Here is a 116,327-nt window from a genome sequence, read left to right as displayed (position 1 = left end):
AGGCTGAAGTGGGAGGATCGCTTGAGCCCAGGATCGAGGCTGCAATGAGCCATGATCACACCACTGCACTCCAGCCTGCGTGACAGACCAAGACCCTGTCTCTGGGAAAAAAAAAAAAGACATATTTTGTATGTTATATGTATTATATGCTGTATTCTTACAACAAAGTTAGCTAAAGAAAAGTACATGTTATGGAGAACATCATTAGAAAGAGAAATACCTTCACAGCACTGTGCTGTATTTATCAGTACCATAAGTTTATGTCGTCTGTTTATAAGAGAAATTCCCTGTCTGAATCGTCAGTAATCACAGCTGCAGATTTCAATCTACGGTAGATATCAAGCGGTTCAAGTCTTTCTTGTAATGTCATGACTTTTCTTTGCTTCTTGGAAGGAGCTCTGCCATCACTAGTGGCCCGCATGGGGGCCCACGGGGTTATTCAAAGTTTGCGGTATTGCACTAAACACGGTGAAAAATACGCAAGAACTACGAGAGATCACTTTCTTACTTCTATACACAATGTACTGGTGAGAGCTGCTCACCAGGAGACGATTAGCTTCATGTGGTGTTTTAAGTGGATACTCAACACTTGAACTCACGAAGACAGCACAGGAGGTGGCTATGAAATTATTACAGGAGTACAGTATATCTACAGTCATTTTATGCACTTATGACTTAATACTGCACATCTTTACGTTTGCTTGCATTTCTCTTGACTTCAAATGGCATCAAGTAGAGTTTGTGTTTGTGTGCGCATATATATATATAAATACTTTTTTTTTTTTTACAGATAGAGTCTTCCTCTATCTCCCATGCTGGAGTGCAGTGGCGTGATCTCAGCTCACTGCAACCTCCACCTCCCTGGTTCAAGCAATTCTCCTCTCTCAGCCTCCCAAATAGCTGGGATTTCAGGCACCCACCACCACGCCTTTCTAATGTTTTGCATTTTTAGTAGAGACAAGGTTTCACCATGTTGGCCAGGCTTGCCTTGAACACCTGACCTCAGTTGACCCATCCACCTCGGCCTCCCAAAGTGCTGGAATTACAGGCGTGAGCCACCGTGCCCGGCCAATTTTAACTTTCTATAAGAGATTTGTCCAGCCTGAGTGACATAGTGAAACCCCGTCTTTACCAAAAATACAAAGAAATTAGCGGGGCGTGGTGGCGTGTGCCTGTGGTCCCAGCTACTTGGGAGGCTGATGTGGGAGGATGGTTTGAGCCAGGGAGGCAGAGGTTGCAGGGAACTGAGATCACACCATTGCATTCCAGGCTGGGCAATAGAACCAGACCCTGTCTCCAAAAAAACAGAGCTTTGTGTCCATTTTATGATAGTAAATGATAAGATAGACTAGTATCTACATCTATTTTTTTGCATTTGTGACATATCTATCTTTTGCTTAAATTTTTTTTAGTAGTTCTAGGCTTATGGTTCCTCTGCAAGATTTTTCGAATTGTTGCAAATCTCTGAAAATGTTTCCAATATATTTATTGAAAAAAATCCACAAGTAAGTGGACCTGCACAGTTCAAACCTGTGCTAGTCAAAGGTCAGCTATATAGTCTGTAATACATGACGGATACCATGCTGAGTGTCTGACAAGGAGCATTGTCTCACTTCAGCTTCACACAACCCTGTGGTTTAGCCATGCGACCACTGTACAGATGGGCAGGTGTTCACTGCACGAGGGTGCTGGGCAGAGGGGCAGACACTGACTAAATTCTAGCCTGTGCTTTGTTCACCAAGCCGCATGCCTGCCTTGCTTGCATCAAGATAAGGAGTATTGTGTTCTGATTTGAAGAGATAACGCCAGCCATTCCATAGGCAATACTTGATGCAGGGTTGAATTCTCTAGAAAGGAGCACTTAATTTGCACAAATGCTGCACGAGGTAGCTGCGATCCTGGAACGGGGTGAAGAAACTTGCCTGAGGCCCTATAGCAAGGCAGGGGCAAAAGTGGGATGTGATCCTTCCAAGCAGGACCCACAAGGGCCAGGGGACATTTGGGAAACTTGGGGGTATGGGAGTTAACCCTGTATTTGTGGTCCATTTTGCAAAGGATGGCATCCCAAATCCATGAGCGGGAGGGGAGAGGGGAGTGGCTGTGAAGGAGACAGACACCTGGGCCCCTGCTCTAAATGACCACACTGCCACGAACATGATGATGATGTTTTGGGGCACACAAGTGGCAGCCACCAGCTGGTGTGCACGAACTGACATCTGCAGATGAGCTCTGTCCAGGCTCAAATGTCTGCGCATGCAAAGATTTTTCTGCAATTGATGATATATCCCCAGCACCCAGAAGAGAGACTGGCACACAGTAGGTGCTCAGTAAATGTTTGCTCAGTGAATGAATGAATGCCCCTAATAGCCCTCCAAAGAAAGCTCTATGGCTGCTGTATCAATATGGAAACAGGCCAGAGAAATTAAGTAACTATTTTTGGAAGCCGGAAATAAGCCCGGCATCTGTGCAGTGACAACAGCAGGGAATTTCAGTAAAAACCCAAACTCCCCCCCAGGCAGCTCCACTGCCTCCTCCCGCACCACGGGGCACCAAGGCCAGCTCTCTTTGGCTCCTGCTCCACAGCCCCTGCTGGGCATGGGCTGCTTCTCCCAGTTCCTCTTGCCTCCTCCCACTTAAGGCAAATCCACTGCCTCCCTGGGGTCCAGGAGAGTCGGCGTGATCCACCCGAGGCGCCTCTCACTCCTGTGAGCCCCAAACCTCCTACCACCTCCCTCAGCAGGCCAAGCCTGTGCACCCGAGAGACTCCCCCACCCCCACTGTTCTTTTCAGTGGCTCTTCACCTCTTCAGTATCCACGTCTTCATTATCCTTCCCTTACTCCATCCCCCAAGCCCCCAAACACCAAATATAAACAGCATGACAGCAAAAACTTTTCAGTCCTGACTGCATTCTGTGTGTGGGGGCAGGGGGAGAACAGGGTTTCACTCTGTTGCTCAGGCTGGAGTGCAGCGGCACAGCCACGGCTCACCGCAGCCTTGAACTCCTGGGCTCAAGTGTTTCTCCCACTTCCGCTTCCCAAGTAGCTGGGACCACAGGCGCACGCCACTACGCCCAGCTAATTCCTCCCTCCTTTTCTTCCTTCCTTGCCTCCTTCCTTCCTTTCTTTTCCTTCCTTCCTTCCTTCTGTGGATATAGATCTCCCTATATTGCCCAGGCTGGTCTCAAACGAACAACCTGTGCTCAAGGAATCCTCCTGCCTCAGCCTCCCAAAGTGCTAAAATTACAGGCCTGAGCGGCCACACCCAACCTCCTGCTGTACTTTCCACAGCTCGAGATATCATGTACATATCATCAAATTCACCCATGTTAAGTGTACAATTCAATGAGCTTTAGAACATTTGCATGACCCTAGTAAAATCCTTCATGTTCATTTAAACTTAATCTTGGGCCAGGCAGGTGGCTCATGCCTATAATCTCAGCATTTTGGGAGGCCAGGGCGGGCGGATTACCTGAGGTCAGGAGTTTACCTGAGACCAGCCTGGCCAACATGACAAAACTCATCTCTACTAAAAATACAACAATTGGCCGAGTGTGGTGGCGGGCGCCTGTTATCCCAGCTACTCTCCTGAGTCAGTCTCCTGACTGAGCCATGAGAACCACTTGAACCTGGGAGGTGGAGGTTGCAATAAGCTGAGATCACGCCACTGTACTCCAGCCTGGATGACAGGACAAGACCCTGCCTCAAAAAAATCCCCTGCCGGGCGCGGTGGCTCATGCCTATAATCCAAGCACTTCGGGAGGCCGAGGCGGGCAGATCACAAGGTCAGGAGTTCGAGACCAGCCTGGCCAACATGGTGAAACCCTGTCTCTACTAAAATACAAAAAATTAGCCAGGCATGGTGGCGCGTGCCTATAGTCCAAGCTACTAGGGAGGTTGAGGCAGGGGAATTGCTTGAACCCAGGCAGTGGAGGTTGCTTTGAGCTGAGATGGTGCCACTGGATTCCAGCCTGGTGACAGAGCAAGACTCCATCTCAAAAAACAAAACAAAACAAACAAAAGAAAAACTCAACTCAATCTCCACTTCTACCTCCAGCCCCAGACAACCACAGATCTACTTTCTGACTCTGTAACTTTGCCTGTTCTGGACATTTCATATAAATGAAATCCTACAATATGTGTTTTGTTTGTTTGTTTGTTTGTTTGTTGAGACAGAGTCTCGCTCTTGTTGCCCAGGCTGGAGTGCAGTGGCACGATCTCGGCTCACTGCAACTTCTGCTTCCCACGTTCAAGAGATTCTCCTGCCTCAGCCTCCCAAGTAGCTGGGATCACAGGCATGCGCCATCACATCCAGCTAATTTTGTATTTTTAGTAGAGATGGGGTTTCTCCATGTTGGTCAGTCTGGTCTCGAACTCCCGACCTCAGGTGATCCACCTGCCTTGGTCTCTCAAACTGCTGGGATTATAGGTGTGAGCCACCGCGCCCAGCCAATATATGGTCTTTTATGTCTGGCTCGTTTCACTCAGCATAAGGTTGTAGCATGTATGGGTAGCTCATTCTTTTTTATTGCCAAATAGAATTCCAGTATATGGATGTGCCACTTTTTAAAATCACTCACCAGCCGATGGGCTGCCAGGTAACATTTCCACTGTTGGCAATCGTGACCAACACTGCTGTGAACATTTAGGATCGAGTCTTTATGCGGACCTGTGTTTCCATTTCTCTTAAGTAAATACCCACGGTGGAATTGTTGGATCGCGTGGTGAATTTATGTTTAACTTTTTAAGCAACTGCCACCTGCTTTCCAAAGCGGTGGCACCACCTCCCGTTATTCTCATCAGCAATGAACGAGGCCCCTGTTTCTCCAGATCCCCGCCAACCCTTGGCATTGTCTGATTTTTTGTTTGTGGCCATTCTAGTGGATGTGAAATGATATCTCATTGTGCCCCGTCAATGTTTGAATGAACTAACAGATCACCTGTGAAGCTGGACAGCGCTTGGATTTGAACCCCGGTGGCAACGTTTCACAAGCTGGATCACCTGGAGAAAGTCACTTCCCCACTGCAAGGGACAAGGATTTTATGACCTAGAAGCAACGTGGCTGCTATGGATTATGTGCCCATGAAAATGCAGCTGCTATCATCATTGCTGCCACCACTATTATTATTATTTTATTATTATTTTTATTTTTATTGTCACCCCAGAGATAATCCTGCACCAGTGACAGGGAAAATAGCAGCTGACATCGCTGTGCGCTCACTACCACATGCCAGGCTTCCTTCAAAGCACTCCATGTGTATTAGTAATCTTTTAATCTACCTACATATCGTTTTAATCTTCATGCGTGAATGCGTTGATCTGTGAGATGGGTACTATGACAATCTCTGTTCCGTAGGGGGAAAAGCAGAGACACAGGGAATTTAAGTCATTTCTCCCAAATCACAAAATCGGGAAGGAACAGATCTCATGGAGCCCAGCTCTCTGTCACTGCATCACACTTCCTGCCCTTACAAGGCAAACTGGCTAAGTGCCATTCTAGAGAAGCAGACAAAATTTAAGTGGAGGAGAGGGGAGGGGAGCAAGACGGCGGCTGGGGCCTGTTTAGAGCATCCCAAGCTGAGGCTGCGGGAGGAGGGAGGCACGCAGTTGTGGAATGTGTTGCCCTTTTTGCATACTGACCAGCCCTGGCCGCGGAGCTCGAGGCATCTTTGTGCCACTGTTCAACAGTGAGTGACGTCATGAGCACGGCCAGGTCTTTATCAGTTCTGCTGGATAAATAGCCAACCGCACTGGGTCTGGAGAGACAGGAAGGTGCTGTGTGGCAGATACCTTGGGGTCTCAAAGAAGCAGGTGAGCCTGGGCCCGAGGGGCTGGGTGGAGGAGCACCTGGGTGCTTCTCTGCTGGGGAAGGAAGGGGACAGGGCATGCTCAGGAAGACAGGCAGGCTGACCCAGCCTGGAAAGCACCTGGAGGCAAGAGGGGTGGGCGTGGTGACCACGTGCCCTTTTGGGTGAGATGCTGCTGCCCAGGGCAGGAAGGCCCCCCCACTACCAGCTCCATGTCACTCTCTCTCACCAGTGGCAACCAGCATGGGTGCAGGCCCCGACGGGTCCTACTTTCCCGGCAATCACTGGCTCTCCTTCTCCGTGTACCTCCTCGCCTTCCTGGTGGGGCTTCCCCTCAACCTGCTGGCCCTGGTGGTCTTTGTGGGCAAGCTGCGGCGCCGCCCGGTGGCCGTGGACGTGCTCCTGCTCAACCTGACCGCCTCAGACCTGCTCCTGCTGCTGTTCCTGCCCTTCCGCATGGTGGAGGCGGCCAGTGGCATGCACTGGCCCCTGCCCTTCATCCTCTGCCCGCTCTCGGGATTCATCTTCTTCACCACCATCTATCTCACCGCCCTCTTCCTGGCAGCCGTGAGCATTGAGCGCTTCCTGAGCGTGGCCTACCCGCTGTGGTACAAGACCCGGCCGAGGCTGGGACAGGCGGGTGTGGTGAGTGTGGCCTGCTGGCTGCTGGCCTCTGCTCACTGCAGTGTGGTCTATGTCATGGAATTCTCGAGGGGCACCTCTCACACCAGGGGCACCAATGGGACCTGCTACCTGGAGTTCCGGAAAGACCAGCTGGCCATCCTACTGCCTGTGCGGTTGGAGATGGCCGTGGTCCTCTTTGTGGTCCCCCTGCTCATCACCAGCTACTGCTACAGCCGCCTGGTGTGGATCCTCGGCAGGGCAGGCAGCCGCCGACGGCAGAAGAGGGTGGCGGGGCTGGTGGTGGCCACGCTGCTCAACTTCCTCTTCTGCTTTGGGCCCTACAACATGTCCCATGTCGTGGGCTTTATCCAGGATCAAAGCCCAACGTGGAGGATCTACGTGATGCTTCTCAGCACCCTGAACTCCTGCATCGACCCCTTTGTCTACTACTTCTCCTCCTCCGCGTTCCAAGATGACTTTCACAGGCTGCTGGGGAGGCTGCGTGGGCTCTGTGGTCCATGGTGGCGGGAGGGCAGCGTGGAGCTGAAGGAGCAGAAAGGAGGGGAGGGGCAGGGAGAGGACTGTCTAGCTGAAAGAAAGAGGAGTGAACACTCACAAGGCTCTGGAACTGGTGGCCAGGTGGCCTGTGCTGGAAGCTAGGTCCTCTGGGCAGGAGGGTGTAGCTGGCAAGTCATCTTCAGAGTATTTCCTTGCTCATGCCAGGTGGGACTTGGAGTGGTGAGCTGGGAATCCATGGGGCTTGGGGGTAGAGCGGGCACCCAGCCTTCCTAAGGGTGTGCGCCCTAAAGCTGAGCTCTTGCTCTCACCTCCATCCCCATCCACCCACACTCTATGGATTGGGCTCTGGGAAGGGGTCAGGGTGAGCGGCTGCTCTGGAGAACATTGAGGTCCTCATGGCAGCAGGTGACTCCTGTGCTTTCCTGACGGTGGCACAGGAGCTAAGAGCAGTGCCCGGGGTCTGAGGAGGCTGACCAGTGAGTGGCAGGGATGGGAGAGGGAAGAAACCCATTCTCAGGGCTGCTCCCAGCTGGCGAGTCAGGAGCGTGGGAGACAGGGCTCCAGGGATGAGGCTGCATTCTGCTCCCGCAGTGCCTTTTCCAGAAAAGGCCATTCCCATTGCTCAATACATTTGGGTCAGAGAACAATGACAAATTTGGATCATGAACAATGACAGAAGAAAAATTACCCAAATAAATGAGGAAGCAAGCCAAAGAGAACGGCCTTTCCTCCTCCTCCTGTTTTGTTCTGGTGGTGCGCTTGGGCTGGGGGGGACTGGTGGATGGAAGGAGAAAACACCAGACTCCAGAGCAAAAGGGCCAAACACCAGGACGCCTGGATGCCGGGAGAGGATCTGGCCTGCAGGGATGCAAATAACAGCTGCCTGGTCTGCAGGACTTGAGCTGACACATCATCTTCTGTCTCTCAATAGCCCTGTGGTAGGTACCAGCATTATCCCCGGTTTCAGATGATGGAATAGCCCAGAGAGGTGGCATCTCCTGCCTGAGATCCCATAGCTGGTGGGTGACTGAAGTGGGACCAGAAACTGGAGTCAGTCGGCTCTGACACCCACGCCCCTGAACCACTCTGTGGTTCTCCAGCTGTGTGTCACTTGTGGTCACCAAGCCCAGTCAAATGTGCCCAAGTCAGATGAGGCCATCTGAGCAGGACACATGTAAACACGGTGTGATAAGAAACAGAACGAAATGCAAAGCATATTGACTATTTGTGTGGGTTCCACCTTTTCCCAGTTTAAAAAAAAAAAAAAAAAAAAAGCCCTTTTGAAAAAACAAATTAAGATAAGTAGCACCGTGGACTTCAGGTTTCTGCAAAGTCAGAGAGAGCTCTGGTCACCAAAATGTGGCCATTCAGGAGGTTTTCATTTTCCCCAAGGGGTGGCCCATGAGAAATAGCTGGTCAGGAACTGGTCCCCGAGCAAGGCCATCTGGGAGTCGCCAGCCCCTGTTTGCATTCAGTCAGCAGAATTTCAGAAGCATTAATTGAACACCTATTGCATGCAGATGGCTGGGCTCAGAACTTCGGGGAGTTCAACACCAGGGTCTTTAAATATCTGCTTCCTGGGGTTGAGCTTGCTGGGAGAATGAGGACTGGCTATGTGTGGGGACCTGGATTTCAGGTGGAAGGGGAGGGACACTGTGGAGAATTGAAGCCGTGAGCTGTCTCTCTGTCCCATGGCTCACCTGTCCATCCCCAGGGCACTCAGCCCTGGTGGCTGCAAAGAAATTGACACAAATAGGGGTCTTCATGGCTCTCGAGGGGACAAAGGTGCCGTGGAATCCTGCAACTTTAGAATGGGCACTGCCACCCCAAAGCAGAGAACAGAAAAGCTGAAAATCCCACCATCGAAAGACAGCCATGAAGAGCTGGAGTTTTGCTCCTCCCTCAGGGTTGATAAGAGGGAATAAGAGGCAGCTTCATGGGCTTTGCTGTCTCCAGCCGTCACCGAGCCCAGCACAGTCTGTCTAAGCAAAAGCCTGGGGGTGGGGAGGATGAAAAGCCATCAGGGTATGGGTGATCGTGGGAGTGGTGGTGAGGAGCACGTTCGAGCATTCTCCATACATCTCAGGAGCCAAGGGCTGTCAGCGAATAGGAGACGCATCTGGGGCTGCCGCCTGGTGCCATCTAGCTGGGGTGGGAGAACAGCAGAGGAGGTGGGAGAGGACAGTGGGGGATGTGGCAGCTGGCACCCTCTCCATCGGGCAGAGCAAGCAGTTGTGAGTCTCCCATGGATAAGGTGATCACAGGCAAAAAGGAGTGAGATGGCGTCTTTGGAGGGAGGTGGTGATAGGCTGAGACCCCAGTGTTGTCCCCCCTGAAGCCTGGTGACCGGAGCTGCCAGGAGGCCACACAGAGAGAGGCTTATGGTGGAAGACCTGAAGTTGGAAGGGGCAGAGTGGTCAGGTGACCCGCATACACCTGAGAAAACAGATGTGGAGAGTCTGTGTTGTCATTCTGAGGAGGGAAACAGAGACAGACAGAGACAGACACGGGCACAGTGAGAGACAGAGACAGATTCATGGAGCAGAGCTGGCTTCTCATCAGCAGGCGTGGACACACCTGAGAGAGCATCCAGAGAGGTTAGAAATCTTCCTTAGGTCCTCCTGGGAGGCCCAAGTGACCCCACCGGGGAACCGAACAGCCGGCCAGATTCCCAGGGCTGAGAGAAGGAAGCTGCGCAGCCGGCCAGGCCACATCCCCTGTGCCTCAGGGAGGGACACCCAATGTCCCCAGCGGAGGCTGTGCCTGTCCCTTGCCTTCCTCCTCCTCCTTCCGCCAGCCCTGGAAAGGTCTGGAGCCACCACCATGGAGCTAGAGGGGAAGGGGAGGGAGAACACAGGGGACCCCTCCTCACAAAAACTAAAACAAGCCCACAGCCTATGCAGAGCCACACCTGAACGTGATCACGCCTTATCCCACACACCCACTGCCACATGGAGATGATTTGGTGGATGCAGTCACGGGGCACCCTGTGTTGTCCCCTGGGGGCCTGCCCAGGGGTGCATCGAGGGTGGGGAGACCTGGCCCCAGTGCAGGCATAAACAGGCAGGAGGGCTGGGGAAGGAATAGCGCTGGGTTGTGGCTGAGCCCCAGCCCTGCTCCTGCAAGGCACTGGCTACACGCCCGGCTCCTACCCAGACAGGACCCCGATTCCTCCCTGGCCCTTCTGTGTTCCTGCATCTTCCTAGCCCCTCACCTCCTCCGGTGCAGCCTCAGCTCCAGCCGGGATGCCCCATTAGCTGCTCACCCAAGCTGCTAGAAGCTCAGGCTAATGGCCCTGCCACCTGCCCTCCTCCCCTTCCAGCTCACTGCCCATCCCAGGCATCCTCCCTCAGCCCACTGAGGGGACTGCTGAGCCTCAGAGACATCTGGCAGCGCCAGGAGGTGGGTTTCTCCTGTGACTCCTTTCTTCACCTGACTATTCCCCAAACCTCCAGATCCCCCTGTCCAGGTGGCCCCTAAGAACTGCTGAGCTCAATTGTGACATGGACGCGGCCCAGCTAACCGTTGGGCTTTCCCCAAGACACCCTCTTTTCCTGCCCCTGGCGACAACCCCCACCTCATCCACACCCTTCTCCTTCCCGCTGTCCTGACAGCTTTCCACTGTCGGGGAGCAGCTCCTGCCTTGCCAGGGAAGCCGGGAGGGCAGGGGGCTCAGGAGTCAAACTCCCATTCCCAGGGAAGACTCAGGCTGTGGGCCCAGCCCTGTTCTGAATTCTCTCCAACCCTCCTCCCCACAGAGTCTCAGAAATCAAGAAGCCTCCCTTCCTCTGGAACCCTCGCGATGTCCTATCTCCTGTGATCCTGTGGGTGCTCCTCTGGTTTTAAGAGGTGATATGGTGGAGAGGAAGCTCAGGACTGGGGGCCACAGGTCCCAGCTTCTCATCTAGGCTCCGCTGCTCCCTGGCTGCCGCCTCCCTCTGTGGGCCTCCGTTTCCTCAGTGATCCCACCAGGCGAATTCTAATCCTCCAGGCAGGGCCGGACCCGCGAGTGATCCCAGGAGCCCCTCCTTTCCGGGGCCTCAAGATCTGAGGACAGGGAGCCTGTTGCGCACAGGAGCCGTGCAGGCAGGACGGTGGCCCCATGGACCTGCCCCCCACCCCAGCTCTCCTTTGCCCTCAATGGGACCTCTTGGCTTGTTTCACTTAGCGTAATATTTTACAGATTCATCCATGATGTAGTACAGCAGGCTCCAAACTTTTTGGCACCAGGGACTGGTTTCGTGGAAAACTATTTTTCCACCGACCTCAAGGGAGTGGGGGATGATTTGGGAATGAAACGGTTCCACTTCAGATCATCAGGCGTTATTGGGATTGCCATAAGGAGGGCGCAGTTCACAATAGGGTTCGTGCTCCTTTGAGACTCTAATGCTGTGGCTGATCGGACAGGAGGCGGAGCTCGGGCGCCAGTGCGGGCTTGTCTGCCGCTGCTCACCTCCCGCTGCGTGGTCCGGTTCCTAACAAGCCACTGCCCTGCACGGGTCTGCAGCCCGGGGTTGGGGAGCTCTGATGTAGTAGGTATAGAGAGCTCATTCCTTTTTGTGGACCAATAGAATGCCAGTGTACGGATGTGCCACTTTTTTTATCCATTCGTTAGCAGAAGGGCCTCCAGGTGAGTTTTCCACTTTGGGTTACTTTTCTTTTTTCTTCTTCTTTTTTATACTTTAAGTTCTAGGATACATGTGCAGAATGTGCAGGTTTGTTACATACGTACACATGTGCCATGGTGGTTTGCTGCACCTGTCAACCTGTCATCTAGGTTTTAAGCCCCACATGTATTAGGTATTTCTCCTGCTGCTCTCCCTCCCCTTCCCCCCACCTCCCTACAGGCCCTGGTGTGTGGTGTTCTGCTCCCTGTGTCCATGTGTTCTTGTTCTTCAACTCCCACTTATGAGTGAGAACATGCGGTGTTTGGTTTTTGTTCCTGTGTTAGTTTGCTGATAATTACTTTTGGTTCTTATAATGAAAGCTGCTGTGAACATCGAGGACTGAGTCTTTGTGTAGACAAATGTTTTCACTTGTTTTAAATAAATATCTATGGTGGAATTATTGGATCACATGGTAAATTGATGTTTAACTTTTTAAGAAACTGCCACCTGTTTTGCAAAGCGGCTGCACCATCTGACACTCTCATCAGCAATGAGAGGCTGAGGCCCCTGCTTCTCCATGCCCTCGTCAACAATTGTCTGCCTTTTGTTTGTAGCCGTTCTGGTGGGTATGAAATAGCATCATTGTGCTCCAAAAGTATTTGAATGAAGAAATAAATTACCTCTGCAGCTGGAGAGCACTTGGGTTTGAAATATATCCTAACCAGATTGAAATGCTGAAAATGACAGATCTAGAATTCAGAATTTGAGTGGCAAGGAAACTCAGCAAGATCCAAGAGAAAGTTGAAATCCAGTATTAAGAAGGCATAAAATTGAGCCAGCGGTGGCTCACGCCTGTAATCCCAGCACTTTGGGAGGCCGAGGAGGGTGGATCACGAGGTCAAGAGATCGAGACCATCCTGGTCAACATGGTGAAACCCCGTCTCTACTAAAGATACAAAAAATTAGCTGGGCATGGTGGCGCGTGCCTGTAATCCCAGCTACTCAGGAGGCTGAGGCAGGAGAATTGCCTGAACCCAGGAGGCGGAGGTTGTGGTGAGCGGAGATCACGCCATTGCACTCCAGCCTGGGTAACAAGGGCGAAACTCCGTCTCAAAAAAAAAAAAAAATTATAATCTGAGTAGTTGAGACTATCTGGTAATAATAATAACAGAAATGCAATAGATATGCTTTTGTTATCAAGGAAATCACAGGCCAGGCACAGTGGTTCACACCTGTAATCCTAGCACTTTGGGAGGCCGAGGCGGGTGGATCACGAGGTCAAGAGATCGAGACCATCCTGGTCAACATGGTGAAACCCCGTCTCTACTAAAAATACAAAAAATTAGCTGGGCATGGTGGCGCGTGCCTGTAATCCCAGCTACTCAGGAGGCTGAGGCAGGAGAATTGCCTGAACCCAGGAGGCGGAGGTTGCAGTGAACTGAGATCACACCATTGCACTCCAGCCTGGGTAACAAGAGTGAAACTCCGTCTCAAAAAAAAAAAAAAAATGAGCCAGGATGTGAACCAAAGCACAAGAAAGAATCAAACAGAACTTCTGGAATTGAAAAATTTGCTACAGGAATTTCAAAATACTGTTGGAAACTTCAACAATAGACTAGATCAAGCAGAAGAAAGAATTTCAGAGGAAGTATACCAGTCTTTTGAATTAACCCAGTCACACAAAAATAAAGAAAGATAATTTTAAGAAATGAACAAAGGCTTTGAAAAGCATAGGATTATGGGACATGAGCAAACCTATGACTTATTGGCATTCCTCACACAGAAGAAAAAAATAAGCAACTTGGAAAATGCATTTGAAGGTATAATTCAGGAAAATGTCCCCAATGTCTCTAAAGGGGTCAGCATGCAGATGTAAGAAATTCAGAGAATTCCTGAGAGATGCTAATACAAAATCACCATCCCCAAGGCACACAGTCATGAGACTACCCAAGGTCAACATGAAAGAAAAATATCTTGAAGGAAGCTAGAGAAAAGAGCCGAATTACCTATAAAGGGAGTCCACTCAGAGCAACAGTGGACTTCTCAGCCGAAGCTCTACAATTCAGAAGAGATTAGGTGCCTATTTTTAGACTTCTTTTTTTTTTTTTTTGAGATGGAGTCTCACTCTGTCGCCGAGGCTGGAGTGCAGTGGGGGGATCTCAGCTCACTGCAACCTCTGCCTCCTGGGTTCAATCAATTCTCCTGCCTCGGGCTCCCGAGTAGCTGGGATTACAGGTGTGCACTACCATGCCTGGCTAATTTCTTTGTATTTTTAGTAGAGACAGGGTTTCACCTCTTGGCCAGGCTGGTCTCAAATTCCTGATCTTGTGATCCATCCACCTCAAGCTCCCAAAGTGCTGGGATTACAGGCGTGAACCACTGTGCCCGGCCTTTTAGGCTTCTTTTTGAAAAAATGCCAGCCAAGAATTTCATATCCTACCAAACTAAGCTTCACAAAGGAGAAAGAGACTCATCTCACATATAGTGGCATCCAAACCCTCAAAGGGATGGAGAAAGAGCTCTCATGCAAATGGAAAACAAAGTGTCGCTGTTGTTGTATAAGATAAAACAGACTTTAAGCCAACAATAGTAAAAAAAGCACAAACAAGGGCGCTTCCTAAGGATAAAGGGTTCAATTAAACAAGAAGATTTAACATCCTAAATATATATTCACTCAACACTGGAGTACCTAGATTTATAAAACAATAACTACCAGACCTACGAAAAGAGATGGATAACAGTAATAGTGGGGTTCTTCAACAGACCATTGACAGCACTCGAGAGATCACTGAGGCAGAAAACTAACAAAGAAATTCTGGACTTAAATTGGACATGCGTTCAAATGGACCTAATAGACATCTATAGAATACTCCACCCAACAACCCAACAACCACAAGATGTAAGTTCTTCTCATCTGCACACAGAACACACTCTAAGATTGACTCAATGCTTAGTCAAAAGCAAATCTCCATGAATTTAAAGAAATGAAAATCACACCAACCATCTCCTCAGACCATAGTGGAATAAAAATAGAAATCAATACCAAAAGGAATTCTCAAAATTACACAACTACTTGGAAACCAAACAACTAGTTCCCGAACGACTTTGGAGTAAGTCATTAAGGCAGAAGTTAGAAAATTAAGGCAGAAGTCAAAAAATTCTTTGAAACAACTGAAAATAGAGACACAGCATACCAAAACCTCTGGCATACAGCAAAAGCAGTATCGAGAGAAAAGTTTATTTCACTAAATGCCTACATCAAGAAGTGAGAAAGATCTCAGCTTAATAACCTAACGTTACACCTAAAGGAACCAGAAAAACAAGAGCGAACTAAATCCAAAGCAGAAGAAAAGAAATAACTAAAATCAGAGTAGAACTAAATCAAACTGTGACCGACAAGCCATTCAAAGGATCGATGAAATGAAAAATTGGTTATTTGAAAGAATAAACAAGATTTGTAGGCTGCAATCTAGATTAACAAATCAAAAAAATCCAAATAAGCACAACCAGGAATAACACAAGCAACATTACAACTGATCTCACGGAAATACAAATGATCCTCAGAGACTGCTGTGAACATCTCTATTCACATGAACCAGAAAATCTAGAGGAAACAGACTAATTCCTAGAAACACACAACCAAGATTGAACCAGAAAGAAATTGAAACCCAGAACAGACCAATGATGAATTACAAAATTGAATCAATAATAAAATATCTACCAACTTTAAAAAGCCTTTGACTGGATGGATTCACCGTCAAACTCTACCAGACCTGCAAAGAAGAGATGGTACCAATCCTACTGAAACTATACCAAAAAATTGAGGAGCAGAGTTTCCTCCCTAACTCATTCTACAAAAACGGTCTCATTCTGCTATCCGAATCTGGCAGGACACAGCGAAAGAAGAAAACTATAGGCTGATAGCCTGATGAACATAGATGCAAAAACCCTCAACAAAATACTAGCAAACCAAATCCAGCAGCACGACAAAATCATAATTCAGCATGATCAAGTGGGCTTTGTTCCTGGGATGCAAGGATGGTTCAGTATGTCCAAATTAATAAATGTGACTCACCACATAAACAAAATTAAAAACAGAAATTTTATGATCATCTCAACAGATGCAGAAAAAATATATATAATAAAATCCAACATCCTTTAGTGATAAAAACCATCAAAAAAGTAGGTATCGAAGGAACATATCTCAAAATTATAGGAACCATCTATGACAGACTCACAGCCAACATCATACTGAATGGGTAAACTGTGGAAGCATTTTCCCCTAAGAAAGGGAACAAGACGAGGATGTCTGCTCTCACTACTCCTGTTCAGCATAGTTGTGGAAGTCCTAGCCAGAGCAATCAAGCAAGAGAAAGGAATAAAAGTCATCCAAATAAGAAGAAGAAGTTAAATTATCTCTGTTCACTGATGTTATGATTCTATACCTAGAAAACCTTACAGATTCCTCCAAAATACTCCTAGACCTGATAAATGACTGACAAAGTTTCAGGATAAAAAATTGGTGCATAAAAATCAGTAGCATTTCTATATGCCAACGATTGTCAAGCTGAGAGCCAAATAAAGAACACAAATCCCAATTACAATAGCCACAAGCAAAAATAAAATACCTAGGAATACATCTAACCAAAGACGTGAAAGTGCAAGATGTCTATGAGGAGAACTATAAAACACAACGAAACGAAAAACATGCCATGTTCATGGATTAGAAGAATCAATATCACTAAAATGTCGATACTGCTTAAAGCAATCTACAGATTCCACACAGTTCCTACCGAATCATCAATATCATTTTTCATAAAATGAAATCTTTCTACCAAAAAGATACCTGTGTGCATATGTTTGTCGCAGCACTATTCACAATAGCAAAATGATGGAATCGACCGAGGTCCCCATCAATGGTGGACTAGATAAAGAAAAAATGGCACGTATACAGCATGAAATACTATGCGGCTATAAAAAAGAACGAGGTCATGTCCTTTGCTGGACATAAATGCAGCTGGAGGCCTAAGTGAATTATCCTAAGTGAATTAACACAGAAGCAGAAAATCAAATGCTGTAGGTTTTTTCACTTTTAAGTGAGAGAACGCACAAACATTAAAGATGGAAACCATAGACGATGGGGACTCCAAAGCGGGGGAGGGGGGCAGAGGACAAGGTGGGGAAACCACCCGTTGGGTACCATGTTCGCGATTTCAGTGATGCGCTCCATAGAAGCCCGAACCTCGGCATGATGCAATATGCCCACATAACGAAACTGCACGTGTGCTCCCGAATCTAAAATAAATATTTTCAAAAAGCAACTGACCTATATGATTAACATTTTAGTCTAACTGCATATATGTCTTAATCTGCATGTGTTCATGCTTTGAAATATGAGATGGGTACTTTGATGATCCCTGTTCTGGAGGAGAGAAAGCAGAGACACATCACTTCCCCCAAATCACAAATTCGGAAAGGAACAGAACAGATACATCATTTTCCCCTAAATCACAAAGTTGGGAAGTGACAGAGCCCAGTCTCTGTCACTGCATCACGTTTTGTGCCCCGACAAGGCACCCTGGCTAAGCGCCATTCTAGAGAATCAGACAAAATTCAAGTGGAGGAGAGAGGAGGGCAGGAAATCAGCTCAGGCCCGCTCAGGCATCCCAGCTGAGGCTGCGGGAGGAGGGAGGCACACACTTGTGAATTTCTTCCCCTTTTTGCACACTGACCAGCCTGGCAACAGAGCTTTGTGCCACTATTCAACAGTGAGTGATATCATGGGCACCACCCGGTCTTTATCAGTTCTGCCGGATAAATAGCCAACCGCACTGGGTCTGGAGAGACAGGAAGGTGCTGTGTGGCAGATACCTTGGGGTCTCAAAGAAGCAGGTGAGCCTGGGCCCGAGGGGCTGGGTGGAGGAGCACCTGGGTGCTTCTCTGCTGGGGAAGGAAGGGGACAGGGCATGCTCAGGAAGACAGGCAGGCTGACCCAGCCTGGAAAGCACCTGGAGGCAAGAGGGGTGGGCGTGGTGACCACGTGCCCTTTTGGGTGAGATGCTGCTGCCCAGGGCAGGAAGGCCCCTCCACTACCAGCTCCATGTCACTCTCTCTCACCAGTGGCCACCAGCATGGGTGCAGGCCCCGATGGGTCCTACTTCCCTGGCAATCACTGGCTCGCCTTCTCCGTGTACCTCCTCGCCTTCCTGGTGGGGCTCCCCCTCAACCTGCTGGCCCTGGTGGTCTTCGTGGGCAAGCTGCGGCACCGCCCGGTGGCCATGGACGTGCTCCTGCTCAACCTGACCGCCTCGGACCTGCTCCTGCTGCTGTTCCTGCCCTTCCGCATGGTGGAGGCGGCCAGTGGCATGCACTGGCCCCTGCCCTTCATCCTCTGCCCGCTCTCGAGATTCATCTTCTTCACCACCGTCTATCTCACCGCCCTCTCCCTGGCAGCCGTGAGCATTGAGCGCTTCCTGAGCGTGGCCTATCCGCTGTGGTACAAGACCCGGCCGAGGCTGGGACAGGCGGGTGTGGTGAGTGTGGCCTGCTGGCTGCTGGCCTCTGCTCACTGCAGTGTTGTCTATGTCATGGAATTCTCGAGGAATTCCTCCCACAGGCAGAATACCATTGAGACTTACTACATGGAGTTCCAGAAGGACCAGCTGGCCATCCTACTGCCTGTGAGGTTGGAGATGGTTGTGGCCCTGTTTGTGGTCCCCCTGCTCATCACCAGCTACTGCTACAGCCGCCTGGTGTGGATCCTCGGCAGGGCAGGCAGCCGCCGACGGCAGAAGAGGGTGGTGGGGCTGGTGGTGGCCACGCTGCTCAACTTCCTCGTCTGCTTTGGGCCTTTACACATGTCCCATGTTGTGGGCTTTGTCCAGGGTGAAAGCCCGGCGTGGAGGATCTACGTGATGCTTCTCAGCACCCTGAACTCCTGCGTCGACCCCTTTGTCTACTACTTCTCCTCCTCCGCGTTCCAAGATGACTTTCACAGGCTGCTGGGGAGGCTGCGTGGGCTCTGTGGTCCATGGTGGCGGGAGGGCAGCGTGGAGCTGAAGGAGCAGAAAGGAGGGGAGGGGCACAAGGAGGACCTCACAGAAGAAAGGAGGAGTAGTGGACTGTAGCGGGGCTGTGGAAAGGATGGCCAGGTGGCCTGTGCTGGAAACTAGGTTTTCTGGGGCAGGAGGGTGTAGCTGGCAAGTCATCTTCAGAGTATTTCCTCACTCATGCCAGGCAGGACTTGGAGTGGTGAGCTGGGAATCCATGGGGCTTGGGGGTAGAGCGGGCACCCAGCCTTCCTAAGGGTGTGCGCCCTAAAGCTGAGCTCTTGCTCTCACCTCCATCCCCATTCACCCACACTCTATGGATTGGGCTCTTGGAAGGGGTCAGGGTGAGCAGCTGCTCTGGAGAACATTGAGGTTCTCATGGCAGCAGGTGACTCCTGTGCTTTTCTGATGGTGGCACAGGAGCTAAGAGCAGTGCCCGGGGTCTGACCAGCTTAGGCAATGTAGCAAGATTCCTTCCTCTAAAAAAAAATTAGCTGGGCATGGTAGCACATGCCAATAGTCCCAGCTGCTCATGAGGCTGAGGCGGGAGGATCGCTTGAGCCCAGGAGGTCGAGGCTACAGTGAGCCGTGATTGAACCACTGCACTCCAGCCTGGGCAACAGAGCAAGACCAAGAAAAAAGAGAAAGGAAGGGAAGGGAAAGGGAAGGGATGGGGAAGAGAGGGGAGAGGGGAGGGGAAGAATGGGAGGAGGGAGGGAAAGGAAGAAGGGAAGGGGAGGGGAGGGGAGGGGAGGGGGGAGGGTTAACTTTGGGCATTAACCGCCCCTTAATCTGCATGTAATTAAAAATAGATATAAATATGAATGCAAAAGTGCCCTAAGCTGCTACTCTTAGCACATTGCCTGTGGGGTAGCCCTGCTCTGCAGGGGCAATCACAGAGCTGTCGCACTGCCAGAACTGTAACACTGCCACTTGAATAAAGCCATCTTCTTCTACCACTGGGTAGCCTTTAAATTCTTTCCTGGGCGACCTGGGTGCAGTGGCTCACACTTGTAATCCCAGCACTTTGAGAGGCTTAGGCGGGCAGATCATTTGTGATCAGGAGTTCAAGATCAGCCTGGGCAATGTGGTGAACGGTCTCTACTAAAAAATACAAAAATTAGCTGGTTGTGGTGGCCTGAGCCTGTAATCCCAGCTACTCAGGAGGCTGAGGCAGGAGAATCACTTGAACCCAGGAGGCAGAGGTTGTAGTGAGCCAAAATTACACCACTGCACTTCAGTCTGAGTGACAGAGTGAGACACCATCTCAAAAAAAAATTAAAATTAAAAAATTAAATAAATAAATAAGTGAATAATTTCCTGGGTAAAGCTAAGAACCCTCCCAGGCTAAGCTCTAATTTAGGACTCAGCTGCCCTACATCAGAAGGTGGGCAAAGACCAGACAAGGAGAGCAAGAAGCCTGGGAGTCTGCAAAATTAGCTGTAGGACTCTTCCAAAAAAAAGAGGAAGCTGAGCATTGATAAAAGCTGAAAGATGAAACCCCGTCTCTACTAATACAAAAAATTAGCTGGGCATGGTGGCGAGTGCCTGTAATCCCAGCTCTCAGGAGGCTGAGGCAGGAGAACTGCCTGAACCCAGGAGGCGGAGGTTGCGGTGAGCCGAGATGGCGCCATTGCACTCCAGCCTGGGTGACAAGAGCGAAACTCCGTCTCAAAAAAAAAAGCAAAAAGATACCTGGAAGAAAGTGAGGCCATTGTTTCTGGGAATTAGAAGTGGGACAGCAAGGTTTTTATTTGAGGAGGAGAATAGTGTGAGAAGGTGCTCAACTTTTAACCTTCCTCTCTGAGGATGTGACTCTTCTGGTTTAGAAAATAACAGTAAAAAGTCCCCAAGAGATACAGGTAGTTGTGGTTCCCAAAACTTCGTAACATCTGTGGGAAGCCTTCTGACTTTCCTTTGAGGCCAGTTCTGAAAAGCCATTCATACAGAGGCAAATCAAAATATCTAGGTAGCAGCCTGTATTCTGGGAAAATGATGCTGGGATCACATTCCAGAGAAAAGATGGGATAGAAAGAACGAAAAGCTGATCAACATGCCTGGGCGTGGTGGCTCATGCCTGTAATCCCAGCACTTTGGGAGGCTGAGGCAGGCAGATTACCTGAGATCAGGAGTTCGAGACCAGCCTGGCCAGCATGGTGAAACCCCATCTCTACTAAAAATACAAAAATTAGCTGGGTATGATGGCACATGCCTGTAATCCCAGCTACTCGGGAAGCTGAGGCAGGAGAATTGCTTGAACCTGGGAGAAAGAGATTGCAGTGAGCTGAGATTGCGCCTCTGCACTCCAGCCTGGGCAACAGAGCGAGACCCTGTTTCAAAAACAAAAAATTCTCATACTTACTATGGGCTCTTGGATGCCATAGAAACAAGAGGGCTGAAGGGATGTGGACCATGAGCGATGTTATCCTGTGGAACAGTACTTGTCTCTGTTCAGTATTCCTGGGCACAGGAGAGCTACCCAGGCCTTGTGCCCATGGAGTAACTCAAACACACACAATGCCCACGTGAAGATGGGGATACGTGGTCCTGGATGCCGAATTTACTACTTATGATTAATGCACACAATTAGATTATTCTTTTACCCTCCCTTCCCATCCCCTTCTTTTTTCTTTCTTTCTTTCTTTCTTTTTTTTTTCTTTCTGTGGCAAGGTCTGGCTCTGTCACCCAGGCTGGAGTGCAGTGGCGCAATCATGGCTCACTGTAGCCTCAACTTCCCAGGCTCAAGAAATCCTCCCGCCTCAGCCTCCCAAGTAGCTGGGACTATAGGTGCATGCCACCATGACTAGTTAATTTTTTAAAAAGAGGCTTTTTTGTAGAGATAGGGTCTTGCTATGTGACCCAGACTGACCTCAAACTCCTGGGCTCAAGTGATCCTCCCGCCTCAGCCTCCCAAAGTGCTGGCATGACAGGCGTGAGCCACTGCACTTGGCCTTGATAATTTCCAGTAGTTCTCTAAGCTTAGAGCACTTACCCTCATCTTTTTTTTTTTTTTCAAACTGTCTGGAATGCTCCCTTAAATCTGTCATAAAAATAACTCTTTGTTTGTGTATCCTTTGGTAACCAATCCAATGACTTGCAGGAGCTCTGCCAGGCATCCCCAGCCAGTGCAGGTCAGCAGACCGCTTCCCTGGCCCACGCTTGCTGGTCTGTTCGTTCACTCTGCAGTGAACCCTTCTGCTGACAGCTTTTCCGGCTGACCTTCTTTTGATTCACAGTGTAGCCTCTGACAGAAAGCAGACCAGTGGTTGCCAGGGGCGGGGAGTGGGAGAGAGAAGGGTGTTGACTGGGAAGATATCAGAGGGACATTTCTGGGTGATGGAAATGTTAGATCACTTGATTGCAGTGGGGCGACACACATGAAGTCAAAACTTACTGAACTCTCTCCTTACAATGGATGCATTTTATGGTGTGTCAATGAAGCCCCAGTAAGGAAGTTTTCAAAAAATGGTGTCACCTCACCTCTTGGCTGGTAGCGTTTGTGTACCTAGTATCAATCTTGTTAAGTTTCCTTCAGCCAAGCAGGGAAAAGCCCAGCCCTTTTGCTGGGCTGCTCTGCAGAGGCTGTGGCTGCTGGATGATAACCCGGGTTACATAAAAGGGTAGTAAACGTGTGCAAACAAATGAGACGTGGCAACCAGCTTTTATCCTGGTCCTGGAGACCTGCAGGGCGTGGTGGAAATGGTGGCGATGGGACAGTGCAATGGCTCGTTTCACCTCCTGTCATCGCGCGGGGCTGTGGGTGCAGCTCTGTCATACCTTCCAAGTTTTCAAGCTGAAAATCCAGTTGTGATTGCTGTTTTTGAAATCTTACATTCTTTTCAACTGATAACAAATTGAAAACGTTTAAGTATTTGTATGGGGAAAGTGAATCAGGCCTGAGGATTGTGGACTGCTTATTAGGCTTCCAGCCTGTGGCCACTCTGCCGCAGCGGAGGCGGAGGAGGGCTGCTCAGAGGTGGGGAGGGATGGGGAAGGAGCATGAGGAAGTGTGATTCTTCGGTAAGCATAGCTCATACTTCTACTCAGAACCCAAGACAGGCAGTGGCAGAGACCTGCTGACTTTCTGAAGATGTTCTTCCTCATCCCTTGTTCTTATTTTGTGGCCCCACCCTGCCCCTACAGCTCTTCTCTGAAAGCTGTCACCCTCATCCACAAAAAGGTCTGGAGGTCACAGGACAGGCAGGGAGGGAAGCTCCGAGGACTGATGCTGGCTCTTCCTCCTTCCCCGCCCCGCCCCCAACAGCGCTGAAGGCAGGTGTTCCTCAGGCTCAGCCCCCCCGCCCTCCTCTGCTGGTTTGTTCTCTCCTCTCTGCAGGCATTCTCATCCATCACAATGGCTGTCAGCATCCATGACTCCCACATTTCCATCTCCAGCACCAGACGCTTGTATATCCAACTGTATACAGTGACAGCTCAACTTCCAGACTTTCAAGACCAAACCCAACTCCTTACTTCGTCCCCCTAATGTGGCCCCACAACCAGCCCACTCCACATCTACAATTGGCAACACCACCCACAGTCTGCCCACACCAGAAACGCTAACATCATTCATTCATTCTTTTTTTCTTTCTTTTTTTGAGACACAGTAGCTCTGTCACCCAGGCTAGAGGGCAGTGGTGTGATCTCAGCAACCTCCGCCTCCCATGCTCAAGTGATTCTCCTGCCTCAGCCTCATGAGTAGCTAGGATTACAGATATGCACCACCGTGCCCAGCTAACTTTTGTATTTTTAGTAGAGAGGGGTTTCGCCTTGTTGGCCAGCCTGGTCTTGAACTCCTGGGCTTAAGCAGTGTGCCCACCTCAGCCTCCCAGAATACTGTAATTACAGGCGTGAGGCACCATGCCCAGCCCATTCTTTACTTTTTTAGAGATTTGATTCTTTTTTAATCTTTCAAATGATCATACAATAAAATGAACATTTTCAGGAAAAGGTGGACAGTTCTGTGAATTACACAGAGAGGTTCCTGTAACCACCACCAATATCAAGATAAAAAGCAGTGATAGTCACATCTTTCCTTCACCCCTAGCCACTGACAAACACAGATCTGCTATCACTAAGGTTTTATCTTCTCAAGAATGTCACATAAACAGAATCCTACAGTGTGTAAGCTTTTGAGCTGGCTCCTTTCATTCAGCACAATGTCACTGAGTTTCATTCACGCCACCACGCCTGGTTAATTTTTAAAGTTTTTGTAGAGACAGGATGTCATTATATTGCACAGGCTGGTCTCAAACTCTTAGATTCAACTAATCCTCCCATCTCAGCCTCCCAAAGTACTGCTGGGATTATAAGTGCATGGTACCATGCCCGGGAAATTTTTTTTTTTTTTTTTTTTTTTGAGGTGGAGTTTCGCTGTTGTTACCCAGACTGGAGTGCAATGGCGCTATCTTGGCTTACCACAACCTCTGCCTCCTGGGTTCAAGCAATTCTCCTGCCTCAGCCTCCCGAGTAGCTGGGATTACAGGCGCGCACCACCATGCCCAGCTAATTTTTGTATTTTTAGTAGAGACGGGGTTTCACCATGTTGACCAGGATGGTCTCGATCTCTTGACCTCGTGATCCACCCGCCTCAGCCTCCCATAGTGCTAGGATTATAGGCATGAGCCACTGCACCCAGCAAAATTTTTATATTTTTAGTAAACACTGCATTTCGCCATGTTGGCCAGGCTGTTCTTGAACTCCTGGCTTCAAGTGATCTGCCTGCCTTGGCTTTCCAAAGTACTGTGATTACAAGCATGAGCCACCACACCCAACATCCTACTTACTTTAACTTGGAAGTTACAGTGTTACCCAGAGCCCATAAGTAAACAAACAAAAACACCATGGATATCTTGTTGCTGGTACACAAATTAATGTCTTTAAATCTACCAAAGCCACTATACATTCTGTGCAATTAAAAAATTCACTTGAGGTTGGGTGTGGTAGCTCACATCTATAATCTCAGCACTTTGAGAAGCCAAGGCAGACAGATCGCTTGAAGCCAGGACTTCAAGAACAGCCTGGCCAACACGGCAAAATGCCATCTCTACTACAAATATAAAAATGTCCCGGGCATGGTGGCATGCACCTCCTCTGGAGGCTGAGGCAGGAGAATCACTTGAACCCATGGGGAGGTAGCAGTGAGCCGAGATCATGTCACTGCACTCCAGCCTGGGTGACAGAGTGAAACTGTCTTTCTAAAATACAAAAAGAAAAAAAGGAAGAGAAATTTACCTGAGGCACGTGACCAGTAAGTCCCTTAGTGGTAGTACTGTCTATGCAGAATAGCAAATACAGTATGAAACAAAGCAATGCAAGCATTTATGTTAAATTGGGCTCCACGCTAAATCTGGCTTCATGCTTAACTACATTAAAAAAGAATTGCCAAACTGCCGATGTATTTCTTTACAATATTTCTTATTTTAACTTCATTACAACTAAGTGCCTCAACTATGAACAAAGTTAGCCAAATTTCTGTAATTTTCCACCAGGTTTTAAAGAATATTTTATTTGGCCAGGCAAGGTGGTTTGCACCTGTAATCCCAGCACTTTGGGAGGCCAAGGTGCATGAATCACCTAAGGTTGCGAGTACAAGACCAGCCGGACCAACATGGAGAAACCCTGTCTCTACTAAAAATACAAAATTAGCTGGGCTTGAGGGTGCATGCCTGTAATCCTAGCTACTGGGGAGGCTGAGGCAGGAGAATCACTTGAACCCAGGAGGCAGAGGTTGCAGTGAGCTGAGATCATGCCATTGCACTCCAGCCTGGATAACGAGAGCGAAAATCCATCTCAAAAGAAACAAAGAATATTTTATTTATTTTTAATTTAATTTTTTTTTTTGAGACAGAGTCTTATTCTGTCACCCAGGCTGGAACGCAGTGGCATGATCTTAGCTCACTGCAACCTCTGCTTCCCAGGTTCAAGCAATTCTCCTGCCTCAGCCTCCCAAGTAACTGGGACTACAGGTGCCCACCACCACACCCAACTAATTTTTGTATTTTTAGTAGAGATGGGGTTTCACCATGTTGGCCAGACTGGTCTTGAACTCCTCACCTCAAGTGATCCACTCACCTTGGCCTCCCAAAATGCCAGGATTACAGGTATGAGCCACTGCACCCAGCTGAGAATATCTTATTAACTAAACTTTTTCAACTTCCTATTTTTTCTGTATGTGCATGAACATAGACACACAGAGAAACAGGAAAAAATGAAACAAATTATGTATGACTTACACCAGCCATCTATGACATGGTTGGACTTCCTGTTATGTCCTATTTTTTATGTATTTATTTATTTTGAGACAGAGTCTTGCTCTGTTGCCCAGGCTGGAGTGCAGTGGCATGATCTTGGCTAACTGCAACCTCTGCCTCTCGGGTTCAAGCAATTTTCCTGTCTCAGCCTCCTGAGGAGCTGAGATTACAGGTGTGTGCCACCATGCCCAGCTAATTTTTGTATTTTTAATAGAGACGGCATTTCACCATGTTGGCCAGGCTGGTCTCAAACTCCTGACCTTAGGTGATCTGCCTGCCTCGGCCTCCCAAAGTGCTGGGATTACAGGCATGAGCCACTGTACATAGCCTGTCCTAATGTTTTTTTAAATAACCACTCATTTTACTTTAAGACAAAAATTTACCATGTAAGATCCTTTCTCCTACTAAAATGTTTTCTTTATAAACTTTCTTACCAAAAACACATCTTTATATCCATAACTTTCTTCACATCTCTCTCCCCTTTACTTCCTACCTTGTTTCATAAACAACCTTTCCAAGCTCGTAGTGTGAATCAACATCTAGATAACTTCTGAATTAGACAAAATTATTCTTATTCTCAATAAGAACACATCTTCTTTGGCACATTTTACACACAGAATTATGTATTGACTAGAATTCTTGTTCTTAATAATCTTAAATTTTAGTGAAAACCTAGGAAGCAAGAAATCCTGAACTGCCTAACAGATATTAACATTGTATAGGTGAGACTGTTCCACAATTTTAAAAAAGCATGTTTTCCTACACCATAACCCTTTCTGAGTTGGAAATGTCCCAGATATCCAATAAGCACCCAATATAATTTCAAGATTTTAAATTCTGTGAAGTTTCCCTACTGCATTTATCCCATTTACATTTCACTCATTTTTAGGAATTTATCTAGCTTACTAATGAGAATTGGGATATTAAACAAAGCTAGTCATTATTTCTTCATTAACCATTTTTATAACCTGTGACTATCAGGTGTTCACTAAGTAAGAAATTCCAAGTTAAATACATGGATATTTTCACCAATAACGCAGGAGATTCCCCATTTTTATTAAACTAACAATATTAAATTAGTCTTTTCTATTAAAAATTATGCAAAGATCATTTTGTTCTTGGCTAGATTTATAATCTTATAATCTTTTGTGCCAAACTCTGACACCTTAAAATATCTAGCAGAGACAAAGATAAAACCCAGACAAAAATGTATGCTGACAACTCAAGACATTTCTACTTTTATTTTACCAATTATCTTAAAGCCAGCTCATTTATTAAAGATTAACCTAAGTCATGTAAACTTGAAAAATGATTGGACTCATATACTTAATTTATGAGTGTTCCTTTATTTACATGCTAATTTGGTACTTTGCAAAAACAACATATAACATCTGGGAACATAGGCACATGCAAAGATCCAATAACTTTGCCTAGGAATTCTAGCCATGAGATAGCAATACAAATTCGTCAGTTTATGAACATACTCACGTAGGTAAATTTTGTTTGCCCTAATAGGTAATTCAACAAAGACTATGAACCAAAATTTTGAGTAAAGCAGGTTCCATGATAGTTTTATTTTTATTTTTTGAGATGGGGTCTTGCTCTGCTGCCCAGGCTGGAGTGCGGTAGTGCAATCACAGCCCACTGCTGCCCTGACTTCCCAGGCTCAAGCAATGCTCCCAGCTCAGCCTCCTGTATATCTAGGACTACAAGTGCATGCCCCCATACATGGCTAGTATTTTAGTTTTTTTGTACAGAAAGGATCTTGCTGTGTCGTCTAGGCCAGTTGCAAACTCCTAAGCTCAAGTGATCCTCCTGCCTTAGCTTCTCAAAGTGCTGAGATCATAGGCATAAACCACTGTGCCTGATCTATAGTTTTATTTTTTTTAATAAATTAATTTATTTTTATTTATTTTTTTGAGACGAAGTCTCACTTTGTCACCAGGCTGGAGTGCAATAGCATGATCTTGGCTCACTGCATCCTCCACCTCCAGATTCAAGCAATTCTCATGCCTTAGCCTCCCAAGTAGCTGGGATTACAGGTGCCTGCAACCACACCCAGCTAATGTTTGTATTTGTAGTAGAGATGGGATATCACCATATTGGCCAGGCTGGTCTTGAACTCCTGACCTCAAGTGATCTGCCCACCTCAGATTCCCCAAATGCTGGGATTACTGGCATAAGCCACCATGCCCGGCCTATAGTTTGATTTTTAAAGGCCAAACCTCCCCAGACTCCAAAGAACACTGGGGCCAAAGAGTATCACAGGAGAACATCATGTATTAATCAGGCCTTGAAACCACTTTTGCAAAGATGACAACAGTGAGAGAAGTCTAGCATGGCTGACTCCATCTTGCTTCTAGCCTTATAGGCTAGCTGTCCTCACTTACTCCTGGGCATAGACCAAGCTAACCATGGGAGGAATTTATAGTTTAACTTTGAAGCAAGGATGATAACCATTTTTCCCTAAAACTAAATCCTCCTTGCTCAGGGACTGAAGCTGCCTTTATAAAATGAATAAAAGACCACACAACTGGGATTATGGGAGGTGCCTGGTTTCTGTTAAAATGTAAGCATAGCAATAATCTCTTACTGCTCAGGGGTCATGTGGCCAGAGAGCAGAAGACTTCCCTGATTGTTCCTATAGACAACATCGCTATTGTAGAACCTAAGACTGGTGTTTTGAGATGTTTTTCAGACTTTGGCACTCTGGCAACCAACTAACCCCACCTGAACCCATGACTCATGACTCAACTGGTCCTGTGGGTCCCACCCAGAGGCAACTCGGTGCACAAGGACCATTTTCCACACCCTTACAGTTTTATCCCCAACTAGTCAACAGCACCCATTCTCTAGACCTCTGCCACCAAATTATCCATAAAAACCCTAGCCTCTGAGTCCTCAGGGAGACGGAATTGAGTAATAACTCCAGTCTTTCTGTTTGGCTAGCTCTGTGTTAATTAAATTCTTTCTCTACTGCAATATCATGGTCTCAGTGAATTAGTTTTGTCTGTGCAGTTGGCAAGAAAAACCCATCAGGCAATTACAACCCAACCCTGCTTAGAACAGCAACATAAAAACCTGGATACATGGAACTCCATCCCACTTTCCCATTCAACAGCAAAATGAGACCCACGGAGGGGCCAGAGCATTGCAAAAGAATATCTATTGAGCAGATTATAATTTGTCACAACTATATTGACACACGTACATAAACAGACAATTATCGAAATGCAATCCAATTGCTACAGCAACAAACAAGCCTGAAGAGCGTCCAAACTAAAACAGCCGGGATGCCTTCCTCTCTCAGATGGTTTTTAAAGGCCAAATCTTAGGTTGGCAGAGGCCGAGGGAATGGGTGCTGCTGACTGGTTGGGGATAAAACTGTAGGGGTGTGGAAAATGGTCCTTGTGCACTGAGTCTGCCTCTGGATGAGAGCCACAGGACCAGCTGAGTCACGGGTTCAGGTGGGGTCAGTCGGTTGCCAGAGTGCAAGAGTTGGGCTTGTTCCATCTGCAACAGAAATTCCTTCTGAGTTTCCCAAATCAAGAGGAGCCATGTGATACCCATCAAAAATCACTCACATGTCCAGACACAGTTGTGCACACACACAATTACTAATGTCAGTGAAGAGTCGAACTCTAAAATATTTGAAGAGATTTAGTCTGAGCCAAATATGAATGACCACGGCCCATGACACACCCTCCAGGAGGTCCTGAGAACATGTGTCCAAGGTTGTCAGGGTGCAGACTGGTTTTATACATTTTAAGGAGGCACGAGGCATCAAATACATTTAAGAAATGCATTTGTGAGGCCAGGTGCGGTGGCTCACGCCTGTAATTCTAGCACTTTGGGAGGCCAAGGTGGGTGGATCACGAGGTCAAGAGATCGAGACCATCCTGGTCAACATGGTGAAACCCCATCTCTACTAAAAATACAAAAAAAATTAGCTGGGCATGGTGGCTTGCGCCTGTAGTCCCAGCTACTCGGGAGGCTGAGGCAGGAGAATTGCTTGAACCCAGAAGATGGAGGTTGCAGTGAGCCGAGATCATGCCATTGCACTCCAGCCTGGGTAACAAGAGAGAAACTCCCTCTCAAAAAAAAAAAGAAAAGAAAAAGAAATGCATTTGTTTGGTCCAGAAAGTCAGGACAACTCAAAGTGGGGCGGGGCTTCCAGGCTACAGGTAAATTTAAACATTTTTTCTGGCCTGGAATTCTCTCTGTTCCTTGAGCAGGCCAAGCTCTGAATGTCTGCATGCGCCTTGTGCTCCACTCTTTGCCTGGCTGGTTCTCCACTTCTTCCAAGTTTCTGTCCAATGTCATGCCTTAGAGAGGCTTTCCCTGATCACCCAATCTCAAGTAGCCCCCCTCTGATATTATCTCACACTGCACCCTGATGGTTTGATGTATGTATTTGTGTGTTCATTTGTTTACCATGATGCCTACTGGACTGAGAAGCCCATGACAGCAATCACCATGTCAGTTTTGTTCGTCACTATATACCCAGTGGGTGCCGAAAACCATGCTTAGCCAAGAGTGGGCATTTGATGGTGGATAAATGAATGAGTGATTTAAAAAAAGGATCTCTAATTTTCCACTGTTATAAAGAATGCTACGAGGCACATCCTTTTCCATAATGGCATGCACACTGTGCGTTTCCTAAAAGTCATACTGTTGAATTAAATTATATACACATATAAAGTTTTGATAAATATTGATGAATCACCTTCTTGGCTGACTCAACCCTTACTTCCCCAACAGTCTGTAAGAGATTCCATAACTCTGCCAACAAGAGAAAATATTGTATTTTAATTGTTTTGAGATGCTATCTAGAATTTAGAAACTCATGTATTAGTCTGGGATTTCCAGAGAAACAGAACCAATAGAGTGTGTGTGTGTGTGTTGTGTGTGTGTGTCTGTGTGTGTTGTATGTGTGTGTTGTGTGTGTCTCTGTGTGTGTGTGTCTGTGTACGTCTGTGAGTGTGTCTCTGTGTGTGTGTCTCTGTGTATGTTTTTGTATGTGTGTCTCTGCGTGTCTGTGTGTGTTTCTGTCTCTTTTTGTGTGTTTGTCTATATATGTGTCTCTGTGAGTGTCTGTGTGTTTCTGTCTGCATGTCTGTGTGTGTTTCTGTGCGTCTGTGTGTTTCTGTGCATCTGTGTGTATATTTTTGTGTGTCTGTGTGTCTCTGTGTGTATGTCTGTGTGTATCTCTGTGTGCTTCTGTGTGCATATCTCTGTGGGTGTCTGTGTGTGTTTCTGTGTGTTAGTTCATGTCTCTGTGTGTGTTTTTGTGTATGTGTCTCTGTGTATGTCTCTGTGTGCATGTCTGTGTGTGTCTCCATGTGTCTGTGTGTGTCTCTGTGTATGTTTTCATGGTGTGCATGTCTGTGTGTGTTTCTGTGTGTGTGTCCGTGGATATCTATGCATCTGTGTGTTGGTGTGTGTCTCTGTGTGCCTGTTTTTGCATGTGTCTCTGTGTGCACGTCTGTGTGTGCATTTTTGTGTGTGTGTCTCCATGTGCCTGTGTGTCTCTATGTGTGTGTGTGTCTTTGTGTGTATAAAGAGATTCATTTAAGGAATTGGCTTATGTGATTGTGAACGCTTGATGAGCCCAAAATCTGATGGAGGAGGCTGGCTGACTCGAGGCTCAGGAGGAAGTTGTGGTTTGAGTCTAAAGAGAGCCTGCTGGTGAGCCCGGAGGACCCACTGCTACAGATGAAGTCTGAATCCAGTGTGTGGGAGAATTCTCTTTTGCATGTGGAGGTCAGCCTTTTGTGCTGTTCAGGCCTTCAAGTGATTGGAGGAGGCCCCTGCATTTTGAAAGGCAATCTGCTTTGCTCAGATCCACCAATTTAAATGTCAATCTCATCCAAAAACGCCTTCACAGAAACACCCAGAGTAATGTTTCACCAAATATCTGGGCACTGTGGCTTAGCCAAGCCGACACATAAAATTAACATCTTACTCTGTATTATTTTCATATTAATCTCCCAGATTAAAAATGAGATAGACAATATTTGCATATTGTGTAGAGTCATTTGTATTTCTCCCAATACTTGCCTCATTCTTATTTGACTTACAGGAGTTCTTTGAATATTGGCTTACAAACCCCACACAGGTATCTAAGTAGAAGGATAGTGGCCTTTTACTTTGCTAATGTTTTTCATAAGTTTTCTATTTTTATTTGCTCACATTTGTCATCATTTTTTGATGACTTCTACGTTATGTCATACTAGGAAAAATCCTCCTTATTTATAAGACTTTTAAAATTACATAATACCTACACAACGTTTATGATTTTTTTTTTTTTTTTTGAGATGGAGTTTCGCTCTTGCTGCCCAGGCAGGAGTGCAATGGCTCAATGTCGGCTCACTGCAATCTCCGCCTCCTGGGTTCAAGGGATTCTCCTGCCTCAGCCTCCTGAGTAGCTGGGATTATAGGCGCGTGCCATCACATCTGGCTAATTTTGTATTTTCAGTAAAGACAGGGTTTCTCCATGTTGGTCAGGCTGATCTCGAAATCCCAACCTCAGGTGATCTGCCTGCCTTAGCCTCCCAAAGTGCTGGGATTACAGGCGTGAGCCACCACGTCCAGTCCATCGTTTATAATGTTTAAAAACATATTTGATCTTGAATGCAGCTGGCTTTTATTATTGTTATCTAGCTGTAATTCTTCCCAGTAGATAATCAGCTATCCTAACATAATTTACTGAATAGTCCATCCTTTCCCACAACGGTTTGACATGGATCTGGATCACTTAAGTAGAAAGAATCCCCCAATGTAATCTAAAACAAGACTTCATCATTTTTACCCATCCTTACCCATAACTAGCAAAAATATTAAAGATTCAAACATCCAATGTTCGAGAAGGTGCAGGGGAATGGGTTCTGCCACTTGCAGTTGGTGGAAATGTAAATTACCAAACACTATTAGGAAGCAATATGAAATATCTATCAATCATTTCAAGCCACATCTCTCTGACCTAGCAATTACATAAATTACATATCTAAAGATAACCAAAATACTCACACCTGTTCAGATAGATGGATGGATAGATAGATAGAGAGATGATAGATAGATGATAGATACATTTGCAGAGGTACTGTTTGTTATACCAAAAGAACTGTAAACTATGTAAATTAATCCTAAATGGTTACACAAATTATAAGACAGTCCTAAAATAAAATACCACATACCCATTAGAAAGACTGTAGATTGCTACAGGCTGCCATGAAAAGATCACTAAGGCATATTCTAAGGTGAAAAATAAAATTTCAGAAAAATATATAGAATACGATTCCATTTATACGCTTTTTTTTTTTTTTTTGAGATGGAATCTGGCTCCATCACCCAGGCTGGAGTGCAGTGGTGCCATGTCAGCTCACTGCAACCTCTGCCTCCTGGATTCAAGTGATTCTCTTGCCTCAGCCTCGCAAATAGCTGGGACTACAGACGCCTGCCACCATGCCTAGCTCATTTTTGTATTTTCAGTAGAGACAGGGTTTTACCATGTTGGCCAGGCTGGAAAGGAAGAAGTGTCAGGGAGAAGCGAAATGGCATTTCACATTTTACTTCTGTACCATTGGGTTTTTTTAAAGGATATATTCATGCATCATAATGCAATGTTTTAAAATTAGAGAAATAATTATGGGAAACCATTCTGCACCTTGTTTCTGACCAAGTGAGAGCAGATAAGGGAGCAGAGGGATTCAAGCTGCCTAAAAACCTCCAGGGTCACTGTGAGGGTAGCTGGAATCACGGGGGTAAATAAATGATTTCACACATTCAGGCTTCCAAGGGCCCATCCCTGGGGCTGGGGAGGAGCGAGATGCTTAAACCGTTCCCAAGTGTCAGGCATTGAAAGCAGGAGTGTTTTCTCTAAGGAGAGTGCTGTGCTGTAATTGACCTCTTTAACATTCAGCATCTGCATGACAGAATGCAGCTCTGGGCTGTCGGAAAAGACTAGGCGGCTTGTGCTGGGAGGGGCCGCTGCCCGAGGACAAGTCCTGTACTCACAGCAATGCTGAATCGTGGCCAGGGCCATCTGCCCACACCAGAGCATCTGGCCGCGGCCTCATCATCACTCTTCTGATGTGAATGCTGAGGGAAGTTGATCATGCAGTCACAGGGCTATCTTGACAGCACCCAACTTTAAACCTGTGGCCTATTTCTGGCTCTCCACTGTGATGAATTCTGTCAAAAATAATAATAATAACATCCTAAAACTATTTTATGAACAATACATTACTCATTTCACATTAAGAATGTTGCTCTGTTATTGGAAACATGTAAAAGACAGCATTGTTTTGTTTTGTTTTGTTTTGAGATGGAATCTCGCTCTGTCGTCCTGGCTGAAGCGCGGTGGCAGGATCACTGCAACCTCCGCCTCTGAGTCCAAGCGATTCTCCTGCTTCAGCCTCCTGAGTAGCTGGGATTACAGGTGCCTGCCACCAAGCCTGGCTAATTTTTGTATTTTTGGTAGAGACGGGGTTTTGCCATGTTGGCTAGGCTGGTCTCGAACTCCTGACCTCAGGTGATCCACCTGCCTCAGCCTCCCAGAGTGCTGAGATTACAGGCTTGAGCCAGCGCTCCCGACTGACAGCATGGTTTTGGTCATCTCAAATGCGCACACAAATACATAAATCTCATCGTTTTGGTATTGCATCATTTTTTTCATATATTGGGACACAAAAAATGGAAGTGGTGTAGGCTGTCCCGACCTCTGCCAGGCCCTGCGGGGACACTGGCCATCTTTTGGTTTCCTGGCTTCTGAACCCTTTCTGTGTTTAGGGAACTGGCCACGTATGAGCCTTATGGGGAGGCACAGCCCATCTCGCATCCCACTAGAGAAGCTACTGATGCAGGGACCTTGTTTTCCAAGCATCCCCCATGCCTGCGTTTAGCCAGTCAGCTGCACTTGCCCCAAATTCTGAATCTGAGGCTAATGGCACAAAGGAGGAAAGTGGAAAATCACTTCTGGCAGTGGCAGTAGCGGTGGCAAACGGAATGTGGCTCTAGGTCCTAGTGTGTGGTGGGGTGCAGGGAGGGGTCCTGCATCCTCCCTGGACTGAGTTAATGGCATGACTTTTAATGTGGCCCTGTCTGTGCAGCTTCCTTGATTCTAGAAGCCTGGTTTTCCAGCCTTCCTGGCAAATCTCTGAGCTACCCAATATCTTATCATTAAATCCCTAAATGAGCCAGAGTTGGTCTCTGTTGCTGCAATTAAGAGCCATCGCTGAGACACAAGTCCAGCACAACGATGATGAGCAAGGAAGCCTGAGTTCTGTTGAGAAATGTACAACCCATTAGTAATCAGAAAAATGAGACGGCACTGAAACGGCATGGAGACTCTACTTGCTATCCATGTGACTGGCAAAATCTCAGGCGCTGGGTGATGCCAAGAGTGGGTGGGGGTGTGGCTCAGAGATCCAATTGCCCTGGGGCCAGTGGCTATACCCTTTTCTCTTTTAAAACATTTGTTTCCTTGGTTGGGCACAGTGGCTCATGCCTGTAATCCCAGCACTTTGGGAGGCCAAAGCAGGCGGATCACCTGAGGTCAGGAGTTCGAGACCAGCCTGGCCAGCATGGTGAAACCCCATCTCTACTAAGAACACAAAAATAAGCCAGGTATGGTGGCAGGCACCTGTAATCCCAGCAACTCGGGAGGCTGAGGCAGGAGAATCACTTGCACCCGGGAGGCAGAGGTTTCAGTGAGTCGAGATCTCACCACTGCACTCCAGCCTGGGAGAAAGAGCAAAACTGTCTCCAAAAAACAAAACAAAACAAGAATGGACTCTGAGTGAAATAAGTCTGTTGGGGACAAAATCTGGTGGGGGACCCAGAAGGTCAAGCTGCCTTAGAAAGAGCTCAGCCACTGACTTTCCTCTTTTTGACCACACAACTCTTCTAGGTACGAAAGCCTGCTGGGCCAGGCACAGAAGCTCACGCCTGTAATCCCAGCACTTTGGGAGGCCGAGGTGGGCAGATTATGATGTCAAGAGATTGAGACCATCCTGGCTAACATGGCAAAACCCCATCTCTACTAAAAATACAAAGAATTAGCTGGATATGGTGGCGTGTCTGTAGTCCCAGCTACTAGGGAGGCTGAGGCAGGAGAATCACTTGAACTCGGGAGTTGGAGGTTGCAGTGAGCTGAGATCGCACCACTGCACTCTAGGCCTTCCAGAGTGCTGAGATTACAAGCGTGAGCCATCACGCCCAGCCTATGACATTTTCTTAATGATGGCTGGTACTGCCTCATGGTAAGTCACAAGCCTTTTTATCCTGTAATATCGGTCTTGGAATTCTTTATCTTCGCCACTCTGTATCTAGAAGATGGTAGCATTCACTTATCTGCTGCAGAGCTCTTAGCTCTATCCTTAGCCCCGATTCAGAAAGGGGGGTTCCTGATGCTGTGGACTCGAAGGACCAGCACCCCAAGCAAAGCAGTGGCTGGCACAGGTGGACAAACTGGGCAAGAAAAGCAACAGTCCTTGGGAGAAGAGTCCACGTGGTGGGAAGCAGGGCATGGTACTTTTTAGTGATTACATCTTATTGTGTTTGTGACTTCCTTTTCACTTTCTCGGTCTTGACAAGAGGTCTGTTAATTTGTCTTTTCAGAAAACCAAGATTCTCTCTAGCAATTATCTTTGTTTTCTTGTTGCATTAATTTCTAATCTTATCTTTATTGCTTCCTTCCTTTGCTCTGTTCCTTTTCTAACATGCTCTTTTAGCCTTTCTTCTTTGCTAATGTAAGCATTTAGTGTGATAGATTTCCCTCTAACAACAGCATTTAGTGAGATGTCACAAGTTCTGATTTGCAGAATTCTCATTATTTTGGGCTCTAGGCTCCAATTTCCATGTGATTTTTTTCTTTGACTCTTGACTTTGGGAGGCTGAGGCTGGCAAATCACTTGAGGTCAGGAGTTCGAGATCAGCCAGGCCAAAATAGCGAAACCCTGTTTCTACTAAAAATACAAAAATTAGGTGGGATTTGGTGATGCACGCCTGTAATCCCAGCTACTTGGGAGGCTGAGGCAGAAGAATCTCTTGAACACGGGAGGCAGAGGTTGCAGTGAACCAAGATCATGCCACTGCACTCCAGCCTGGGTGACAGAGTGAGACTCTGTCAAAAATAAAAAAATAAAAAAATAAAAATAAAAAGATGATGAACCCAGACCTTCTCTTTTAATCATTAGGAGAAAGAACCTCTCTTCTACTGAACTTGAACTTGAAGGCTGGTCCGTCTCTTCTGGGGGCCACTGTGAAAAGAGAGGCTGCATAAACCTGAAGTCAACTCAAAGGAAGGCAAAACAGAGAAAAAGCACACATTCAGGCATGACGTTCTAAAGCAGATCTACTCTGGGGATTTTTAGATTTGAAAACCAAATATTCTCCTTCCTTAGCTTAAGCCAGTTTGAGGCTGAGATGAACAGAACGTAATTTCTCTGCACAGGCCTGTGTGTTCATTGCTCTGTGCTAGCCCTGGTTCTAAAAATTAGCCTTTTGCCCATTTTGTTCATTCCTTTTGCCCATTTTCTAATTGAATTGCGTGGTTGTTTTTTGTTCGTTTTGCTATTGAGTTTTTGTGGGATATTTATTTATTTATTTAGAGAGCCTGGCTCTGCTGTCCGGGCTGGAGTGCAGTGGCATGATCTCAGCTCACGGCGACCTCCACCTCCTGGGTTCAAGTGATCGCCTCACTTCAACCTCCTGAGTAGCTAGGATTACAAGTGTGTGCCACCACACCTGGCTAATTTTTGTATTTTTCGTAGAGATGGCATGTCACCATGTTGGTCAAGCTGGTCTTGAACTCCTGACCACTTCAAGTTGATCAGCCCGCCTCAGCCTCCCAAAGTGTTGGGATTACAGGCGTGAGCCACCGCAGCGGCCAACACTGAGTCATATTTCTTTAGAATTTTGAGGTTGATGTTCCCATTATGCTTCTCCCTCACTGAATCTTTTTTTTTTTTTTTTTTTTTTGAGACAGAGTCTCACTTTATTGCTCAGGCTGGAGTGCCATGGTACGATCTCGGCTCACTGCAAACTCTGCTTCAACCTCCACTTCCCAGGGTTAGCAGTTCTCTGTTTCAGCCTCCTGAGTAGCTGAGATTACAGGTGTGTGCCACCACGCCCGGCTAATTTTTGCATTTTTAGTAGAGATGGGGTTTCACCATCTTGGCCAGGCTGCTCTTGAACTCCTGACCTCGAGATCCACCCACCTCAGACTCCCAGAGTGCTAGGATTACAGGCGTGAGCCACCGCGTCTAGCCGTCTCCCTCACTGAATCTCCTGCCTTCTTCATCAGAGGCAGCGTCGTATTGGACTTTAAGTGCATCCTTTTTGTCCATGTTTCTAAAATATGCTTTGCAAATATACTTTGCCCTGAAACACTGTTTAGTATTCTTCTGTGTTTTATCAAACACCCGTAAATGCCTATGGTACAAGTCATTCTGCCACTAGCTACTTTCTACCCCAAATCATGCCTTTGCTATCTGGCCTCCATCACTGAACCTTACATGTGTCATTGATTTTTTTTGTCTGCTGTAGCAGTCCATCATGTTACTAAGGCCAGTTTTATTTTTTCCACTCTTCTATTGATAGACATTTAAATCATTTCCCATTCTTCACCAGTATGACAATGCTGCCTTGAACATCCCCGTGTGCCTCCTTGCGCACACGCAGGAGAGTTCTTCCACTGGGTGGCACTGCAAATGCATTTTCCATTTCAGTAGAAGCTGCCAAGGTGCTCTCTGAAGTGATGGCGTAAATCCAGCTCTTTCTGCAAGGCTCAGGTGTGGTGGCTCATGCCTGTAATCTCAGCACTTTGGGAGGCTGAGGCAGGTGGATCATGAGGTCAGGAGTTCAAGACCAGCCTGGGCAACATAGTGAAACCCCGTCTCTACTAAATATACAAAAATTAGACAGGCGTGGTAGCAGGCACCTGTAGTCCCAGCTATTCAGGGGGCTGAGGCAGGAGAGTCACTTGAACCTGGGAAGTGGAGGTAGCAATGAGCCAAGATTGGGCCACTGTGCTCCAGCCTGGACAACAGAGCGACACTCCATCTCAAAAAAGAAGAGTAGGCTCACCAGCCTTCCCACCAGCTCTTCTCCCCACCCCACCCCTGCAGCCTGACCCTAGGTAACGAGCGGTGAGAAGTGACCCAGGCATGCACGCCCTGCCCAGAGGAAAGGGGCTTCAAACAAGCACCTGAGACCCTCATAGGAACTCAGCAGATTGGGACAAGCTCCAGACATATCCATGGACCGTGGTATGGCAAAGCAGGACACTCTCTCCAGGACTCCAGAGGTAAAGGAGTCACTCACCTCCCCACTCCTTGCCTTTCTTAACCGAATCCAGATGTTCATGAACATTCAAGAAAAGCATGAAGGTAAAATGATGCAATTAAATTCAGCACAGAAGGGTTTCTCCCCCGGATCCCACCATTCCTATGGAAAGCACATGTATGCAGGAGAGAGACAGTGAATGGAAGGCTAGAAAAGCTTGGTCTTGGAGTAGTGTGCAGGCTGGAGATGGAGGGAAGGGGAAAATAAGATGCTGGAATCCTGAGGGAGGATGTGGGGTGGTGGCCGAGCTTCCTGGTTCATGGGGATGAGAATGAAGCCTCTTTTGGCTCGGGGTCATGTAACATGGGCCAAGCTAAGACATGGTTCCTACAGAGAAATGGAGCGTGGTCTGTCTGTCGTGTGCTCATGTGTCTGTGTCAAATGCCTTGAAAGGGAACTGAAGCCACTTAGGTCTATATGGTTTAAGGAAAGCACAAGTGGAAAGAAGCCAGAAATAGCACAGAGGTTGGGGATGGGACACCCAGACATGAAGCCAGAGTGTGAGACAGAATCAGATCCCCTGCCTGCTGAGAGCCATGGGCTGTGTGAGGAGCCCTGGCCCTCTACGAACGTTTTAACAAGTGGGCCTGCTTTTTCTTAGGTGTTCATATGTCCGGGAATTCATTCTACGGAAGTTTTGTGAGGCTGAGCTAAAGAATAACCAATACCAGCCAGGCACAGGGGCTCATGCCTGTAATCCCAGCACTTTGGGAGGCTGAGGTGGGAGGATTTCTTAAGGCCAGGAGGTCGAGGCTCCGGTGAGCCATGATCGTGCCACTGCACTCCAGCCTGGGCAACAGGGTGAAACCCTGTCTTGAGAAACAAACAAATAAAAATAACCAATTCCGCTTTGATCCGGAATACGGAAAACTGACCATACAAGGAGAGTAGCCAGGGTCAGGGATGGAAGCACAGGAGAAACTGGCAGTGTGCAAGCTCCTTTGAAACAACCCGCCAAGAGAGGACATGAAACAGAATGCCCGAATGAATTACGAAAGCAGGTCAAAGTCTGACAGAGTCATCAGGGCTTGAGATCTAGAAGGGATCAATGAGATTTGTGGGGACAGACTTTTAGGGGAAACACAGAGGGTTAAGTGGCCTGAGAAACAGCTCAACTCTTGACCTTCCTCTTCCTGACATATAGCAAGCTCAAGTGTGAAAGTTCTTGGTTCCTGGGAGATCCTGAAATGGCAGAGGTGCCTGTATCTATGCACTTTATTCTACACGTTGGTAAAAGTCAACTTAAGGCTGATCACCAAGAGCCATCTGCTTAGAAACAGGATGAAGCTAGATACCTAAAATACTCCCAGCCCGTGCTGGGAGATGTCACCCTAAGCTCTCACCCGGGAAAGGAAAAGGATGAGAGACCCAAGCAACCACAGGTTCGCCTTGCTGGGGAAACAAGGTTTTCTCACCTTCATTTCCAGGGCAGGAGGGAAGCCAGAATAGTAAAAGATCAAGAAAACTGAACAGAAACTAGGAGACAACTTGGTAGAGGGATGACAGAGGCTGAAATGGGAAGGCACCAAGCAGAATCAGGTATCCTCTTCAGAGCTGAGAAATGCCCTGAGCACCGAATGCTGCATCATTTTCTCAGTCACAGAGCTGGGAATTGCCAAAAGTGGGCTCGGGATCCAGACCTGCGCCCCTCATCACTTATTCTCCCTGGGTCTCTCTTCAGAGTGGAGAAATGCCTGGGCGTTCAACTCGCCTGTGATATGACAGTCGTCACACTCTGTGCGGTGACCTGCCATGAGCAGTGCATTCCAATTTTCCTCTAGTTAACCTCTCTTCCTCTACTCTTGGTCCGTGGGGTGTGGGGAGGGAGACAGGCGAAGGAGGGGATGTTGACCCGCCACTTTTTTTTTTGAGACGGTGTCTTGCTCTGTCGCCCAGGCTGGAGTGCAGTGGCACGATCTTGGCTCACTGCAACCTCCGCTTTCTGGGTTCAAGCGATTCTCCTGACTCAGTCTCTTGAGTAGCCAGGATTAGAGGCGCACGACACCATGCCCAGCTTTGTATTTTTAGTAGTGATGGGTTTTCACCACGTTGGCCAGGCAGGTCTCAAACTCCTGACCTCAAATGATCTGCCCACCTCGGTCTCCCAAAGTGCTGGGATGACAGGCGTGAGTCGCTGCACCTGGCCCTGACAACACCTCTTCTATCAGGGACTTCTGTCATTCTTTTTGGCCACCCTGGACCTCTGAACTCCCCACCTGTGAATCTGTGCTTTCCCAGGATCTGATCCCATCTAGGGCATAGGCATGTGACCAAGTTCTAGCCAATTAGCAAGGCCAGGTGGGGGCAGTGCTGCACAGCTGTGACGTCAGGCTGGGAGGCCTCTCAAGGGAGGTGGCAGCACACAGCCAGCTGCCAGGGCAGCAGAGAGAGGTGTCGAGGGTGAGGCAGCAGTGCCCAAGGTGTGAGCTGAAGAGTCTGTGCCAGTGGTGGAGGTGGTGGTGTCTGCAAAGGTGTCATCTGGGCATACCCTTCAAGCCTGGTATTCTGGCCAGCCTGGGGATTCCATAAACTACCTAATATCCTTTAAAAACAAAATTCCTAGGCTGGCTGGGGTGGCTCACGCCTGTAATGCCAGCTCTTTGGGAAGCCAAGGCAGGTGGATCACCTGAGGTCAGGAGTTCGAGACCAGCCTGGCCAACATGGTAAAACCCTGTCTCTACTAAAAAACAAAACTTAGCCAGGTGTGGTGGCAGGCACCTGTAATCCCAGCTACTTGAGAGACTGAAGTAGGAGAATTGCTTGAACCTGGAAAACAGAGATTTCACTGAGCCGAGATCACGCCACTGCTCTCCAGCCTGGGCAATAGAGCTAAACTCCATCTCAAGAAAATAAAAATTAAATAAAATAAATAAAAACAAAATTCCTTTTCTGCTTAACCTGGCAAGAGGAGAGTCTGTTGTCTGTAGCGGGAAGGCCAACGGGTACAATCAGGAAAGCATCCAAGGTCTCCAGGTGGACAGTCCTCTGCAGCTGCATCCTGTCTGTGCCATTGGTCCCTCTGCCAGCCTCTTGGCCACATGTGTCACCCAGGAAGAATGCTGCCCTGCTCCAGCTGCTATGGCAACTGCCACTACGCGAGACGGCCAGGCTGCTGCCAGCTCCCACGGTGGCTTGTGGTCTGCGCCTTCATCCATCTGGCTTCTCCTGGGGCAGTGGCTACTGGCTGGACTCTGGCCCAGGAACAGGACTTTCCCCATGCTCGCCTGTGCCTCGCACCGTGGTCCCGGCCCCATGACGAATAAATATGCCAGTCTCCACCTGGCTGTGTGCATTCTGCACTACAGCAGCGGGTGTGGCAACAGGGACACTAAAGGATTGCATGCCGGGGCCCTGGAGAGGAATTGAAGCTGCTGATGCTTCTGCTTGGGTCCTGGGGGCGGGGGGAGCGGTTGCAGGAAACATTGTGGAGTACTTACTGTAGGCTCAGCACAGTTCCATTCTATTTGACAAATAATAATTATATCTATGTATGGGATACAATGTGATGTTTTCATCCATGTTTATAACGTAGAATGATTAAATCAGGCTAATTAACACATCCATCACCTCACATACTTATCCTTTTCTTGCAGTGTAAACACTTAAAATCTCTTTTCATGGCTTTTAAATATACACTGTATTATTATTTATAATAGTTGCCATTATGTGCAATTGATCACTAAAGCTGATTCCTCCTAACTGAAACTTTGTAGCCTTTAGTCCGCATCTTCCCTTTCCCCACCAGCCCCTTCCCCCAGGCTCTGGTAACCCACATTCTTCTCTCTATGAGATCTGCTTCTAGGAGATCGACTTTTTAAGATTCTTCATGTAAGTGAGATCATGTAGTATTTGTCTTTCTGTGCCTGGCTTATACCGCTGAGCAGAAGGCCCTCCAGGCTCATCTATGCTGTCACAATTGACAGGGTTTCCTTCTTATTCAAGGCTGACTAGTATTCCACTGTATATCTACACCATTTTCTTTCCTTTTCTTTTTGAGACGAAGTTTTTGCTCTGTTGCCCAGGCTGGCATGCAGTGGCATGATCTCAGCTCACTGCAACCTCTACCTCCTGGGTTCAAGCAATTCTCCTGCCTCAGCCTCCCGAGTAGTTGGGATTCCAGGTGCCTGCCACCACGCCCGTCTGATTTTTTGTATTTTCAGTAGAGACAGTGTTTCACCATGCTGGCCAGGCTGGTCTCGAACTCCTGACCTCAAGTGATCTGCCCACCTCAGCCTCCCAAGGTGCTGGGATTACAGGCATGGGCCCCGCTCCATGGCCCACACTTTCCTTATCCATTGATCTGATGATGGATATATAGGTTGCTTCCTCTTGCCCATTATGAATAATGCTGTGATGGACATGGGCATGCAGGCATCTCTTTGACGTACTGATTTCAGTTCCTTTGGATCTACGTCCAGCAGTGGGATTTCTGGATCATATGGCAGTGCTAATTTTACTTTTCTGAGGAACCTCCATACTGTTTTCCATAATGACTGCATGAATTTACATTCCTGCCAACAGTTCAGCCCTGTTTCAAAGGTTTCCTGTGCTCTAAAGCACTCTATTAGCTCTCCTCAAAGGCTCTCGTTGCAGAGGTTTGGGAAGAAAAAGACACTCCCTCGTTCAGAGACATGGATACCTACTTGCATCCTAATTTGCCTGTAATTCACTCCTTCATCAGTTGCTCCCAGCCAGGTCTTGTTCAAGCTGCCGAGAATATTTTGGTGAAGAAGACAGGAAGCTGCAGCTCTCGTGAAGTTCACGTTCTAGAAAAGCACTGGCATTGGAAGGACAGTGATTGGACCTTTTCCAGCCTGGAATCTGGGCTGCCCACAAAGGAAATTCACTTTAGATGATTATTACTTGATCAAACTAATAAAAGGCCAAAGATAGTTAATAATAACGCAAGTGTGGCTTCCTCCTCCCTGTGTCTAGGCCAATGGGAAGCAGTGGTGAAGACAAGGGAGTGGCGTCTGGATGAGGATGGAGGCAGATGCTTCTACTGATGCCCGGCCAGAGAGGAGCATCCCCAGAGGGTCCGTCCCTAGCCAGGCTGGAAGCTTGTCTCTGCACATCTTGTCCCCTCTCGCAGTAGTTCTCAAAGGCGCGTTGAGACACACTGCTGTGATGTCGCAACACACCTAGAGGCAAGCACTGCAAGTCCACGGTTCCTGGTAATACTGAAAAAAACAGGCTCTGGAAGTTCAAGTAAACAAAGAAGTGAGAGCATGCAAGGTAAGCTGCCACAACGTCACCGTCAGTTATGAGTATTCTGCGACGCTTTCCTTTGAGCCAGAGTCTCGCTCTGTTGCCCAGGCTGGAGTGCAGTGGCGCAATCTCGGCTCACTGCAACCTTTGCCTCCCCGCTTCAAGCGATTCTCCTGCCTCAGCCTCCCGAGTAGCTCGGACTACAGGCGCGCGCCACCACACTTTTTTTTGTATTTTAGTAGAGACAGGGTTTCACCATGTTGCCCAGGGTGGTCTCAAACTCCTGAGCTCAGGCAACCTGCCCACCTCGGCCTTGCAAAGTGTTAAGATTACAGGCGTGAGCCACTGCACCCGCCCCACCCACCATTACACTTTCTAGAGGGAGGACACAGCGCTAACCTCACAGTGCAGCCTAGGACTGCACAGCACATGCACAGACGGTGCTGACAGGGAATGCCTCCCTCTGTGCTGGGGAACTCACCCGTGCCCACTCAGTTTCTGTGGCTCAAGCAGGGCTGACGTCAGCCCTCGGCGATGCTGTGGGCGCGTGTGACCCGCAAACCACTCAGAGGCGGCAGGGCCAGCCTGGAGATCCGGGCTGTGACCTCAGGACAGAAGACCCTCTCTCTGCACAGGTTATAATCCTAAACCGCCAAAGCTCACTGTGTGAAGCAATTTTACTAAGAGCCCCCAAACCCCGCTCTTCCCTCCAACCACGTCCACCCTTCTCAGAAGAGCCCAAGAGGCCTCTGCGAGAGTAAGACAGCGGGTGGCATTGGCGCAACTTCCAGAATGCCACGTTTGTTAGCGCCTCGTCTTCATGTGGCTGGAGGGCACTCCTGAAGCTTCAAACTCCTGTAAGAACGCCTCCTGTCCGGGCAGGGTGGTATGGGAATCTGAGGTGGCTGGGAGGGGCATCGGGGGAGTAAGGAGTTGGAGCAGGAGTCAGAGAGACATGGGATGGGGAATCTCACAAGCAGACGCCATGCCAGTCAGGAAACCTTACTCACCGTTCCATTAAGGGCTGGAAAAGGAGGCACCAACATGTGTTTCAAAGAAGCAAATGGTAGATGTTCGGGAGGCTGGACCTGGGAAAAGGGACATAAAATCAGGGAGGTGCCTCATCCTAGTTTTTCTCAATTCCAGCAGAACATTCTCAGAGAGCCTCACTCAGTTGCACAGTTCTCCTCCTCTCGGACAAGCCCAGCAGCTCTGGCCCTGTCCTGTGCTGAATGGGGCCAGCGCGGCCACTTCTGCCCTATCGAGGAAGCTGAAGACCCTGGCCCATCTCTGATGGCTCGGGGCACAAGAAAACCTTGCTGCTACCTGGTCTGCCCTCTGCTTCCGCACCAGTGTCCTCTGCGGCCCACGGCTCTTGGCTGGACCTGCACTAAAGGACACAGCAGGTCCACACAGAGCTACGCAAACTGCCCTTCCAGCCTCTGTGTGCGGCAGCTGCTGCAGTGGGATACAACCGGCCTCCCGGCTGCTCTCCCACAATGCATGGCTGATTGCGTTCTTACACTGGAAGATAAACAGTGCTTGTGTCCAAGAAAATAGAAATAAGGTCAGGTGTGGTGGCTCATGCCTGTGATCCCAGTGCTTTGGGAGGCCAAGGCAGGTGAGTCACTTGAGGTCAGGAGTTCAAGACCATCCTGGTCAACATGGCAAAACCTCTTCTCTACTAGAAATATAAAAATTAGCCAATCATGGTGATGTTTCCCTGTAATCCCAGCTATTCAGGAAACTGAGGTAGGAGAATCACTTGAAACCGAGAGGTAGAGGTTGTAGTGAACCAAGATCACACCACTGCATTCCAACCTGGGAATGCTCATATGAGCACTGACTCAACAGAGACCTTGTCTCGCAAAAAAAAAAAAAAAAAAAAAAAGAGATAGAAGTTGGAAAAGTGGTTATCTTGAGGATGGAAGTTTTGCAGACTGAGAGGGGCATGAAAGGGCCTCTAGGGTGCTGAATGTGGCTTCTATCTCGACCTGGGTGGTCATACACAAATGTACAAATCCATTAACGTGCACCAAGCTGTGTCCCTAAGATGAGCTCACTTTTTAGCATGTATGTTACCTGTTAATAACAATTGATAAAAGCCCCCTCTAAAATCCCACATCTTCCTATGGCTACCATAGATACTTTAGGCTTAGAATCGTTTTTGCTCCCCATATTTGCTATTGAAGATCGGTATAATTTTGCAACTCCCCGTTTTCCTTACCAACAGAATTGCAATTTTGTTAGGTTCGAGAAGTACCCAATTAATACTCATTTGCCCAAACTCTCTTGCAGCCAGGAGTTGCCATGAGATACAATGCCAGCCAGTCAGAAATAAGCAGACATCTGCTGGGTAGGGCTTCCAGAAAAGCTATCATTTTCTTTTTTTTTTTTTTTGGAGACAAGGTCTCTCTCTGTCACCCAGGCCGGAGTGCAGTGGTACCATCACAGCACACTGCAGCCTCCAATTCGCAGGCTCAAGTGATCCTCCCACCTCAGCCTCCCAAGTAGCTGGGACTACAGGAGTGCACCACCACACCCAGCTAGATTTTTAAAAAAATTTTTTGTAGAGATGAGGGTCTCACTCCAGGCAGGTCTTGAACCCCTGGCCTCAATCAATCCTCTTGCCCCAGCCTCTTAAAGTGCTGGAATTACAGGCATGAGCCACTGCATCTAGAAAAGCTATCTTTTTTTTTTTTTTTTTGCTTAAAAGAGGGTTAGATCCATCTCTCAAGCATCTTTTGCTCTCTGTCCTCCCTGCTCCATTTTTCTGCTGAGAATGTAGATGCTTCTTACTACCATGAAGTGAAAGCAAAGATCCAGGGATGGTGGAACAGACAGCCAGAAGGAGCCCAGGCTTGGATGGATGAGTGGTTCTGAGCAGCAACCCCAGTCACAGACTCCCTAATTCCTTCATGTCCCGTGAGAAAAATACATCTCTATGTGTTTAAGTCTCTGTTATTTGGGCACATTTGACAATCGTCAAATGAGATAGAAGGCTTTGATCTTCATAAATGGCAAAGACTGCTAGAGACAGAAGGGGGTTTCCACGTGCTAGTGCACTGTGGCTTCATATCATGATGTAGCAAGGGCTCAAGAAAAAAAAAGTAGGGGAGGAATCCGCAAGACACTCCCAAAATGAAGACTGCAGGCTCCCCTCCCACCTTCTCCCGATAGCAGTCTTCACTGCTCCCTGTGACATCTGAATTCTCCTGCTGGTGGAAAGGGCTGGGGGAAGATAGCCCAACGTGAAGAGGAGGAGCTCGGTTCACATCAACTTCCCCGAGAGCGGGTCCTAGAGTGTTACATCCACTGCATCACTCACTGTTTCTCAATCTATTACTTTTAACAACCTCCCACTTCTGAAAAACAGAAACTTTGCTTTCTGGTTTGCATTAAGAAAGCCTGGCCTTTTCTCTCTCTCTTGAAAAATGTCCAAGCATCTTCAAATGTGCTGCCATCTCCCCCGCTGTGACACCCGGGAGTTTCTGATACCCTGCCCACACTTCCTGAAAATCTGCGGTCTAATTTAAGTTTCCTAAGATTCTGCAAAGTAGACGGAGACCCGGGTGACTCCAGTGACACCACAACTCTTAGGGGAAGGTGAGTCATGTATGTGGCAGAAGCGTGGCAGAAGCAGGTAATGGAGGAAAACAGAGACAAGGCCGCCTGGGGACAGGATCACAGCACAACCAGTTTTGCCCCCATCTGGTGTGTCTTTGGCAGGATCAGCCAGCACCTGATCGCAAGCTTCTGTCTCCAGATACTCTGCTGCCTCTCCTCCCCTGCTCAGGGTCAGCAACGAAAGGCAGCCCAAGGAAACAACCAGCTGCCTTCAGGCCTTTACCGAAGGGCGATGTGAACGCACTCAAGCTACCCAGTGGTCCAGCCTGGAAGCGGTAGGGGGAGGGCCTTTCAGTCCTGTGCCTAGTCCACTGGTCACCTCTGCACGGATAGTAGATGGAGAAGGGGGCTCGAGGAAAGAGGAAAAGGTCAGGCAATCTCTCCAGGATTCCAGGAATAAACATTCCTCCTCCCAAGCTCTTCGTTCTGTTTCACAATCAAGTCCAGAGTCTTATAAATACTCATGGAAACCATGAAAGCTAAACAACTTGGTAAACAGTAGAGAGAAACAGTAAACAGAATCTTCCCTCTACTTCCTGTGTATCCAGAATGTTTAGAGACAGGGAGGCGGGGACTGATGACAGATCGCAGCATCTGGGATCTGGGGCTATGGCGGAAATGAGGACATGTGGAAGGCCTGAGTCTTGGGAGTCTGGGGTTGAAGGTCATTCCTTCACAGTTTCAGGGAAAGAGTGAAGGCCACTGGCAAGAAGGCTGGTGATGACACAGACACGCCCTGTAGGAAGCAGGTGACACCATCTCCACCCTGGCCTGTCCCCTGTGTCCTCCTCTGTTGGATGCACAGGGCTTCCAGGGGCTGCCAAGAAAGCTGGGTCTAACCTGGGACCTCACAGTACAGTGGCGAGTGTAGTGTGTGGGTAAAGACCATAACTCCGGCCAGGCGCAGGGCTCATGCCTGTAATCCCAGCACTCTGGAAGGCCGAGGTGTGCAGATCACTTGAGTCCAGAAATTCGAGACCAGCCTGAGGAACATGGTAAAACCTCATCTCTACAAAAAATACAAACATTAGCCGGGCGCAGTGGCTCACGCCTATAATCCCAGCATTTTGGGAGGCCGAGACAGGTGGATCACAAGGTCAAGAGATCGAGACCATCCTGGTCAACATGGTGAAACCCCGTCTCTACTAAAAATACAAAAATTAGCTGGGCATGGTGGCGCGTGCCTGTAGTCCCAGCTACTCAGGAGGCTGACTCCAGAGACTAGGGCATGCCAGAAATTCAAGACCAGCCTGAGGAACATGGTAAAACCTCATCTCTACAAAAAATACAAACATTAGCCGGGCGCAGTGGCTCACGCCTATAATCCCAGCATTTTGGGAGGCCGAGACAGGTGGATCACAAGGTCAAGAGATCGAGACCATCCTGGTCAACATGGTGAAACCCCGTCTCTACTAAAAATACAAAAATTAGCTGGGCATGGTGGCGCGTGCCTGTAGTCCCAGCTACTCAGGAGGCTGACTCCAGAGACTAGGGCATGCCAGAAATTCAAGACCAGCCTGAGGAACATGGTAAAACCTCATCTCTACAAAAAATACAAACATTGGCCGGGCGCGGTGGCTCACGCCTATAATCCCAGCATTTTGGGAGGCCGAGACGGGTGGATCACAAGGTCAAGAGATCGAGACCATCCTGTTCAACCTGATAAAACCCCGTCTCTACTAAAAATACAAAAATAAGCTGGGCATGGTGGCACATGCCTGTAGTCCCAGCTACTCAGGAGGCTGACTCCAGAGACTAGGGCATGCAAGTGCCGTCTCTCAGGGAAAGTGTTGAAAAAATTCTCCCAGGAGAATTGCTTGAACCCAGGAGATGGAGGTTGCGGTGAGCCAAGATTGCGCCATTGCACTCCAGCCTGGATAACAATAGCAAAACTCTGTCTCAAAAAAAAAAAAAAAAACATTAGCCAGGCCTGGTGGTGCATGCCTGTAATCCTAGCACTCTGGAAGGCCAAGGTGGGTGAATCACTTGAGTCCAGAAGTTCAAGACCAGTCAGGGCAACATGGAGAAACCCTGTCTCTACAAAACAAAACGTTAATAAAATAAAATAAAATAAAATAAAAACATTAGCCAGGCATGGTGGTGCACGCCTATAATCCCAGCTACTCAGGAGGCTGAAGCAGGAGAATTTCTGGAGTTGGAGGTTGCAGTGAGCCAAGATGGTGCCACTGTAGTCCAGCCTGGGTAACAGAGTGAGACTCTGTCTAAAAAAAAAAAAATTAGCCAGGCATGGTGTCACACACCTTAATTCGAGCTACTCTCAGGCCACAGATGGCAGAACAGAGACTTCTTCTCTAGGTCAGGAGGAAAACATGCTCCAACGATCCTTGCTTCCTTGGGTGTGTATTTCAAAGGGACCTTTATGAGCTTCTAACCTGAGGCTACCAAGGCTGGAGAGGGGGAAACAGTGAGACTTTATCAGGGAAAGGAATGGAGCCTGAGTGCCACTCCCTGATGAAGAGCCACACGGGCGCCTGAACTTGGGCCTCCTGAATTCCTGACACTTTCCCCGAGAGACGCACATGCATGCCCTAGTCTCTGGAGTTAGCACCGAGTGGCTCACTCTCTATGAAGCTGTGTTACAGGCTTGAGACGAGGCTGCACTAAGTGCTTTATATAAACGACCACTGAATCCTCGCAGAAATCCTGGGATGTCAGAATTCCCATGCTCACTTGACTGCAAGAAACTACAGTCAGAAAACTGATCTTCCCCAAGCTTGTCATGAAGAGACCTGGATTTGAGCCACATTTGCATGACTGTAACTCCCACACTATTTCCATCATAACAAGATGCAGGCTAGGACCAGCCTGTTTCAACTGAGATGGGCCAAAGAAATGTGTTGGGGGCAGAGGGCAGGAGACCACAGAGAAAGTAAAAAATTGAAGAAGAAAAGGAAGGAGGGCTGGGTGCAGTGGCTCATGCCTGTAATCCCAGCACTTTGGAAGGCCAAGGCAGGCAGATCACTTGAGGTCAGAAGTTCAAGACCAGCCAACATGGTGAAACCCCATCTCGACTAAAAATACAGAAATTAGCTGGGTGTAATGGCAGGTGTCTGTAATCCCAGGGAGGCTGAGGCAGGAGAATCACTTGCACCTGGGAGGCGGAGGTTGCAGTGAGCCGAGATTGCAACACTGTACTCCAGACTGGGCGACAGAGCGAGACTCAGCCTCAAAAAAAAAAAAAAAAAAGAAGGAAAAGGAAGGAGGAAAGCTCATTTCTGAGAATGAGCAGAATGACAGAAGAAACTGCCTAAGAAAGAGAAGAGAAAATAATCTGACTTGGGAAGTAAAAAAAAAAAATGCCTGGGATTTTTTTAAAATCAAGAATTAAGGACAGAAAAATCTGCATTTGGAAGTCAAGAATGAGGATTCTCTAGGGAGAGAATAAAGATGCTGGGCCTTTCCTTTGGGTTTGAGAGGAAATCGTGCTTAAAGACTGGTCTTCCTTTCTCTGGTCACGTGACTAGTGCTGGTATAAAGGCTTCCTACCAGCCAGGTTCCTCACCATTTTTTCCTGCATGACATGGGCAGAAGCAGGGGCTAAAGCTCCGTTCCTCTCTCTGGGAAGCTTGCAGACCTTCCTTCAGGACCAATCCCAAGAAGCCATCTATCCGGAACAAGACAAGGCAAGGCAGCTAGTGTCACGCCTGTGCTCTGGGAAGAGAGGCCAGGATGAGATTTGAGGGGATGGTGCTGGGGGTCTGGAGGAAGGCTGTCAGAACCAAATGGAAGGCTCATACAGAGAGAAAGGAGCCAGTTGGGGGCGGGGTGGGGCAAGGAAACAGCCAGGAAACTGAGGCTGGAGAGTGGATGGAGGGACGGGACCAGGGTTGGGGGCTAGCAAGTGTGACACCCCAAGTGGAAACTGAGCTACCCCGTGAAGAAGACGAGTTCTGTTTCTGATCAGAGTGCGAGGCTCAGGAGCCAGTGAAGGCCTGTGGGCTTTTCTGAATGTTGTTCCTTCAAGGTCTTCTGGGGACAAGCCTTCCTCCTAACTAAGGCTAGTGCTGGTCCATCCTTCCTCCCTCCACCCCACTCTAAGCCTCCCAGCTTCCCCTTTTCTCTTTACTCTCTCTTTTTTTTTTTTATTTGAGGTGGAGTTTTTCCTCCTGTCACCCAGGCTGGAGTGCAATGACACGATCTTGATTCACTGCAACCTCCATCTCCCGGTTTCAAGCGATTCTCCTGCCTCAGCCTCCCGAGTAGCTAGGATTATAGGCGCCCACCACCTTGCTCAGCTAATTTTTCGTTTTTTATTTGTAGTAGAGATGGGGTTTCACCACATTGGCCAGGCTGGTCTCGAACTCCTGAACTCAGGTGATCTGCCCACCTCAGCCTCCCAATGTGCTGGGATTACAGGCATGAGCCACTGTGGCAGGCCCCAGCTTCCCCTTTTCTAGAGAGTCCCAGAGTTTGGTGTTGGGCAGGGGAGGACAAGGTGGGGGAGAATCTATGCTCTGCGAAACAGAGGAAGGGAAGGAGGAAGCTGGTCTGGTGGCTGGGCACCTGGGTCCTGTGGAGAGCTGGCACTGGGCATCAGGGCCTGGGGCCCCACAGCCTCGTTATCCTGACGCATCTTACAGCTGTCTCCCCGCACTGATGCCTTTCTCTCCTGCAGGTCTCTGTCTGAGAAAGGGACTTGAGTAAAGTTAGAAACTGGTAACACTAACTTCCTGTATCTGTGAGGATAGGAGGAGAAAAGCTAGGGAAACTGGAGGGGGAATTCCCTTGGGAAGCCACAGGTTGGTCTCCCCCAGAGACACATGATGGCAAACGTAATCACTACTGCTTAATATCCCGCCCAGGCAAAGTCAATAATTGCTCTGGGCAGTTCAAGCAGGTGGTGTGAGCAAGCCGTGGTGGCATCAGAAAGCACTGTCCTGGGAAGGGGACGGTGCCGGGGAGGATGTCTGCATCCTGAACGAGAGCAGGCTGCGCAGGCTGTGAGTGAGACCCCTTGACCCCGCCCTTTTTGATTCCCCTCCAGGATGCTGGACTGGAAGAGCTCCTTGACCCTCACGGCTTACATCATCATCTTCCTCACTGGCTTCCCTGCCAACCTCCTGGCCCTGCGGGCCTTCATGGGACGGGTCCGCCAGCCCCAGCCTGCACCTGTGCACATCCTCTTGCTCAGCCTGACGCTGGCCGACCTCCTCCTGCTGCTGCTGGTGCCCTTCAAGATCATCGAGGCTGCGTCGAACTTTCGCTGGTACCTGCCCGAGATCGTCTGTGCCCTCGTGGGTTTCGGCTTTTACAGCAGCATCTACTGCAGCACGTGGCTGCTGGCGGGCATCAGCATCGAACGCTATCTGGGAGTGGCTTTCCCCGTGCAGTACAAGCTCTCCCGCCGGCCTCTGTATGGAGTGATTGCAGCTCTCGTGGCCTGGATGATGTCCTTTGGTCACTGCACCATCGTGATCATCGTTCAGTATTTGAACACAACCGAGCAGGCCAAAAGTGCCAATGAAATTACCTGCTACGAGAACTTCACCGACAAACAGCTGGAGGTGGTGCTGCCCGTGCGGCTGGAGCTGTGCCTGGTGCTCTTCTTCATCCCCATGGTGGTCACCATCTTCTGCTACTGGCGTTTTGTGCGGATCATGCTCTCCCAGCCCCACGTGGGGGCCCAGAGGCGGCGACGGGCCGTGGGGCTGGCTGTGGTGACACTGCTCAATTTCCTGGTGTGCTTTGGACCTTACAACGTGTCCCACTTGGTGGGGTATTACCAGAAGAAAAGCCCCTGGTGGCGGACGATAGCCGTGGTGTTCAGTTCACTCAACGCCAGTCTGGACCCCCTGCTCTTCTATTTCTCTTCTTCCGTGGTGCGCAGGGCATTTGGCAGAGGGCTGCAGGTGCTGCGGAATCAGGGCTCCTCTCTGTTGGGACGCAGAAGCAAAGACACAGCAGAAGGGACAAATGGGGACAGGGGTGTGAGTCAGGGAGAGGGAATGCCGAGTTCAGACTTCACTACGGAGTAGCAGTTTCCCTGGACCTTCGGAGGTGGCCTGGGTTACACAGGAGCTGGAAAGGCTGGGAGAGGGGGAGAAGGAGGGTTCCTGTCCAGATTCAGAAATCCTCAGACCCAGTCTGGGACTGGGACTTTGAACAAAAGCCTTTCACCAGCTTGGTATCCCTTCCTGACAGAATTTTCCTACTCGAAGGAGCATAGCTCAGAGACGCAAGAAGAAATAGTTAGGTATAGAAGCACCGGCCGGGCACGGTGACTCACGCCTGTAATCCCAGCACTTCGGGAGGCCTAGGCAGGCAGATCACGAGGTCAGGAGATTGAGACCATCCTGGCCAACATGGGGAAAAACCCCATCTCTACTACAAATACAAAAAATTAGCTGGGCGTGGTGGCGCACACAATCCCAGCTACTCGGGAGGCTGAGGCAAGAGAACCACTTGAACCCAGGAGGCGGAGGTTGCAGTGAATGGAAATTGTGCCACTGCACTCCAGCCTGGTGACTGAGCAAGACTCTGTCTCAAAAAAAACAAAAGGACTTTCAGGCTGGGGAAGCAGGCGTAGCTAACATGAGTCCAGTCCCTGTGATGTGGTTGGTAGTTGGGGGTGGCCAGGCTAAAGCAGGGATTCCTACAACAATCTCGATACAAGCTTCAAAGCAACACCTAGACACTGCTCTAGCAGTTGATGCTGGAGATAAACCAACAGGAAAGAGATAGAAGAGAAATACTAAATAAGGTCAAAAAAAGACTCAGAAAGGTTCTGACCCTGGAAACGAGCAGGGAGGTCTCGGGGCTTAGACCTTTAATGATAGTTTCCCTGCATCGGTCTGACCTGTTGCCTTTTCGGTGTGCTCTGTTTGATTTCACATGTTGTATTGTCTCCCCGTCTAAATTAGGAGCTGCCAGAGGTCTGGGTCTTATCTCCTTCCTCCACGGCACCCCACATGGGCCAGGACATGGGTTGGTACCCAGCAATCAGGAATTGGCACTGCCTCTTACAAGGGAAAGCAACCTGGTTTAGCAGATGGAAAATAAAGATGATAAAACTCTTAAGTGAGTGTCCACAATTTTTGTAACACTTCTGCAACCACAGGGAGGGAGAGAGCTCAGGAGGCTGAGGTGGGAGGATCGCTTGAGCCAGGAGTTCTCGGCTGTAGTGCGCTATGCTGATTGGGTGTCCGCACTAAGTTCGGCATCACTATGGTAACCTCCGGGGAGTCGGGGACCACCAGGTTGCCTAAGAAGGGGTGAACCGGCCCAGGTCGGAAATGGAGCAGGTCAGAACTCCTGTGCTGATCAGTAGTGGGACTGCACCTGTGAATAGCCACTGCACTCCAGCCTGGGCAACATAGCAAGACCCAGTCTCAATAAATAAATAAACAAATAAATAAATTTTAAAAATAAATAAATAAAATGGGAGAGAGAACCAGATTCAGCACCAAAGTGGGGAAGTGATGCATCTGAAACCACAGAAACATCTTACAATAAAGAGGTGGCGTGGTCAAAGAAAGTGAGAGCACTGACGGGATCCTGTTTCGAGGGATGAATGGAGTCTGGACTTAGAAAGGATTCAGGGTGATTCTGACTCACAGTCATCTGTATGCCACAGGGGTTAAAACATGTTACCCTCCTGCTCAGAAACCTGCAGAGCTCTCCTATCATCAAAATGTTTCTTTGGCCGGGTGCAGGGGCTCCTGCCTGTAACCCCAGCAATTTGGGAGGCTGAGATAAGAGGATCGCTTGAGCCTGGGAGTTTGAGACCCACTTGGGCAACATAGTGGATCAGGGTCTTATAGTGAAACCCTATCTCTCAATTTTAAAATTTTAATTTAATTAAATTTTTAAAATTTAATTTAAAAAGATGCTTCTGGCCAAGCATAGTGGCTCACACCTGTAATCCCAACACTTTGGGAAGCCGAGGCGGGCAGATCAAGAGGTCAATAGATCAAGACCAGCCTGACCAACATGGTGAAACCCTGTCTCTATTAAAAATAAAAAAATTTTAAAAATTAGCTAGGCATTGTGGCACGTGCCTGTAATCCCAGCTACTCAGGAGGCTGAGGCAGGAGAATCACTTGAACCTGGGAAATGGAGGTTACAGTGAGCTGAGACAGAGCCACTGCACTCCAGACTGGGTGACAGAGCAAGATTGTCTTAAAAAAAAAAATTAAAATAAATAAACAAATAAAAAAGATGCTTCCCCCAAGGAACTCACATTGTACGGTTCTTTTCCCTGCTTTGTGCTCTCTCTCCCCTTCCAGTTCTACCTGCCTAGCTCGTTTCTCCACAATAAGGACTCCTAGACCGTTCCCTCTAGTTAAATGACCTCCAGCCCCTAACCTAATAGTTTGCAGCCCAGGCTGTACATCAGAATTACATGTGGAGATGTGAAAATAATACAGACGGCCACCTCCAACCTGACAGAATCTCTGCAGGTGGGGCCCCAGCAGGTAAGCTTTTAAAAAAACTGCCCCAGGTGGCCAGCCAGGGTCGGGAATCACTGTCTTAGCTCAGAAGCCCAATCTGTCCAAGAAATTGTTCTTCAGACACCTTGCCTGCTTAGAGTTGGGGTCTCACTCTGTTGCCCAGGCTGGGTGCAGTGGCACAATCATAGTTCACTGCAGCCTCAAGCTCCTGGGCTCAAGTCACCCTCCCGCCTCAGCCTCCCAAGTAGATGGGACTACAGGTCCATACCACCATACTCAGCTAATTATTTTATTTTCTGTAGAGATGGAGTGTTGCCCAGGCTGGTCTTGAACTCCTGCCCTCAAGTGATTCTCCTGCCTTGGCCTCCCAAAGTGTTGGGATTATAGGCGTGAGCCACTGCACCCAGCCCTCCCCCATTTCCTGGTGCTTGCTTCTTTCTCAGTTACAAAAATCCACTCAATATTCACTTTCTTGAGAAAACCTTTCCTTATTAGTCCCACTGAATTGAAAGCTCTTTTTCTATTTTCCTACTGCTAAAAAAGACTGGACAGGTGTCATAAGAACCCTGAATGCAGTGTCTATTCCACTTACTAAATGGATGGGCTGAAGCAAGCCACCGTCTCCAACCTCTATTTCAAAATCAGAGTGATTAGGATACTATATGCCTCCCAAGATTATTCTGTGGATTAAAATGAGACTCCATGTATAAAACTGCTGAGAAATCATAGAGTATTAAGTAGTTCTAAGATATAAATCCATGTACACAGATGTACCCTCACTTATTAGAAATATAATAAGTAAACATTAAAAATGATGGAAATAATGCTGGGTGTGGTGGCTCATGCCTGTAATCCCAGCACTTTGGGAGGCTGAGATGGGCAGATCACTTGAGGTCAGGAGTTCAAGACCAGCCTGGCCAACATGGCAAAACCTTATCTCTACTAAAAATACCAAAAAAAATTAGCCAGGCATGGTGGCAGGCACCTGTAATCCCAGCTACTCGGGAAATTGAGGCACAGAAATCGCTTTTACCTGGGAGGCAGAGGTTGCAGTGAGCTGAGATCGTGCCACTGTACTCCAGCCTGGGCAACAGTGAGAGACTCTGTCTCAAACAAACCAAGAAACAAAAGGTAGAAATAATATAGTAGGTGGTCAACTACGTAATGGCATGGCAGTAATATGTGAGAAAAAATCTGGGATTCTCAGCTGACTGCACATGCACTATGAGTCTGTCATGTATGCCAGCTTCCACAAAAGCTAATTGGATCTGGAAGACATGAAAAGAAATCAAGTCTATACAAGCTGATGATACCAATGCAGGGCGGGAGTGCTAAGTGGGGCTGTGCCCGACAGGGTTCTTGGCTTTGCCCTGGAAAGAATTCAAGGGCGAGCCGGTGGTGAAAGAAAACAGCTTTGTTGAAGCAGCCGTGTTACAGCTCCAGCCCTGTTGCAGCTCCGTGACTGCTCCTGCAGAGCAGGACCACCCCATAGGCAGAGAGCAGCACCTCAGGGCAGTTTTGCAGTCATATTTTTGCCTACTTTTAATTGCACATAGATTAAGGGGCAGTTTATGCAGAAATTTCTAGGGAAGGGATTGTCACTTCTGGGTTGTCAGGTCATTGCCATGGAAGGGGTGGTAACTCCCAGGTGTTGCCATGGCCACAGTAAACATGGCACTCTGGTGGGCATGCCTTATGAAAAGCTGCTCCACCCTTTCCCTGTTTTAGCTAGCCCTCAGTTTGGTCCAGGGTCTGAACCCCATCCCTGGGGTCAAGTCCCACCTCCTACCTCAGTAATCCCCATTCCACTTAAGTCTAATCAGCAGCAGGTTCAGAACTGAGCAGCACATTTTTTGGGGTTTTTCTTGAGATGGAGTTTCACTCTGTTGCCCAGGCTGGAGTGCAGTGGCGTGATCTCAGCTCACTGCAACCTCTGCCTCCCAGGTTCAAGCAATTCTCTTGCCTCAGCCTCCGAGTAGCTGGGATTACAGGTGCACACCACCACGCATGGCTAATGTTTATATTTTTAGTAGAGACGAGGTTTCACTATGTTGGCCAGGCTGATCTCAAACTCCTGACCTCAAGTGATCCACCCGCCTCAGCCTCCCAAAGTGTTGAAATTATAGGCTCGAGCCACCGCATCCAGCCTGAGCAACACAATTTTAAGAAGAACACTAACTCAAGAATCAAGCCCAGAAAATTTAACCAAAATGTTTTGGAGATTTAAGACTGTATAACAGTAGTAATAATAATAATAGAACAATTAAATGCCAGGCACTTTGCCAAGAAGGGGCCTGAGAGGGTTAAGGGCACTTTTCAAGGCTAATAGGAGGCAGGGAGTTTAAATCCAGGCATTTCTGAGTCTAAAGTGCATGCTGTTTTCACTGACACATGAGAAGGAAGTAAGAACACTGGCTGGGACAAGATAAGGTCTTTTTTTTTTTCTTTTTCTTGAGACAGGGTCTCACTCTGTCACCCAGGCTGGAGTGTAATGGTGCAATCTTGGCTTGCTGCAACCTCCACCTCCCAGGTTCAAGCAATTCTCCTGCCTCAGCCTCCCAAGTAGCTGGGATTACAGGCATCCACCACCATGCCTGGTTAGAAGATGCATGCTATGTAGCCACACAGAATGGTCTCGAACTCCTCACCTCGTGGTCAGGAAGGAAACACTTTGCATGGACTTTGCAGGGAGCTGCTAGTCCAGTGAAAATCCTGCATGTTTGCATAGTAGTCTATGGTTTCTTAACTCTCAAGCACATGATCTCCTTGGTCCTAACAAACATTTCCCTCCAGGTACCTTCAGGTAGGCGCAGCTGCCAGAATGATCTTCTTAAAATGGAAATCAGATCATTCCACTCTCTTGCTTCAAATCCTCGAATGGCTTCTAGAGGCTCTTATAATACACTCGAATTCCTTTCTGTGACCTAAAAGCCCCTGCTCAGCTCCTCAGCCTCATCTTCTTCCACTCTGTCTCCATTCACAGTCTTCCGGCCTAGAGCTTCTCAGCATGTGGCCTCTGAGCCAGCAGCAGCTGCATCACCTGGGAACAAGCCACTTGACACATCGACCTGTTTCTTCATTCGGAAATGGAATCTCCCAAGTTAGTGGTGTTCAGCGGAGCCCTGAACGATGAAATGGAGTTGACATACAAAGGCCCACAGGAACATTCTGGAAACAGAAATTGCTGATGCAAAGACTCTGAGGAGAGGGAAAACCTTACCATCCCCCAAGGCCAGTGCAGGGCTAGAACAGGGGGTGCAATTGGAAGCAAATATTGAAATCACCTGAAGTGTTTGCCGAACTATAGATGACAGTCCTCACCCCCAGAGGGCTTCAGAATCTGTAGGCATATTGGTCAGGGTTCTCCAGAAAATCAGAACCAACAGCACAGATTAGATAGACAGATACGTAGGTAGACAGACAGATAGTCGATTAGACTAGATAGATAGATAGATAGATAGACAGACAGACAGATAGATAGACAGACAGATAGAGGGTAGGAAGCCCTGATTTACTGCATTTGTCAATTTCTGTGGCATATACATTCCCACCAGGAGTATATATGGAGATCTTGAACGCGGTTTGGCAGGAGATGCTAATAACGGGCTCTTACTATGCTATGATGAGTTCAGACATATCCCTGCATGCCCCTCACAGTACATATGCTCAAATGGCAGCCAGATCACATCCTCCTTGAGATAACTTTCTCTTTCCCTACCAACGTTTCATGCAAGCCTCTTGCACAGTGCTTCCGACACAGTAAACACTCGTTAAATGTGGCTGGCTGGGCCCGCTCCAAAGCATCCGGGTGGCTGTATGATTGCACAGCTCCTCTGAACCCCGTGCCCCAAAGCAGGATGACAGATGGGTAAACAGAAATATTAGTGCCTGGTTAATGAATAACACAGACAGCAGCCTAGTGCCGCTACCAGGAAACAGGGGTGAGGGAGCTGGCCAACCTGGAGCCCTGACCAGCAGGAAAAGGGAACCTGGCATTGACTATTTCACTTCCCCTTTCTGGAAAAGATGCTCTTGGGCCCCTTCCTCAGAACTTCTCATCAGCTCACACAACCAGTGCTCATGTGCCGTGTGGCTTGGTGGTGAATACTGTGAATACTGTGGTTGGAAAAGGAGGGGTGGGAGCGGTGGAGATGGAGAGGGTCTGGGGCAAACACACAGCCATGATTCCAGCCTCACTCCCTTAAACGACCTGCCTCTCAGTGCTGGGTCTCTGCTAGTTCTTCTTTTCACCTTGCCCTGCCTTCTGTGGGTAAATACTTCTGCCCCACTTTCTTTTTTCTTGTTTCATTATTTTTCTCTAGTCACAGGAAATGAGGACATTTCTCATCTACAAATTGCACATCCAATCAGGAAATTGGGCCAAAGATCTCTAAGCCCTCAAAGGCGGTTGTCCAGTAACCCACCTGGCAGAGTTTCAAAGGTCTGGGAAAGTAGATGTGAGGTCAAGCAGTGCAGGAGGGGAGCCGACTCTGCAAACTCTGGCCACGGCCAGCTGGCCACCGGTAGCTTACCCAAGGAGGGGCTGTCCAAGCTACGCGCTCACCCAGGCTCCCTCTCCCCACACATTGTCCTCTGCCATCTGTCAGTCTGAGCTACGACCAGTCTCCAAAAACAGAGTTAGGAAAGTAAAGTCACTGCTCCTAAATCTAGATGTTTTAAGTAAAAAGCCCACCCATGGCCAGGCGCAGTGGCTCATGCCTGTAATCCCAGCACTTTGGGAGGCCGAGGTGGGCAGATCATGAGGTCAGGAGACCGAGATCAGCTTGGCCAACATGGTGAAACCTTGACTCTATCAAAAATACAAAAAAAATTAGCCAGGTATGGTGGCACAAGCCTGTAGTCCCAGCTACTCAGGAGGTTGACATAGGAGAATCACCTGAACCCGAGAGGTAGAAGTTGCAGTGAACACTGCACTCCAGCCTGGGAGATTGTGCCACTGCACTCCAGCCTGGGTGACAGAGAGAGACTCTGTCAAAACAAAAAAGAAAGAAAGAAAGTTGGGGAGAGCAATGGAGACTCACCTCCACTGAGGTTCTGAGAAAGGAAAGGCAGCAGGGGTAGGTAAGATGTCTGATGCTGAGAGCAGGTGGAGGCCAGGAAGAAACCTGGGTTCCAGGAGGAGTCATGGCTGGGGAGAGGAAGGGGCCTGGGCTCCAAGAAAGTGATGGAAGGCCAAGGAGTCACTGAGAGCCATCCCATGCTGTCCCCAGGTCCGCTGGCCTGCAACAGAGAGGAAGGTGTAAGGACAGAAGTGTGGAGCTCAGGGGATGCGAGAAGGCCTCCAGCCTGGGTCCGCTTCTCAACCCTGGCTGCACTCCAGAGCCCCTGGAGGAGTTTCCAAAGCTGCCAGGGCATTTGGGCATTGTGTGTGTGTATGTGTGTGTATATATTTATTTATTTATATACTTATTTATTTATCGAGATGGAATCTCTCTCTGTCGTCCAGGCTGGAGTGCAGTGGCATGATCTCAGCTCACCACAACCTCTGCCTCCCGAGTTCAAGCGATTCTCCTGCCTCAGCCTCCTGAGTAGCTGGGATTATAGACACATGCCACCACGCCCAGCTAATTTTTGTATTTTTAATATTGACGGGTTTTCAACATGTTGATCAGGCTGGTCTCGAACTCCTAACATCGTGATCCACCTGTCTCGGCCTCCCAAAGTGCTAGGATTACAGACGTGAGCCATCACACCTGGCCGGCCATTGCATTTTCTAAAGCTCTCCAGTTGCTTGTGAAGTAGGGTGAGGACTGAGAAGCAGTGAATTTAGTCCTGGTCCTCTAGGGGACAAGCTGTGGGCTCTCCAGGAAGGGGCAGCAGGGTGTCCTGGGTTTGAATCCTGTCCTAGTACTGTGCAACTCAACTTTGCTGTGCTTTAGTTTTCTCACAAGACTTTTTTTTTTTTTTTTTGAGATAGAGTCTGGCTCTGTCGCCCAGGCTGGAGTGCAGTGGCATCATCTCAGCTCACTGCAACCTCCAGCTCCCGGGTTCAAGCAATTCTTGTGCCTTGGTCTCCGGAGTATCTGGGATTATAGGTGTGCACCACCGCGCCTGGCTAATTCTTCTGCTTGAAGGTCTCCAGATACTTTTCATGTTCCTCGGAGTAAAATCCCATGCCTTCCCCAAGGCCAGCAAGGCCCTGAAGCATCTGGCACTTGGCTCTTGCCCAACCCAGCTCATCCCTACTCCCTCCCTCCAAGCCCTCCTCCCACCCCTTCACTCTTTCTTATTTGTTACTGACAGCTCACTCAGCTCCTTCTCCTGATGGTTCCCTTTTCTCGGAGCCCTCTTTCCCCAGATACTCATCCGGCTGAATTCCCCCCTTTCCCCAGATACTCATCCGACTGAATTCCCCCTCTTTCAGGCCACCTGTGACTCAAATTTTATTTCCTCAAAGGACTTTCCCTTCCACCCACTCCTAGGTGGGCTCCCTCTTCTCCCTCTTGACACATTCACATAATCCCGAGTTACTGACTTCACTGGGTGTATGGCTAGCTGATAGCATCTATTTTTGTCTGCTTGTTATTTTTATCCATTAGACTAGCACATCCCTTAATGCGTGAAGGGATTAAACTGTGAAAAATAGCTTGCTTCCTTCCCCTCTCCCCCCACCATGGTCACTTACCACTTCCTGGAGGCAGCTGCTGCTACCTCTTTTCAGCAAAATGGTTATCCCTTTGTGTCTTTAAGGGGCTTGCTTATTTTACTGTATTTCTCCATTTCTCAATGTCAGGTTTTATCTTTGAATTATCCTGTGGCAGATGAAGATTATGCTCTTATTCTTTTCCCAATATATACAACACGCCTCCCCCGCCGTCTTCCTGATCTGCTCCCATTACCACTGTTAGAAAATATTCAGTGTTGGCATGGTCGTGACTACATCAACATTATTCATAGTGGAGCTCTGTAGTAAGCTTATCCTGCACAACCTTCCTCCCGAGTCCCTGGAATTAATAATCGCCTTATTTTTTCATGCATTTAGTCTACATGTTTACCACTAACTCAACCTCAGACTCTCTGTCAATTGTCTTCTCTCCTCCCTCTAAAGACTTTCAGGGATTTCAGGAGGATACAGATTTCATCTTCCTGAAGAAATGTCTCTTGGAACTTTCTGGCCTGCTCCAGTTGGCCTGGGTGGTGGTTTATGCCAGGTGTACAGTTTATACCTGCAGCTTTTTTTTTTTTTTTTTGAGATGGAGTCTCACTCTGTTGCCCAGGCTGGAGTGCAGTGGTGTGATGTTGGCTTACTGCAACCTCTGCCTCCCTAGTTCAAGTGATTATCTTGCCTCAGCCTCCCGAGTAGCTGGGATTACAAGTGTGTGCCTTCATGCCCAGCTAATTTTTTGTATTTTTAGTAGAGATGGGGTTTCACCCTGTTGGTCTTGAACTCTTGGCCTCATGTGAGCCATCCACCTCATCCTCCCAAAGTGCTGGAAATAGAGGCGTGAGCCACCGTGCCCAGCCAGCTCACACCTGAAGCTCTGAAGTGGAAAGCCTCTTTGCTTCTCTGCTCTTGTCTTCCTTTTCTTGGTTTACATCCTTAGGCAGCTTCTTTATTTACTTATTTTATTATTAATTTATTTTTTTTAGAGACAGAGTCTCGCTCTGTTGCCCAGACTGGAGTGTGGTGGTATAATCATGGCTCACAGCAGCCTCAATCTCCTGGGCTTAAATAATCCTCCCCCTGCAATTCCCCCAAAGCACTGGGATTACAGATGCCACCACACCTGGCTATTTTGTTTGTTTATTTATAGAAAGGGGAGAGTCAGGGTGGGAGGATCACTTGAGCCTGGAAGCTGGAGGTTGCATCGAGCCAAGACTGTGCCACTGCACTCCAACCTGGGCGACTGAGTGGCACCCTGTCTTGGCAAAAAAAAAAATTCTAGACAGCAGTTTCTGTAAAACTGCAATATCAGCTCTTGGGATCTGCTAACTTAGTTTCTGGATAGCCTGAACTCTGCCATAAGACCCCCAGGGAAAAGTGAAAGTAGGGTGCATGGCCCCTTTGAGGGAAGCAAGATGTGACTCAAAAGTCGCACCAGGTCCAAAGGTTATAGCTCACAGAGATAAAGGCTGTAAAGCACCCCACACTTTCTGGGGAGGATGTGCTATCTGCATCCTCCCCAGATTCTGCCTGCCACCTCCTGGGCAGCTGAGGCTACTACCCGCCTGCAAAACCTGAGAGGTCCAGGCACCACACACATTGCTGTGCCTCTGCGAGCCATACTCAGACACCAGAAGTCGCCCAGAAAGCAGAAACTTAGGGATGAGGAAGTTGGCAAGGGGGTCTTTTACCCCTGCATCAAATCAAAATGAGGTTTTTTTCTTTTCTTTTCTTTTTCTTTTGAGACAGAGTCTCGCTCTGTCACCGAGGCTGGAGTGCAGTGGCACAATCTCGGCTCACTGCAACCTCTGCCTCCTGGGTTCAAGCGATCCTCCTGCCTCAGCCTCCCAAGTAGCTGGGATTACAGGTGCCCACCACCACACCCAGCTAATTTTTGTATTTTAGTAGAGACAGGATTTCACCGTGTTGGCCAGGCTGGTCTCGAACTCCTGAGTTCAAGTGATCCACCCTCCTCTGCCTCCCAAAGTGCTGGGATTACAGGCATGGCCTTCAAGATGAGTCTTACTATGGAAAGAGGTCTAAGACATCTTATAAAGCTACAATAGCAGTTACAGAAGAGAATAAAGAAAACAGTACTGTCTGTAATCTTAAAATCAGTGTAGTTATGTGTCACTTAACAATGGGGATATGTTCTGAGAAATGCAGGCAATTTTGTCGCTATGCAAACATCATGGAGTGTACTCGCACACACCTAGATGGGATGGCCTACTGCACACCTAGACTATAGTGGTATGGCCGATTGCTCCTACGCTACAAGCCATGGTACTGTACTGAATACTGCAGGCAACTGGAGCAAACAGTACTAGCGTATCTCAACATAGAAAAAGTAACGCGTTGTGCTATGATGTTACAGCAGCTACAATGTCACTAGGTGATAGGATTTTTTCAGCTCCATTCCAATCATGTGGGACCACCATCGTATGTACACACAGTCTGTCAATGACCAGAATGTTCTTATGTGGTGCATGACTATATATATGTAATAATAGCAGTTGAGAGTTCTTGAGAACTTCATACATGTGAGCGTGGAGCTATCTCTCTGCATGCACCATTCAATGAATTATTACCAAAGCACAATGACATAGGTATTGCTATGACTTTTCTTTTTACGAAAAGGCATACTGGCCGGACGCATGACTCACACCTGTAATCCCAACACTTTGGGAGGATCGCTCGAACCCAGGAGTTCAAGACCAGCTTGGGCAACATGAAGAAACCCTGTCTCTACAAAATATACAAAAAATTAGCCAGGCATGGTGGCATGTACCTGTGGTCCCAGCTACTCAGAAGGCTAAGGTGGGAGGATGGAGGTTACAGCAAGTCGAGATCGTGTCACTGCACTCCAGCCTGGGCGACAGAGTGAGATCCTGTCTCCAATAAAAAGGAACAGAGACTTAGAGTGATTATGGAATAACTTGTCCTGCATCTAACAGCAAATAAGTGGCAGGGCAGGACTAGAACCTGAATCTGTATGACTCTGGAGTCTGAATTCTCAGCTTCTGCTAGGAAAGCATGGATGTGTGCATATGTATGTGAAATTCTCAAAGACTATTTGATAGTCAACAGTGGTTACTTAGGAAATTGGGAGGAGGGAAGTAGGTCGTCAATTTTCTTTTTTTTTTTTTTCATTTAAAATTTTGTTTGTTAGCTGGGCACGGTGGCTCACACCTGTAATTCCAGCTTTGGGAGGCCGAGGTGGGCGGATCACTCGAGGTCAGGAGTTCAAGACCAGCCTGGCCAACATAGTGAAACCCTCTCTCTACTAAAAATACAAAAATTAGTTGGACATGGTGGCATGTGCCTGTAGTCCCAGCTACTCGGGAGGCTGAGGCAGGAGAATCACTAGAACCTGGGAAGCAGAGGCTGTGATGAGTTGAGAATGCACCATTGCACTCCAGCCTGGGCAACAGAGCGAGACCCGGCCTCAAAAGAAAAATTGTTTGTTAGTGACAGAGTCAGGCTGCCACTAAAAATCAGTCTGAAGTGCAGTGGCACAATCATAGCTCACTGCAGCCTAGAACTCTTGTCCTCAAGCAATTGTTTCACCTCTGTCTCCCAAAATGCCAGGATTACAGGCATGAGCCACTGCACCCAGCCTCATTTTCTACTTTACATAATTCTATACTGTTTACATTTTTCCCATGAGCATATATTATTTCATAATAAACATATAAAGTATTGTTTTAAGTTGATTCTGCTGAGGACTAAGCTCTGATTTTTTTATCCTGCCCAAATTCCTATCTAAGGGGCCCAGGGAACCATGCCTTACAACCATAAATTCTCATCAAATGGGTTTTATTTAACTATATATATCGTGACTTACTTTCCAATATTACTCTGGCATAATATTACTTGACAAAGAAGGAAGTCAAAATATTTTACCCCAAAACGTGTTTCTTTGCCATATTTTGAAATGGCCCTGCAAAGCTGTCCTTTGCGGGGAAATGTGCATCTGTAGAAAATCTCTATTAACATAGCTAGATCTTTTTCTTCCAGCCCTCCCAATCCTAAAGAGATTAACTAAGAGTCTCTCACCTCTTAAAGATCTGAATAGGAAACATTTGCCATCTGTTGTCTCTAAGAACCACTAGAATAAGACTTCAAAAGAACCTTGGTCTCCACAATCTTTATCTTAACCTGAACATTTCCTTTATATCGATCCCAGGTCTTTAGACAAACTCAACCAATTGTCAAACAGAAAATGTTTAAATTTGCCTATAGCCTGGAAGCCCTTCCCACTTTGAGTTATCCCATCTTTTTGGACCAAACCAATTTATTTCTTCAATGTATTTGATTGATGTTTCATGCCTCCCTAAAATTATAAAACCAAGCTGCACCCTGACCACCTTGAGCACATGTTCTCAGGACCTCCTGCAGACTGTGTCATGGGCCATGGTCACTTAATAATAAATCTCTTCAAAATTTCTTACAGAGTTTGACTCTTTTCATTAATACTGCTTACCAAACATATACCGAGAAGAAAATTCAAATTGCTCTAGCATTTAGACCCTGTTAACTGAGCAACTACTGTGTGCTACACTGAAGGCTAAGTACTTCATATCCCAGACTTCACTGAATCCTCACAACTGGGTCTGGAGGGAGGGTATTTTCATTAACTCCCTTCACAGAGGAGGACTCTGAGGCTCAGGAATGTGAAGTGACCTCCCTAAAGGTCACATGACAACTTAGGAACTCAACTCAGGTCTGACTGGTTTCTGAGGCCATGCATGTGGCTACACCAGCATGTTAGTGGCACAGGAATGATGGAAATGATAATAATAGCAGTTTACGTGCTTGCCATGTGCCAGACCTGTGCATTTCATGTATAATCTCATCACACCTCCTGCAATCCCCATTTCACAGATGAGGAAACTGAGCATCAGCAGAGAGAAGTCACTTGTTTGCCCAGGATCATCCTGCGGAATTGAGACTAGAACCCAAATCACCACCATCCATCCAGTGGCTCAGACCAAAATCGCAGCAGCCATCCTTGACTCCTCCTTCTCCTTCTTTTTCCTCCATATCTAATCCATTGGTTCCAGTTGACTCCAGTTTTCAAAATACATGTTCACAGCTGGACATGGTGGCTCAGGCCTGTAATCCCAGCATTTTGGGAGGCCGAGGTGGGCAGATCATCTGAGATCAGGAGTTTGAGACCAACCTGACCAACATGGAGAAACCCCATCTCTACTAAAAAAAAAAAAAAAAAAAAAAAAAAAAAAAATTGCAAAATTAGCCAGACGTGGTGGTGCATGCCTGTAATCCCAGCTACTCGGGAGGCTGAGGTAGGAGACTCACTTGAACCCAGGAGGCGGAGGTTATGGTGAGCCGAGATTGAGCCATTGCACTCCAGCCTGGGCAACAAGAGCAAAACTCCATCTTAAAATATATATATACATGTACACTTCTCACTATCTGGCTACTGCAGGCCCCGTGGAAGCCACCACCATCTCTCTTCCAGGCCAATATGAAGAACTTTCCACTGAACTCCCTCCCTCCGTTCCTGCCTTTTGCCCCCACCCCATCCACTCTCTACATTGCATTCAGAGTGATTTTTTTCAACTCTTGTGCTAAATAGCTCTCCTGCAACCTTTCTGAGGGTTTTGAGAGACAATCAAGCCCCGCAGAGAATGGCTTGAGTGATTGTTTTCTTGATTTTTCCGAAGGATGCTACTAGCTAATACCATTACTTACTACAGTAGGAGGTGACTTAATTCATTGCATGCAATGGATGCCTTAGAGTCTTAGGACTTAAGTCTACCACGAACTGGGTGGAGACAGCTACAAAAGTTTCCTGTCACACTTCAAATACCAGTGACCACGGCCTAGAAGGCCCCTATGACCTGCCATCCACCACACCTCGACCTCTGCAGGTACATTTCCTGCTACCCTTTTCCCAAGCACAGGACCTCTCTCCCTCCCTCAATCGTAGAAGTCTCACTGCTGCCTTAGAGCTTTTGCAGGGGTTATTCCCACGGCCTTGAACCCCTTCCCAAGCCATTCAGAGCCTGCTCCTTTTGTCAATCATTCAGGGCTCAGTTCAAAGGCCACTAGCTCAAAGGGGCCCTCTCGGTCACCTTAATTAAATGCTGCCAATTCCTGCCGTTTTTTTCCTTTACAGTAATTACTTATAATGATCTGAAAGTACTTTGTGTGTTAACTCATCTGTTGTGTGTCTCCCAAGTTAATACTGAGCTCCACGGGTCAGAAACCTTTTCACAGGGAAGCAATCTGTAAAAATATGTTTAGAGAATTCATCGGATACTTATTTTGAGCCAGTCACTGGATTAAGAGCTTTGCAATGAATCCTTTTATCAACTCCAGCATTGTCCAATAGATATACAATGTAAGCCAAGGCCAGGCACAGTGGCTCATGCCTGTAATTCCAACAATTTGGGAGGCTGAGGAAAGAATGACTCTCGAGGCCACCAGTTCGAGATCAGCCTGGACAAATAGCAAGACCCTGTCTCTACAAAAATTAAAAGAAAGGGGTCAGGGGCAGTGGCTCATGCCTGTAATCCCAGCACTTTGGGAGGCCAAGGTGGTGGATCACCTCAAGTCAGGAGTTCAAGACCACCCTGATCAACATGGTGAAACCCCGTCTTTACTAAAAATACAAACATTAGCTGGGCACGGTGGCGGATGCCTGTAATCCTAGCTACACAGGAGGCTGAGACAGGAGAATTGCTTGAACCCAGGAGGCAGAGGCTGCAGCAAGCTGAGATCGCACCATTGCAGTCCAGTCTGGGCGACAAGAGAGAAACTGTCTCAAAATAAAAATAAAAATAATTTTAAAGAATTAAAAGAAAGAAATATAATGAAAGCTGTTTTTTAAAAAATCCAAGCCTTTTGGATTCAAGAGATTCTCCTGCCTCAGTGTCCTGAGTAGCGACAGGTACCATTTAAAAATCTTTAGTTGTCTAATCATCAAATTAAAAGAAGTGAGAAGAAACAGATTAAATTAATATATTTTTTAAAACATGTTTAGAGGATTATTATCCCATCATGTAATTAGTTAATAAATATGAGTAGATGACAGATTGATAGATTGGGGTGTGTGTGTCCGTGTAAGCTCCTCCTCTATACTTTTCCGGGTTCTGAGAAGCTCAGCGGCTGCCTCGCTGTTTGGGGACTCAAGGGGTCGCACTTCAAGACAGCCTCAATGCCTCCAACACTGCATCTCGACTTTCCCGCCTTTTCTGTAACTGTCTCCGTGTGATGAGTCGTTCAGGGCCTGCACCCAGAGAAAGGGGGTTATCCTCCCACGAGGCCTCGAGGTGCCTATCAGTGCAGTGGCTCAAAACAGGTGTGACAAAAGGCCAGGAACGCGTCCCAGAGGCTGAGGCGCCTCGGGGAGCATTTTAGCAGGAAGTGGATGGTAAAAAGAGAGCGTCCGGAGCCCGGACGCATGCGCACGTTAGCTCCCACCGGACGTGCGTGAGGTCAGAAGGGAAGCAGAAGTTGGGGCTGAGGTGTTCCTGCTGAGGAGAGTGTTGGATGCAGACGTTGAAATTCGGGATCCTACCCAGCAGGGCCAGAGAGGAGCCGGTGTTGAATTGGAAATCGAGTTGGAACTGAAAATTGCCTTATCCACAGGTAGTAAGAACTGCGAATTTGGGCCTCAAGGAGAGGAAGTTTTATTTCTAGGCAGGGTCTTCTTGGGAAGGCAGCTGCACAAGTTTTCTCTGAAGTCCAGTAAGGTCTTGGGAGGTTTCATTGAGAAACTGAATGCTGAGTATAAAATATTGAGAAATGAACAGATGCCAAAGCAAAATTTGTTTAAAAAATTGTGCCGTATTGTAAATGTTTACGTTGAATGAATTATGCAAAAATATACTCAGGGCAAACAATTGTGCAGACGACTGGATTTATAAGAAATAGGGCCGGGCGCGGTGGCTCATGCGTATAATCCCAGCACTTTGGGAGACCGAGGCGGGTGGATCACGAGGTCAAGAGATCGAGACCATCCTAGTCAACAAGGTGAAACCCCGTCTCTACTAAAAATACAAAAATTAGCTGGGCATGGTGGCGCGCGCCTGTAGTCCCAGCTACTCGGGAGGCTGAGGCAGGAGAATTGCTTGAACCCAGGAGGCAGAGGTTGCGGTGAACCGAGATCGCGCCATTGCACTCCAGCCTGGGTAACAAGAGCAAAACTCCGTCTCAAAAAAAGAAAAAAAAAAAAAAAAGAAAGAAAAAAGAAATAACCAGGTGGTCTGTTAATGAGACACAATTTTTTAATTTTATTTATTTATTGAGATGGAGTCTTGCTCTGTCACCCAGGCTGGAGTGTAGTGGCGTGATCTCAGCTCACTGAAACCTCTGCGTCTTGGATTAAAGCGATTTTCCTGCCTCAGACTCCCGAGTAGCTCCAGGCGCGCACCACCATGCCCCGCTACTTTTTTGTATTTTTAATAGTGATGGGATTTCATGATGTTGCCAGGCTTGTCTCGAACTCCTGACCTCAGGTGATCCACCCACCTCAGCCTCCCCTCGATGTTCTATTAGAAATTAGTAAGAACGGTGACCCTGAGAGTAAGCCACAAGGGGAATCTATGATCATTGGATATCCTGAGGGATATTCTCATCAGATCACCAGTGCTGGAGGGACATCCAGGCTCCATCCCTAACGCTACACTGGGAATGAGTGATGAAGGGTGTTCTGTAAGGGGAGTAAGGTTTTTCATAATGGGCGAGGGTTTCTGGCTATAACAACAAATAAAGATTAGGTTGGATGATCAGACTGGCAAGGCCTCCTGGAGGAGGTGAGGTTGCCACAGAGACCTGGATGAAGTGAGGGAGCAAGGGAAGAAGGAAGTGAGTCATGCAGGCAGAGGGAGCATGGCCTGTTTGAAGAGCTCTGGAGGAGGCTGGAATGGGGTGCAGGGGGCTGGAGCAAAGTGAATAAGGTGGGAGATAAGGCCCATAGTAAAATCTATGGGATTTTATTATGAAGTAATGGGAAATCATGGGAGGGTAGAGAGTAGAGAGAGAGCGTGAACTGATTTAACATAAAAAGGACTTTTGGAGATTCTGGGAAGTCACTATATCCCATGGGTGATAGAGGCGCAGTAGGAGGGTAAATACAAAAGTGGTCACTTGTTGTAGGAGGCGCTAAGGAGCATTACCTCAGGTCACCAGCCTGGGAAGGAGACTCAGGTGCAGGTGAGGGAAAGGAGGCATAGTGGGAGAGGCCTCCCAAATCCATGGGAGAGGCCTGGGGACTTTTTGTTTGTTTGGGTTGTCATTGATTTAGGGGAGGAGGACCCAAGAATGTTGTGGTTGGTTGGTCGGTTGGGTGTCAGAAAATGTAGTGGGAGGTCTTAATGGGAGGATAGTCATCAAGGGCGGGGTGCTGTGTTCATTTCTCAGGAGCATCTGAGGCCATGTCATTCTGTTGAAGTTCTCGGGCCGCCTCCACAGTGCCACCATTGTTGGGGTTTGTAATCAAGTAAATCAGGCTCTTAGGAGGGACTGTGTTTAGGAGGTAACGTGAAGAGCACCCTGTCAACCACCAGAATTCTCAGTCTTGGCCCTCACAGCAAAATGGCTTTGGACGGTTTGAAGTTAAGGTGTCTTTATTGTGGTTGCCTTAAAATATTATGTTAGGACCAGGCGCGGTGGCTCACACCTGTAATCCCAGCACTTTGGGAGGCCGGGGTGGGCAGATCACAAGGTCAGGAGATCAAGACCATTCTGGCTAACATGGTGAAACCCCTTCTCTACTAAAATACAAAAAGTTAGCCAGGCGTGGTGGGGCATGCCTGTAGTCCCAGCACTGTGGGAGACCAAGGTGGGCAGATCACTTGAGTCCAGGAATTCGAGACCAGCTTGTGCAACATGATGGGACCATGTCTCTACAAATGTACAAAAATCAGCCAGGTGTAGTGGTGTGTGCCTGTAGTCCCAGCTCCTCAGGAAGCTGAAGTGGGAGTATCACTTGATCCCGGGAGATCAGGCTGTAGTGAGCTGTGATCGTACCACTGCACTCCAGCCTGAGCAACAGAGCAACGCCTTGTCTTAAAAGAAAAAAAAAAAAGGAAAGGAAAGAAAGTATTTCAGATAGAGCCGAAGCCCTGGTTGTACCTTTTGTGGAGGTTTACATCTATAGAGAACATCAACATTAGTAAAATAGAGGGCCAGGTTTTCTCTAACCACCCCCACCCATCTTGTCCTGAGCTAGAGAAGATTAACTCACAGGAGAGAGAGATTGCGAGTCTGATACCTTTTGAAGGTCTCACAGAGAAACTTTTTTTTTTTTTGAGATGGAGTCTCGCTGCGTCGCCCGGGCTGGAGTGCAGTGGTGCGATCTCGGCTCACTGCAGCCTCCACCTCCCAAGTTCAGGCAATTCTCCTGCCTCAGCCTCCTGAGTAGCTGGGATTACAGGCTCCCGCCATCAAGCCTGGCTAATTTTTGTATTTTTAGTAGAAACAGGGTTTCACCATGTTGGCCAGGCTGGTCTCCAACCCCTGACCTCAAGGGATCTACCTGCCTTGACCTCCCAAAGTGCTGGGATTACAGGCGTGAGCATCATGCCCGGCCTCACAGAGAAACTTGTACCACAGGCTACCATCTGTTCATTCTGAGAGCTGCTTGCTGCATGTGGGGTTTCATCTGCATCGCATTTGACCTTGCCAGCTAGACCTTTCCTCTCTCTCCCTCCCTAACTTGTCTCGCCACCCACCCTCTACGCCTCTGTTCTTTCTGTTACCTCAAATGGTATAAAGACTTCAACCAACTGGCCCTTTCTGTGAGTTTTCATACTTTATATGACTCCTGCGCACAGGTGTGCAGGTGATACATTTGTTAGCTTTTCTTTTGTTAACCTGTCTTTTATTATAGGGATGTCGGCCATGACATTTTATGATGGTGTTAAGTTTAGCCTAAAGCTGCCTCTTTCTATATTTTAAGTTCACCCTAAAAGTTTTTCTGTACACTGTAACCTAATTTGACTTGTAAACAGACGGTAACCTACTTTTGTGCCAGTCACTGAGTTTCAGCCAATCGGAGGAGGCCAACTGTTCAAACCATGTTCGAATAAGGCGAATGTCAGCTGTTTCTGTGCCTCGCTTCCGTTTTCTGTGCATCACTTTCCTTATTCTGTCCATAAATCTCATTCAACCACGTGGCTATGCCGGAGCCAGTCTGGTTTGAGAGCTACCTGATTCACAGATTGTTATTTGCTCAGTTAAACTCTGTTAGATTTAATTTGTTTAAAGTTTTACTTTTAACAACGAGGAGGAAAGAGATTACCCCTTTCTGCTTGTATACAGGCAAGTGGATGCACGTGGCATTCTTATTTTATTGCTGGACAACTACCCTTCCACCATGTGGTCCACCCTATTTTAGACATCCATTGTTTTTTTGTTTGTTTGTTTGTTTAAGACAGAGTCTTGCTCTGTTGCCCACGCTGGAGTTCAGTGACATGATCTCAGCTCACTGCAACCTCCACCTCCCAGGTTCAAGTGATTCTCCTGCCTCAGCCTCTTGAGTAGCTGAGACTACAGGTGCCTGCCACCATGCCCAGCTAATTTTTTTATTTTTAGTAGAGATGGTGTTTCATCATGTCGGCCAGGCTGGTCTTGAACTCCTTGCCTCAAGTGATCCACCCACCTTGGCCTCCCAAAGGGCTGGGATTATAGGTGTGAGCCATCACGCCTGACCTAGACAGCCACTCTTTTATTCGTGGTTTCCAGCTTGGAGCTATTCCAAGCATTGCTTCTGTGAAAATCCTTACACCTGCCTCTTTGCATATATATGCAAGAATTTCTCTCTAGTGTACCCCTAGGATGGTCATTGCTGGGGTGCGCCATCCACAACTCTCCTTCTGTCTTGGTTTTGGCATTCAGGAATCTGATAAGAAACTTAAATGACAGAAAGTTAAACCCAACCATGCTTTACCCCTTTGTGTTTTATTTTCTTTCTGTAAAGTACACGTGATAACGATGGCTACTTCATAAAGCCATAGAGTTAAATGAGACCATGAATGTAAAGAACTTACTACAATATCAAACACACTATAGGTGCTCAATACCTGGGAGCTAATTTTTTTTTTTAAGACAGGGTCTTGTTCAGGCCAGAGTGCAGTGTTATAGTCATAGCTCACTGTAGCTTTGAACTCCTTGGCCTAAGTGATCCTCTCACCTCAGCCTCCCAAATAGCTGGGACTACAAGGAAGCACCACCATGCTTGGCTCATTTTTTTTTTAATGATTTTTTGTAGAAACAGGGGTCTCACTGTCTTGCTGAGATTGGTCCTGAACTCCTGGCCTCCAACAATCCTGCCGCCTTGGCCTCCCAAAGCACTAGGATTACAGATGTGAACCACTGCACCCAGCCAACACAGGAAAACAAAATAGTTAAAAATTCTAGGGCTCTGAAGTCTTACAGAGCCTGAGTTGAAAGCCTGGTTCTGCTATTTCTTCTCGGGGACTCTTTAGAAAGTCACTTCATCTTTCTGGGCCTCAGTTTCCTCATCTGTCAGAAGAGAACAAGTGAATGCAGTTGCAAATATTATTTCTCTAAGTATGACTCTATCTGAGTCATTATTTGAATGGAGTTTTATGGCATAATAATAACAGCTACTGTTTATTAACATAAAAAAAAAAACTAGGCTAAAATATACTGAGGTTTTCTTAACCCCTGTGAAGTATTGCTATTATTCTCACTTTACAAATGATGAAACTCTGGCCCTGAAGAGTGACCACGCAGAGGTCACATAGCTAGTAAAGTGGTAGGAACAGAATTTGAAATCAGGTCTGACTGATCTCACAACTCATATTCTAACCGTTAAGTTGTACTACCTTAAATGCCTACAATGGGATCCTTAGCAGTGGTTTCCAAACTCTTTTTTTTTTTTTTGAGACAGAGTTTTGCTCTTGTTGCCCAGGCTGGAACGCAATGGCACGATCACGGCTCACCGCAACCTTCACCTCCCAGGTTCAAGCAATTCTCCTGCCTCAGCCTCCCCGGTAGCTGGGATTACAGGCATATGCCACCACGCCCAGCTAATTTTGTATTTTTCATAGAGATGGGCTTTCTCCATGTTGGTCAGACTGGTCTGGAACTCCCGACCTCGGGTGATCCACCCACCTCAGCTTCCCAAAGTGCTGGGATTACAGGCATGGGCCACCACGACCAGCTTTAAATGTTTTTTAAGGAATGGAACCTTTTTTTTTTCAAGCAAAGTCTTAAAAGAAACAGTAGGTTATAAAGCAAGTGAAGGCCAAATTACTCCAGTTGAATCAGGGGTAATGTAGGTACAGGTTTAATCCTGACTGTGTGAGCTTGAACAGATTACAGCCATGAGTCACTTAATGATGGAGATACCTTTTGAGAAATGAAGAACAGCAGCAGAAGAAGAATGCACTTACACAAACCTATATAGCATAGCCTACTCCACACCTAGGCTAGATGGTATAGCCTATGGCTCCTAGACTACAAACCTGCACAGCATGTCACTGGACTGAATGCTGCAGCCAATTGTAACACAATAAGTATTTGTGTTTCTAAACATAGAAAAGGTACAGTGCAAATATGATATAATCTTTTGGGACCACTGTTGTTTATGTGGTCTGTTGTTGACCGAAACGTCATTCTACAGAGCATGACTGTACTCCTCTCGCTGAGATTCAGTTTCTTTGTAAGATGGGATAATGATGCTGACCTAATAGGGTTGTTATGTGGATCAACTGAGATAATACATGCAAAGCACTTGGCATAAAGCCTGGTGCGTGGTAAGCACCAAATAAGAATGGCTGCGATTGCAGTTGTGACTGTGGTTGTTACCACCTTCAGGACTATCTTTATTGACCACAGGATTGAGTGGAAATTTCTCAGGCCCCCATCATCTGACCCAACCTGCATTTCCAGGCTTCCACGCCTACAAGATAACCAGGCTGAAGGACGGAGTTCCCAGTCCAGTATCCGGCACTACCAGTTCTGCGCGCTCTGCCCACTAGAGGGCCCTCCTCCCCCGTCCCTCCTCTAAAAGTATACTCTTGGCTGGGCGCGGTGGCTCACACCTGTAATCCCAGCACTTTAGGAGACCGAGGCGAGTGGATCACGAGGTCAGGAGATGAAGATCATCCTGGCTAACATGGTGAAACCCCCCCTCTACTAAAAATACAAACAATTGGCCGGGTGTGATGGCATGCGCCTGTAGTCCCAGCTACTCTGGAGACTGAGACAGGAGAATCGCATGAATCCGGGAGGCAGAGGTTGCAGTGAGCCAAGATCGCACCACTGCCCTCCAGCCTGGACGACAGAGCAAGACTCTGTCTCAAAAAAAACAAAAAAAGTATACTCTTTAAATTTTTTGAATATTTGAAGAAACTATTATAGAACACTTCAAAATGTGCAAAAATAAAAAGCTAGCATAATGAACCCTTATGTATTTATTAGGCAATTACCAACCTTTATTTCCTGTGTACCCCAACCTTTTCCCCCCACTGGATTGTTCTGAAGCAAATCCTAATGAGTTTATTACTTCATTCATAAATTCATCACTATGTATCTGTAAGGTAAAGACTCTTTTTAACATAACTACAATAACATTTTCACATCTAAAAAATTTTAATAATTTTTTTATTTCCTTAATTTTATTTTTCACTCCGTGACTCTAGCCAAAGGTAATTTATTTTTATTTATTTTGTTTATTTCTTTATTTTTTAAATTTTTTTAGAGGCGGGGTCTCACTATGTTGCCCAGGCTGGTCTTGAACTCTTGGACTCAAGCAATCCACCCACCTCAGCCTTCCATATCAAAGTGCTGAGATTACAGGCATGAGCTGCTGTGCCCAGACTAAAGATGATAATTTCTTAATATCAATTTGTCCATGTTCCTATTTCCTTCATCATCTCCTAAATCTTTTTCTCTCCTAGTTGGTTTGTTCAAATTAGGATATAGACAAGATACATATGTTGCATTTAAGTCATGTGTCCCTTAGATCCTTTTTTTTTTTTTTTTTGGAGACAGAGTCTCACTCTGTCACCCAGGCTGGTGTGCAGTGGCACGATCTTGGCTCACTGCAACCTCTGCCTCCCGGGTTCAAGGGATTCTTCTGCCTCATCCTCCCACATAGCTGGGATTACAGGCGCGCACCACCACGCCCAGCTAATTTTTGTATTTTTATTAGAGACGGGGTTTCACCATGTTGGCCAGGCTGGTCTCAAACTCCTGACCTCAGGTGATCCACCCCTCTCACCCTCCCAGAGTGCTGGTATTACAGGTGTGAGCCACGACACCCAGCCCTATCAATTTTTATTTTTAAGTTTTTTCCCTCTTTTGTTCTACAATGTTTTTGTTTGTTTGTTTGTTTTTGAGACGGAGTTTCCCTCTTATTGCCGAGGCTGGAGTGCAATGGTGCGATCTCGACTCACTGCAACCTCCGCCTCCCAGGTTCAAGTGATTCTTCTGCCTCAGCCTCCCGAGTAGCTGGGATTACAGGCATGCGCCACTACACCCAACTAATTTTGTATTTTTAGTAGAGATGAAGTTTCTCCATGTTGGTCAGGCTGGTCTCAAACTCCTGACCTTAGGTGATCCGCCCGACTCAGCCTCCCAAAGTGCTGGGATTACAGGCATGAGCCACTGTGCCCAGCTTTTCAACAGTGTTTTTGTTGAAGAAACTGGGTTATCAGTTTTCAAGAATTTCTCATAGGAAATGCCAAGGGTGGGGGGGCATTACTAATGCCTTTCCTGTAGAATCCTTTATCATGTTTTTCTGTGCCTTTTCATCCACCTGCAAACTGATAGTTACATCTAGATTCTGGAGTTTTAATCAGGCTTGGAGTTGCTTTTTGGCAAGAATGCTTCAATGTGGGGCTCCGTGCATTCTGGTGCATCAAGTCTGCAGAGGCTCGTCTCTTCTCTCTCTTGGTGTTGGACAGACCCACGGGTTCATGGGTTGTGAGCCTGATTCACCACCATAAAGTTCCCCATCAGCATTTCACCTGCCAGTTTTGGCAGTCATTAATGTGAAAGGGATTAGAATGTGCCACTCCAAAGTATGCTGCTTTAGCATGAGGATTATTTTGAGCTGAAGGCAATTAAGAAGCAGCAGACAGGGGAGGAACTCTCTGTCCTCTTCCTTTCTGCCAAAAGCAGGGCATACATTTCCCATCAGGTAGAGGAGATAACACTGGAGACTTGAATCTGCAGGAGCAAACCTTACTAAATATCCCTTATCCTCCATTAATTTCCCCTGTTTATTTTACTTACCCTCCCACAAGTTACCTCACCTGGATGTCCAAATTCCTTTTTCATTGTTTTGTCACTTTTCCACATTTTTTTTTCTTTTTTTAGGCAGTCTCGCTGGGATTACAGGTGTGAGCCACCACACCCAGCCTACTTTTCCACAATTTATCACCCTTTGTTAAAACACTGTATGAGCCTCAAGCCTGACCACTTCTTCAGGCTTTCACTTCTTTTCTGTACAGCTTCAGGATGCATGCATAATAAGCCTTTTCTTCTGCTAATCTATCTTTTGTTAATTCTTTTTTTTTTTTTTTTTTGAGAGGAGTCTTGCTTTGTAGCCCAGGCTAGAGTGCAGTGGGATGATCTCAGCTGACTGCAACCTCCATCTCCTGGGTTTAAGCCGTTCTCTGCCTCAGCCTCCTGAGTAGCTAAGATTACAGGTACCCACCACCACACCCAGCTAATTTTATTTTTTAAATTTTATCCCCCTGTGGTATTTCAGGAACCCAGCTAATTTTTTTGTATTTTTAGTAGAGACAGGGATTCACCATCTTGGCCAGGCTGGTCTTGAACTCCTGACCTCGTAATCCACCCATCTTGGCCCCCCAAAGTGCTGGGTTTATAGGTGTGAGCACCACACCTGGCTAATTTTTTTTTTTTTTAAGATGGAGTCTCACTCTGTCACCCAGGCTGGAGTGCAGTTGTGTGATCTTGGCTTACTGCTACCTCTGCCTCCCAGGTTCAAGCAATTCCCTGTCTCAGCCTCCTGAGTAGCTGGGACTACAGGCCCGCACCACCATGCCCAGCTAATTTTTATATTTTTAGGAGAGACGGGATTCACCGTGTTGGTCTGGCTGGTCTCGAACTCCTGACCTCAGGTGATCCACCCACCTCGGCCTCCCAAGGTGCTGGGATTACAGGTGCGAGCCACCATGCCTGGCCTCTTTAGTTAATTTAATTAGGATGCCACAGCCACTGAACCTAAGACAGCAGAGGAAAAGGTTTCTTTCCTTCCCTACAGATGCTAGCCTACATTATTTTATTAAGTTTTGAAAAATGATAATATTTTATTATTTATTTTGCATTTACTAGCTTCAAATTCTTGTATAAAGAAAAATTGTGCCAGCTAGGCATGAGCTCTCATGCCTGTAATTTCAACACTGTGGGAGGCCAAGGCCAGAGGATCACTTGAGGTCAGGAGTTCAAGACCACCCTGGGCAACATAGCAAGACCCCCCATCTCTACAAAAAATTTATAAATTAGCCAGGTGTGGTGGCTTGTGCCTGTCATTCCAGCTATTCAGGGGGCTGAGGCAGGAGGATTGCTTGAGTCAGGGAAGTGAAGGCTTCCTGAAGTCAAGATCATGCCACTGTACTCCAGCCTGGGTGACAGAGCAAGACTCTGTCTCAAAAAACAAAAAAAGAGAGAGAGAGAGAAACTGTTTACCGTGAAGTATAGTTCATAGAGGAAAGTCAGGATGGATGCTTGACTCATTTATTTTATTTACCAGTTTTTAAAATGAGTTGATTCCTAGCAGCCTCCAAAGGTAATCAGTGAGTTTGGCTTTGGTTTTTAGTCCTTTATGTCCTGGCTGAGTATGACAAGGACTTTTTTTTTTTTAAGTTTCTTTATGAATGCCAAACTCAGAGTTATTTTCCCTTATTTTCTTATCCTGGTGCAAAACTATTTCCTCCCTTCTGTATATTTAAACACATCGTTCTGGGGTATCTGGTGCCTCCTCCCCGGGTGCTTCCTTTATCAAAGTAAGCGGCAGGTGGATCTGCATAGCACTCAACATTGTGCCTAAGGTCGTGCTTCTCAAATGTTATTGCACATGTGAATCATCTGGGGGCAGGGGTCTTGTTAAAATTCTCATTCATTAGCTCTGAGTGGGCAGAGCTTCTGCATTTTTTTTTTTTTTTTGAGACGGAGTCTTGCTCTGTTGCCAGGCTGGAGTACAGTGGCGCGATCTCCACTCACTGCAACCTCTGCCTCCCAGGTTCAAGCGATTCTCCTGCCTCAGCCTCCTGAGTAGCTGGGCATGGTGCCAACCAGGCACTCAACACTTTGGGAGGCCAAGGTCAGAGGCCCACGCCCAGCTAATTTTTTTTGTATTTTTTAGTAGAGACAGGGTTTCACCATGTTGGCCAGGATGGTCTCTATCTCTTGACCTCGTGATCCACCCACCTCAGCTTCCCAAAGTGCTGGGATTACAGGCGTGAGTCACCATGCCGGGCCTGAGCTTCTGCATTTCTAGCAAGCATGCACCAACTGATGGCGATACTGCTGGCTCAGGGACCACATTCTGAGTAGCAAAAGGGTGTGGTCAATGTGAGAAGTCAGTTTCATCCACTCAGTTAAGAAGTACCTACTCTGGGTCAGTTCACGGACTAGGCCCTACCACTTTACAATGCAAAGAGTTTTTTGGTGTTTTTGTTTGCTTTACTTGAGAGTTTTGGTTTTTAATTTATTCTTTTGAATATGTAATTTGCACACGGTAAAATAAAATTGTTCATAAAATCCAAAAAGGTACACAGTGAAAGTCTCTAACTCCCCAAAAGTGATCACTGTTACTTCTCAAGTTTTATTCCAGAGATATTTTATGCAGATAATATCATATATTTGTACCATATCTTTAACCGCATGGCAGCCTAATGATCTGACACTCTTTTTTCATTTTACTTTATCTTGGAGATTGTTTCATAGCTCAGCATGTATCTGTACATCCTGTTGAACAGGTGGTATAGCGTCCATACAAGATGCATTTGTTGGCCAGGCACAGTAGCTCACACCTGTAATCCCAGCACTTTGGGAGGCCAATGCAGGCAGATCACCTGAGGTCAGGAGTTCCAAGACCAGCCTGGTCAACAACCTGTCTCTACTAAAAATACAAAGATTAGCTGGACATGGTGGTGGGCACCTATAGTCCCAGCTTCTCGGGAGGCTGAGGCAGGAGAATCATTTGAACCTGGGAGGCGGAGGTTGCAGTGAGCTGAGATTGCACCACTGCACTCCAGCCTGGGCTACAGAGCGAGACTCCCTCTCAAAAGAAAAAAAATATATATGCACTTGTTGTTGTTTTTATAAAGTATAAAATGGAGAGTGACTAATCCTGGCTTCGTCATCCTGCACAGGTCATCCCCTGGGAGAACAGGTGCTGAGTCTTCCATTCTTTGAATCCTGTGAATGGCCTGACCCATGGTTTGTGTACTTTGTCAATTTCACATGATCTAGCGTACATCCATCACTTGTGTACACAAGTCTGTCTACACTTCACTTTGTCTTTTTGTTTTTCTATTTTTGGTTCAGACCGCAGTCTGTCTAGACTCCAATTGTGTCTTGACTCTGTATTCTGTCAGCACTTACAAATTGGTCTGACAGTCTCTGGCTTTAGTAATATGTTACTGTGAAATACAGCATGCATAAGTGTGTATAAAATGTATGTGTTTAAAGAAGAAATGAAACATTATATAGAAGTGGCTCTGTCACCCCCTTTTCTTCTGTGTGCCACTTTCTTGTCTCATGGGATGTCGCCATCGAAGAGACAACTGCTATCCTGATTCAGGGTTAATCGTTCTCTAACTTTCCTTTTGGAAGTGGTTCTCAGGCTTTAGTGAATCAGACTTGCTTAGAGGACTTGTTAAAACACAGATTGCTGGGCCCCACCCCTTGTTTCTGATTTAGTAGATCTGGAGTGGGGCCCAAGAATTTGCATTTCTTTTCAGTTCCCAGGGGATCCCGGTGTTGCCAGCCTGGGGACCACACTTTGAGAACTTCCACCTTATCTCAGAGATACTCTTAACTTGTGTATCATGACTCCCAGTCCTCTGAAGACACTTTACGCCTCCCCTAAAACCTAGTCACTTGATTGGTGTCCCTTAAGCACCTCCCCTCTTCTTCCTGTACACCATTTCCTATGACCCGGTTTGTGAGTATGCAATCTTTGCTAAGTATTTCAGTTGATTTTGGCATTTGACCACTGTCCTTGATTTTCTTCTCTGTTGGCCATTCCGTTTATAGCTTTCCTCTCCTTCGTGTGTATTGGAAGGAAGAGCATAGCAACTTTTTTTTTTTTGGAGGCAGAGTCTTGCTCTGTCGCTGAGGCTGGAGTGTAGTGGCACAATTTCAGCTCACTGCAATCTCTGTCTCCCGGGTTCAAGCAATTCTCGTGCCTCAGCTTCCTGAGTAGCTGGGATTTCACATGATCTAGCATAGATCCAGGACATGCACCACCACGTCCAGCTCATTTTTGTATTTTTACTAGAGACAGGGTTTCACCCTGTTGGCCAGCTTATCTTTTTCCTTTTGACAGAGTGAACTGAGGTCCCAAGTTTTTATTTTCCTTTCACAAGTCAAACCTGCTCCCTGACCTGCTGGCATTCTCCCCCATGCACCTTCTGAAAACCTGATTCCTTCTGTAATGGTGACTTTGTATAACAGAGTTATCTAAAATCTAAGGTTCAGGACCCAGCTTAAATCATATGAACCCATCTGAAATCCTTTTTCTGGAATTAGGTAGGCTCTAAATAAATAGGTCTGATCTTGAACTCCTGACCTCATGTGATCTGACTGCCTCAGCCTCCCAAAGTGCTGGGATTACAGGTGTGAGCCACCGCGCCCAGCCAGCAACATTTACATGTCTTATTCACCTGGTCTGTAAGCACCTTGAAAGTAGGAACCAAGTTTAATTTCCCTTGAAGTGTACTTCCTCAATTAAACTGCAGATCATGATTTACAAACTCAGTTGCTTATAAAGGCCAATGGCAATGTAAACAAGTGAAGCTTGCCAAGTAGAAACTTCCCTGGGAGCCATGTCCTGTGCAAAGAGGGCAGCTGCTGCTTGGCTTTAAGCCAGTCGCACGTCCACTGTTCTCTAATTTTCCCAGTTTTCAAGAGAAACCAGAAATAATTCCAACCAGTTTAGTATTTTAAGTATACAAAGTGGATCACAGAAAATACATCTATAGGAAGCAAAACTAAATCCTTCTATGTTTCAAAATCTTTGCAGTGGGTGGTGGATGGGTGGATGGATGGAGGGATAGATGGATGGGCGAGTGAATGAGTGAATCTGGGTCATTGTGGCAGCTCTCTGGTTGAAACTGGGGGAGTCTCGATACATTATCTACTGTATGCCTGGCGGTGTGCAAGTTTTACATACTTATCTCATTTGACCTTCATAACACCACAGGGTGGTTATTATCATTCTTATTTATTTCCATACTCATTTCACGGATGAAGAAACAGTGGCTCACACCTGTAATCCCACCACTTTGGGAGGCCGAGGTGGGAAGATCACAAGGTTAAGAGTTCGAGACCAGCCTGACCAACATGGTGAAACCTGTCTCTACTAAAAATACAAGAATTAACCGGGTGTGGTGGTGAGTGCCTGTAATCCCAGCTACTCAGGAGGCTGAGGCAGGAGAATTGCTTGAACCCTGGAGGTGGAGGTTGCCGTGAGTGCCACTGCACTCCTGCCTGGGCAACAGAGTAAGACCCTGAAAGACTCTCGCCATGGTCACATTCTCACTCAGGGTCACACTGCTAGTTTTCTTTATTTAGAGCCTACCTAATTCCAGAAAAAGGATTTCAGATGGGTTCATATGATTTAAGCTGGGTCCTGAACCTTAGATTTTAGATAACTCTGTTATACAAAGTCGCCATTACAGAAGGAATCAGGTTTTCAGAAGGTGCATGGGGGAGAATGCCAGCAGGTCAGGGAGCAGGTTTGATTTGTGAAAGGAAAATAAAAACTTGGGACCCCAGTTCACTCTGTCGAAAGGAAAAAGATAAGCTGAAATTTGAGACATGCAAGAAACTGCCTTTCCTTTTGTTCCTAAACAGATGGCTACAGGTAAAAGGTTCAATATCTCAACAGATAGCTACTCTATGTTCACCTTATCTTATGTAAAAGTGCCAGATTTACTGAGCGTGAGACAGATCTGTAACTATTTCCCTACCTGCTCCTTTTCTCTTATAACATGTGGATTCAGTAATGTGACCATGCCCTTCCTCTTTCCCCTCTTTTTCCCTTTAAATACTGAAGCTCTCAAAATCGTCTTTGGAGAAAGGCACAGACCAGATTGTTTCTCTGATTCTGTATTTTTTCTCCCGGGCATTATCCTTAACCTTGGCAAAAAAAACTACTAAATCGATTGAGACATATCTCAGATACTTTTTGGTTTACAAATTGGCAACCAATAAATGGCCTGAGTGGAGGTGTCCCTGACCTCCGGCAAATCTATCTGTGCTTGGTACTGGTTTGAGCTGTCTTTATTGTTCAAACCCACAGGAGAGTTTTCTGGGTCCAGGAGCTCCCTCTCCAGAGAATGGGACCTGTCTCAGATACTTTCTGGTTTACAGATTTCTTGGGCATCTTACTAAGCAAGTCACAGCTTCGTGCTCCTCAGGGATCCCAGCCAACAGGAAGGAGCTAAGACACGAGGGGGTCTCTTGCCATCTTGGTGTGTCCTTTCTGTTTCCTCCTGTCTCCCTACTTCCTCTCCTCTCAGAAGTCAAGATTTCTACCTACTAGCCTTGAGGCTCATTTCATCTTAATTCCTTTGCAAAGCCCAGTAGGAGAAGGACAAAGACACAGATACAGGAGCTGGTGGATGGAAAATGTTTTATTGGACTTCTTGAGCCAGGAAAGAATTGTGGTAGGCTGAGAATCAGAGCTCACACTAGCCCCCTCTTTCAGTGGAGGTCATGGTCACTGGGCATCAGGAGTTACGCTCCTCAGTCCTTTCAGCTGGAGGGAGAGGGGTCAGGGTTAGATAGGGAACCCCTGGGTGCCCAGTATAGGATGGCAGGGATGGAAAGGAATTTCTGCCTCGGCATGAGTTCCCATCCTCCTCTATATGTAGTAGCTGAGATCCCCCTTCAGTTTGGTGAGAAGGTTTAGCCTCCTTTCCCTGCCCTCACTCTCTCTCCCATGTCCTCTGCTGCTTCCCTTGCCCCCAAGCTCCATATCCTCCTAATGCCCACACCTCTTACCTTAGGAAAGGCATCCCAGTTGAGGAAAGGAAGTTTCCTTTTGATAGACTAAAAGGAAGAGAAAGAGAGTGATGTGTTGCAGGTCGGCTGGGCATGGAGCAGTAAGCAGTCCCTGAATGAGCTCCCGCAGTAACCACAGCAACGATAATGTTATTGCTTTATCATGACTTCATCGGGAGCTAATATTTCCCGAGGCCATATTGTGTGTCTGACCTGAGCGAACTGCTCTACAAGCATGATTTCAGTGGGTTTTACAGCAACCTTTTGTGGTGGGAACTGTCATCATCCCCACATCACAGATGAGGAAGCTGAGGCCGAGAGAACCAAAGGCGTTTGCATGAGGTCGCCTGTTCAGTCACTGCAGAGCCAGGAGATTTGGGCTCTAGCTCTGCGTCTGACTTAGCCTTCTAAGTGCAGAAGGCCTCAGTTTATCCGTAGAGGATGAGGGGATTCAAATAAAATCTTGACTGATTAGGCTCTTCCTCTTCTGGAATTGTCTTTAGGGCCCTGCTCCTCCACTGCCATCTTAGAAAAATGCGGGTAGCCAGGACAGTCGCCAGGGGAAGCTTTCTTAGGCTGACAGCCCATTGGGCAGCACCCAGGCAGGGCGGTCACTCCCTCCCAGAGCTCAAGAACCAACCCAAACAACTAAAGCCAGAATGTGCTGCCACCACCCTGGGATAGCAGACAACCGAGGGGCCCCCGAGCGCTCACCTCAAAGAGGGCATGCCAGTTGAAGAAATCATCAGTCTTGAAAGCCTGTGGAGGAAGAGAGACAGCAGAAGCAGATCAGCTCCGGGGAGGCCAGAGCTTAGCCCCCAGCCCTCTGGAGAAGGTGAAGGAGCCGTAGCAGCTTCGCAAGCTCTCTATAAGGCGTTTATCCCCTCTGTCATGAGGGCATTCGTGGGGGCAGCACCAGGGAAGTATACTCACAGATCGCAACTTGTCGATGTTCAGGAATGGGGTGTTAAAGGCCTGGGCAGAAAAGCAGGGTGTTAGGAAAGTTGCTAAGAAGCACAGAGAGAGAGAGAGAGGAAAAACTCATGGCCGGAGGGCCAGGGAAAGCAGATGCTTACCTCGGGTCGTGACGCATAGTTATCAATGGTGCCTTCTTCCTGGAAAGGCAGAGGGAGGAAAGGAGGCAGGTGGTCACATGATGCCAGGGCCCTTGCCCACATCCCTCTCTGCCAGCTCTGCCTTCATCCACAGGCCAGACCCTGAGAGAACGCGACCCGTTCTCCACCGTGGGCTCTGTTCCAGTCGCGCACGTGGTTGGCGGATGTGCAGGGTGAGGAGGGGGATTGGAGAATGGTCCGTGTAAGCAGTGTCACGATGGGCAGCAGGCAGAAAGCCTGGAGCTGAGAATTCCTTTCAGGAAAGGCTAGCTAGCGTTGTCCTGCAGTGGACTTAACTCTAAGAGTTGGAGTGTTCTGGAGACACCCACACTCAGTCCATATACTGGGTGGGAAAGATTCGCGTGCAAGTGGGAGCCCAGCTGCTGAGGTGACCCGCCTGCCTCTCACTGATCAAGGTTGCTTTGCTTTGTAGCTTTATTGAGACCAATGTTGGAGGCTCCATTACCCACCTCCGTGGGGACCTCACTCCAGCCTCAGTGTGTCCCCTTTTGTCCTCCCCATGACAGAGCCGAACACAGAGCCTGCAGGCTGGCTCCAGATGCTTAGATCTCATGGAAGTTTGGCTTGTTTTGTTTTTTGGTTTGAATTAGGCATTTTGAATTAGTAAGCATTCATAAATTCATCCAGATTTGTAGTTTCCCCTGAAAATTTTAAAACTCTGGGCACGTCTTCCCACTCCGTGGGGTCAGGTGGGGTGAAAGTTGCCCTTTCAGACTAGGGGAGTTGGCCCCACATCACCTGAGGCCCCGACACCTCCCACTCAGTGACACCACTGGCTCCGTCCTCAGCCGCGGAGCCTGTGCCCCTGTCTTAGACTTTTAAATCCAGAGTAAGCATCAGGCTTCCTCTCTGGCCGAGGACTGGATAGTAAAGATTCTCACTGTGTCCTGCACTCCAGAGACAGTAGGGAGCCACCCATCACCTGGGCGCTGCTCACAGGAGCACAAATGAAGCCAAGAGGGGCTAAGCAGGGGTGTCTTCAGAATGCTCGAACCCCCACTCTTACGAGTAAGTCAGCTGCAGGCAGCACTAACCAGTTTTCCTCTCTGCTCCACCCTCTCCACCTGCTGTCCATGTGGACGCAGGCCTGGCTTTGGAGCCGCTCTGTCTCACATGTGCCGCCCTCCAGTTCCCCTCCTCCCCCGCACGTCCCCAGGCATGTGCACAGCTGGATGGGAATGGGTGAACACTCCGAGGGCCCGTGGTGGAGATCGTCTGAACTCGACCACCCACTCAGTCCTGTCTCCTCCCAGGGCTCAGTACATGAGCCTCTCCCCAACACTTCAGCATCCCTTCCAGAAAGAGAAGCATCTCTGTCCCTACATGTCTTCCCAGGGATGCTCTGTTCCCTCCTCCCTTCCTCAGAGCCCCAGCTTCTTCAGCTCCTGTCAGTCTCGAAAACTAAAAGCCACTTATCCAGGAATGGACAGGAGGTAGAGAGATGGAGGGGCAGGTGGGTAACAGGTATAAGAATAAAAACGCAGGTGACATGCTCACCTCAGGACTACCCAGGGTGGCTCCCTGGGCAGAGTGGAGCACCAGGAGGGAGAGGAGCACAGCGGCAGGAAGGACTGGGATCTTCATGGCATCAAGTTTGGGGTGCTCTGAGGCGGAGCCTCACTGCTTGCTCTTTATATTCCTAAGGAGGTAGATGAGCACAGAAATGGGGTCCCCACCCCACTGACTCACCCCCAGATCCTGTTGCCCACCCCCGAGGCTCTGGGAGGGGGAGGCATGGACTGTTCCTCATTTACCTTGGATTTCTCAATTCACATTCTGCCCCAGGCACGTGGAAGGTGAGACTGCAATGGATCTCTTCATGCAGATGGGGCTGGGACGGAGACAGGTTGGACCTGTCCCTCCGAGGGATTGGCAGTGGTACCTAAGCAACCTCTCCTTTGGTCTTTGTCTCTTTTCCTTATATCCCTCATTCCTCTCTTAGAATTCAGGCTTCTTTTTCTCTCTTTCTTTTTCTTTTTAAAGACAGGCTCTCACTCGTTACCCAGGCTGGAGTGCAGTGGTGTGATCGTGGCTCACTGCAGCCTTGACCTCCCAGGCTCAAGATCCTCCCACCTCAGCCTCCATAGTAGCTGGGACTAGAGGCACACATCACCTCACCCAGCTAATTTTTTTATTTTCTTATAGAGATGGGTCTTGCCATGTTGCCCAAGCTGGCCTCAAACTCCTGGACTCAAGCGGTCTGCCTGCCTTGACCTCCCAAAGTGCTGGGACTACAGGTGTGAGTCTGCACTCCAAGCTGATTCACGGGTTTTTTTTCCCCACTCAAAATCCATGTAAACTCTTTAGCTTGGCACTGAAGGCCGTCCATGTTCTGAACTCAGCCGACCTTTATAACTTCTTCCCTTACTCCCTCTGTACATACCTCACTTCTGGCCAAGTTGGACTCCTTACCAACTATATCCCTCTTTTTCCATCCTCCAAGCATCCGGCCATGCTGTTCCTCATTCCTAACATGGCCTTCTCTCATCTCCAGTCCTCAGAACCCAACTCTCATCTTGGATGAAGCTTCCCGGATTTTTCCTGCCATCCACAGTCCCCGTCTCCACACCTTTCATTTCTCAGAATTCCCATATTCGTTCATTTGTATCTCTCGGGCATTGCATCTAAGTAAGTCATGCTCTTGCCTTGTTTCCCTTTTAGAATATCAAGTTCCTTGAGGTCAGGAGCTGCATCTTGGTCAGCCTTACATCCCCCTAGTACCGTGGCTCACACAGAACACAGGTGGAGTCAGCATTGGTCAGATTGGATGTGTTAGACTTAGTATTCCAGCATCCTTCCGCCACCATGTACACTTTGCTTCCACAGGGCTGAACCCTTCCGTTTTCCAACTGCCCATCTTTTACTCTTTGGTCTTCAGAGAAATGACTGTCTTGAGCTAAGAAGACAAGGAACAGGGAAACAAAAAACAGGTCTTGGGGATTCAGGTACTCTGCACTTGATCTTAGCCAAAAGGCTGAGAGGCGACCCAGGTATTCTGAACTTGGAGCGCCCACTCCGTGTCGTTGCCCTAACCCACCTCGCCCCACCCCCAGTTTGGGAGTTGGATCACCTCGCTGTGACACACCATCCTAGTCAAGCAGCCTTCTCCACAATGAGGTTCAGGTGGCCAAACCGGCTCCTGGTGTAACAGGGAGGGGCTGGGACACGGACCGGAGCTGCCAGGGCACAGCAAGACCTTATCAACCCAACCTGATGCAATGCTCGGTGGTGGCAGCCCTGGGTGGGAGGGCTGGACGGCGTCCATGAACAATCTTTATGAGCCCCAGAAGCTGGGCAACCTTGGCTCAATCCTCACACTGCCCCCACACCCTGGTCACAGACATCTTGCCCCTCTGCAGCCCTCTCTGATTTTATGATGGCAGCTTCCCCTTTGCAGCGCTACCTGAGGGAACGGTGCTTGGAGAACACTCCCTTAGCCCAGGTGGCCACGCAGCAGTAGATGTCACAGAGTTGGTGCTCCTGGAGGGGACGAGTTAGAGAATGACTGAGGTGGGTGGAGCGCCTCCCAAAAGGTTTTCTGGAGGACACAAGTTATGTGTAATGGATCCTTACTAATTAACAAACAGTGACTGAAAAATCTCATTAGCCACCATTCCATCTGCATAGTGTCAACTCCAGGACTGAAGAATCAGACAAAAGAGAACTGATGTTGTATCATCAGCTATGATTTGACAGGCGGTGGGGGACTCAGCGTCAGTTTTGGCCTGGGCGATCTAGAGCATCGGACGATCCAACACCGTCTTCTGTTTGGCTATGGAGTCCGGTTCGTGTATTCCCCTTTGACAGTAAATTGCCCTCCCTATGTTTTCCTCTCCACCTAATGGTATCGATAACAACGTTAGCCGAGTTATTGAGGCTTACTATGTGGCAGGCCTTGTACTAAGTGCTCCAAATACGTGATCTCATTGAAAGCTCCCGGTGATTCTGATACAGGTGGGTACTATAATTACTCACATTCTATAGGCGGGGGAAGCGCAGCATGTCGAGGTTAAATAACTCAGCCCAGGTCACACCGCCGGAACGTGACAGGGCCAGCATTAGAACGCCAGGCTTCCAGAGCCTGAACCTGTATTGCTCCTCTCTGTGCTGGAAGGGCTATGCTGCAGCCCATGTAACACCCTGTGTGACTTAGACCCATGTACTGAGTGGAGGGCAGACTGCATCAAACTCCCACAGGTCCCCTTTACCAGTGTCCGTGGTGGTGCATAGCCTGTACAGTCCTAGGTGGTAGCCCCAAGCATCTGTGCATTAATTTAAATGAATCAAACTGCACGCTCTTGACAAAATGGAAACAAAGAACTAAGAGGTTCGTGGCATCAGCCCCCCAGATGAACCTGCAGTTGCCTCAGTTCCCAGATGCCCCCAGTAGTACAATCATCTTGCCACACCAAGTATGTGTTTTCAGATAGGGTTTCGGTTCTGGCTCTCGTGTTCAGCATTCTGGTGTTTAAAGACAGGGACTTTTCGCACCATGCCTCTAAACACAGGCCAACTACTTTGTGTGCTCAACCCAAGAAATTCTGTTCCTATGCCTGATAAAAAGCTGGCTCTGCTGGACTCAGGATTTGTTTCCACTTGGCACCTTCCTGGTAGATTTTCCAAGGGTAGTTTTGTTTTGTTTTTGTTTTTGTTTTTGTTTTTGAGACATAGCCTTGCTCTTTCACCCAGGCTGGAGTGCAGTGGCATGATCTCGGCCCACTGCAACCTCCACCTCCCAGGTTCAAGCGATTCTCCTGCCTCAGTCTCCCAAGTAGCTGGGGTTACAGGCATGCACCACCATACCCAGCTAATTTTTGTACTTTTAGTAGAGATGGGGTTTCACCATGTTTGTCAGGCTGGTCTCAAACTCCTGACCTCAAGTGATCTGCCCACCTGGGCCCCCCGAAGTGCTGGGATCACAGGCATGAGCAATGGCACCCGGCTAGTTCCATCTTGATGTGATTTTTGCTCTAAGTGCCGGCTCTGGAAGCCAGAGTCTCTCTCCGAACTCCTCCCTCTTCCTCCCTCCACATTGCCTCAGTGGTTTGTGGTCCCTAAGTTGGGTTGGGTGGGGGTGGGGGGGGAAGAGAGGGGCAGGGGGTTCTCCCTGGGAGAGGATCCCAGCAGTTCAGGTGATGAGCGGCAGGAATATCTGCCCAAGACGCAGCTCGGCTTTGGATGAATCACGGAGGATTAATGGAATCAGGCAGCCGCAGAGACTGGCTCTGCAACATCACCTCTCCAGGCAGCTTGACTGCCTAGTCCTCGCTGGGAATACCAGTAAACCCCTGTTTTCCCACAGGCCTGCCCCCACCCCACCCCAAATCTGCCAGAACTTGAGTGTGGGTAAGAGGCAAGGCCCAGCCTTGATTGCTCCATTGTGAGACACACCTAGGGCCTGGCAGCCAGCCTCCTGGGTCTAGGGAGGGAGTGAAGAGTCTAAGGGATAGACACTGGGTTTTTGGGGCCTTGGTGAACACTTAGGTGGAAATCTGGGAATCCTGGGAAAGAAAGGGGGCTGGGGTGTGGAGTATTAGCAGGCAGAACTTGAGGCATCCCTGTCCCATCCCTTCCTCCCTCCGTCAGTGCTGTCACACCCAGGAAAGCAGCCTCATCCACCAGCCAGTCTGGTTTCTTCCTTTGCCGCCCACCCTATGTGCCCTGTGCTTAAACCTCTCCCAGGAAGTCTTCCTGGATTGGTCCCACTTAATTTCAGTCTCTCTCTCCATTCACTCATTTGTAAATATTTATTTGGCTCTTGGTGCTGGGGACTATAGATGGGCAAAATACCTGCCCTAGGGAGCCCATGTCCCAGTGAAGGAGACATTATAATCTAACAAAAACTAGATCCGAAAACAGGATGACTTCGGAGAACAGGTGCTGTGAAGAAAACAGGGCGCTATGATGCTGCCAGGTTTCCTCGGTTGATGGCCTGGGGGCGGGCGGCGGAGGCTCACACCTGTAGTCCCAGCACTTTAGGAGGCCGAGGCAGGAGGATCACTCGAGCCCAAGAGTTCAAGATCAGCCTGGGCAATATGACAAGACCCTGTCTCTATTAAAATAAAAATTTTAAAAGGTGGCCCAGGGAGGGACATTTGAAATGAGCCCTAAAAGCAGATGAAGCTCTGGCTTTCTGGAGACCTTGGTAACAGCCGCCCACGTTCCCTGAGACTGTGCCAGCAGGCTCAGAGCCACCTTAGAGAGGGAGGCCAGGCCCAGATCGCATAGAGCCACGGTGAGGAATTGGTATTTTCTTCCAGGGCTAATGAGAAGCTGGCAGTAGGTCCCAAGCAGGGGCTCCTTCCTGGCCGTTGTGGAGGAATGGGATCTAAGGAGTAAGACAGAAGTGTCACTCTAATCTTTCAAGGGCTGTTTCAGCCCTTTGGGCCAAGAACACCCCAAGAGCCAAGAACCGTGTTGCTCACCTCCGTGTCTCCCCCAGTGCCTCAGGGACTGGGCTGAGGTGACCTCAGTTCTCCGCGGGTTCACACCCCCACTCACGCTCCAGGAAGCGCCCTGTGCAGCAAGGATTGAGTGTCCTCCCTAGGACAGCCCCGCGCTGCCTTCCCGTGGCCTCCAGGAGGTACTGCGAGGAGCTCCTGAACCCCGGAGGACTAGCACAAACCAGCCCCCGAATTTCAGGGCCCCAGAGACACAGAAGCCCAGCAGAGGAGCGGCCTAGCCTTCTCCCAGGCAGGTGGGCTGGGTCAGCTCGGTCTCCTCAAGTCAGCGTTGCACCAGGTTTCTTTCATGCATTCATCCACCGTCTGAGGCCCTGCGCCTGTCCTGGGGGTGGAGAGTGACCTAGGCAGACAGGGGCCATGCCTTCAGGGAACCCAAGCCTGGGAGGGAGTCACTTAGGCTGGCAGGGTGACTGGTGTCCACCTTTTACTTCCTGTCCCCCTGCAGGGATGCCAGGGGAACAAAGGAGTGGGGGCTCCTTAATCCTGGCATGTTGGTCTAGCTTGGTGAGACTTAGGGGCTTCAACTGCAGACCCCCAGCCCCGTCCCAAGGGCTCCTCAGCGTGGGATAAGCCTGGCTCAGCCTGCACTGCAGCCTCTCCTGTTTCATTGGTACAGCGATGGGGTGGAAGTGTTTTGCCTCCCTCCCTCTGCATCCTGAAAACACAGGGCAGTGCCTGTGATAAGACCCCAGGTTTGATCAAATTCCCCCAACTTCCTAAGTGTGTCTCTGCAGCTGCACCCCCATCCCCACCACAGCCTGTCCACATGGTGAGGCACAGTCTCTACAGCACCTCGCTCCCGTTTCTTGCCCTCTCCCTGACCTTCTGGGACTAACCTCCCGCTTTGAATAATATTGTTCCTCCTGCCTGCTGACTTGAATAGTTCCATTGTTGCCTTATCAGGCCACCAAAACACCTGTGACTACTTCAAGTGCAAAAAGAATTGTATTGCCAGGCTCGGTGGCTCATGCCTGTAATCCTAGCACTTTGGGAGGCCGAGGTGGGTGGATCACCTGAGGTCAGGAGTTCAAGACCAGCCTGGCCAACATGGTGAAACCCCATCTTTAAAAATAAAATAAAATAAAATAATTGTATTCAAGCTGGGCACAGGGGCTCACACCTGTAATCCCAACAACTTTGGGAAGCTGAGGCAGGTGGATCACCTGAGGTCAGGAGTTCGAGAACACACAGGCCAACATGGTGAAACCCCTTCGTACTAAAGATACAAAAATTAGCCAGGCATGGTGGTGCACCTGTGTAATCCTAGCTACTCATGAGGCTGAGGCAGGAGAATTGCTTGAACCCAGGAGGCAGAGGTTGCAGTGAGCCAAGATTGTGCCACTGCACTCCACCCTGGGTGACAAAGTGAGACTCAGTCTCAAAAAAAAAAAAATGGTATTCAGATGTAGGTTGGGCAATGATTTTTTTTTTTACGATGAGGAAACTGAGGCACAATGCGGGCTGCTTGGCCCGGCCTGCTGTGCTTTATTTCAGTTTCAGGCAGAAGGCGGATTAACTGCCCCTGAATCACTCTTCCATCCTCCCTGACCCATCAACGTAACCATTAAAGAATAAAATTTGAGAAAGTCATAGGGAAACAAGATTCATGTTTTATTTCCGCAGAGAAACTCAAAAGTAGGAAGCTCCTCCTCCCTGGAAAACTGTCACAGTGCCTTCAGGTCACAAAATGGAGCAAGTAGAGAAAACGACTGGTGTATCTGACGAGGCTGGCGGTCACTGAAGCACCACCGTGCAATGGTAGGAAACGAGGAGAGACAAGCCGGGTCCCCAGCCTGGGAAACGGGGGTGCAGCAGCCGAGCCAGGGCTGGCACAGGTTGGGGGCCAAGGGGAGGAGTTCCCTGATGACCAGTGCTTTTCGGGGCCTCGGTAGTGGTTGGAAGAAATTGTCTAGAAGAAAGAAAATCAGATGGTAGCAAGTGGCCACTCCTAAGGCTGCGGAAATGGGGCATCTTTTCACCCAGCATCTGGGCGCCCACCATTCTTTTGCTGTCCTACCTGTTCACCTATGGTGCCCCTCACTTTTGCTCCACCTAAAACAAAGCTTGTGGTTCTGCCGAGCTAAGCTATCACCTCTCGCCCAGGCAGCCTCGCTGCATCCGGCCTCTGAACCTTTCCACCAGGAGGCTCCTCTCTCTAAGGTCCCCTCGTAACACCTCTATCCCAGTCCCTGTGCTCAATCTGGAACACCAGCTTCTCCTGCTCAGAGCTGAGCCTATGTGACCCCAGCTTAGGGTGATTTCCAAGGGTCATTTCCTTTCTTTCTTTCTTTCCTTCTTTTCTTTCTTTCTTCCTTTGTTTCTTTCTCTCTTTTCTTTCCTTCCTTCCTTTTTCTTTCTCTCTTTTCTTCAGTCCTTTCTTTCCTTTCTTTCTTTCTTGACAGGATCTGGCTCTGTTGCCGAGACTGGAGTGCAGTGGTGTGATCATAGCTTACTGCAGCTTCGAACTCCTGGGCTCAAGCAATCTTCCTGCCTCAGCCTCCCAAGTAGCTGGGACTACAGGCATGTACCACCATGCCTGGCTAATGTTTTTTGTTGATTGTTTGTTTTGAGATAAGGTCTCATTCTGATTGGCCAGGCTGGAGTGCAGTGGCATGATTGTAGTTCACTGCAGCCTCAACCCCCCAAGCTCAGGTGATTCTCCCACCTCAGCCTCCACAGTAGCTGAGATTACAGTCATGCACCACCCTGCCTGGCTAATTTTTTGTGTTTTTAGTAGAGATGGGGTTTTGCCGTGTTTCCCAAGCTGGAATGGTCTGGTTTGGTTTGGTCTGTGATGGAGTTTCACTCTTGTTGCTCAGGCTGGAGTGCAATGGCATGATGTCAGCTCACCGCAACCTCCGCCTCCTGGGTTCAAGTGATCATCTTACCTCAGCTTCCCGAGTAGCTGGGATTACAGGTATGCACCTCCGTGCCTAGGTAATTTTTGTATATATATATATATATTTTTTTTTTTTTTTAGTAGAGATGGGGTTTCTCCATGTTTGTCAGGCTGGTCTTGAACTCTCAACCTCAGGTGATCTGCTTGCCTCGGCCTCCCAAAGTGCTGGGATTACAGGCATGAGCCACTGCGCCCAGCCTGTTTGTTTTTTTAGAGACAGGGGTCTTGCTATATTGCCCAGACTGGTCTCAAACTCCCAGCCTCAAGTTATCCTCCCACCCCAACCTCCCAAAGCACAGGCATTACAAGCATGAGCCACGGCACCCAGCCCTAGATCATTTTATTATGGGTCTTTCTCCACACCCCACAATGAGGTCCCCTCAAGGTTCCTTAACACCTTTAGAGCATCTACCCAGAGCAAACCTGACTTCCTGTCGCTGCCCACTGAGATCTGAGGATACACCACCATCCTGGCCTTGCCCCGGGGTGACTGTGCCCCTGCTCCCAGGACGTGGCCTGGTGCGGCTCGCTCTGACACTCACCTACCAAAACTTCAGCCACTGCAGCAGGCCAGGTTGCACCCGGGAAGCCTGCAGGAGAAACAGGAAGTCCGAGTGGCCATCCCAGGGTCCCTTCCACACCCGCCAGCCTCAGGCCCCTTCTCTCTCCAGCCAGATTAAGATCAGGCCCCCATACTCACTGAGGAAGAAGGCGAGACTCCCCCCTGCAAAAACAAGATCAAAGGAAAGTGATGTGGGTCTCATGGCCTCGCTGTACCCTGGCATGGCCTCCAGGCTCACAAAGGGCCCCGTGGCAAGGGCAGGCTCATACCAGGGCTATCACCAAGGTTTTCCAGTCTGTCTGTGCACATTCAGCCTGTGGAGTTAGTTTCACAGCAGGTTTATCATCCTGAATGCACTGGATCGAAGATGATATTGAATGTGGTTCCTGGGCACATACTGACCAAGGGGGTCAAAAGAGGGTAGGTCTCCCTTTGGCCTGCCAGGTGGGTAGACATTGGCCACAGATAAGCTGGCAGAGTGGAAGCCACAGGCGGTATGAGCTGCATGTCCCCTCCTCTTATTGGCCTGTAGTTTCTGGTCTCTCTGGCAGGTCCTGTCCCCAAGGGCAGGGGCTTTACTGTCTCAGAGATGCAAATAGGCAGCCTGCTGTTGCTTTGCCAGCCTAATTTGTGCTCAGTATATTCATTTACTGTGTTATGAGATTGCCTTCTTTGCAACTGAATGAAACCAAATTCTCACGCATTTGTTTGTTTGTTTGTTTGAGACAGAGTTTGCTCTTGTAGCCCAGGCTGGAGTTCAGTGGCGTGATCTCGGCTCACAGCAACCTCCGCCTCCCAGGTTCAAATGATTCTCCTGCCTCAGCCTCCTGAGTAGCTGGGATTATAGGCACCTGCCACCATGCCCGGCTAATTTTTGTTTTGTTTTGTTTTGTTTTGTTTTAGTAGAGACGGGGTTTCTTCATGTTGGTCAGGCTGGTCTCGAACTCCTGACCTCGGGTGATCCGCCCACCTTGGCCTCCCAAAGTGCTGGGATTACAGGCGTGAGCCACCACGCCCGGCCTATTTTTTTCCTTTCATTTCCTTTGTGGAATAAAGCATTCATTTCCCCACCAACCAGGCCTTCCCAGGCTGGCCTCCCCTAAGCACTAGTCTACTTTCCTCGCCCTCCAGTCCATCTTCCCCAAAAAAAGGTCCACAGAGAGGGAACCTGTGAGGGAGAGCTGCTCGTGTGTTTTGCAGGTGTCGTGGTTTTCTACAGCCTGTATTCTTCTTGGAGAGGGTGTTGGTTCATTTTCTCTGTTGTTGCTGCTCCTTTTTAACCTTTTCTGACTGGGTGGGTGTGAGGAGCATTGAGCCCTCCTGCCCTCCACTTCCAGACTGTCTCAGGGATCCCCAGTCTCCCTTACAAATGGAGGGGAGGCCTGGACTCAAAGTGAGTGGGATCCAGCCTCAGACAACGAACCAAGAGGACCCCGGAAGTGAAAGCCGCTCTCCCTCTCCCCCATCCAGAGCCCCCAGTGGGAAGACAGGGCGGTTGCAGGTCTCACCTTAGCAGGGGTCTTGACTGAGTACTGCCCACTATGGACAGTGGGATAGGCATGCTGGTTATAATTGTAGTTCTGTGGAAGAAGTGGATGGGGAGCTTAGAACAGACGGACGAAGGCCATTTTGCTCTGTAACAAACACCTCATCTTCCTGCCTGGACTAAACCTTTCTTAAAATGCCTGCCTTCTCCCCTCCTTGTATCACATGTTTTCATTTATAGAAAATCCTCCAGCCAGCCGGGGCCGCCACCTTCACCTGCCTTTACTGTCCTAGCCCAAATGGCTGCTGCCTCCTCCTCCTCCTCTTCCCCAGACCTCTCCCAACTCCTCAAGTGTTACTTGGGAGGTGAGGGTAGGAAACCAGCGCCCACACCTAACCCAACAGGTCCGTGGTAGATGTCTCACCTTGGAAGTTACAGCTGCCACCTCCTGCCATCCTACACCTGGCTGAGAAAGCCATTGAATAGGGGAGTGAAAGAGAATTTCAGATTGCCCAGACCCAGGAGCAAGGCCAATGGGGACCAAGGGCCCTGCAGGGGAACCTAAGGACAGAGACTCACCTGATAGGCACCGCCTGAACGCTTCTGCAGTGATGTCGCGTCCACACCCTGAAAGGGAGAAGGGGCCACAGTTGGCGCCTCCGCAGTCATGCAGGCCTTGCCAGGCATCTGGAGCCCCAGCTTCTCTCTCACCCCACCCCTTCCCACATGCTACCTACAGAGAAGGCAGGGAGCCTGGAGAAGCTGATGGCCCAGAGAGATAGAAGACAGATTTCCACACTCAGCATTGGGAGCCAGGGAGAGAACCAGGTTTGGCAATACCTTCTCCACACATGGACCGGGAGAGCTGGCAGCTTCAGCCTGAAACTGAGCTAGAACACCAGCTGAGCTGCAGCCACTCCGGCTCCTCTGGGGCAGACCCAGGCACCGCAGCCCAGCTCGCCTCTGCGTACACCAAGCCCTGCTGCTACCCCACAGGCTTTTAGTCCCTGCACACAGACACTGTGCCCCACAGGGTGCTTGAAGGAGGGGTTGTTATCTGCAGAAGCTGTGTGCTTAGGTTAGCTCTGGGCTGCAGGAAGCCAAACGAGAAATACAAGAAAACAGCTGAAGCAACTTAAGACACTGCAGATGCACTGGGGACCCCCGGCCCCAGCACAGGAGGAGAGACTCTAGCGTTGGAAAGAAGTTGAGTTTCTGCCATCACGGCTTCTCCACTTGGACCCTCCCCCTGCCCACCCCCCCACACACACACACACAAACACACACAAACACACACACGCGCGCACGCGACAGTGAGGTCCTGACTTCAGCATTAACTCTGCCTTGTCCATACCTGACCTTGAACCTAAACCCCACTGCAAGCCCAAACACTGATGTCAAAAACTGGTTGACCATGGGCCTCCAGATGTTTTTTGCTTGGTCCGATTTTTTAAAAATTAAATTAGGGCTGGGGGCAGTGACTCACACCTGTAATCCCAGCACTTTGGGAGTCTGAGGCAGGTGGATCATGAGGTCGGGAGTTCAAGACCAGCCTGGCTAAGATGGCGAAACCCCATCTCTACTAAAAAAAAAAAAAAATTAGCCGGGTGTGGTGGTGGGCACCTGTCATCTCAGCTACTTGGGAGGCTGAGGCAGAGAATTGCTTGAACCCGGGAGGCGGAGGTTGCAGTGAGCTGAGATCGCGCCACTGCACTCCAGCCTGGGTGACAGAGCAAGACTCCGTCTCAAAAAAAAAAACAAATTAAATTATTTACAAACAATTAGAGATCAGCATTCTGGTTCTTCTTGAAACATCAGACACCATGCCACCCTGTTCACACAGGCATGCATGGTCGCACTCAGCTGGAGCACCTCGACCTCCCACTTCGCAGGGCCCCACCTGTCCAGCCTCATGGACTTGGCACACATAGACATGGGAGCCGGCAGCCCTTGCCTCAGTGCCCGGGTCCCATTCCTCAAAGGCTACTAGCCATGCAGAATTCAAGTGTGGTCTTTGGCACAGCCCAGAGGGCCTGCCCATCCTCCCTGACCCAGGTCTGCAGATCCTCGGCAGCTCCCTCCACTAGACAGGGACCTGACCCCTGCATACCACCCTCCTGTTCCCCCTCGGCTGTCCTCCCCGTGCCCCAGCCTAGGCCCCTTCTTCCCCACCAGGCGGTCTCCCCACACCTGCACACCCTGCAGTACCCACCCAGCCGTGGCTTCCCTGGGTCCAGGCCAGGCCCAGCAGGAGCAGGAGCAGAGCAGAGGCAGTGGCCAGCTTCATGTTCGTGTGCCTGTGGCAGCCCAGCCCTCGGCCTCGGCTTTTATTCCTAGAGAGGGCCTCCCACCCTGCTCCTCAGTGACTCACGGCTTCTCTCTCTCACCCCGCCCCCACTCAGGATTGCACAAAGCCTGGGAAAGCGGGAAGGGAGGGGAAGAAACTGGGACAGACACCTGGGTCAGCCACTCGCCCAGGGCCCCGAACCCTGTGTCCCAGAGCTGAGAGGTCCTGCCCCCCTTACCTCAGTAATTGCTTTCCAGTTGAGGAAAGGAGTGTTGTGTTTGAAATCCTGCAGGGAGAAGGAGAGTGGAGTTGGCAGGGGAGACAGAACTCACAGGGTGGTCCTTCAAGCAAATTGGGGGAGTTTCCAGATCTCTGGTAGGAAGGAGTTTCTGGGTGTGGTTTGGGGTTGGAGGAAGGCAAGTGCTTGGGAGATTGAGGGTGTCAGCATTTAAGATGGTATTGGTGATAAGATTTGGGCGATAAGATTTGGATGAGCTGTCTCAAAACTGAAAAGGGGGAGTTTTGAGACAGGTGTTTGGAGCAGAGGGTGGCTGCCTTGGGGGAGGCTTGGGGAGAGTCGGGAAGGCCAGGCCCCCAGTTCTTCCAACAGCAAGAATTCTCCTACCTCCCAGAGTCGGCTGAAGTAGAGGAGGGCCCGGGTGCTGGGTGGGGTGACTTGGTTCTGTGGATGAAAGGCAGGGAGCAGGTTAGCAGAGAGCCTGGGCTGCTCACCCACCCCTCCTCCTGCTACTGCCCTTTCTCAGCCTTCAGAATGTCATTGTGACTAAGGTTGGGGAGTCAGGGGAGCTGGGAGTCTTTAGGGACACCAGAAAACCATTTTTGGTAATACAGGGAGAGAGAGGGGCTAGACCCCTGGAGACACTAACCAACTCTCCCTGTCCCAGAGCACACAGTGTTCTCTGTCCCAGGTCCTCCAGCCTCTGGCAGAACCTAATTCTAGCAAATTCTCAAGACTAGGACCTGCCCCAGAGCATCACCTTTCCACCTGCCGGGCCCCTGCAGCCCATTTCCCAAAGCTGTGGGGCTACAGCCACCCCTTCCACACTACCCGGACAACAGCGGAGGCGTAAGAAAGGAGCAGAGACCAGGAGTGTGGGGCAGCTGAGGTTTATTTCAAGGGCAAGGGCTGAGATCAGTGGTGGGAGGGTGGTGTTTTAAGGAGAGAGTGGGGGCTCCCATCCATCTGTGGCTCCTTGTCTGGAGGTCACGGGATGTGAGCACTTCTCTGGTCCTGGGCAAAGAAATAGGTTCTTTTTTTGTTTGTTTTTTGGGGGGTTGTTTTTCGAGATGGAATCTCTGTTACCCAGGCTGGAGTGCAGTGGCGCAATCTCGGCTCACTACAATCTCCACCTCCCGGCTTCAAGCGATTCTCCTGCCTCAGCCTCCCAAGTAGCTGGGACTATAGGTGCCTGGCTAATTTTTGTATTTTTAGTAGAAATGGAGTTTTGCCATGTTAGCCAGTCTGGTTTCAGACTCCTGACCTCAAGTGATCCACCCGCCTCGACCTCCAAAGTGCTGGGATTACAAGTGTGAGCCCCCACGCCCGACCAGAAATAGGTTCTAAGAGGGAGCTTGAAGAATAGGAATTCCAGGGTATCGTGAGTCAATGCAAGGGTAGAAGAGACCCCTGCTCCAGAAATCTACAGGGTCCTTTTTGCCCACCACTGCTACCCAAACAAACCCAGATATCCTGGCTTGGGCTTGAGAACTCTCTGCCTTGTCAGGAACGTTACACTGCGTTCCCCTCTGCTCCTTCCTCACTCTAGCTGAAGTCTTCAGCTCCCTCACCCCACTGTGAAGGACAGGGCTCCATTCTCTCCCCTGCCCACTTCTGCCATGCCCCACCTTCTAGATCTGCCCCTCGAGGAGCTGGCCCAGATGGATGCCTTCTCACTGCAATCAGTCCCTCGACTGCCACCTGAGTTGGGCAACATGTCAGGTTGGCCATCATGCCTCTCTGGGAAGTGTCTGTATGTGCCCTAGTTCTCCCATCGCACCCTAAGTTCCCTGTGATCCAGGAAAGAGTCTTGCTCCTACCAGAAACTGTTCTCTATGAAACAAGGGGGATGCAGTGGCTCACGCCTGTAATCCCAGCACATTGGGAAGCCAAGGCGGGCAGATCACTGGAGGTCAGGAGTTCGAGACCAGCCTGGCCAACATAGTGAAACCTTGTCTCTACTAAAAATAAAAAAATTAGCCGGGCATGGTGCTGTGCACCTGTAATCCCAACTACTCAAGAGGCTGTGGCAGGAGAATCACTTTGAACCCGGGAGGCGGAGGTTACAGTGAGCCGAGATCGTGCCACTGCACTCCAGCCTGGGTGACAGAGTGAGACTTGGTCTCAAAAAGAAAAAAAGGAAACAGAACATAAATCCACTGTAGCTGGGTGGGAATATCTGCACTCTCCTGTCTCCCCATCCTCATTCCTGAAGTCAGGCTTAAATTTTCCTGAGCCCAGTCATCTTCCTTTTACCTTAAAGGCCAGAAACTCCACTGCTCACAAGGACCAGTCGGGTGGCTAAAATGACTGTGACAGGTAGGGACAGTCTGGCCACTACAGAATAACCCTCCCCATCCCCAACACCCCTCCCTGGGCCAAGCGGCAGCTGTTTCTCAGCTCTAACCTGACCCCGCCCCATGGAAACGGGACCCAGTGTGGCCAAAGTTTTTGAAAGAAACCAGAAATCCAAATCATTATGCGAAGTCTCTCCATTTTCAAACTTTGGTGACTAATTCATATCCTTGAAAATAAAAAAGAGTGGCTCAAAACCCATCCTCTGATCACCAATCGCAGCTTCTGCCAGGGGTGTGTCTGCATGGCATGTCTGTCTCTCCTTCCTCCCCTCCCTTCCAGTCCAGCCCCCTCTACTCTAGAGGTGCCTCTGCTATTCTGGTATCAAAGCAGCCTGGCCAGAGATTCCCCTGCAAAAGGAAAGGGTGGGCAGGGAGGAAGGAGGAAGGGGTTCTGCACCCCGGCCGTGTTTGTGTTTGTGCAAGAGAGGCTAACGCCTGTCACCCCTGAGGCTCTCGAGGTTGCTTAGCTCCGCCTACTCCTCATTCCACGTACCCTCTAGAAGTCAATCTACTCTCCCCTAACCTTCCCCATCTCTAAGGGGAAACTGAGTTTCGGAACCTGCTCAGGTCTGTAGGTTGAAGCAGCAAAGAAGCCCATCCCCTCCGCTCAGCCTCGATCTCAGCTACCCTAGATTCTCCCCCCTTTACAAGTCTCCACTGTCCTCCCTCCCCACCCCCAGTTGGTTTAGTTTTTCTGTTCAGCACTGGCCTAAATGCTTCCTTAGCGGACAGCTGTTTCTCCAGCTCACCGAGCAGAGGTTTCGCTTCCCTCTCTCTACCCCTCTCCAGCGAAGACAGGGATCAGACGGCCTTCCAGCCCTTACCTTGTTTATGGCATCCCAGTTAATGAAACCCAGCTTGGACTTAAAATTCTGCAGAGGAAACAAAAAGATGTCAAGGGCCGCTGCTGACTGTCAGTTTAGAAAGAGGACCTCCGCCTGTGGGGCCGAGGGCAGGGGTTGGTTTTCCGAATGCGAGTGAACGGAGCCAGCTTGCAGAACTCACCTTCCAGAAAGTGTCGAAGTTGAACAGCCCAGGAGACGTCTCCGAGTTCTAAGGAATCAAGTAGAAATGGAATGAGATGAAGAACCCACTTTGTGAGCCAGAGGTGGGAGATCTGAGTGGCAGGAGGGGAGGTGAGGATTGTGTGGCACCATGGTCCCAGCCCAAGGTGGAGTGTCACCTCCACTCACCACAGTATTGACTCCACCGACAGCATCACCTCCTCCACCGCCCCAGCTGGACCCTTGCCCCTGGGTGGGGAAAAGGGGGACTGATGTCCAAGGCTTATGCGTCCTAGCATACCTGACACCTGGCAGCCTACCCCGGATTGGCTCATCCCCACTTCGGTCCAGGCTTCCTGTCCTCCTCTCTGTAAAGCCACCTTCTCTTCCTTCCACAGTACCTAAAAGTCCACCTGGGAAAGCCTTCCTGGAATGACTTGCTCCCATGGAACCCCACCCAGTTCCCTGACTCTTGCCTCCGCCCGGTTCTATCCCCAAAACACCCCGAGTCATGAGGTTAGCTAACGTGTAGTCCCACAGCACGACAAGCACCGTGCCTTATGCAGCATTTATCTCCAGAGTCTAGACTCCGCAGCACCTTGGTCTGGTGATGACACAGAAAGCTGTACAGTAACTGAACGGTGTGTGTGCCAGACTTCACTGTCCTCATTTTACCGGAGGAATCTCAGGCTCAGAGAGGTTAGCTGACTTGCCTGAAGAGACACAGATGGCATGATATAGCTGGTGGTGTTTTTAATATGTATTTTAAATTTTGTATTCTTTTCTCTTTTTTTGGTGTTTTGTTTTGCTTTTTTTTGTTTTGAGATGGAGTTTTGCTCTTGTTGCCCAGGCTGGAGTACAGTGGCGCAATCTCAGTTTACTGCAACCTCCGCCTCCCAGGTCCAAGCGATTCTCATGCCTCAGCCTCCCAAGTAGCTGGGATTACAGGCATGAGCCACCACGCCTGGCTAATTTTGTATTTTTAGTAGAGATGGGATTCTGCCATGTTGGCCAGGCTGGTTTCGAACTCCTGACCTCAGGTGATCCACCGGTCTTGGCCTCCCAAAGTGCTGGGATTACAGGCGTGAGCCACCCCGCCCGGCCTATTATTTTCTTTGTAAAAAGTAGAGACAGGGTCTTGCTATGTTGCTCAGGCTGGTCTCAAACTCCTGGGCTCAAATGATCCTCCCGTCTCAGCCTCCCGAAGTGCTGGGATTACAGGTGTGCCAGTACCTGGCCAGAGCTGGCTTTTGAAACCCCATCTACTACCTCAAAGGTCAGTGACTTTCTGCTTCTCGACACTGCCTCCCTACATATGGTGGGTTTTTTTTTTTATATCCCCTTGACCATTCTTCTGTTACTTGTATCTGTTTTTTTTTTTTCCCCTTTCAAAAGTAACATGGCTCTGATCCAAATCAGAAGGAAGGAGGGGATGAATGAACCGAAGAGGGAGCTGGGGATCCCAGACCCTTGTTCTGGTCTCCAGATGGTGACTGGACACAGAGTCAGGGTAGCTTGCAAAAGAAACTGACATTTCTGTTTCTTTTCCCAGGCTCTTAGCACACTCCACCATCTCTTCTCCTAACGCCAACCCTGCCTGCCCCTAGGCTCACCTGATAATTGTCTCGGTAGTCTCCAAGGATGCGATTGTCCTCTTTGCTTATTTCCTAGGAAGACAGAAAATGGAGAGGAGTCAACGGGGAGGCACGCGGGGCGGGGGGATGAGAGAGCAGGGAAGCAGGGTGTCAGTGAGGGATTCCTGAATCGGAGGACTGAGACATGAGCATGGCAGAGGAAGCTCCATCTGCCCCACGATCTCATTTCGAGCTCCTGTGGGTTGAGTGGCTGCTCACTTACGATGTCCATAGATAACATCACCATCTCTGTTTATGTTCATTTCTGCAAGCCACTCAAAATCCATCAGGGAGGGCTTTGCCAGCAAAGCATCTGAATTCTCTCCTGGCTTTGGAGCTGGAGTGAGCCAGGCTGTTTCCCTAAATTGATTGAAACTGAAGGACCCCATCTGGGCTGATTTGCATTAGTAAGAAAAGGTGATGGAGAGACAGTGGGGGCTGAGGCTGCAAAGAGTAGACTGGCTGGTCCCCTTTTTTTTTTTTTTTTTCTTGAGACGGAGTCTCACTTTGTCGCCCAGGCTGGAGTGCAATGGCGTGATGTCAGCTCATTGCACCCTCAGCCTCCCAGGTTCAAGCAATTCTACTGCCTCAGCCTCCCCAGTAGCTGGGACTACAGGCGCGCACCACACCTAGCTAATTTTTTGTATTTTTAGTAGAGATCAGGTTTCACCATGTTGGCCAGGATGGTCTCCATCTCCTGACCTTGTGATCTGCCTGCCTCGGCCTCTCACAGTGCTGGGATTACAGGCGTGAGCCACCGCACCCGGCCAGGCTGGTCCTCTCTTAAGGGAGAGGTGGGCTCCTCTAGAGTCCTGCTTTATCTGCTGCGAAACATGGCGAATTCCAGACCCATCAGTATTTCCTCATTCCCAGAGCTCTCGTGGATTTGGCAGGGGTGTGGGGACCACCTGTGTGCCAGTATTGCTCCTGGAGAACCAACCTCTATCCCACTTAATACCCACACAATCTCTACCCCCAGGTCCACCATCCTCTTACCCTCATGTTGCTGGAAACTCCCTGTCCTCTGTATTCCTGCAGGGTGAGACAGTGAAACTCAGACCCCTGTTTTAAGATCCTGGGGCTACCCCCAAAAATAAATGTATTGATTTAATATAATTCCTTTAACAATCATAATGTCACTCTCCTTTGGAACTTGTCTGAACACTGAAATTCTTTTGGGAGGATGAAGGTCTAAGAATAGATAAGAAAACACTGGAAAAGATAAACGGTAAGTGAAGATAAGAGGCAGTTAGTAACATACTCTAAAGCTACCATAAATAAAACAGTGTGGTCCCTGTCCAACAGAATTCCCAGAAGCTCCTCAAAATATTAAGGTGTTTACAAGAGGTATTTTAAATCAGTGATGGAAGTGATTGAATACATGGGACTGGAAATATCAGTGAAGTATTTTGGGGGAAAATTTTAGTTCTACCTCATTAGTTTCCTCCTCTCTGTTTTTAACCAGTTTTCCCCTCATAAAGGAGCACATGGCTCGGATACAAAGTGTAGGGTAAGTCTGGTTAGATGGAGGGGTGGGACTAGATAGTGTACAGGAAAATCAGGTCCAGCTGCATCCCAGTTAAATTGAGAAAATGAAATTACAGGAGTATGCATAGTGCTAGAAGAAAATAAAAACCTTAAAGTGGTACACCAACAGCAAAAACCAGAGAGGAAAAGATGGCTGTGTTTTGACTACTTACATACTTAAGACTGTGGTATATTTAAAAAAAAAAAAAAACTAGAAAAGGTCAGGTGCAGTGGCTCCCACCTGTAATCCCAGCACTTTGGGAGGCCAAGGCAGTCAGATCACCTGAAGTCAGGAGTTTGTGACCAGCCTGGCCAACATGGTGAAGCCCCGTCTCTACTAAAAATACAAAAAAATTAGCTGGACATGGCGGGCGCCTGCAATCCCAGCTACCTGGAGGCTGAGGCAAGAGAATCGCTTGAACTGGGAGGTGGAGGTTGCAGTGAGCCAGTATCTCACCACTGCACTCCAGCCTGGGCAACAGAGCGAGACTCTGGCTCAAAAAGAAAAAAGAATAAGGAGAAGAAATACTAGAAAGAGGGTTACAAATGGGAAGGTTTTTTTTTTTTTTTTTTTTGAGACAGAGTCTCACTCTGTTGTTCAGGCTGGAGTGCAATGGCATGATCTCAGCTCACTGCAATCTCTGCCTCCGAGTTCAAGCAATTCTCCTGCCTCAGCCTCCAGAGTAGCTGGGACTACAGGCGAGCACCACCATGCCTGGCTAATTTTTGTATTTTTAGTACAGACAGGGTTTCACCATATTGGCCAGGCTGATCTCTAACTTCTGACCTAGTGATCCGCCTGCCCCAGCTTCCCAAAGTGCTGGGATTACAGGTGTGAGCCACTGTGCCCGGCTGGGGAGAAATTTTTTTTAATCCCAGTTTGTTCCCATAAAAGGTTAGTATCCCTTGCAGATGATCTAAAGAGAACTGTCTCCACTCAGCCCCAGCACCTCCGGGCTGGCCTTGCTTCTGGCCATATGGGCCCTTTCCTACCAACTCCTCACCCAGGAGCTGGTTAGCAACGCTGAGCTCAGCCCCATCCAGCCCTGTTAGAGCCACCTGCAGTTTCACAAGACCTCAGTGACATTAACTCTCAGGGCCGTGGGTGCTGACCTAAAGCCCACATTTCCAGAATCACTGGGGGTACGTTCTTTCCAAAAGGACCAGTTTACACGGGATTTCTCCCAGCCCCATCTGTGGTATAAGATGAGGGCTATCACAGCAAGATTTGCGATGAATTAGTACTTTGGAGTTTGTTAGCATTTTTAGGAGTGCATTTTGGTTTCTTCTACCTAAATTGTCTATTCCCGGCAGACAAGGCAGGAGGGGGTTAAGCAGAATTGAGTTAGGAGGAGCAGGCACAGTCCTAGACAGGAACTGCAGTCCCCAAGCGACTTTGCTCTCACCTGAACCCCAGATCCCCCGGTCCCGCGGGCTTCATTCTCTGGGTTTTCACACTACCGGGGAGAGAAAGGGGAGACTTGCCCTTAGTCCCCTCCCGGATCAGTCCTAGCCCCCAGATGGCAGCATTTTAACCCTGGGGTGAGCCGCTTCCGCTCCACCTCCGTGGCCACCCAGTCCCATCTCCTCGGAGCCTGGGCTCCCGGATCCTGCAAGAGACCCCAGCTGCTCCCCTTTTTCTTCCCACAGTCGGTAGGAGATTCGAGCCAGCCACTCACGCCGGGGATGCGTCCATTTCCTCCGCCGCTCCCACCATGGTTGCCGGAGGAGGAGCCGGAACTGGATCCCTGCAGGGGAAAGCGAGAGTTCCAACGCTGCCCTAAAGGACCTAGAGGGGTCCCAGTCATTCTTCCCAGCGGTGTTACACATCTGTTGGAACCGCGATCCCATTCCAGCCCTCTTTCCAACCTCCAGACCGTCCCCCTCTTTAGCCTGCTGGTCGCTGCAGGAAGTTATGCTGAGCATGGAGAAGGCCAGGTGTGGCCGAGGATATTGGGAAATATGCGATGATTTGGGGGACCTGAGCCGCTGCCCACCGCAGGCCAGGGGTGGGAGCCCCGGGAGCCCCTGGAGCCCGGCCGCGCAGGAGCAGCGATCCTGCCACTAGGAGGCAGCAAGCGGAAGGGACCCGAGAGCCCTCACCTGGGAGCTGCCGGAGCTGCCTTGGTCACCATTCCCAGAACTGCCCCAGATGGGAGAGAGGGTCGGGCGGGGAGCAGGGCATGAGAGCAGCTGGTGTTATTCGGCTTCCTGTGGCCATGCACCTCCTCCTGTCTGACACCTTTCCCAGACCCCCAGGAAGCCAGATGTGGCTCCCTCTCCAGCTCGACTCCAAGACACGGGATGGGAGATACCATCGGCCAAGGGGTTGGACAGGCCATTGGGCAAGAGGCTGGAGGGACAGCCGGCTCTGGATCGGTGCGGCCTGGGGCCCTGGGGTGGCAGCTGCGGGATCACAGTGCCCCCTTCTTGCCCTCATACCCAGCATGCAGGAGCCCCATGTATGAATGTTGTCTGCACGGTCACTCTGTCAGCTTCCGTAGGTCTATCTCCATGGGCACAGTCCTGCCCCCACGTTCCTGGGAGCTTCCCGGACAAGTGTCATATTCTCCCATGCCCACCTCTCTTCTCCGCCACCCCAAGCTCTCCTGAGACTTGCCACATGGATTTGACTGCAAGAGCTTAGACAGGCAGGATAATGTCCCCACCATCACAGAGTGGAAAATAGGGATACAGAGTCAGAAGCCTTGGGGTGGTTCTGGCGGAAATGATAATGCGTGTGTCTAGGACATAGCATGGATGGGGAACAGGAGGCCGACGGGAGCCCCAGGGTGATGACTGCCAGGGAGGACGCCCACCCCGGGGCAGTGGCAGCTTTCAGAGAAAGCTGGAGCCCTCTCCCAGCAGGGACCACTAGGGCCTCACCCCATCTCGGCCTTCCACAGAGGTGCCAAACTCACCCAGGAGGACTCACTGCCGCTGTCACCTCTGCTGCCACCACTGTTGCTGCCACTGCCATTGCCACTGCTGCCACCACTGTTGCTGCCACTGCCATTGCAACTGCCATTGCCACTGCTGCCACCACTGTTGCTGCCACTGCCATTGCCACTGCTGCCACCACTGTTGCTGCCACTGCCATTGCCACTGCTGCCACCACTGTTGCTGCCACTGCTGCCATTGCTGCCACCACTGTTGCTGCCACTGCCGTTGCCACTGCTGCCACCACTGTTGCTGCCACTGCTGCCATTGCTGCCACCACTGTTGCTGCCACTGCCGTTGCCACTGCTGCCACCACTGTTGCTGCCACTGCCATTGCCACTGCTGCCACCACTGTTGCTGCCACTGCCATTGCCACTGCTGCCACCACTGTTGCTGCCACTGCCATTGCCACTGCCACTGCTGCCCGACTCTGAGCTGCTGCCTCCCTGAGGGTCAGGAAGGGAACAGGCCAGGATTCAAGACAGAGCACCAAGACGGGCCCCTACTCCCTCCCTCTCTACCTAGGCCATATTCTATGGTGCCCAGTCTAAGAAGAGCAGAGCTTGTCCATTTCCTCCCCATGCAGAATGCCCCCATTGCCCCTCTCCACTCACCCCAGAGTTGCCGGAGCCTCCACCTGAGCCAGATGGTGGGGGGTTAGTGCACTGTGAAGGGAAGGGGCTGGTGAGTTTGGAGACGCTGATCTCGGTCATGGACAGAGGCCAGGCCTCTCCCGTTCTTTAGGGCTTCACTTCATTTCTCCTAAATGCCTGTTTCTCCCGCCACCCCTTCCTGTCTCCTTGCCTCTTCCCCAGGCCCATCTCTCTCTCTTTTTTTTTTTTTTTTTTTTTTTTTGACACAGAGCATCACTCTGTTGCCCAGGCTAGAGTACAGTGCAACCTCCATCTCCCAGGTTCAAGTGACTCTCCTACTTCAGCCTCCCCAGTAGCTGGGATTACAGGTGCATGTGCCACCACACCCCACTCATTTTCATATTTTTAGTAGAGATGGGGTTTCACCATGTTAGCCAGGTTGGTCTCGAACTCCTGACCTCAAGTGATCCGTGCCTCGGCCTCCCAAAGTGCTGGGATTATAAGCGTGAGCCACCACACCCGGCCCCGTCTCTTCCTCCCACCCGAATCCCTCCACCTCCCACCTTGCTTTCCTCTTTGTCTTTCCCTGGCTCTCTGTAGCCTGTACCCAGCGGCCTCTTTGTTCTTCCCCAGCCCCTTCTTTCTTACCCCTGAGTTCGGGTTGCTGCCTCTCACTGAACCATAGCCAGGCTGGGCCACAGCTCCCTGCAGAGGGTGAGACTGAGTGTAGAATCCAGAAAGACCAGGGAGGCGCGAGGAGGGTGTGGGCTTGGAGGGAGGGGAGTGGCAGGTAGCAGGGCCAGGGGGTGACTTTACCTGAGCGTTGGTCCCAAGGTTTGGTAGCCCTCCGTTGCCTCCTTGAACCCAGGGTGCTCCCTGAGGGTTGGTTCCAAAGCTGCCTGTTGAGCTTCCAGGGTATCCCTGGCCCCATGGAGTCCCCAGACCTCCAGGATTGCCCTGGCCCTGGCTTCCAAGGCCACCTTGAGAGCCAAAGATGCCATGGCCTCCAGAAGTTTCCTGCAAGGACAACATACCCGCACTTAGTGGGGCCATCTCTGACCTTGATAGAGGAGAGCCAGAACAAATTGTAGAGAGATAGGAGAGAGACAGGCAGAGGGACTCCAGGGTGGCAGAGGAGGGGCTGGAACGCAGAAAGAAGCTGCTCCAGAGGGCCGCACATAAGAGACTCATCCGTCCTTTCAACCGTTTCCCAAGAATCTCACCCCAGCGGCCCACAGCCTCCCATTTCCACACCCGGCCTCACAGCCACTCACCCAAGCACCGTTGTGGCCAGGCACCCCCTGCCAGGAGCCGTGGACAGCATCTGCTGTGTGTCGAATGATATCCTCAGCCTGTCTGCCAATTTCATGCCCAGTGTTTCCCAGGGCATGTGCTGCTTCCCCGACCCTGTTGCCCAAAGCATCTGCTGCACCGATGCCAGGAATCTGCCTGACTCCAGTGCTGACTGCTTCTCTGGTCCCTTGGCCAAGGGCCTCACTGACTCCAGAGCCGGCTGCCCCTCTGGCCTCTTTGCCAACGGCCTGTCCAACCCCCTGGCTCAGGGCGTCTCCCATGCCATGTCCAGTGGCCTCCCCAACATTTGCCGCAGTGTTTTCCCCTCCGGTCTGCAGGGGACCAGCCTCCCCACTGCCCAGGAAGAGGGCCAGCAGGAGGCAGGCCAGGGACCCCTGGAACTTCATCTCTGCCCAGCCCCCTCTCTCTCCAGAGTGTCTTCCTCCCACCAGGGTCTCCTCCTGGCTGCCCTTGCTCTGTGTCTGTGCGCCTCCTCTCTCCTCCTTCTGACTCCTTGTCCTCCCTGCCTGTGGGTCTGTAGCCTTCTCTCTCCTGTCCCCGACTCCCCAGCCTTTCCAGAGTCCCCCTCCCTGTCACTACTCCTTATAAGCTCTGTTGGCAGAAGGTGACAGGGCTGGGCAACCCCAGGTCCCTCCCCACCGTGACTCAGGGCCCAGCCACCGATAGGGTAATGAGCTGTAATTGTGAGTCTGAGAGTCTCTGTCGAAACAGAGAGTGAGCTGCATGAGGGAGGAGGGAGAAACGGACAAGGTGATGCAAAAGCACTCCCGTTTCCCAACCCCAGGCATTGGGGCGCTGGGTGGGAACAGGGGCACTGAGGAGTTGTCGGAGGCTCCTGGAGGCAGTGGGGTGGGGGCAGGCTTAGAAGAGAGGAGTTGCTGGCAGGACCCCACCAGGGGAGTAAGGACTGGGAAGCCCCAGGGACATGACCCACCCAGGCTCAGCCAGCCTGTCTCAGGGGCACCAGATTCACAGGCTTCGCCCACCCATCCTCTACCTTCCTCTGTTTGGGACCTCAGCCTCTCCTCTCCCTCTCCCCTCCCACATTCCACCTACAGGTGACTGCCCTCGCAATCCTCCACACCTTCCAGCCCGCAGAGAGACTGGCAGCCACAGAGCTGCGTGGCAGCTTCTGAGGTTCTGGGGAGAGCCCCCGGGGAGACCCTCGGTGTCGGGGAAGGAGGTGGCTGTAGCCTTTGAGTGGTCAGCAGGGTGTCTCAACGTTCAGGCTGCTCCCAGCTGAGAAAGCTGGGCTCGGAGCAGGGCGGCTGGGCTCGCCAGCCAACCACCCCCAGGGAAGGAGTGGGAGGGAAGGCCAAGGGAGGGAGCCGCTGACCCATGTGCCCATCCTGTTTACCCGGCCCTGGAGGGGCACGTGTGAGTGCGAGCGCCTATGAGGGGCAGGACTGCGCCAGCTCATCCCACCCATCCTCCAGGGCCCCCAGGGTCAAGGCAGCACTGGCCAGAGAGGAGATGGTAGCGCAAGGCCAGGAGCCACCCATCCGTGAGCCCACGGCCCTCTCCCCAGTCCCAGCTCAGGATACTGAACCTGGGAGTCTCCCCCGCCTCACCCCTGCCCAGCAAGTGTGGCTGCTTCTCTATTCCCAGGGACCCAGGTCCTCCCACCGTCTCCTATCACTGGGGTTCATCGCCCAGTTAGGAGGGGCTGGTTTCCATCGGCCTTTCTCAATGTCAGTCAGTGTCTCCCGCCTCTCCCCACCCCAACACCCGCACCCCAGCTTGTACAATCCAACACCTCTTACCTTGTAAACAAATCCCTTCTGTCCTCCTCAGCTCCTGCTTCCCTGTTATTCCATCTCTGACTCGTTTAATGATGATAATAATGACAGTGGTAATAATAATAATAATTGCAGCTGGAGTGCAGTGGCACAATCATAGCTCACTGCAGCCATGACCTCCTGGGCGCAATCGATCCTCCCGCCTCAGCCTCCCAAGTAGCTGGGACTGCAGACACACACCACCACACTCAGCTAATTTTTTATTTTTATTTTATTTTATTTTTTTATTTTATTTTATTTATTTATTTTTTTTTGAGACGGAATTTCGCTCTTGTTACCCAGGCTGGAGTGCAATGGCGCGATCTCGGCTCACCGCAACCTCCGCCTCCTGGGTTCAGGCAATTCTCCTGCCTCAGCCTCCCGAGTAGCTGGGATTACAGGCATGCACCACCATGCCCAGCTAATTTTTTGTATTTTTAGTAGAAACGGGGTTTCACCATGTTGACCAGGATGGTCTCGATCTCTTGACCTTGTGATCCACCCGCCTCGGCCTCCCAAAGTGCTGGGATTATAGGTGTGAGCCACCACGCCTGGTTATTTTATTTTTTAAGAAAGAGTCTCAGTCTATTGCCCAGGCTGGAGTACAATGGCGTGATCTCAGCTCACTCTAACCTCTGCCTCCCAGGTTCAAGCGATTCTCCTGCCTCAGCCTTCCAAGTAGCTGGGATTATAGGTGCCCACCACCATGCCCAGCTAATTTTTGCATTTTTAGTAGAGACAGGGTTTCACCATATTGGTCAGGCCAGTCTCAAGCTCCTGACCTCAAGTGATCTGCCTGCCTTGGCCTCTTAAAGTGTTGTGATGACAGGTATGAGCCACCACACCCGGCCACGTGTCCTCCTTATTAAGAGGAAGATCAGCAAATATGACCGAGGTGTTCTGGCTCAGCAGCATGGAGGGACATGGGGTGTTTCTCAAAGGTAGGTCCCAGCCTCAAGAAAATAACACTAATAATAATTTTTTTCAAAAAATAAAAAGAAATGAAGTCTTTCTCTTTAACGTAGTCAGAGAGCTTAAGAGAAAGTGGAGAAGAGTAGGTTTCTCCCTGTGTGACTCAGTTATTCAGAGCCATGTCCATGGTTCACCCGGATTCTCCCATGCCACCAACAGGCCCGTGTTCTGCCTGCTGGGAAAAAACTGCCCTGAGACATCGCTGGGCCTGAGGAGCCACCTCAGGTCAGCCCTGGGACATCCTAAATACCTAGTGTGAACCAAATAGAATTTTAGATGCTTTCACATACCTGATCTCCTTGAGTCCTTACTATGGCCGCAAGAGGTCAGTATTATTCCCATTATACAGGTGAGGTAACTGAGGCCCAAGTGGCTCAGCATCACACACAAGATTATATACAAAAAGATCATGGTAAAATAGAGCTGTCAGAACTTGAGCCAAGCACTCTGAGAAGCTGCAGTGGGCAGATCACCTGAGGTCAGGAGTTCAAGACCAGCCTGGCCAACATGGTGAAACCCCATCTCTACTAAAAACACAAAAATTAGCCAGGTGTGGTGGTGGGCACCTGTAATCCCAGGTACTCTGGAGACTGAGGCAGGAGAAACATTTGAACCCAGGAAGTGGAGATTGCAGTGATCCGAGATTGCAGTGAGCCGAGATCGCAGCATTGCACTCCAGCCTGGGCGACAGAGCGAGACTCCATCTCGGAAAAAAAAAAAAAAACTTGAGCCGGTCAGTCTGACTTCAGACAGCTTTCTCTCCTCCATCACCATGCCACCTGTGTTCTTATGCATGATAGCACCCCAAAATCTGACATGCCCACGTCATGTCCAAGACCCTCTGGTTCCAGCT

The 116,327-nt window shown here is 49.0% G+C and overlaps 5 protein-coding genes and 1 long non-coding RNA gene across 14 annotated transcripts; 4 read left to right on the top strand and 2 right to left on the bottom strand.

Moving 5' to 3' along the window:
- The first annotated feature begins 5,620 nt into the window (after positions 1-5,620).
- LOC105723018 (free fatty acid receptor 3-like) lies at positions 5,621-7,667 on the top strand. Its single transcript, XM_064380686.1, has 2 exons — positions 5,621-5,809; positions 6,038-7,667. Exon 2 carries the CDS (start codon positions 6,049-6,051, stop codon positions 7,087-7,089), a length of 1,041 nt encoding a protein of 346 aa, XP_064236756.1. The 5' UTR covers positions 5,621-5,809; positions 6,038-6,048; the 3' UTR covers positions 7,090-7,667.
- A 10,019-nt stretch (positions 7,668-17,686) lies between these two features.
- Positions 17,687-18,682, top strand: LOC105707879 (free fatty acid receptor 3). The gene has a single exon (XM_012438950.3). It carries the CDS (start codon positions 17,687-17,689, stop codon positions 18,680-18,682), a length of 996 nt encoding a protein of 331 aa, XP_012294373.3.
- A 32,878-nt stretch (positions 18,683-51,560) lies between these two features.
- Positions 51,561-55,768, top strand: FFAR2 (free fatty acid receptor 2). The gene is made up of 2 exons (XM_021676535.2): positions 51,561-51,683; positions 53,045-55,768. The coding sequence occupies exon 2, from the start codon at positions 53,046-53,048 to the stop codon at positions 54,033-54,035; it is 990 nt and encodes a 329-aa protein (XP_021532210.1). The 5' UTR covers positions 51,561-51,683; position 53,045; the 3' UTR covers positions 54,036-55,768.
- A 14,796-nt stretch (positions 55,769-70,564) lies between these two features.
- LOC135276754 (uncharacterized) lies at positions 70,565-100,611 on the top strand. Its single transcript, XR_010344292.1, has 4 exons — positions 70,565-70,692; positions 95,507-95,641; positions 96,703-96,800; positions 99,071-100,611. It is a non-coding gene; the product is annotated as an uncharacterized LOC135276754 (long non-coding RNA).
- On the bottom strand, positions 85,896-89,048 carry KRTDAP (keratinocyte differentiation associated protein). Of its 2 annotated transcripts, XM_012438093.3 has the most exons (6): positions 88,917-89,048; positions 87,360-87,398; positions 87,217-87,258; positions 86,998-87,042; positions 86,284-86,331; positions 85,896-86,038 (listed from the first exon to the last, which is right to left on the bottom strand). In XM_012438093.3, the coding sequence occupies exons 1-6, from the start codon at positions 89,001-89,003 to the stop codon at positions 86,000-86,002; spliced, it is 300 nt and encodes a 99-aa protein (XP_012293516.1). In that variant the 5' UTR covers positions 89,004-89,048; the 3' UTR covers positions 85,896-85,999. The 2 variants fall into 2 exon arrangements, with proteins under 2 accessions (XP_012293516.1, XP_012293528.1); XM_012438105.3 differs by lacking the exon at positions 87,217-87,258.
- Positions 95,474-113,293, bottom strand: DMKN (dermokine). Of its 8 annotated transcripts, XM_064381469.1 has the most exons (20): positions 112,685-113,293; positions 112,227-112,427; positions 112,059-112,115; positions 111,432-111,482; positions 110,799-111,263; positions 109,557-109,625; positions 109,284-109,334; positions 107,347-107,382; positions 106,330-106,383; positions 104,906-104,965; positions 104,718-104,765; positions 104,537-104,584; positions 101,743-101,799; positions 101,356-101,403; positions 99,410-99,457; positions 99,255-99,296; positions 98,853-98,924; positions 97,483-97,506; positions 97,325-97,372; positions 95,474-95,792 (listed from the first exon to the last, which is right to left on the bottom strand). In XM_064381469.1, exons 1-19 carry the CDS (start codon positions 113,108-113,110, stop codon positions 97,325-97,327), a joined length of 1,905 nt encoding a protein of 634 aa, XP_064237539.1. In that variant the 5' UTR covers positions 113,111-113,293; the 3' UTR covers positions 95,474-95,792. The 8 variants fall into 8 exon arrangements, with proteins under 8 accessions (XP_064237539.1, XP_064237541.1, XP_064237542.1 ...); XM_064381471.1 differs by lacking the exon at positions 99,255-99,296; XM_064381472.1 differs by lacking the exon at positions 104,906-104,965.
- Between the last annotated feature and the right edge of the window lie 3,034 nt (positions 113,294-116,327).

The sequence above is a fragment of the Aotus nancymaae genome, unplaced genomic scaffold (genome assembly GCF_030222135.1).
Source record: "Aotus nancymaae isolate 86718 unplaced genomic scaffold, 86718_ANA_hifiasm-v0.15.2.pri h1tg000028l, whole genome shotgun sequence".
Taxonomy (NCBI): Eukaryota; Metazoa; Chordata; class Mammalia; order Primates; family Aotidae; genus Aotus; species Aotus nancymaae.
Note: the sequence above shows the minus strand (reverse complement) of the source record. Positions and strands in the feature narration are given on the sequence as shown.

What these genes read in the sequence shown, in the direction of transcription:
- LOC105723018 (XM_064380686.1), top strand. Translation starts at nt 6,049, where the DNA reads ATGGGTGCAGGCCCCGACGGGTCCTACTTTCCCGGCAATCACTGGCTC.
- DMKN (XM_064381469.1), bottom strand. Translation starts at nt 113,110, where the DNA reads ATGAAGTTCCAGGGGTCCCTGGCCTGCCTCCTGCTGGCCCTCTTCCTG. An exon ending in GAGTTTCCAGCAACATGAGG is followed by an intron (nt 106,384 to 107,346) that starts GTAAGAGGATGG and finishes CTGTCTTCCTAG; the next exon opens with GAAATAAGCAAAGAGGACAA. An exon ending in GAGTCTCGCCTTCTTCCTCA is followed by an intron (nt 97,373 to 97,482) that starts GTGAGTATGGGG and finishes TTTCTCCTGCAG; the next exon opens with GCTTCCCGGGTGCAACCTGG.
- FFAR2 (XM_021676535.2), top strand. Translation starts at nt 53,046, where the DNA reads ATGCTGGACTGGAAGAGCTCCTTGACCCTCACGGCTTACATCATCATC.
- KRTDAP (XM_012438093.3), bottom strand. Translation starts at nt 89,003, where the DNA reads ATGAAGATCCCAGTCCTTCCTGCCGCTGTGCTCCTCTCCCTCCTGGTG. An exon ending in CCACCCTGGGTAGTCCTGAG is followed by an intron (nt 87,399 to 88,916) that starts GTGAGCATGTCA and finishes CTGCCTTTCCAG; the next exon opens with GAAGAAGGCACCATTGATAA. An exon ending in ACTGGCATGCCCTCTTTGAG is followed by an intron (nt 86,332 to 86,997) that starts GTGAGCGCTCGG and finishes TCTTCCTTTTAG; the next exon opens with TCTATCAAAAGGAAACTTCC.
- LOC105707879 (XM_012438950.3), top strand. Translation starts at nt 17,687, where the DNA reads ATGGGTGCAGGCCCCGATGGGTCCTACTTCCCTGGCAATCACTGGCTC.